At 37.3% G+C, this 144179-nt stretch overlaps 2 protein-coding genes across 2 annotated transcripts; both read left to right on the top strand.

Moving 5' to 3' along the window:
- The first annotated feature begins 15089 nt into the window (after nucleotides 1-15089).
- Nucleotides 15090-50935, top strand: LOC134531326 (protein PRRC2A-like). Its single transcript, XM_063367020.1, has 3 exons — nucleotides 15090-15312; nucleotides 43780-43954; nucleotides 50716-50935. The coding sequence occupies exons 1-3, from the start codon at nucleotides 15090-15092 to the stop codon at nucleotides 50933-50935; spliced, it is 618 nt and encodes a 205-aa protein (XP_063223090.1).
- A 14189-nt stretch (nucleotides 50936-65124) lies between these two features.
- Nucleotides 65125-124530, top strand: LOC134531325 (homeobox protein unplugged-like). Its single transcript, XM_063367019.1, has 4 exons — nucleotides 65125-65195; nucleotides 88267-88352; nucleotides 90686-90900; nucleotides 124237-124530. The coding sequence occupies exons 1-4, from the start codon at nucleotides 65125-65127 to the stop codon at nucleotides 124528-124530; spliced, it is 666 nt and encodes a 221-aa protein (XP_063223089.1).
- The last annotated feature ends 19649 nt before the right edge of the window (nucleotides 124531-144179 follow it).

Below are 144179 nucleotides of genomic sequence, written 5' to 3'. Positions count from 1 at the left end.
GTGGGACGTGTATATTTATACATTGTTTCCCTGGGACAAACTGAGGCCCTCAGGACTATCTTGAACCTGGATTGGGGAGACACTCACCGGGTTGACAGTTCACAGATTGTCCGACAGCCGTGCTGCTGATCGGGACATTATATCAAAATTGAACTTCAAAGGGTAGTCCGAAAAATATTTTCTTCCGTCAGCTTCATCGACATGTTTTGCAAATCTTGGTAAGCTACAATGAAACCACAATTTGGTACCCACCACATTATTATTTTTTTGAAAATGGAACAGAAATATTCTTGTAAAATTACAGGCATTTGTAAATTTGTTAATTTACATGAAAACAACGGTATCACTACAAAATAGTGTTCGCAGTAATGCTCTGTTCGGATTCTCAACCCGGGCATTTGTGATTTGTGTTGTCCCAGTACCTCCAATAGTTTAAAATTATTTATAAACCGTTCCCACAATAGCAATAGCTTTCCAATATTAACTGTGCACGGGTAATAAGCTAAACAAAACAAAATAAAGTCCAATGATTTAATATTCTATTATATTTTCAATGGGTTGAAAAAAAATATGCTTGAATGTAACATGAAATAAAATACAAAAGTATGGGCCAGTTTTCATAAGATATACTTAGTTATTATCTCTAAAAATCTATTTCGTAGATGGAAATATATCCATAGCCATGTGTTGTACAAATTTACAATATACCTATTTCTTGCAGTATTCCAAGTTATTCCTTGGCAACTGGTTTCCAAAGGAATGTTTTGTGAAAGTACAGAAAAAAAAAATTTTTTTTCGGTGCAGTGTAGAACAAAGGAAAGCCAGCAGCGAGAATGACAGCCTCACAGCTGTCACGCGTCACGACTACGTCTCAACTGGGTTGTCTGTAATTAGATACTTCTATCGTTGATGGCTTCTTATTGGCCCAAAGCCCTCCAGGTAAACGGTGAGCGAATAGCGAAAGCAGCTCAAAGGTAGCCTATGTGTTTTTTTTTACTTTACCCTATCGCGAAATGAATCCGCGATTTTTTACGGGCTTTAGTTATTATTATTATTTTTAGTTGAGACACATTATTCTTCAGGACCAGGGACGTACCTACGCATGGGAGGGAGGAAGTAATATAGCCCCCTCTCCTTAAACCATAAAAATATCTATAAAAATTAATCATTCTCAACAGCAAAAAGAAAATAAAAAAGTAAAAAAAACTGTAACCCGACTACGGAAAAAAAACACTAAAATGTAAGAAACAAGGTAGGTGCTGTTTGATATCATCGTCTTATTGAGTAAAACAAGTCATTTGATATGTTAGATAGGTAGGGTATTTGATTATAGTTAAACTATTGATTTAAATGTTGTTAGCTTTAGAGTAAACATTTTTCAAAACAAATTTAGCCAACGCATTATTCAGAAATATATATGATTATTATAAGAAATCATTAATAAAATAATTAAATTCTCATGTTTCACCACGTGATTGAAAACGCACGGGATTGGCTGAATCTGGCGTGACGTCACCTGCTTGTAAACAGTAAATGCCAGTCGAAGTTTTGTACGGTGCATCGGTGTTTTCTTCAAGGTTTTTGCGTCATATTAACTAGTATTCTTATCTAATGCTGACTAAAAGTAAGAAATTATTGTAATTATTAGAAAAAATATGATGGAGATCAACTTCATTAAAGCTGACAGTGGAAACCTCCCGAGAATAGGCGCAATAATGGTCGGACTATTTTTTCTAAAAACAATCCCGATTTTTATGCTGCAGAATTAAAGAACGTGAAAGTAGCGTTGTAAGCCTAAATGTTATTATAAATGATTAAAATATACTTTTAAATAATTAAGTAAATTAGAAAAGCCTAAAAATGTTGTATTATTGTAAACATTTTATATAATGTTGACAGATTTATTGGATTGACCATTCAATAACAAAAGTAGGGCTCCCGTTAGAACTAATTTAAAGCGAATAAAAATTTAATGAAGTATGTATTTCAATGTATATAAATATAAAATTATTCACCAAATTATCGTTTTGTGAGCCACATTTATGTCAACATTACTTTAATAGGTAAGAGTTCCGTATCGCGCATCCAAATTGGTCTCTTGCTATGGATGGCATGACCCTGTAAATTTTTGTTACTGTGGTACATAATTTTTCTGTTTTAGTTCGTCGAAAGATCCTGGATATAATCAAAATTTGTGGTAAAATAATGACTAATGGTCGTAAGTTGAATGCACGATATATTTCACTTTTTATTCAAATCAAGATCATAATTCATTGGTAGATCACAAGATTTGGTTTTATGCAGTTTATTTCCACGTACTAAATTTAAACAGCAAGCATCATTTACTACAGGATCAATAATTATAGGATCATGCCACTAGGAATAAGGGATGAACCTGGATACGTGATACGGAACACATGATTAGAGCATTAGTACTTGCTGCTATATCTTTCGGGTCTCTGCGAGCGAGCATTAACCACTTTTTACGAATCTTACAGTTCTTCGGAATGCTCACAAATATTTTCTCCGGTGTTTTAACAGACGTGTTAGTGCATTGTGGCACTACGCACCATTTGTAAGCCATTTCACATAACAGTAAGACTATCAAAGTTCTCACTAGCCGCATTGCGACGTGAAAGCTGACAGTTTGTTTACAAGCATGTGACGTCATGACATCAGGTGACCTGCAAACAGGGCGTCTCACCGTTTTGGCGGCTTTTTTATTCATTTAAACTTTGATGGGGATTTTCATAGAAAATAGATAACTTCACAAAGAATTAATCAAATTGCTTAGGTATTATGTAATAATGAACAATTTTAGACATTTACCTAAAACCTGTCAAATACCCTATTCAATTCAAATGCCGTAGTCGTGCGTTGTCAACTACAAAACAAGCATTTTAATTTTATACACAAGCAACTATTTATTTTAATATACAAGAATGGTTTTAAATTATAATGTTATTATATCAAACTGATAGAAAATTTTAATTAAAAAAGATTGATCCTACTTAATAAGACTATAATAGTAATCAATACCTAACTAGTTTCTTACCTTTGGGTGTTTTTCCCGCAGTCGGGTTACAATAACTGCTCCCTGATGATGGCGACTACAATGTAGACCGAAACGTCGGTGAATTATTCGCCAAGGACACGGCTACAACCCAGAAGCCAAGCTACTTAAGACAATGGCCGTGAAATCCTGCGAACATTATTAACTTCTCAGCCTTTCCAACTCCATCAAAGATGCTGAATCATGAGGGTTGCATAAAAGTTTCCGCGAGTCCAGATCGCTAATAAATAAACCACCCAATGTTCTTACCCTACTTAATGCAACGTAAACTTGGCCCTTTGCAAAAATACGTTTTCCAACGTCCAAAAAAAGAAAGGAATGAAACCGGTTAAAATCGGGGTTTACAAGGTAAAATCTACTCCTCCTATTGTTTAAGTCCGTTTAAATGTAGCATATTTTACCCGGGCCATAATAACGAATCGATTAACACTTTATTCATCAAAATCGGATGAATAGTTTAGGCGCTACGGAGGAACATATACATAAATACAAACAAACATACAGACATACCTACATAGGCCTACATACATACATAGACTGCTAAAATCATAACCCTTCATTTTGGCTTCGCCTTAGTCGGGTAAAAAAAATTGAAAGTGAACAGCAGGCAAAGTGGTACATTCTTTAACACCCCCCCCCCCCTCCCCCTTACGCCCTTCTCAAAATCTCACCTTTTCAGAGATGAAATTCTGCGTACGTTCGTGCGAATGGCTTAGTTTTAATCTAATCCAAATCTTTACATAGTTGTTTGTTATTTGTTTTGAATTGTAAAGTTTGATAACAGTAGGGTAACTGTTTAGGAAAACCAGCCATGAAAGTTTGTCTAAGTTCTAGAGGCCTCTTATATTTTTATTTAGGCTATCCAGTACCCTAAATATATCTTATAAACGAATGAACTGGGCCTTGTGAAAAGGATTTACAAATATTTGATCTTAAAAAAGTATGTGGGGCTATAAATTTAAAAAACAGACTTTTTACTTTTTATTTTACCTAGATGTCAAAATGATCGCAGTTTTTGAGAATTTGAAACATTATTATTAAATAGTATTAAATAGTATTACGAATTTATTAGTAGCATTAAATTTAAAAAAAATATATTGCATTGTGAAAATTATTTATCTACTTTAACGCTTGTTTGTCATGCAACATGCACGTCAGGTTAGGACTCGTTATGACTGTAACGGCCACGCGGTCAACTAACGGCGATTTGACGATCTCGCCCTGATTGCTATCGGAGACATCAAGTTTAAGAGCTGTGTGGCGGTAAAAAAAAAATTAGTGTAATAGCAAGTCAGGGCACTTAACTCCGGCTTTATACTGAACGAGGACGCTTAGAGCCGGACAACGTAATTACTACGGGAGTTACAGCGGAATTGTGACAAAAAAAAAAGTACGGCGTGGCTCGTATCATTTACCACACTTACCGCGGAGGAGTTGGGTTGAAAAGATTGGAGAGGGGGAGTGCTGGGTTCCCGGATTTCACTCTTTCCTCTCCCTTCTGCCGCACTCGACTAACCGCTTCCTTCCCCCGCGCAAAGCAGCGGCTGAGGGGGACATGTCAGCGAGCGTGGAACGAGAAGCGCCCAAGCGACGCGTGGCTCTGAGCGGTTTGCGGGCGAGTTCAACCGCTGAGGATGAGGGATCATCAATTTATTGCAGCCAAAGAGTCTGTTCTTCGATGCGTTACTGTGTTCCGGAAGCTAATTTTGTATTTTAATATAGGCTACCTTTCTCTCTCTCTCTCTCTCTCTCTCTCTCTCTCTCTCTCTCTCTCTCTCTCTCTCTCTCTATATATATATATATATATATATATATATATATATATATATATATATATATATAACAAATTTTATATTTTTTGTGTTTCTAAAAAAATATTGCAATATTTTGATGACTACTTAATTGCTCGAAAACAAGATAACGCATATAAGACAGTGCGCTCCTGTTCTAAAAGACCCGGGCTGGTCTCCCATGACTAGAGACTGGAAAATTTCGCACTTTCAACGATCTCTAGGTTAGACTCAACAATCTCCTAAAGAGTTAGGTAAATGCAACGGGAAAATTGAATATCGTGAGACCTGTCAACCTTGATTCTTGCGATTCTATCTTTTTTTTTTTTTTTTTTGGTTGCTATAGGCCATTGCCTATCTTTTTCTCAATGTCACATTTTACCATTTCTAATTAACTCGTTAACCAGAAGTTGAGCTCAAATAAAATAAAAATTTGACAAACGAAATTTTTGAATAATAATGCAAGCCAAATACGTTAGCTACTTCGTCACACAGAGGTGTCCATGTTATGGCTGGGGTCAGCAAAAATTCGCGGGTTTGATGACCTCTAGGATAGAATCCACGGACATCTGCGCACTCGGAGATATGTATGTCCCCTAGTCATTGGTTACTGGCCTGTGAGACGTCTCTAGAGGGAAGCCTGCGGTTTGATACTTCTCTGGCCGATGGTCTCTCATTGGTCGACAGTCCTCCTCCAGATAAACTGTCAAGGTTGCTACAAACTTGAAATCTTAAAATTCCCTGACGTTTACAGTTTTTCCATATCTGAATCGACAAGTTTCCCTGACCTCCCAGACACAAATTTTTCCGCAGCTCACTTGCTGTTGCTTTTTTTTTTGGCCCGGGGTGGGGGAGACATACCTACTGTTTGCTTTCATATGTGCCACCTTAGCAAAATGAACGTAATGTTTGTAAAAAAAATTGCTATAGATTCGAGTGCAGGGTATCGAAATTGTATGTAGGTCTAAGCATCCGGAAATTAGTTTACCCCTTTTGTAAAGTAAAAAGACCTTGGTTTCAGGAAAAGGAAAATAAACGAAATTTTGTGAATAGTAAACGTTTGAGCAGTTTTTGAGGTGCCTGAACATTGACGGAAATGGTTATTTTCGGTATAATTTTGCTGTCAGAAGAAAAAATTACAGAAATATTTGGTTTTTCTATATTTTACGTGTTTTATTAAACCCTTAGCAACCCTGGCTGTGAGCCAATAGCATAAATAGCGAAAAGGTGCAATTGTTTTAATTCTAGCCTAATTCGCGAAATAAATCAGCGATTTTTTCCCAGTCCCTGTACATAGCCAGATATATGCAAACTTGTCATTAGTATTTGGCAACAATCATATTTGCAACCCAAGTGTCTCTTTATAGATAATTGTAATTTTTTTATGCTTAAACATTATTAGTATTGTAAATTTCCGACATATTTATTGCAGTGTACAATTTCAATCCATAATTTTTTTACAGTCCAACCAAACTTCTGATGATGAAAAATTATTGCTGTGTAAATTATTAGTAAAATTACAACACTAGGTAAGAGCTTATTAATAAAATAAGAATCGTAATTCTAATCTATATTTGAGAAAAAAAATACATTTATATGAAAATTTACCACGTTTATGTGGGAAATTCCACAAAAAAAAAGTAGTAGGTATACAGAGAGACCTGCTAAACTTGCGATATGTTTTTGGTACCAGGCTAGACCCCACATACTTTACACATACCTAACTTATCACTTTTTGTCTTTATTTAATTTTTGGTGCCACATTTTACCTTATGTTTGGATCGTGCATGGTTGAACAAAATTAATTGAGTTTGTTTTATTGGTTTATTGTCCAGTGTGGCATGTCAAACTATTCACGAACCAATAACAAGCTTATCCTGGTACAAATTCTATGCATTATCTCAACAATAACGCGAGATTTGTAGGTTTCTATCCCTTAAATATTCAGAAACACTACCAGAAAGTTATGTAATGTTATATAAAAAATTATACACGTTCCCAAAAGTGTATCAGATGGAAAATTCTAGGTAAGAATAGGAGCCACGTTTAGCCTTTACAGATGAGTCTAAATTCGACGGAAAAACTTCGTCTATATCTTCATCACAACAAAATAAGTTTTTGAAAAACCTGCGCACGACTTATAGTCTTAAGTGTTTCCCAAGCCTGGTAGGTATACGTGTTTGAAGTTGGGGCTGAACAACATTTTTATTGTAAATAATTGAGAAAGTATTTAAGATTGAACACTGAGCGTATGAATTATGTTAAATTGAATTAAATTCTATAACCAATCAAAATTTTGTGGCTGTAGAAATTATTTCATATGAATAACAGGGGTAGTAACACGTCACCTAAATATGTATAAATAAAAGCTATAGGTACTCTCAATAATTTCAATGCTACAGTCACAACATTCTTGCAAATTTGTTTTTATTCCTTAAATTATTTTAATATAACAATGCAGTCACATAAAAATATTTTTGTATAATAAATATAATGAAGCATTTTACTGTCATAATTGGCAAATAATATAATATCCTTATAAAAACGTACTTTAAAAATATTTATAAAAACAATAACACCGACATTTCTACTTTTAAAACCTGATTGATATAGAAATAAAGTTAATTCTTGTCTCTACAAATGAATAGTGTAGTTGTTGACGCCTATATCGTGTTTTCAGGGTGAAATTGAGGTCATTCAGCCAAAAAATATGTATTATGAACACCTAGGTTCCGTGTCATTCTTTCTTTCCTATAGCCTACCCTTGCCTGTGGTCTCGCCTATTAATAGCTTTTAGTTGTGTTAGTACCTTTATTTTATAATTAATAATTGTATCCAAACAAATATATATTTAAATCATACTAATATTTGTGTAGTAATAGAACCTTTAGATCATCATATATCTTGGAGCAATTTTTGTGGTTATAATTGATTTTTAAACTATTTTTTTTTAACACAGTTCACAATCATATTGTTTGAATATCAAACGGAAATGTTTATATATATTCATTTTGTTTCTTATTTAAATGATTTACTTAAAATTTCTTCTACTCATTTTTTCGGAATTTTTTTAGCAGAATTAAATTCAAGGTAGCCATCGGGACAACATACAGATCGTAAAAAGTGCATGAAAGCACAGAAATTTCTGGTAACACCATTTCTAAACATGTAGGCTAATTATTGAAGTTTTCACCTACCTAATATTAACTGCATCGGAAGTATAAACTAAACTAAAAAAAAAAAAGAACTGTCCTGTTACAGCCACCAAATATTTTGTCAACATTGGCACACCCCAACATACTTTTTTTGAAGTGACTTAAAATTTTATTTTGTAGTCTCAACACAGCCATTAATAAGCGACAACAAAATTTGGCTGTTATTAATAAGACAATTCTTGGCCACTTAAAAATATAATCTATGCTATCAAAATAAATTTTGGTGCACTTAAAGCTAGCTTTACATAATATTTCGTGAAAGTAACGAAAACGTCGCGACGTCAAAGCGCATAACTGTACGTCAGGTAAAACTAACTCTTAACATATTTATTTACACCTCACATTGTAAACATGAGTTAAAGGAAACTTGGAAGGGCTATCTACCTCGGAATTTTCCCTTAGGGATGTGTTAAAACCGTCTTTCTGACACTATCCTACGAGCAGGTTGGTTATCATTTAATTTCCTTGCACTGCTATTATTCAAAGGCTATTACTGTGCATGTTCATTCGAAGTTGTTTCGTTGTAAAATTTGTCATCAGATGTAAGGTTTTTTTTTTCGAGCTGTAAAATGTCAAGCATTAATTACTCTGTCATGAACACATGCCTCGGTCTCACAAGCCGACTTGGATATTTTTTTTTGTAATTCATATTTTGTAAGGGCTTTCTATTATGTTTAACACGATAGATCTCTTTCATTTTGTGTTCTATTTAAAATTTTCTACACTTTATTTTTTTTCACTTAATATTTTTTAATATCGGTAAAACGTCACGCGTGTGATTATAATAATTATGATCACTCGTGTGACTTTCAGGTCTTACAGCCCTAAACTATAATGTTTTGTAAACATCTGGTTGAATCATTTGTGACCCAGCATGGGTGGCGAGATAGCCCTGACGGAATAAATTCACAGGAACATCCCTTCGTTGGTGAAATACGTAACGTATGTAGGTACTCAGCGCGTGAGATCAAGCATTAAATACCCAATAAAAACGTTAAGAAAATGAAACAAACAAAAATATATGTTCGACAGAGCAACTGAGGCATTAGTTTTTATTGCTACAGGCCTACGTTATGTCGATAAAACGGAATATTAAATCTTTCGCCCTTAGCCTCAAATTTTTATTTAGCCTACATTTAAGGTGGAGTCTCACATGCCATGTTGATTTTTTTTTTCATTTGCTCTTCATTACTATTTCTTTAAAGTTAGCACTATAACTCTCTTGAATTTCTTGTTCTGTCACCAATATTTTCAATAAATATTTACTAAGTGTTAGGTAGGCTATATAATGGGTGTTAAAAGGTGCGCAAATTTTTGTTATTTATACTTATTGCTCTGTAGCGAGATATTTCATTGGAATTATATCGCACTAAATAAAATTATCTTAACATTTTTAATAAATAAGAACAAATTCATGAGCTATATTAAATTTCCAGAAATAGCCTTTAACTAATAGTAGGCAAATGATGATAAAATGAAAAAAATAATCTCCTGGGACGTGAGATCCCACCTTAAGTAGTGAACACCTGCTTATCCTTGAGTGTTTGGTTGCGTCACCTAGGTATGTACTATGACATTTAGCACGATGGACTAATAAATGCGTCTATGTTATCACATACTTTCACCATTCAGTAATTTATCGACACAGCACAAATGTCCCACCGACTCTAGTAAAAAACGCAAACGATAGAAGGCATTTATTTTTAAAATAAATTTAAGATAGAACAGTTACTACCTATTTTTATAGTAGTTTCCAAACTTTCTCAGTAGACTGTTGACTACTATACACTCATAAACTATACACCCATAAAAAAGTAAAGTTATACGTTACATGGTTGTGCAGAGAGGTGCAAGGTGACGAGTACAGACTTGGAACTAAAAAAAAAAAAAAAAAAAAAAAAAAAAAAAATCGTGAGCGAGTCTATCAGCAGATACCTACTCGTCGCTGATGTGTCAAGCCTCGGTAACGAGTATACTCATGTGTCCTCATGTTGTTCATGTTGCAAGCAAACTGATAATATGAAACTCGGATAAGAAATTTAACGTAGAATTCTTTAAAATACCGCCGAGCGTGATAAATAAAATGATAAATAAAATAGATGCTTTTCAAATTCCAAAATTTCTGGATGCAAATCACGCACATACTTTCTGAACTCGCCACTAGAATCCGCTGCCTGACTCGTAAACATTGCTTGCCACCATATCAATTAGCAGCACAAAACAACAGTAAATTTTAAACTATTAGCAACGGCTCCGATAGAACCTAAGCTTTGGACCTAATTTTCGACAAGGAATTTTGTTAAAATACTGCACATCTTGTTGAAAATCACTAAGCAGCTAATACTATAAAGTTTCCACACACCTTAGAAGTTATTCTTCTATGTCATTACTAAAATATTAAACTGAAACATTAAAAAATACTTATTATAATACTAAATATATTTTTGTAGACTATAGCCTATTTGTTTTTGCTTAAAAGACTGAAACCAGTCTATAAATACTTCCTACAAACAAACCTTAAACTTATTGAGCTGGTTCATCATTATTATTAATAATGTTATTAAAAAGTAAAAAAAAAAACACGAGATTTGAACCACACCCCTTGAGCATACCAAATGCGCGCTCTGTCACTGTGCTGTTTTTTTAATTTTTTTTTAAAGAGTGTGCCAATCATCTCCCTCCCTTTAACGTTGTATAGTTATGTCACCCCAAGTCATTGTGAAATTGGAGTTGTGAAAGTTGGCGTATTAAGACAACACAAATTACATCCATGTCTTACCCGGGATTCGAACCCAGAGCCCCCGCACCGTAGCCCGGTGCGTTATCGACTGCGCCACGGAGTCCAACTATCTATTAACCACCTAGAGCCTGCAGAAGAATAGTACCTACGTATAATACCCGGTTTCTTAAGTATTTTAAAACTTGTGATTACTTTCTGCTATGACTATTTCAGTTTACCGAATATTTATCACAGGTTGGTTTCATTTGGCACAACAATACGTTATGTCACCTAATGTTTTCGAAAATGACTATATGCGGGTTTATGTTGCTGCATATGGGTCCGTTCGTCGACTTTCGTTCCATTTTAACGAAATTTCTCCCACCAAATGCAGTGTACTGAGAGCTAAGATGTTTTTACATCAAAGCTTTGAGGTATAAGCCCACCCGCGATATGGATCGAACCCATCGCTTGTTAAACACCTAAAATAAAATGTAGGCTATAGCTTCCCTTTCAGAGAAAATGGGTAGCGTGAGGTATTTTCCCAAAATAAAATCTGAAAGCTCGTGCCAGAGGTTTATTGCTTGTAGATAATTGGCGGTCGTTCGCAAGAGAAACCATTCGGAACGCGTTGGATTCCGTATACTTATAGAATTGCACAGATTCGTGAATCGAAAGCGTAGGTGTTTGAAAGAAACACAGGCGAGACTGACCTTTATAAATGAACTATGTTAACATAAATCTAGTGTCGAAATATTTTCGCGAAATATAGGCTACATGCTTTTACAAACGGGTGCCACGTGGTATTTTTGTCGTAAGAAAAAAAAATGTTATTGTAGTTTGTAGTTGTCTAGAGTAAATACAAATGTAGGGTCTATACTGGATACCCATTTAAAGTACATCATTTGGGTCTACTTATGTAGTTTGTAGGTCTCGGTTATATTTCAGAATTGGGTCGGAGAATTTCCACTTGTGGGAAATTTCCTTTGCGGGTTAAGGATAAAATTGTTGTTTTGGTTTGGTTTTCATAATTATTTTCATAGTACATTTGCCTGGTTTTTAATTGAAGGGAAAAGTTTCGTCAAGAAAATCTCTGTTACATGAATTTGATTTTTATACTTATTTTAATTTTAATACAAATACCAGTATAATATAGTATATTTAAAGTATCATCGAGACCACATATAGGGTAAATGTGGGAGAAATGCCCTACCTAAGAAAAAAATTTCAATACAAAATCACATAATAGCCCACAAAGGCTATTATTACTTAGATTACATTCAAATTCTTTAAAGATTGTAGGAAAAATATTCAGTAACGTATTACACTTCTTATAACAATATAATTAATAAATGTGTGTACATATGTAACTATTTTGGCCATCTATCCCCTGCTATGGGTAATATGCCCCACCCTATGTGGGAGAGATGCCTCATGACGGAGAGATGCCCCATGAAGAAAGTTGTACTAAATCACACTATACATACAGGCCTTTGATAACAAAATAGTGTTATTGAAACCACTTTACCAATTTAGTCATTAGTGATAAGTCCAAATCAGAAGTTTAGAAATTTTAAATGAACTGATTCTTCATTTTTTTGCGTTTTTCTTCCCGGCCGCAAATTTTACACTGAGAGCCATACATAGTGCACGTTTCGTGCAACCACACAGTTGCATTTTCTTTTATATTTTCTAGACATTTCAGTTGACCTGCACAAAGATTAAATCACACAAAAATAAAATGTTTGTTGTATTCATTAACAATACAACATTAGGGCTTGTCGATGATGAAGTTTGTTTATTGCCCTCCTACTAGCTTGCTTCGCTGCACTGTTAAAATATTTTTGTGAATATTCAGTAACCTATTTGGGATACCTGTTGTCTAATAGATCGTTAATACGAGTTCAAACAATGTCAGGTAATTTTCTTTTTTAATGGGAAATTTTGGTAGTGTTAAATAGGAAAAACGGGTTGGGGGGGGGGGGGGATACTGGAAGATACGTGCATTTCAATGTTTTCAATTTATGATTAAAATTTTCCCATCGTGTTTAGAATATTACGCAATATGAAAGCTTTTTCACCTAGGTGTACCGACATGTTAAAATCGGTACCTTCAAAAATGCTATTTTATCTCTGTTTCTTGTTCGCCCACCTCCTGTTATCACTAACTACTCCGTTTCTCTAAGAAAGTGATGAAATTGCAGACGTAACTAACATAGATAAGTAGCTTGGTAATGTGATCGTCCGCCAGTCCTGATAACAGTTCAAAACGGCGCAGTTAAATAAAAAAAACTCAAGCAATTTTTTTGAACCCACTCTCCCATATTCTCACACGGGAATACTTAGATAATGTTCAAAACGCTGAGAAGTAACACAGCTGTCATGAGAATCTTTTATTGCCTGGTATAAATTACACAATTTTCTAGCATATCCTAGGTATATTCAGGGCGACTCTCCCATATTCGTACACAAGAGACCTAAAACCTGAATTTTTTTAATGTGAGGTGAAAGTATGTTCACTGCAGAGAACTTAACCTCTGTCGCAGCCATATTGCTGTAGACACACAATTTAAATTCACGTGGGGCATCTCTCCCACACAAAAGGATAGATGCCCCACGTGAATTTAAATTGTGTGTCTACAGCAATATGGCTGCGACAGAGGTTAAGTTCTCTGCAGTGAACATACTTTCACCTCACATTAAAAAAATTCAGGTTTTAGGTCTCTTGTGTACGAAACATACATCCAGCACGCACACAATATTATAAAACCATACACATAACATTTATTCTTACCTTTTTGGAGCGAAATTAACGAACACACACAAAACATGTACGTATTTTCTCCTGGCTCGTTGAGTACCAACTGGCAGGAACACACGCTGGTGGGAGGCTTGCGAAGTAGACAGCCTGGGGCATTTCTCCCACTGGGGCATCTCTCCCACATTTACCCTAAGTTTTATGATACCGTAGCCTCCCCCCCCCCCCTTTCGCCTCATCCTACCGCTCACCGACCCTCGCTGAGGGGCCCCACTTGCGCTTGCAAAAGGGTGACTGGGGAACGGGTTTGATGTAAAAACTGTTTTATGGAAAACTGTCTGTATATTTAAATTTTTTTCTGCTTATTGCATGCATGCAGCCTATACCAAAATATGGGCAGTGTACAACATACAAGCACCACCTTGCTAATTTCTGCGGGCCCTCTTTTCGAATCCTACAGATTTGCGCCCCTGGTTGATACTATTGCACTATTTTCACAGACACTGATCCTGCTGGTTCCTTACTAATAGACCAAGGTGAATTGCTTCGCTTTGTGTTGTATCTCTGGGTCCGTCTTTGATGATAAATAACCTCGTTATTGACTAAACGTAAAAGGTAAACAGTTTGTAATAGTAAAAAAAAAATTGAACTGGAGCTGTGATAAATTGTGCTCAGTCGAGACCTGCAAAATTCGCGGGTTTTTTTTTCACATGCCAAGCTTAACTCAACAAACTTTTACACAAACAAGTCAACACATTGTGTTAATTACCAGTTGCCACAGTTAACATTCCGGCCGGACTGCATTGCATTTGCTATGGTACAATCACATGAATTATGGTATTATATTATTCGGGGCGTGTCATTACCCAGTGCAAATGTCATTGAAACGTATAACGGTATACATTCAAGTTTGTTTATAATTAATAATTAGCGAGCCGTAAAATTCGCGGGTTCATTTCGTGTTATGCTAAAATTCAAATAATTATACCTTAGTTTTGCTTCTGTCATTGGTTCACTGTTAATATTGAGGATTCAGGGCCAATTAGAGACCCTCACTCATAGAAGTGTCGAATCACAGGCCACCCAGTTGAGACGTCTCACAAGTCAGCAGCCAATGAACAGTTCACATTTGCCCGAGTGTGTAGAGGATATTGGATTCTATCCTGGAGGTCATTGAACCCGCGAATTTTACGGGTCTCTATTAATAATTCATGGGTAGGGGCATGAATTTTTCGCGAATTTTCTTCGAGACTAGCTGAGTGTCACATCGTCTTTGTTTCGTCACATGTCTAATGCCAGGACAGCAATCACAGTGGCAATGTGCGATGGTGCGAGTTGGACGGTTGTTGTCCCGGGGAGGCGTGGCCGCGCGGCGGGGCGGCGCTATTGGCGGGCGGGCGGGGCCCAATGGCGCGACGCGCGGGGGGCGTGGCCCGCCGGGAGATTGTGGGGGGGGGGGGGGGGAGGGAGCGCGAGGACGGCGGTGCGACCAGTGTGACTGCGCACGTGCTCGCGGCCGCATGGAGCCGGCGGCATGGACGCTCCACGCCCTCCGCCGCGGCTGCTGCGGCCCTTCTCCATCGAGTCGCTGATCGCGCCCGAGCGGTCGCCGGCGCCGCACTGCCCGCTGCCCTACCCGCTGCCGCTGCTGGCGTACGGCTCGTGGCTGCTGCCGCCGCCCGCACTCAGCCCCGACTCGGAGGCGTCGCTGTCTCCCGGCGTGGCGCCGCACGACCTGTCGGCGCGCCCGCCCCCAGGTAGCCCCGCCCATCAGTCTCATGCCACTCTGTATCTTATAGTTAGAGTACCGTGAAATTGGCGGGTTCAATGACATCCAGGATAGACTCCAATATCCTCTACACACTCCGGCAAATGCCAACTGTTCATTGGCTGCTGACTTGTGAGTCGTCTCGACTGGGTGGCCTGTGATTCGACACTTCTATGGGTGAGGGTCTCTAATTGGCCCTCAATCCTCCAGATTAACAGTGAACCAATGACAGAAGCAGCACTAAGGTATAATTATTTTAATTTTAGCATAACACGAAATGAATCCGCGAAATTCACGGGTCTCTACTTATAATTAGAGTCCCGAAAATTTCGCGGATTCCTCTGGCCTCAGGATAGAATTCAAAGTTATAGGTGTGCTCGACCCATGTTTACTTTCCCATTGGTAGGGACAGGAAAAATTCGCGGATTCATTTCGTGTTATGCCAAAATTCAAATAATATTATCTTAGTGCTGCTTCTGTCATTGGTTATCTGTTAATCTGGAGGACTGAGGGCCAATTAGAGAACCTCACTTATAGAAGTGTCGAATCACAGGCCACCCAGTCGAGACGACTCACAAGTCAGCAGCCAATGAACAGTCGGCGTTTGCCCGAGTGTGTAGAGGATATTGGAGTCTATCCTGGAGGTAATTGAACCCGCGATTTTTCCGGGTCTCTACTTATAATTAGAGCCCCGGAAATTTCGCGGATTCCTCTGGCATCATCGGGATAGAATTCAAAGTTATAGGTGTGCTCGACCCATGTTTACTTTCCCGTTGGTTGATTTCTTAGCGAGAACATTTTTATCCTTGTTATTTGGCACTACCTGATTCGCTTACTTCTCTCCTAGCTGGGCATCGTTGGCTCGCGGTCGTAGATGGGGCGTGTCCAGATAACTGCGGTCCAATCATGAACACAGTGCGACAGTGTGGAGGTTTGCATTCTAGCTTGCGACTGAATGAATGCGCGAAAATTCCGTGGCTCTACTTATAATAGGGGGAAACGTATTTTTTTTAATGTGGTCGCTCATTAACCTGCAGTGTTAGTGATTAGCGGCCGTCTGCAAGAGAAGAAGCCATTGCCCCATTTGGCCGGACCATTCAGAAAGCGTTTGCTTCAGCACTGGATGGCTGACAGCAGACATGTAGGCTACCTGACATAAATCCAGCCACCTACGAAACACAGACAATGCCAAAAAGTTTCATCACATAGCTGGTCTGGAAATATTTTCGCCAAAAATACATGGCCTTAGTTATGAAGCCGCCTTTAGGTTGACCGGTATCATTTGATGAATTTTTTTGCAAGTGGTTGGTTTGACAATCATTCAAGCAGAAGCAAAGGTAAAACATTTCAACTTTTCAAATGTACTTTTCTGTCGCATGCATCTCGCTGAATTCACGTGCTTTGAGCAGGGACAGGAACAATGCGCGGGTTCAACGACCCCTAGGAAGAGACTCGTTGATCCACAGTACTGTGAGCCAATAGCAGAAGTAGCGCAAAGGTGTACCTAATTGTTTGAATTCTAGCTTGCAGCGAAATTAATCCGTGAATTTTTTCCGGCCTCCAGCTTTTAATCAATTAGGGCGTGCATATTTCGCGAAAAGATTCCGAAACTAGCTAACAGTTATAACACTGTGGCATGGTCTGTGTTTCGTAGTTGGGTAGGTTTATCTCGGTTACATGTCGATTGTCACAACGCCAATCACAGTAACTCAGTGCGGGAGCGAACGCGTCTTGATTTGATCGGTCAAGCAAGGCAGTGGCTTCTCTCGTAGGCGGCCGCCAATCACCAGGAAGACACCTCTGGCGCGGGTATACCTTGTTGCAGTCTAATAGGCGTTCAGTTTTTTTCCGTGAAAAATGCCTGCCCCTATTAATTATAAATCATAAACGGCAGGGACTTGCTAATTTAGTTGTCTTGTTTGGCGACAGTCTAGAAGTATATTTTAATGGTCAGTCATTGTTTTGTGGATTATTCGACACGACTACAGAAGGTACTAGAAGCCAATACCTATAGAAGCACGAGAATTTCGCGGACTCATTTCGGCAGCAAATTAGACTCTAAACTCATAGGCCTATAGCTACAACTCTGCACTTTAACCCATTCACTGTAGTGTATGATTTCTATCCCAATAACAAGTTGACTTTATACAAACTTCCAGTTGACATAATCGTTAACTATATGATAGTTCATTTACTTATTATTTTTAATATTTAATAATATTAGAACAATACATATGTTGTATTATTATAACTCGGTATATTTTATGATTTTTAATTATACTTATGAACAAAACATTAGCTTAGTTCAAATTAAAAATATTAGCTAAACATTTAGGTTAGTAAAAATAAAGTGTTACTGAAAGGGATAAATGATTGGACTACAGCTGTCTTTACATGCCTTGGACAACCATAGGCCAATGACAAACACAGGAGTAAACCCATCTGATTTTGGTATTGGACAGTGAGCACACCTAAGTGACTTTTATTGTGTAAGTACATCATGGTTGAGTCTAGCCTGGCGGGAAAAGATTGCGAAATAACCGTGGATCTTCCAATAAATTTTTTTTTCGAAAAATGTGTGACATTGTGGTAAGCGACCAGGGTACATGGCGCAATACGGCGTTAGTTATCAAAAAATTACACCTTCCTGATGGTCCTACAGGAATTTGGAGTCCACCCTGTACGTGTCATCCAGGTCTCTATAAAAAAATATAGAGGACATATTCGCTGCTTCAATGTACTCTATAGGTTTCTGCATGTACTCGCCAAATCCCCTTTTCTTATTGCACTGTTATAAATTACAGTCACTTCACCGACTTTTCAACCAAAAAAGCTCCTAAAATATACGACTGTTTAACAGGAAGGGTTTCAAGTTCTGTGCTATGTTTTTAACTGGGTAAACAAACACGGGGAGGGGAAAAGGGTATTTTTCCTGAGGGCTTAACAATTTTTTCAAAGGTTTTGTTAAAAATGTCAAATGATTCTTGTGAGTTTACGCTTGATGTTAGTAATCTCAATACTTACCCGTAAATCTGCAAAAATACCCTTTAATTTACGAAGACCCCTGGATAATCGGTAATCACTCTTCTTCGTACATCTATGATGACTCGCTCACTTGTGAGCTCTCGCGAGTGGGTAGTTCGTATTTCAGGCATTACGTTGACAATCTCTCATCGGCCGAAGAATCATTCACGTGAACAGCGAGCCAGTAGCACACAAGTAGGTAACTCCAAGTAGGTAGGGCTATTTAAATGTTAGATTACAGTGAAATGAATCCTGTGAATTTCGTATTTAATTACGTTTAGCGACAATATATTCGAAGTTTCACTGTGCAAATATTGCAAATAAGGTTTTTTGCAAATATTATCACAAAAATACGCATGTGCTATACACACGCTATTATATATGTAGTTAAACATGCCTGGCGAGTGGTCATGACAAAAATTTAATGTTTGACTAATTTCGCTGTAGTCACTGATTAAAATTACTTTTTCTGTGTTTTTCACTTGTAGAACATGCATGGGTAGGTATAAATATTGCTTCGATGCTTGGTTGAATTAAAATATACTTATATCTCGGTAACAATATTTGCAAATAGCAGCAAATAAAACTTCTCGTGTGAGGCTGAGCCTTAACAAATAAAACCTGTAGACTTGTGTGCGTTTCTTTCCGTCGGGTTTCTGAAGCACGTTTATGTGGCATGCCGTAAAGAACTCGATTCGATGGCAATAGCCCACATTTATCTCTTTGGAACGTGGATTACAAGTGTTTCGAGTAGAAGAGGAAGACGGTGTTCCAAACATACGGTAAACAAGACAGTTTACCGTCTGCAGAGTGTTTACGAGATTGTGGAGTTCACCGGGGCGGTCAAACACACCGCGAATTTTCGAGGTGGAGAAGTACTTACCTGTTGAGTATAAAAAATTATCACGTTTTTCCTTGCGTCTTCATTTGAATAAAAATACATATAAAAATATATATATATGCCTATATAGCCTATATAAAACTACGCATTGTGAGTTAGTGTATTTTTTACATTACTGTCGAGTAATTCAGAAAAATATAGGTATTCAGTTTGTGTAGTTTTACACATTTCTTGTTCAAAAATGCCACTACATCGTGTAACTTTACACCAAATAGTATAGGTTTATATTCTAAAAAATTAACATGGGTGTAAAAAAATACACAGTTGCCGTGTCAATTAACGATTCTAATGGTTTTACATCCACAATCTTCTAAAAATTTCATTAATATAAAGTAAAATAACACGTTATGTCGTGGTAATAATACACAAACTGTGTATGTGTTTTTTTACACAAACAGTATTGTATTTTTAAACACTATTAGAAAGTGTATATCTTTTTATCCTTTTGCAAATTTACCATAATATCATGTGATTTCACACCAAAAGTAGGTTAACATTCTAAAAAATCAACATCAGTGTAAAAAATACACAGTTGCAGTGTAAATGAAAAGTTCTTTTAAAAATTTTACTTATATCCATGGTTACCCTATTATTTCGTGAAATTACTAAATATATTACTACCGGGCTACACGTTACTGCAAAGTTAGTTCTACTGTGTGGCTCATTTCCGAGAAAACATTTACTATGAAAAGCAGCCCGACGAAACAAATACCTATATTTGTACGGTTTAACACAGTTTCAATTTAAATAGGGTTGTTAACGTTCTGCCTATTGTATGTTTGGTGAACTACAGTAGTTTTCATGCTTTGTTACGAGTTGCGTCTTCGCGTTCTTACGTTTCTTGCGAAGTGCGTAAACGTGTACATAATCAAAATTTCACCTTAAATTTACGAAAAATCAGTGAAATTTATGAAAAATCAGATCATCTAGAGGTCTAGGTCTTCGCTAATATTTACATAGGCTATATCTTAGTAAGCCTACGGGTATATTCACAAGAGTCATACTGGGGTATTAACAAAACTCTCAACATTTTGATTATGTCTTCATTGAAAAACACTTATTTCTTTCTGTTTACAATATAACATAGAACACGTAATTCGGCATGGTTTATAAGAATATCGAGTAGCCTACATACAACTAACATATGCATATAACTTCAAGTAAACAACACATACAGCTAAACAATGCTGTATTTTGACTTTCGGGTTCTATTTTTTTCGGTATTTAAACAGGGTAAACACAGACTTGGAGGAAATTATTGTTTTTCCTTTTTGAAGTAGTATTACCCAGTTTTTGAATGTTTTGCTTATATAGCCTACCAAGATTTTTCTTGTGGATTCGTGTTTAAAGTAAGTGAACCTAATAGGTAATCGTAAGTTTACGTATATTCCTGGATAATTTGTAACCAACGTTCTTCGTAAGTTTAAGGTGAAAATTTTTAATAGTGTGGAAGTAGACGGGAACATTTTTGAACATATTGTGTAAGCTTGTTAAGCGTCATTCTATTGCTCAGCTGTAAACAATACAGTCTGAATATACGTAACTGTATTTACCTTTGAATGGGTTATTTTTGTATTTTATAACGTTTAGGTTTAGGCTACCTATACTCTGTAAATACTAGGAATAGAATGAACAGTTGTTTGCTCCAAAAGGGACGAGGAATAATTTATAATTTATGTGAGCGGCGGTACATAGGTACAACTAACGAAGACACTTTTGCTGGTGCGAGGCGCTTTCTTCGTTTGAGAGTACGTAAGATAACTGCTCTCTTACAGTGTAGATATTGTCCTGGATTTTCAACACTAAATAGTTATTTGTTTGTTCATTGGATATGTCTGAAACAATTTTCCCCCAATATTTTCAAGTATAAACATTTCTGCACTGTACATTTTTTTTCACATTAAATTTATGAAAACCTCTTGTTGCAAATTATTGAGGGATCTTCACAATTTACGGATTTACCGTAGATTTACGGGCACTGAAATTACTGATTAAATAAGAACCTCGTAGTAGTCATCTAGGCATAAAAGGCAACCATCAACAAATTGGTAGCCTATGTCTACAACAAAAAAACCACATGCTTAATCATCCAGCATGAAACAGAACACAGTCTCACAATTTGGAGTCCGGTGCAGTTTCATTGAAGATACGTAGTTTTCTGGGACTACGAGGAAACATTTTTTTAGGCTTATCCTTCAGTGCAAATTCGGTCAATTTACTGTCATGTCAAACAGTTTATTTAGGTACTAAATCTGGAAGACATCAGATGCATAAGTGCTTCAAGCTTTTATCGTTGCGCTAAGCCGCAAAATGATATAGCCTGGGCCTAGTCGGCGCATAAACCTCACATGATGGCGAGCCGCCAGAGAACAGACTTACGCTGGTCCACTGTCTTATTTCGTGCGGAGGCGATCTCAAAATAGCACCACTATAATTATTTAAATTATCATTTTGAAAACTAGTTCGAGGACAAAAAATTTCTTTCCTTGAATTTTATTTTAATGTATAGCTAATAAAGCAAATTAAGTGTTCGTTTATAAAGATCTTTGAATTTTCTTGCCATGGGAGATATAACAAAAAAAATTATGGACACAAGTCATTTATGGTTTACACTGATTTTCACGGGAAAAAGGTAAATACACAAGAAAAAGATAAATACATGAAAACACTAAGAACAAGCAAGTATCAGCTGATGTCAAGTGTTACCCACCTAGACAACACAGTAGGAAAAAAATTACAGCACAGCAAGAAAAGTAAATCCAAAAACCAAAAAACCTTGGGCAACACAGTGATGCACAGACGAAACCAGATAATATGGTCAATCCAACTATGGCGAAAACAAATAGTAGTGATAACAAATTTCGCTACATCGTGGAAACTAATTTTTTTTTTGCCAACACTGTCTGTTTGGTTGGGTCTTAATTGACAAACCCATTTTGTAGCTAAAGCAACGTTATATTTTATCACAATTCCACAAAATTAAATCATTTCATTGGTTGTTTAGAGATGGAATTATTCTGAAGCGAAGAGGTAAATCACCCCTGTTAATTATTAGCTTGTGTGAAAACTGTAGGTGGTTATACTTTTCTCTACATAAAAAAAAGTCACTGAAAAATCCTTTAGGACTATGAGAAGGGCAATAAGCCTAACTACATCCTCTTTACACTTTAAAACGGTTTTCTGGTAGCGAAATTAATTTTTATGTATTTTTTTAAATTTTTAGTTTTCTTAATGTCTTGCGTTTTAAATTAAAAAATAAATTTGGGTTCTAAACAGTAGTTTGATTTCAGAATAAACGCGTTGTGGTTGGAGGGAGATCTCGTTTGATCATTTATTGTTTAGTTTTTGTATTTTTTTAATGTGTAATATCTTAGCTCTCGGTATACCTACGGCATTCGGTAGGAGTAATTTCGTGAATAGAACGAGAGCATGGAAAGGAAATGTGTAACAACGGTGCTGCCATCTGGGGTGGATATCACGAACTTAAGTTCAAAAAGCCAAACGAAAACTTAAAAGCAATAACTGTTTGATGAATTTAAAAAAAATTGGGCAGTATTTTAATCAAATTCCTTGTCGGGTTTTAGTATTTTTTTCAAGTCTTTTTCGGTTTTATCGGAGTTTTTTCATTATATAGTTTAAAATTTTGGTCTGCAAATTGAATGATTCGATAGTCAACGTAGCTACTCCTAAAGTGAATTCTAGTGGCGGATGCGGAAGCTAAGTGTGATTTACGTCCAGAAATGTAGTTAAAAACCCAATTCTCGTATATTTATCACACTCGGAGTTATTTTAATGAATTCTTCGTTAAATTTCGAGTTAGAATTACGTATTAACTTATAAGTGTATTGGCAACATGAGAACACATGAATTTTCTCGTTACCGAGGTTAAATGTTACGCATCTCTGACAAGTATTAAAAGACTCGTTCACATTTTTTTTAACAGTTTAACGCATACATGGATAGAACTAACGTATTATCTATTGTATAGCCGACACAAAATTTTTACAGTCGTTACCGAACAACTGAAAGAATCTACGAACCATGTAATATCAGGCTAATCTAGCACTGCTATAATATCTACGCCTAATTTATGGTTTCTTGTGTTAAAGCCCTTTCAGTGGTTTTGAATGTAATACCTAGAGGCTTACAATTTTTCGCCAAAATAAAATCTGATCACTCATTAGAATCAATAAGTTGTAGGCCTACATGAGCTAGCAATTTTTCTCTTGTAATTAGCGGCCGTCTACAAGAAAAACAATTGCCCTATTTGCCCGCCCAGTTAGGACGCGTTTACTTCCGCACTGGATGTCTATGATTGGTGTGCTGACAGTAGACATACACCTGAAGTAAACCCAGCCAACCACGAAACATAGAAGATGCTAAAAAGTTTTAAATCACAGCTGGTCTCTAAATATTTTCATGAAAAATGCATGATTAGTAATACTTAACATGTGCCGCTTTAAGAGTAGCTAATGCAATATTTAGGGAATTGTCATGGCATTTTTGTAACAATGCTTATTGAAAGTGTATTTCTAACAAAACTGAAGTATCGCTTTCAATTTATAGATTTTTTTGTATACGTTACTTGTTATTTGTGATTAAAACATCCATCAATAATTAAAGACATATGCATATAAAGGTGTGATTTGTAACCTAACGTACGTTTTTATGGCATTTAGACCTATTAAGTAAGTACTGCAGTTTGAAATTGAAACATGTATTTCTTTTAGTGCTCTAACCACTACTTAAATAGCTATAGTTTAATTTTAACTTAGAATGGTTCCTCCGCTACATTACCACAATATGTAATGTGATATTTAGCTGATAAGTAGGAAGAGGTATTTTATGCGAAAAAAACGCTAATTAGACTGCAACTAGGCATGTACGTGCCCGCAGTTCCTTCCTTGTGATTGGCGGTCTTCTGCATTAGGACATTGCCTTACATGGTCCGGGCCATTCAGGACTTATGTTCTTCCGCGCTAAATTACTATCATTTATGTGCCGACAGTAGACATGCACTTGAAAGAAACTCAGCCAATCACGAACTACAGTGCTTTAACACACCTTTATAGTCTCGAAATATTTTTGCGTGAAATACACACACTTACTGGTAAGTCCACGCCATAACAAACTGTTTAGCAAACTCAGGTTTTCAGGAAAGCCAAAACGGTTGTAAAACGCTTATCACTGTTGAAATAAAGAACGAAGTCACACTAAATAATTAAGCTTGTGTGATGGCTGGGGACCGGAATAATTCGCAAATTCCTTTTGCGATAGGTAGAGACACGGAAAATTCGCGGGTTCATTTCGTGTTATACTAAAATTCAAATAATTATACCTTAGTGCTGCTTCTGTCATTGGTTCACTGTTAATCTGGAGGACTGAGGGCCAATTAGAGAACCTCAATCATAGAAGTGTCGAATCACAGGCCACCCAGTCGAGACGACTCACAAGTCAGCAGCCAATGAACAGTTGGCATTTGCCCGAGTGTGTAGAGGATATTGGAGTCTATCCTGGAGGTCATTGAACCCGCGAATTTTCCGGGTCTCTAGCGATAGGCTAAAATAAAATAAAAAAAGCATATCTTTGTACCACTTCTGTGGTTGGCCCATATTTTATCTGGAGAACAACGAGCCAATGAGAAACCCTAAACTAAGAAAGTGCCAAATTACGGTCAACCCAGTTGAAACGTCTCATAGGTCAGCAGCCAATGAACAGGTGAGGTTTGCCCGAGTGTGTAGAGCACTGTGGAGTCTATCCTAGAGGTCACTGAACCCGCGATTTTTTTTCCGTTATCTAGTGATGGCTTATAAAGTTGAAAAAAAAACCTTAACATGATCATAATGTCATAAGTGACATGTAATAAATGCTGTGCCGTTTCATTTTGTTCGCAGTGTTGTAGCCTACGTGATCAGGCCCAATAGCGCGCGTTGCTTGAGGCATGTACCCGCAGGAGTGGACTGTGTGTCTCACAGAGATGTCGTCCCTGTTTATCATGTCATTCTAACTCGGATGAAGTTATCACAGTCTCTATAATTTTCTGTAACGCTGAAAATATATTCGTATATCTGTTTCTACAAAATTTCTTTGGTTATATCTAGAGACCGGGAAGATTCGCCAATAGGATAGACTCCACAATCCTCCACGAACGCGGGCAATTTCATACATCTGCTGATTGGCTACTGACTCGTGGAACCTGTTAACTGGGTTGTTCGTGATTTGATACTTCTTTTGTTGAAGGTTTTTAATCTTACCCAATGTCCTTCAGATTAACTGTGGCGCCCAATCACTGAAGCATCAAAAAGGCAAACGTATTTGGATTCTAACGTATCGCGAAATGATTCCGTGAATTTTCCAGGTCTCCGGTTATATCCCAAAGTAAAACCTTGTAGTCTCACAGAAATATGTTATAAAAATGCCTAACTGCTGAGTTGTATAAGTATAAGAAATATACGCAAATACTATACTTTATTTTTGTTTAGCTCCAGCAAATATTTGGTCAAATCTATAAAAAACATTTATTGCTAGCCTAGTATATGAATTTTTTTTACAACAATTTCTGTTTATAGAAGAATCACGAAAAAAAAAGTTTAACTGTGTACAGTAAAATCACGGGAGATATTTTTACTATTTTCATTGTCTTACATTAGTACCTACTCCAAATTTCCGAACAATTGTTTAGAGGGTAACGTTAAAAAATATGCCTACAGCCAGTTGCATCCTAGCTAACTCTATCACAATATACCTACAGGATAATTCACGAAAATTTACCGCCACTCGCTAGGCTTATTCCTCATATCGTTTGGACAAATCTATATCATATAAATGTGGGCCCTACTCCCAATATTGCCGGGGTAGTTTGACCAATTGGAAATGCCTTACAATGATCAGCTCATTGCGTGTGGGGTTGGATGAATGACTGCACAAACACGTATAATGCATGCCGCTGCAGTAAAAAAACAACCGCGTGCAGACACACGTACTTATGCGTGCGACCGAGTGGGCGGAAGTAGACGGAAACATTTCTGAACATTTTTTTGCAATATTTTTGCACGTGATAATTGTGATTCTCAACTGTAAACAAGACGATCTAATAATACGTCACTGTATTTGCCTTTCAATGGGTTACTACTGTATTCGTCATTTTTCTAATGTTTCGTATTAGGCCTACCTATACTCCAGAAATATTAGTAATATATTCAACATTCGTTTGATACAAAAGGGGTGAGTAATAATTTCTGTGAGCGCTTGTAATTTCTCGTATTTCTACTGGTATTTACAATGCTTCAATGTAACCTAAACGGTATGCCGGCTATAGATTTTTTTGCACCTCGGAAGTGTTTTCGTGGTTCACACCTATTCTCATATGTATTTAATAGGACTTATTGCATACCTCAAATGTACAGAGAATGACTCTAGCTATATTAGGCACAATGTATGTTAGTAAAACAGTACGGTTTATAGGAACCAAATTTTGGGACCCAAAACCCATATATAGGTATTGACAGTTATCTTATGTATGGGTAGTTGGTAACAAACAAATATTGCTAAAATATGATATTAGCAACAGAACTGTGAACTATAACTATGGCTATGCATTTTTCGCGATTGAATCTGAACGCTCATTTGACTGCGCAAGGTGTTTATTTTCCTTGTTATTGGCGGTCGTCTACAACAGAAGTCATTACCCTATTTGACCAGGCCATTCAAGAAGCGTTTGCTTCCATACTGAGTGGCTGTGATTCATGAACCAACAGTGAACATGCACCTGAAAGAAACTCAGCCAATCAAGAAACAGGAGAATTCTTCAGTGTTTTATCTGTTAGCTATAAAGTACGTAAATTTAATTTTGGTGATAACAGCTTCCCATATTTAATGCAACATAACATTTTGACCCTTTTTTTTTATCAAACACGTATTTCATACAAAAACAAAATATTCTCGAATTATAAATAGTCCCTAATTAAGACCCTCTCAGAACAACAGTGTTCTGGTACCTATAGGTACGTAGCTATTATTTGCTACTCTGAAGGAAAAAAAAAAAAAACCAACTTAGTGGCCATCACAAAATATTTTGACAATACGCCTACATATGTTTGCTGTGACGGAAAAATAATTTTGTAGTCTTTCAGTGGCGTAGCGTGGGTGGGGCGGAGGGGGCGGCCCGCCCCGGGCGGCAGCCCACGGGGGCGGGTCGCCGGTGAAGCGGGTTGTGACCTGATCTATGATTCATTCATTACATGTGTCAGACACACTATAATGTTCCATTTTTATCTAAAATTTTGCGCACCAACTATTTTTTAATATTTATTTAAAAGAAAAACTGCGAAATCACTGACAGAGCTCTTTATAACGTTTGTTTGTTTACATACGAACGGCAACATCGCATCACGCCGCGCCGCCCGGCGCGCGCGAGCCGAGTTGAGCGGCACTCCTTATTATGTTAATTACTCATACAAAATCTTTTGTTTCACGCGTCGGCCCGTGTCGATGCCTCTCTTTCGCACTCATTGAATTTAGTACTACGCATTGTACTGTAAAGTTTGACCTTAACCCAGGGCAAACCAAACAACTTCCGCAAACCGGGACACAGTAAAACTCATATATTTCCCCGTACCGCGAGCGCAGGTAAACCCAAAAAAATATTAAAACCCAAACTAATAGCAGGCTTAAAAAATACTAATAAGGTTGCGAACAGTGAGAGGAGGCAGCAAGTTAAAAAGACACAAAATTTATATGACAACATTTAATATATATATATATATATATCATAAAATCGTTTCATCACAAATCGGTGCATCCATCATAAAATACATAACCTATTACTACTTATAAAAAATAGCTATATAATAATACTAAAAAAATACTTTAACAATTCCCCCGAAAAATTATAATTTGATCATATACTTCAGAGCTCCGAAAATTAAATATAATTACCAAAAAGGCATTAAAAATATATAAGAACATAACTCCGCTAGACTATCAAACTTGACTATATTGTCGATTGAACAAGAATTGGCTGCTAATATTGATTTTGACAAAGTTATTTCTGACTTCGCTGCTCATAAGGCCCGTAGAATCCGCTTGTAAAACCGCTCATCCTATTTTAACTTAAATAAAAGGTACCTCATTGTATGTGAAATTTAATTTTAATTAAGCACCTATAGAATGGGGGCGGCAAAATGGGTTTCCCGCCCCAGGCGCCGAGATGGCACGCTACGCCACTGTAGTCTTTAACATTTTTTTATTAATTCTGTTGTTACCAGAAAATATTTTGTAGGGTGCGTGTTTAGACAAAATTTTGTAGCTGCCAAATTACTTTTTTCTTTCTGTGTAGCGATAAGAAACCCGGGAATTTCGCAGGTAATTTGAATAAATGAAACGCCAGTCTTGACGGTACAGTCCTCTGTATGCTTCAGCCGCATTCGCTTCTTCGAGGACTGATTTCTTCATGGGATATATGTATACATTTTTTTAATTTGCAAAGGCAATAGTAGTAGGCGAGTGAAAATTATCCGTGACACAATGATTAAAAGAAAGCCTATGTGTATTGAAGAGATCTGTTACTGTCACGCGTATTCGCGACACGGTAATATTTTTTAAATGGAACATAAATATTCATGTAAAATTACAGATATTTGTAAATTTGTACATTTACTTGAAAACAACTGTATCACTACAAAATAGTGTTCGTAGTAATACTAGGTTCTGATTCTTACCCGGGAATTTATGCTTTATGTTGTCCGAGTATTTACAATTGCTTAAAGTTATTTGTAAACCGTTCCCGAATAGGTTTCCAGTTTTAACTGCGCATATTAATAAGCATAATAAAACAACATAAATTACAATTATTGAATATTCGATTATCTTTCCCATGGTTTAAAAAAATTAATGGTTCAATAAAAGTCAATTAAAATACAAATTTATGCGCCAATTTTCGTAATAAATTTTCAGTATTATCTCGAATAACATACTACATTTATGCAAAAATAACCATAGCCATGTGTTGCACAAAGTTACAATGTCTTTCTCGAGTCCTCGCAGCTACGGTACTTCACTCATAGCGGCGCAGGAAAAGAAAACTGTTTCTGGCCGTCAAACATTTCAACCCACACGTAAACTTAACTCTTCCAAAAAAATGAATGTAATACCAAATTTTTATGGTACGACGAACCATTCAAATGTAAATGATTTCAAAATATTTAATCACAAACTCAAAATTTTAAGTACTGCTAAGTACAAAATTAGGCTATTCCTGCGATGCAGCTAAACATTTGGCAACGTAAAATTTCACAAAAATTTGTCTGAAACCAATAAACTGTCCTGTGGAGAGAGAGAGAGAGAGAGAGAGAGAGAGAGAGAGAGGTAGAGAGAAAATCCCACTGTGTGACATATGCGTAAATTAAGTGTTTACGGATTATTATTGTCACCTAACAAAGAAGTTAAGTTAGAAACTAGCCTGGTTACGTATGTATGAAGTGTTGAGCTTTAGGGAGCTTAGGAAACAGGATTAAAGAAGATAAGAATTTTTTTATTTTTGTGGATTTGGAGTAGAGTGAGTGGGAAGGTAGGACCAGAAACGAGGAAGTTTAGTAGAAATAAGCGAAAGAGGGGAGGTAGCGTGAAAAATCTGGTAAAGCAAAGTAACTGCAGCAGATACTGCTGAAGGTTTTTGCAAGAATATTAAAAGGACCAATTAAAATGAGAACGGTAAGCACAGAAATAAAGATTAATTTGGAAACCAATTGCCAAGAAATAGTTTGTAATACTAAAATAAATATATTGTAACTCTGTACAACACATAGCTATGGTTATTTTACCTATCATAAATGGAATTAGTTTTTAGCGATAATAATGTTGTGATAATATTTTATATAAAATTTATAACATATTTTAATTCATGTTTTATTCAAGCATATTTTTTAAAACCATGTAAAAAATAATTGAATATTAAATAACTGTACTTTATTTCGTTTATTATGCTTATTTATGTGCGAAGATAATACTGGAAAGTTATTCAAGGAACGGTTTACAAATAAGATTAAACTATCAGAGGTACTGGGACGACATAAAGCATAAATGTCCGGGTAAGAATCCCAACCTAGTATTACTGCGTACACTATTTTGTATTAATAGCCTACATTTGTTTTCATGTACCTAAACGTAAAAATGTACTAATATCTGTAATTTTACATGAGTATTTATTTTATATTTACAAAAAAAATTACAGTGTGGGAATGAAAATGTTCTAATTAGTTGACAAAATAAAACTGTAGGGAAAAATGTGAAGAAACAATGATTTCAACTGAAGACAGAGCTGTATGGACTGGCCAGGCCAAACAGCCTGTAGGCTATTGGAAGATTCCAGGTGGAGCATGTGGTGGTAGAAATAAAGCCAAAGGAACAACACGGTTGCAAGGAAAATATATGTAAAATGTATCTTTACAAAATATTGATGATAAAATCCACTCAATGCTTTCTTATGGACAGTAAATAGGTCTTTTTAATGCGGCGTAACAGATGTACCCCTCTCGTCTATAATCCGGCTTTACGCTACCCACAAGCGCCCGAAAGACCAAGGTGGCCAAAACCTCCTAAATTGAAAAGTATACTCATGGAGTTTTGACAAGCGGGTTGGGTGGGGAAGTGATTGTTGCACTATAGCCCGGAAGGAGACGGTCATGCTCATTTCACCAGGCTCGATACTTCAGTTCAAAGTTGGGTTTCGTTTAGCGTGCACGAGCCGTGCGAGAACATGGTCTACAGCAGAAACCTGCAGTTACTTACCTGAAGTTTAAAATGTTTTATCTCGTGAGTGAATCGAGCAGCAATTTCAATTTTTCAAGATGTATTCAATCTAGGGGCAGGCATTTTTCGCGAAAAGATGTGAACACTTATTCGACTGCAACAAGTTTTACCCGCGCCTGGGGTTTCTTCCTTGTGATTGGCGGCCGTCTGCGAGAGAAGTCGTTGCCTTTTTTGACCGAGCCACTCAGGACGCGTTTACTTCCGCACTGAATCACTGTGATTGGTGTTGTTACAATCGAGTTGTACCTCGGAGAAACTCACCCAATCACGAAACACAGAATGTGCTACAGTGTTTTAACTTTCATGTAGTCTCAAAATCTTTTCGTGAAATCTGCATGGCCCTACTTATGGAGGTATGAAGAAATATTTTTGTATAATTGTGATTAAAAATTAATCTTTATCTACGTGAAAGGTCATTTTCGGTACCCTTGCGAAAAGTATATAACTTCAGAGACTTCATTATTCAAATAGATGAAAAGTAACATATCTTACATGTATAGAAGTCTAGGACTTTAGGTGCGTCTATTATTGTACGGGATTCACAAACATTGAATGCACCTTCCTGCTCCTCTGGCTGCAACGCGTTCGTATGCAGGATGGAGATAGCAAACTATCACGTTTACTATAGGTTCACATTGTTTATGTAAAAGTTATTAATAACTTGTGTCAGGATTTCCTGTGAAGCAGCCTACGTATTTATGATGAATAAACATGTTGCTTGTAACAAAGACATTAAAAGAATTTTACAAAATTTATCACTAAAGTAATCAAGATCCAAAACTATGAAAGATGTTATGAATCGACTTATGGTTACACCCGATCTGTATATTTTAAGTAGCTATCCATAAATTACCACAGAAAATTGCACAGTTTATCCGTGGAAGCTGTAGAATTCCTAATCTTACCTACAATAATAAGCCAAAGTAATGCAGAAAATAAATATGAATTGGACGAAGATTCTGACGAGGAGATTGTATTCAATTAAGTTAATTCGTAATACTGTAAGTTTTAATGATTTTCTTGCTAAAAAGATTTTTTTAAATATTTATGTATTATTTTTTTAAGTATTTACAAATAAATTTCATCTAATGTGCATTAATATTATCCAACCGTTTTTAAAAAATCAAGCCATTGCATTCAATATTTTCGGTGAATTTTGCCCTTAAACTTGTAAACGGTGTCAAAAATATCCTTTCCCTATTATCTTCTAAACATTCCATAATTCTATCACATTTTCCCACCATATTGGGCCCGCCATTTTCAGTAAAGTATTTTTTTTTCTTTTTAGATTAGAACACACCGATCTCTAAAACCCATGTCAACTAATTTTTGTTGGAATCTAAGTTCATTTGAAGTTTTGTCCACCTATCCGGGATGTCATAACACTGTGGCACCCCATAGCAAACTCTAAACCAATAACAAACCAACAGCAACCGAAATATTGAATATCGAATTAAAGTAATTCTCTCAAAGACAGGTCACTGAACAAATGCTTGATTAGACGCTCAAAACATTGACTGAAATGTACTGTGTGCATTGTGCGAAACAGTTTTAAATGACTGTATTTTATTAAATTGACTATGTTTAACTACAGAGATTCAAACCTATACTTACTGACCATTTCCGCAATGTGTTATTCGTGACAATATGGTGACGGCGAGGTTAAAAAAGTGACCAACTACGTCACAGCATGCCGTCTCCTGACAATTCCCAACTCCATGGTGAGTATGTTCGTTTGAACCTATGGGCCCCACTTAAATAAAATGTTTACCGACTAGTCAGTTACATAATTACACAGCAGTTACGATTTATACCTAATGACTCCTCCACAACTAGAAAGTCTTATTCTATTTATTTGGCAAAATACTAATTATCTATCACCAGTTAAAGCCATGGAGGTATTAGACAATTGAGGCGGTGTCTGTTCTAAAATCGATGTCATTGTGTTTATCAATTGGTAAGCAAAACAAATAATATTAAAGACTAATAAAAGAAGTTGCTTGGTCACCTACAATAGTACGTAACAGCTGTTATCGTGATGACGGCGACTGCAATATCGACCGCAAAGTCGTCTTACGACGCGGCTAGAACTCACAAGCCAAGCAACCACACAGTAAATGGCCATTAAAGCTTGACGATTCTTATAAACTAATAATAGAAGTTGGTTTAAAATCTTGAAAAAAAAAACTCGCTAGAAAAAGGTGTAAAATTGCCGTAATGAGGTGGGTATTGTTAAACAATGACGTTTGCAACATATAAACAAGGAATTAGCAAACAGTGCACATACCCACTCTTTGACTTATCACGGAGTTAGATATTGTCAGAAGACGGCATGCTGGGCCGTAGTTGAAGTCACTTATTAAGCTCACCATCACCATATTGTCTTTCCCAAAACATTGCGGAAATAGTGCTTTGCCACGTCTAATTTTTATTAGTAAGCATGGATGAAAATATTTGTCGTTAAACACAGTCACTTTATAAACTATAGTCATTTTAAACTGTTTCCACGATCCAAGCACTACATTTCAGCCAATGTTTTGGGCATCTATCCAACACGGCGCAGAGCATGAGCTAACAAAAATACCCGTTCCCCGGTTACCATACAATCATGCAGACGTGTTCACCGTCTGCTTCTTACCACCAAGGTCACCGCAGTTCCGTCTCAGGCAGGAACAGCAGTGTCGCAACACACACCAAGTGGCGCATACGGCTTTCTTCCCAACAGAAGTGATGGAAAACACACTAAATGGCGCACACGGCTTTCTTCCCAACACACCAAATGGCGCACACGGCTTTCTTCCCAACAGAAGTGCCGGAAAACACACCAAATGGCACACACGTTTTTATTCCCAACAGAAGTGTCGCAAAACACACCAAGGGGCGCACACGACTTTCTTTCCAACAGAAGTGTCGCAACACACAACAAATGGCACACACGACTGGCACATTACCGTGGTTACAACGTGTCGTAGATATTTGTACGTAGCAATTTCAATGCAGAATTTGTCTTATAGTCGTTTCTAGTGAAATGAAGTAACACATTGCGCTCAATTAAGAGTTTTTATTAAGAATATATATATGGCTTGTATTCAGCTTGTAAAAAATACATGAATCACAAGTTGTAAACACACAAACACACACACCACACTTAGTTGACAGCGTAACACTGTAGGCAAATGTTTACAAAAAAATGTTTTTAACTGGTTGCTGCACATTTTTTTGTTAAGAAGGGGAATATGTCTACTTGTAAAGTTATAATTAATAAAAAATATGTTATTGCAATGTGATTAATGATTTTAGTACTAGGATTTCATCATAAATGGGAACGTAAATTTAAAAATTTCTGAATTACATTAAAAAACACAGTCTTAAGCGTGAAATAATTCCTGGAATTACGCAAAGCATAGGCCTACTATACACTGCATCCCAGTACTGTTAACAAATGACCCTCTAGATAGATTGGGTCGTAATATCGAGTCACCGTTATAAACATTGTGCGAACCTTTTTAGAACGCGTGAAATCACCGGTAGAACATTTTCTGTAGTAAGAGAGGATATTGGGCACTGCAGAAGTGATAAAGTTACATAAATACTGTCGTGGATTTGGTGTTAATGAAAAATATTTCCACTGCACAGTGTACATTCAGTTGTTCCATAAGTGGCAGTCCGCAAAAAATATAGGTAATTTCATACAGACCTTTAAACATACACTGGATAAAAAAAGAGACATTCGTATCTATTAGGAGAGTGATGAGAGTATAATATATGTATATTTATAATATTAAAAAAAATCTATGCTGTTTACTTTATGTTGTTAAGATATATTTCAAATATAATGCTTGAACTTTAAAATAGTACTAGTATCTTTTGAAATAACAGTTTCTAAAATTGTTGGTCTTTGACCTTTGAATGATTCTTGCAAGGGGAAGATTTATTTGAATAATTATTTTGGACATACGCCATTTCAGGTTTGAACTGTGCCTCATAGAGGAAACCCGAGAAAAAAAAAACAGACACCGAAAGAAGATTTATACACAACACATAGAAAACAAGACAAAATCGGCCGATGTCAAATGTTAAATGTTAAGAGTGCACAGAGAATTCTGCTGGAAGGAATTATTCAGAACAATATCACAGCACCGACGAACACCGACAATATAGATAAACTTACAAATACAGACAAACAATAACTTTGGACAACACAGCGACATCAAGAGAAACCCAACGATTATAATAAGCAGGTAATATGAAACAAATCCTACCGACAATACAGCAACGCAAGTGCGATCCGAGCGATGAAATTAAACAGGTATTCTGGCAACACAAATATGACAACACAGACGGACACAGTAGGCGTTCCAAGACAAAAAAAAAACAAAACAAGTTGCAACGTTTTGGGAACTGCGATCTGTTCCCGTCATCAGGCACGAACAGACTGACAGAATACACTGAAAAACAACCTTCGACCCCTTCTGGCGCGGTCAATGACAAGTGAGAGGCCTTCTGATTGGCTGTGCACCTTGGAGCTGATGTTATTGGTTGGTGCCTTGCTGCGAGGGTAGTTGGTTTGCAACCGCGTGTTGTGGTAAATTGACGTACAGTTCAAACTAGCGATGGCGCGCGTCCAAAAGAATGATTCAAATAATTCTGGTCTTCTTGCAGATAAGCATGTGCGAACTTCTGTCAGGTGGTTGGCCTGTGTCAGCATTACACGATAACGCTGCTGTTGTCCCATATTACTTAAGCCAAAATAAAATCAGTATATAACTTATTTTTAAAAAAACTTCCCCGAAGTGCAAGTTCATTTAATAAAATCCGAAAAAAAATGTTTTCATTTTCGAAACTAAAATTTGAGAAAAAAAAGAGATAATGAGATCATTTTTTATACCTTAAGGACTGACGCTCGCTTTAAATAACCTTCGGTTATCAGAGTGAATTCCGGCATGGGATTTAATATTTATATTGGAAATATTTTAAGCAAAAGACTTTTCGTGGATTTAAAAGTTAAACAGGAGTAATTAGAGTGGTCAAAGTTTTAAATTCAAATTTATGAAGACGATTGCAACAAATTATGTATATATCTTTGTTAATTTACAGATATATTCGCAAACTAGTAGTGAGTTTACTACTCACTTGGAACGTGAACTCACTAGAATAAACTTGGAGGATAAACAAAACCTTCAAATACTGAAAAGTAAACAGAATTAACATTCTTTTTTTCTTCACGGCGCATGTTTGCCGTGTTTGCATCAAACCAAATAACACGAAAGTTACAATTGGACGTAGTTTTACGTTGATACATTTATCTGGAACTTCTAAGAGCCTTTCGTTTATTTAAGATACATTTTTTTAGAAAATATTTTAATTATTATGCAATTTTTACCAGTGTAGAATCTGCAGTACACAAAATGCCAAACGAACTGGACATTGGCTTCACTAACTAGCCATCAAGGTCTGGAGACCCAACCCAGTGACTTCTAGTTATAATTGGATTTGTGAAGAACAAATTGGTTGTGCTGCTTAAAGACAGAAAAAATTGCGGATTAATATCGCGATAGGTTAGAATTCAAATAATTACACTTTTGTGCTACTTCTGCTATTGGCTCATAGTTCAAGTGAATAACTCTGGGCCAATAAGAGACGTTCGGCCAAATAAGTATCGAACCACAGACTCCTCAGTTGAAACGTGTCCATCACAAGTCAGTTGCCAATAAGCAGAGATCATTTGCCCTTCAGGATCTGCGACACCCTATCACAACTGCCCTTTGCTGCATTACGAATACAACAACACTGTTAGGAATTACAGGTAATTTACTGACTTCGAAGAATCGACCTCATATAAACGACGAGTCCTTCGCAATTTCTGATAGCTGGATCTCAAATTCCGTTGTAAACGGGGTGAAGAGGCACATGGAAGGACGAAGAGTATTTTTGCTGAAAACGAAACCAGTTTTGAAGTTTTTTTTTTTAAATATTCCAATTTAAATCTTGTGAATTCTTGTTCAAAGTAAATGATTTACAAAGAAATTTGTGAAGTTATGACTTTCCCTGAAAAAATTGTAACCAAGTGTTGTTACGACGGCGGTGGACTGGGGAAGATTCGTCGGGGAGTCCGCCCTAAGAAGACGATTAAATTTTAAACTGTGTACCCCATTATTAGGGATTGAAAAAATTCGCGGTTTCGATTACCTTTAGGATAGACTCCACTGTCCTCTGTGTATTCGGGAAAAATACACCTGCTCAATGGCTACTCGCTCGTGACACCTGTTAACTGAGATGCTTGTGACTCGATACTTCTTTCGTGGGGGGTTGTTCATTGGCTCAAAATCCTTACAAACATCTGTGCTCCGATCACAGAAACAGCCAAATGTTAAACGCGTTTGTATTCAAGCGTATCGCTAAATAAATTGCGAAATTATTCGGTCTCTACTTATAATGCTGCCGGTAGGATCACTTACAAAGTGGTCTTTGTTTGACTGGAATTTAATGTATTTGCTGACAGGAATGATTTAAGTAGATTATAAAATTCGGATTAGCTGTAAATGGGACATGTGTGTGCTGAGTGAACAAAGACAGTATCAATAACTAACTCTAGGCTGCGCAACACAATCAAAACTCGTTACGTGCGTGTTTATTTTTGTCGTTACCAAACGCATGTCTCTTAATAAAAATACAACAGCTAAGAATGACTCACGGACTTGTGGCCACGTGGCTATCTGGCTGCTGAAATGTAATAGGGTCTATTCAGGATACTTTAAAAATCACGCAAGCAAGTAATACCTACTTATTCAAAATAACAAGACTATACAGTCTCAATAAAATACACCCCCACCACTACGAACATATCTTTAACAAAACTCACATCAAAACAAAATAATCCACAATATTTGTTTTCTACTTTCATACAGTTAGGTTTTAGTAGCTAAATGATGCACTGAAAAGTAAAACAAAAAAATAATAAAAACAAATGCGATCTATTTTTACTGTTGAGTTTTATAGTAAGTAAAATTTTGTACTCTTTGTGGACATTAACAAACGCAATTTATCTACCATTCTCTAGGTTGTTTTTTTTTAAATTGAATATCTGTGAGGTAAGGTCATTTAAATATGACACAAACTTTTAATCTTTATTTTAAAATTAGTAATGTTAAAAATGTTTGACTATGCAACATTCGAATAACTCAGGGATATGCCAACTATTCTTATCTCTTGTGGGTGGGGGGAAGAGAGGAACATATTGTGATATCTTTGAATGAAGTTTCTAGAGGGTTTAGATTAACTTACCGGTGGAGGGGGAAGGCTACCCCGCATCACCCCCGCCGCTGTTGACATAGCCGTGTCGAAACTTCACTTGTATGATTTTGATGTGTAACATCTTTGCTCTCAGTATACGACATTTGGTGGAAGTAATTTAGTGAATGCGACGGAAGTCAAGGAACGGAAATGTGTAACAAGCACGGTGCTGCCACCTGTGACGGATGGCGCGAACCAAAATTGTCAAGGACAAAGGGAAGTTTTATAGTATAATCTTTTTAATGCATTTTTAACTAGATGGGCAATGAGCAATATTTTAGTAAAATTCCTTTCCGAAAATCAGGTACAAAGCCGGGGTGTAGTATTTTTTAAAGTCTTTTTCGCTTTTGTCGGTGCAGTTTCATTATATAGTTTAAAATTTGGCTCTGCGAAACGAATGCTTCGATAGTAGACGTAGCTGCTCCGGCAGCGAATTCCAGCGGTAGTTGCGGAAGCTACGTGTGTTTAGACTCTAGAAATGTATTCTGAAAACACTAATCTTCGTACATTTATCACGCTCGGCAATATTTTAAAGAATTTTACGGTAAAATTTGAGGACCGAGTTTCGTATTACGAGTGTGTTTGCAGCACGAGAACTCATGAATTGGCTCGTTACCGAGGTGAGATGGCGAGAAGTGTTGGCAGGGGCCTGAACGGACCGCGGTCCCCTGGAGGGGCCGGATGCTGGAGAGCAGGACCGCGCCAAGGGGCGGCCTCTCGGGAACACTTGCCCCCCGAGGCGGCCGCGGGCAGTGTCGTGTCACTGTCGTGTCGCTGACAGTGCCGCCCCCTGGGCGCCTCCCCCGCATAAAGCCCGCGCGGAGGGGAGTCGTCCCCGGGGAGACGAGGGCTGCGGCCCGGGCAGTCCGCCACTGCTCGCCGCCCGGCCTCCTGGGTTCGAGTCCCGAGTCAGGCACGCGTCGGCCGGATTACTCACACAAACTAAACCTAACTGTCAAACTAAACAAAAGATTCCTTTGGAAAAGAGTTGCCAAGAAATAGTTTGTAATACTACAGAGAAATATTCCAACTTTGTACGACACATGGTTATGTTTTTTTATTGCATATTTGAAATACGTTTTTCTTTTCAATTAATACTAAGGTTTTTCTTAAGATAATTGGTCCATAATTTTATATTTTAATTGATGTGTCTTTCAATCATACTTTTTTTTTCTCAACCATTGAAAAGATAATCAAACATTCAATCATTGGACTTTATTTTGTTTTATTATGCTTATTAATTTGTGCAGTTAAAACTGTAAAGCTATTCAGGGAACGGTTTACAAATGACTTTAATAAATTGGAGGTACTGGGACAACGCAAGGCATAAATTCATACCTCGAATTCCAATCATCTCCACTGATATACCGTTACAATTCAAAAGAGTTCAGTTTCCCGCCAGGCTTAGTTTTGCTGTTACCATCAACAAAGCGCAACGGCAAACATTGCAGGTAGCAGGGGTGCAATTGGAAAAGCCATGCTTTACCCATGGCCAACTATTTGTAGCCTGTTCGTGTGTGTCCAATGCCTGAAATCTACACATATTTGCACTGGACAGAAGAACATATAACATAGTATACAGGAGCATCCTAGAATACACTCTGATTTAAGCTCGTTTAAAGAAAAAATAATTTATTATACTTTAATACTTTGAACTTTTTAAAATGTTAGGATTTCAATTGATTTATTTTTTGTAATAGTGAAACATATTTTAATAATGCAAGTTTTCAGTTTTTAAAGCTAAATTGTATTTTTGAAGTTTTAAATACTGATGATCCCAGTCACGTAATAAAAAAATACAATTACCATATTATTTTATTTGCAATGATCTTTGATACTTATTTGACATCAATGCGAGCGAAGTCGTGGGTAAAAGCAAGTCTCATTATAAAACAGTCTATGTTCCAGGGATAGTATATAAAAAAAATCAATAACACATGAAACAGCTGGACAGAGGAGAAAGGTGATACACACAGACACTCCAAGCGCTAGTCACTAGGTAGTAAGGGCCATGTATTCGAATCCTACTTCAGGCATAGCAGCAACTTTGTTCTTGTATTGTTAACTATATTGTCTACAAATATACATGAAGATAAAAGTATTCACGTACAACCATGGGCTTAGATCCGGAAGGGGGGAGGGGGTATCTGGCAGGCACCCGCTTCCCTTTTCTTGGAATTAAGAATCCTCTCACTAAGTAGGGCCTGCACTCACTTGCAAAAGCGTGACTGTGAAACGGGTTTGATACCAAGAAAAAAAGGGTATAATGGAAAACCTTCCGTATATTTTAAAGTTTTCTGCTTACTGCATGCACGCAGGCCAAAACATGGGCAGTATACAACATACAAGCATCGTGTCCGAAGAAGAGTGTCTGTCAGCCCCACGTGCAGAAATCTCGGGCCGCGCGGGGGCCCGCCTGAGAATCCTGCAGATTCGCGCCGCTGCGTGCGATTAGTAAAAAGTACCTGGATTGAAAGCTAACCACAATGCAGTTTTGAAAACTCCTCGCGGTTGGAGCCGGAGGCTGGCCGCGCGCAGAGCTGCGAGATGGCAGAAGCGCGCGAGGCACGCAGCCCCGCCAGCCCGGCCAGGTTGCCCACACGCCAAACCTTCGTTTACAACCATAAACCGGCACGTGCCAAGCACTTGTTGGAATCACTTTGTGGTACGAAAAACGGAAAGAAAATTAAAAACCAGCCCACGGATGTATAATTGCGACCGAAATAAAAAAAGTCGTAGCCCATATACCAGAACCGAACCCAAGGCGTTTGCACAAAAATACACTGCTACAACAATCTACAGCAAGTCTCCTTATGGTACAACACACGTGATTCTTGACCTTAATATGCTAAAGTTTCTAGGCGTTCAAACCCAAGGAAGGAAACAATAAATTTTTGACAAGAGTGTTTTCATATTCGTTTCGACAACCATACTAACTCCGAACAAGAACTCTGTGCAAGATACCTGCCCGGCCGAATAAATATGTTACTATCACTGTGCCTATGCACCATCGGTGCTCCTTATGAATACTAGTGTGCCAAATACAAGCACATAGGCCAAGCATCTCCGAACCTAGAGGACTTATTTTTCGATACTTGTCATATCTTTCAAACAGGTCATGTTCATGTCAGGCATTACAGTAGGCCATGCGTATCCGAGCTACGAGGCCTTCTTTTTTAATACTTGTCATATCGTTTTAACAAATATGACCTATTTCAAATTCACAAGGCATACTTTCAGTATGGATATAACTAATTACAAGCATATACAGTCCAAATAAGCATATTTTACGGTTGCTATTGGACCAAGAATCCTGAAAAACGTTTCACACTTACTACAAGAGCAAGAGGTGCTGATCCATTATATCTTCAATCCTGACTACAGACTTGACTACGTACCTATAACGAAAAGGACGCACATTTGATCAAACATTCAACTTGATAGGATACGATCGACAGGATACATTAGGATATAATTGGATACAATCGACAGGATCAATAGTTTCTGGCCCTATTTTATTTTTAGAATACTGATATTTTCTACATCTAGTTGAAATTGTAAAATATAGGTATATGTTAACTTTAAGAACCAGGAATGCTAATGTTTTATATAGGCCTACTTTATGTAGCTTTAAGCAACAGAAGTTTAATGTAGGTATATGTAAAAATGCTATTAAATAAAAGTCATAATTTTAATTTTAATTTTTATTAACTTGTAAAAATTACACAAATAAGATCAAAACAATTTGATGATTTTATTCTATGGACCCTGCTTCTCTCAGGACTTCAAGTATGAAGGATATATCATCTGTGCAAGAATAGTCTCCTGCACATAGAGAACCAATCAAATGTCTTAGCCCGTCAATTAATCCATTTGGATCGTCCCTCGATGTGTAACATGTCCTTCTGTTGTTGCATCCACCTTCTTTACAACTTTGGTGTCAATATTCAAATAATCTCTTTAGTCTTCTGTTTCATCGCCAGTCTCAAAGTCACTATCGTCATCATCGAAGCTATCAGCATCATTACCATGGACAAGGTATTTCCATTTATTTTATCACGTCGTTTCCACATGTTTTTTTGTTTCAGAGTATCATCACAGTCATTCGTCTTGCCAACTTCAAATTATTCTACGTAGCCTATATCGATGTTGCCTATATTTGGTATAATTTTTTTTTTTCATTTCTAATAAAGATGATAATTTCTTCGTTAGTTTTAAATTCCAAACTATTAAAAAGATATGGGATAATGTTGTAAGCATATGTTTCGTGATTATTATAGTCTAACATTTTGACTTCATTCCACTTCCTTGATATTGTAGACTCGTCCTTGTTATCATTAGTCAGCTTGGTTGTACAGATCATGCGATTTTCATTAAAGAAATTTCTTTGATTGAAGGTGTCTAGCACTGACCACAACTAAAAGATTTCTGGGAAGGACCCAACATACACTCGCTCCTCTCATGGTGCTTAGCATTTTTCCTCGAGGTAAACTCCTTGCTGCAGTAACGATACCAGTGACCTTTCGATCCCGCTGAAGGCAATGAACGACCCAGAATCCATATCAGCTTCTGTGACTATTTAGAGTTTTATATAGGAACAAATACTTAAATAGGATTTTTTTAAATAATTCATTAGCAAAGTGTTAGTTTTCCATTTAATATAATACATATGTTCCCAAGAGCTCCGCGTCTTAACAACAGAATTCGCAACACGTTGTTTGAATTATGTAGGTATAGTTAAATTTTTTTAAATTTTATTTTAGATGCCATTATGCTCTCTCACTGATTAACAAGAAGGAAGGAAGCTTCGCTAGGTCCCATGGAGTTTACCGTGACTTTTTGTGTAATCTCCTTTACATGACGGTATTTCTCTGATGTATTAAGACATAATAGGTAGAGACCCGGAAATTTCGCGGATTCTTCTGGCCTCAGGATAGAATTCAATGTTATAGGTGTGCTCGACCCATGTTTACTTTCCCATTGGTTGATTTCTTAGCGAGAACATTTTTATCCTTGTTATTTGGCACTACCTGATTCGCTTACTTCTCTCCTAGCTGGGCATCGTCGGCTCACGGTCGTAGACCTGCGTGCCAATCATGAACACAATGCGACAGTGTGGAGGTTTGCATTCTAGCTTGCGACTAAATGAATCCGCGAAATTTCCGGGTCTCTACATATAGGTAATCGAATGTTGCTCATCTTACTACAAATGTAGCCAGGGTAATTTTGGTGGATTAAGGGGTCAATTTTGGCAAATTTTGGGGGGAAACATTTCGAAGGTCCTGGTCATAGATCACGGCCGCCGTAATGTCACAATCCAAGATGGCGGACTACCTACACCCAGCAGCCAGGACTGTGATACTCGTGTGCCTGTATACGAGCACGCGTGGCTCCTGGATGTGACGCGTGCGGCGATGACGGTGTGCCCAGCTGTGCGACTAATCGCCGCGGGTTATGCGGCGCCCAGCCCCGCGACCCGGCCGCGCCCCCTGCGCCCCTCCCGTAAATCACGCGGCCGACGAGGAGGGGTTGTTGTATGGGTGGCACCCCTGCGGCCGCGGCGGGCCAGCGCTGCCAACCGCCGCGAGCCACCTGGCGTGGCAGGGTCTCTCTCTCCACCATGCAAATATACCTATTACCTACCGACTTTGGCATGGGGAAAAAAATACTACTTTGTTACGTGCTATCGTTTGACACTTTTTAGACAATCATCCCATGTTGATACGTTCTTATAAATGAATTAAACATGTAACGCTGAACTAACGACAAATATTTAAGAGAAAAAATTGTGTGAGCGAGTCTTTTAGTAACGAACAAATTCATGTGTCATAATTAGAAACTCGGACACGAAATGTAACGCAGAATTCTTTAAGATCATGCCCTAGCGTGATATGTAAGTATACGCAAATGGTGTTTTCAACTACATTTTTGGACGCGAATCACACGTAGTTTCCGCACCCGCCACTGGAATTTGTGCGGCCGGAGAAGCTACGTAGACTACCGAATCATTCGATTTATAGAGCGAAATTTCAAACTACCTATAAAGTGATATGGCTCCGATAATACCGAAAGAGACTTAAAAAAAAAAAAAAAAAAAAATAATACTAAACCTCGGCTTTGAACCTGATTATTGACAATGTTTTTTTTATTAAAATACTTCCCATCTTGTTAAAATTCACAAAACATTTAATACTTTAAAGTTTCCTTCTGGCTTTGTGAACTTTGGTTCGTGCGATCCGCTACAGATGGCAGGATCGTAGTTGTTACCTACACATTTCCGTTCCTTGTCTTCCGTCAAATTCACGAAATTAATCCCATCAAATGTCGTATACTGAGAGATATGATGTTACACATCAACAATTATAAACGTGAAGTTTCAACAGGGCAGGGTCAACATCGGAGGGGGTGGTGCGGGGTAGCCTTCCCCCTCCACCAGTAAGTTAACATAAACCCTCTAGAAACATTATTAAAATATATCACAATTTGTTATCCTCCCCCCCCCCTCCAACAAATCAGAATAGTTGGCATTTCCCTGAGTTATACAAGCATTACATATTCAAACATTTTGTAAATTACTAATTAAAAAATATTAAAATTAAATATTAGGATAATTGAACAATTTCGTATCCAAAAAAAGAGAGTGTACCTACTTAGGTACCCACGTTAGAAGTTATACTTATGTGGCATTACTAAAATATTAACCTGTAATATTTTAAAACACATATTATAACACTAAGTATATGTTTGAACATTTGTTTTTCCTCAAACGACAGAACTCGTTCTGTAAATACTTAATACAAACAAAACTTAAAATAGTAGAGCTGATTCAACATTTAAGATTTAACAGTAAAAATGTAATCACGAAATTATTTTATTCAACATGGCGTCGAATGTATGTAGACTAACAAGGACCTCTACATGATGAACGTTGCGCTAATTCTACATTTCAATGTAACTAAGGGTTGTCAAAATTGGAATGCCAGTATTTCAAAGTATTTTTACCACGCTTTTATTAGCTTCACCTGTACGTATGTATGAATGGACTATGTTATACAATATTTCCATTCAATTTTTCCGAATATGTTGAAATTTTGTATACATATAAAGAACCTCTGACAAAATATTTTGATAATTTAAGGCCTTTTGAAAAGGGGGAGTGGGTGGTCATAAAACCACTAATTTTGAGCTATGGTTTATAACTAGGTTTTTTGTGTATCCAAGAGGTGGGGGTATGGTGAGAATTTGCCCCGGGGTCGACTTTTTTTTCTCCTAACCTAACTAATTACTAATTGTGTTTGGAAGGGGTCTGGGTAGGGAAGACTCTAAGTGCGTCTCAGGCCGAAGCCTATACGCTCTAGGCATGCAGGTTATGAACCATGGAGGAGAGGAAGCATGCATCATGTGCTAGGAGGGTATTGGCCAACCATGGCAAAGTTTTAGCCATGACTAACTCCCCTCACTGACTATTCTAAGTTAAAACTAGATAAGTTGGGCCCAGGTAAAACCTGCATAGACACAGGGAAAACCCGGGGCACTGACATGCGGGATGCAAAATTTCATGCATTAATTACAAGCAGGTTGGTTACAGGAACAGAAGGATGGTTCTGGAAGAAGAGTTGGACAGAGTAGAAATGCTACTATGCAAAAGGGCGGGAGCTTGGACATTTTGTCCGCATTTGGGTTTGGTGGCACTGGTTGTTTTGGGGGCGACTTTAGTCGTTTCCCGCCAGGCTGCCAGCCAGCCGAATAGTTGAAGTAATAATTATATTATAATTATACGACCGCAGCGCCCAGGTTGCCCCAGTTACCGCGGTCGTTTATGCCGACTCATTGTACTGACAGTATATTTAAACAGTGTTGTATGAGTATTGTTTTAGCTGTGTAACTAAATATTTATTGCTGGTATGATACTTTTCACGCTTTAGTTTGACAATGGTAATTTTTTGTCATGAGTTATTATTTGATCAACTAAATCACACACCGTATTGTAGTTATGAGCCCACGAGCGTGTAAATATTTCGAGTCCAACAGAGAATATGCAAGTTAAAAGAAATCCAAACAAATATCGTGCGTGGAATATTATTAATCTATAACATCTGAAACTATTGTTTCCAATATGGCCTCGTGGCTGTGCGGTTAATATCGCTGACTACCAATCGATAGGCAGAGCTGGGCAAAATACTTTGAAAATGTATTTGAAATACAATTACAAAATACCTGTGTACATTTATTAAAAAATACAGTTACAAAATACTCAAAATAAAATGTAGTTTGGATACAAAATACAAAATAGTATTTTAAAATACAGATGAAATTACAAAATACATGCAACATTTTTATGAACAACGAAGGACGAATTCCCTTTAAGACAAACCAGTCTCTAAAACATTGTGTCACTTAAGCTGTGGCGTTTTTGGTTGTGTATTATACCTGCAAATGAAAACAACCTTTCAACAGGACCACTAGAGGTTAAACTTGTATTATATCGTAAGAAAAGCTTCGCATCACTGGATAACCATCTAGCATACTCGTGTGGGTATCCTTATCTTGTAAGTATTGTAATAACTCAAGTTCAATTTTGTTTGTTTGTGCAACACTTGATTCATTATTTGTATTGACATCGAATGCAAACCAATCATCTTCTGCTGGTGTGTAACTGTTCTTCTTGTCATCTCTTAGTGTGTTTATGTCCTTTGCAGCCACTGTTAGAACCTCTTGGATCCGTTTCCTCGTGCTTTCATTAGTTGCAGTTGCAGGTAACCAATGCAATTTGAAGTATGGATGTGCACATGTTGCAATAATGGCTTCTTTTACCTCTGAAGTTAATTCAAAATATTTCTAAAATCTTTTCAAAACTGATGTCTTCATAGCTTGCAAAAGAGGTGCACCAAATCTGGAATTTTGGAGTTCTATTCTTCAAACTTTTTAACCAATGTAAAAAGCGTTGGTAGTAATTGGCCATAATAGCAGTCATCTCCCTGTAGGTGGTCAAGAGTAGCAGCAAGAGGGCTAAATATGTCTATATACTCTCTTAGATATTCCATCTCAGTTTCTTTAATGGTGCATTTCAATTTTAGTGATTCAAAAACTTCTGGTAATTTTTCTTGAAATTGTATAATCTGGCAGATAGAATCGTACATAGAATTCCATCTGGTAACACAAGGATAACTAAGTTTATGTCCTAGGATAGAAAATATTATTTCAGCCGACTTTGGTCGGCCTGAGGCATTCCATAAAGTAGAACACTTGGCCAGTGTTGGGTGACGAATCCTCGAAATTGATGGATTGCTTTCAATGACCTTATTGATATCTGTTGTTGCAACGAGATTTAGTGTATGAGATGCGCATCTCAAATGTTGAGGAAGAATCAGTGGATGTTTAGATGTCGTAAGACTGACATCGACATAAATGAACATTAACTCAGTTTCATGAACATACGTGATAAGACAGCAATTTGTAAAATCTGTGATACCGTTTCTGTTCAACTAATATGTACCTTTACAATGATATCACTCACTAGTGCCAGATTGCAAATAAATAGCCAATCCTAATTTCCAAAATTAAAATATCTAGCAAATAAATGAGATATTTTATAAATGCAAGTATGCAATGTATTTTGTATTTTATAAAATACAAAATACAGTAAATACACTTCAAAAATGTTTTCGATACAAAATATAAAATACTGAAACATAACTTTCTACTGATACAAAGTACAAAACCCAAAAGTATCGAAAATATGTATTTTAAATACTTGTATTTTCGATACTGCCCAGCTTTGTCGATAGGTTAACTGATCAAATCCCGGCGGCTGAAATTTTTTTTTTTATACTTGTAAAAATAAATACGGCGCGCACGACACTTCAAAAGTAATGAATATATTTGAATTAGTGAATGCAAATAAAAGTAAATTTATTAATTAAATTGTAGATTTCATTTCACTCATTTTTTGTATCCATACAAAATAGTAATAATTCAATAAAAATGATTTAATTTTATTCATAAAAGTATGCAGACGTAGATTTTATCATACAAAAGACAGAAAAATTAAAAACAAATTTCTTCCTCAAATAATATAATATTTTTAATGCCTAAATGGTTTGGTTGCAAAAACCTATTACGGCTCAGTCTCAGGCCGAATATGATATTTCATTTTCTTCTGGATCAATCATTTCATCAATGTTTTGTTATGACGTTGTCACGTTAAACTATCGTCCGTAAACCGACTTTACAGACAACCAATTTTTTTTTGTGTCATATTTTGTTGACAGAAACATAAAACACGTCATATTATATTAGTAAAAATTCAAGCGAATATTTGTAATCAAATTATTTGCCTGACTTCAAGGCCACTTTCTTTAAGTTAGTTTTCTGTGTTTATAAAGCTGGTTTATGCATAAACATTTACGTCCATGGTGCCATTTTTGAAACATTATAATTTAGACTATACGATAGTTACTGTCTCAAAGATATAGGTAGGCCTACATTTGATGGTATTCTCGCAGCAGTTTTCTGCAACTTCTTGTTTATTTGTTCCGTACAAAATGTTTATTACTCAAAGAATTCTAAAAAAAAAATACTGTTACATACTGATAGGTTTATTTGTCAAACAAAAATATGTCAGGGATTTTTTATTTGCTTACCAGTAATGTATGTAGGGCTACTTGAATTAATACATCGCATTTCGTGAAACTCTATATATTTTTTAGTTTTTAAATAGTTTGCGCCACAACGCAGGCATAATATTCCTGCAACAAAACTGGAGACATAAAATACCTACTATGGCCAATGTTTCTCAAAAAGCAGTATAGCCTAATGGCACGTTTCAAAATTTTTCCATCGCACGACGGTAACAACGGGACACCATACCACGACATCTGCTGTCGTGACAGTAGGCCAACTCTCGCCGTGTCGACCAGGCTCCAGCGCAGCCCTGCAGCAACACACGGTTAAAAAAAAGTGAGCTCGTCTTTGAAAACTCACCAATGATGTGTAACATCTAACTTTGGTAACGAGCAAATTCACGTGTCCTCATTTTGCAAATGCACTTATGATATCAAACTTTGACACAAAATTTGACGTAGAATTCTTTAAAATAATGCTAAGCGTGATAAACATACGCAAATTTAGTTTTTAACTACATCCCTGGACGTGAATCACATAATTTCCACACTCGCCTCTAGAATTCGTTGTCGGACCAACTACGTCGACTATTGAATCATTTGATTAGCAGATAAAACTGCTCTGATAGAAGTTAAAAGACTTGAAAAAAAAAACTAAACCCTTGCTTTGAACCTAATTTTCGACATAGAAATTTTATTAATAAACTGCACCCATCTTGTTAAAATTCGTTAAAAAGTTAAATCTATAAGGTTTCTCTTTGTCTTTGTGAACTTTGGTTGGCGCCATCCACCACAGATGACAGCGCCGTGGTTGTTACACATTTCCGTTCCTTGACTTCCAACACGTTCACAAAATAACTTCTACCAAATGCTGTACACCGATAGCTAAGAGGATACACATAAAAAATACATCATAGACGAAATAGTGTGCTGGTCTCCTTGCTCTAGGCGTACTCGACATTTGATAGTCGAAATATCAGCCGTCATGTCAAAGCGCAATGGCAAATAAAAATTTACAAACGATTCCTTGCGATGGAAACTAAATGACATTTAAATTGTTTTGCTTAAAATAAATGCGCATATCTTTAAATTAGGGTTGCTAAACTTCAGTTTTTTGTTTAAGTTTTAATAAAAATGTGTCTAGTAAAAAAACTAACCACACATGGCATCATGCAACAATAGCCAGTTCAAAATCATTAAAATGTAATGGGTTTTCAAATGTCATACATTAGAGAAAAAAATCATCACAAACCCAGCCGAATAGCAACGATAAGAAAAATGCAAATAGGCAAAAAACAGTATAACAAATGAAGGAATGAATAGGTTAAAGTTAAACAAGCTTAGCAATACATTGGTATTAATAACTAGTAAAAAAAACTGTTGAAAGCAGGAGGTACGAAACTGCAGTGTCTTAATCTGATTGACCAGTACAACCAATGAGACGACGAGGCCATGCGTGATTGGCTGATACAAAAGCCAATGGCAGGAAAGCCCTCCCCTGATTGGCTGATACCACAGCTGATAGGAGTGGCGGGCAGCTTGGCAAGCATATAGAGAGACCTACCACCTTCCAGCCCCTGTTGATTCCTCAACCCTGAAGATGCCTGCTGTACTGCGGAGATAAAAGCCAAGCTAGCTGACGGAGCTTGAAGGTGGGTCGAGTCGCTTGGTGTGGGCAGTAAACGAAGCGCCGCCACTGGTGGAGACGATGGCAGTGTTGCCGCGCCTGGGGGGCGCCGAGCAGCGCTGCCAACACAAACACGCGCGGTGTTATTTCCGCCGAGCGCCAGCCAGCGCGCCAGGTGGCAACACGGCTCAAGGGCCGCCGCAGCGCCACGGGCAGTCAGTCTATTGTCAGCAGACGGGTCGCCATTGCCAACGTCGTCAAGCCCGAAACATTGCGGAAATGGTGCCTGACCACGTCCGACTACGAACTGGAATCTTCGACGTTAAAAACTGTTTAGGCCTAAACGATGCAAAACTTCAGTTCAGCCAATAACATGGCGCAGACAACGAGTGGGGAAAAAACACGGCTTCGCCCGGTTACCGTGTAATCGTGCAGACGAGGCTGTCCCGTGGTGTTTGTTATATTTGTCAAGTCAATAATTGAAGTCCAAACTTATTCTTATTGATATGTTGACGTTTTTGTTTAACGATACATGATGGTATTTATACGATTATTCGTAACGGGTTCTTTAAACAAACCTCTTGCGTTAAGCCTTAATACAGCTGCGGTTTGTTTTGATAACCAAAGTGACTTCAACTTCAGTACAGACACCCGCTCCATTGAGTAATACCGCCGTGAGCGCCACAAAGCCTGCAATGGTCTAGTCTTCCGCAATCGCACAGCCGGCTGCGGCATGATTCAATACGTATTGAATCATCTTTATCATCCAAGAGCAAATTTAGATGTGACAAAAAAAAAAAAAAAGGAAGGTCTCAATCATAGAAGGAGAAACATAAGTTTATATCACCGATGCGCGGTAGGCAAGGCTTTACTCTCTCGTCGTCTCTTTCGTGGTAAAGTCTGCCGCACGTAGGTCAAAGGCCGTGCTACAAAGGGATTGGCTCGGCGGACGGCAATGTGACACTGCAGGCGTGGTGCTGGTCCCAAAGTGTTTGCGTAATGCACACAGAAAATATTTTTTTCTGATTTTACAAAAGATTCCTTTGGAAACCAGTCGCCAAGAAATAGTTTGCAATACTAAAACAAAGATACTGTAACTTTGTGCAACACGTGGCTATGGTTATTTTCGCACATGTGGATTTTTATTTCGCGTAAATACTGAGTGTTTATTACGAGAATTGGTGCATAATTATATATTTTAATTAATGTTTCATTCAAGCATGGAAAATATAATCGAATATTAAATGATTGGATGTTATTTTGTTATATTATGCTTAATAATGAGCGCAGTTAATATTGGAAAGCTATTCAGGGAACGGTTAACAAATAACTTTAAATACTGCAGGTACTGGGACAACACAAAGCATAAATGCCCGGGTAAGAATCCGAACCCAGTATTAAATGCGATAGAGTTGTTTTCATGTAAATGTACACATTTACAAATATCTGTAATTTTTCATGAATATTTCTTTTCCTTTTACTAAAAAAAGTTATAATGCATGGACAGTACAGATATTTATTCATTTTTGTTTAAATCATCACTTTTTTCTTTAAGAATTTAGAATTTATTTTACTCTTCATTTTTAAGTATTTAATAATTATTTCACTCTTCGTCTTTAAGAATTCAAGAAATATAAATAATTATTTTATGTGATGCTTATTTAATCTCGATTTAATTACAATACAGTGATATTCAGTATTGCGCGAGACCTGAAAGAGAGGACATATTATTTTTAAGGTGGACAAAATATGTTTAGCGGTAGAATAACGATAAACGTCGTAACAACAGTTGAATTTTTTTTAACTATAAGGTGATATCACGGTGAATAAAAAATGGCAGCGTTAGTAATTTCCTTAGAAGCCTACATGCGCACCTTAACTTCATTGAAAATGTGTACAGACCTTTCTTATAACTTAACTAGCTTATAACCCGTGACTTCGCTAGTGCAATTTCAGGGTATTGATTATAATTACCATTGGAAGTAAAGTATGTGATTAAATCCGAACATTTTTATAAAGTAATAGACAAATTAAATTGACAGGTGCATAAAAGTTTTAATTTATAATACGACCCTTTAAGAATTATATATATCTTAAAGTTTTAATGCGCTGGCCGTTTCAATTTTATGTACAGATTAGGTAAGTATTTAATTTCATAACTCCTGTTTTTGTGTGTTCGAGGATATACTTTATCTTGATGAACTCACACTTACCTCCATTTCATTTCACTAACACAATTTAAAAACTGTTAAACAAGTGTCTAATTCATTTAAATTAAGTTAGTTTCATTATTTAAACTTACAGAGTTATTTATAATGGTTAAAGCTATGCTAATAACAATGAAATAATTTCTCAGTATTACGAATTAATCCATTATTTTAATATATTTGATACAATCCATATTTATTTGAAATGTAAAGTACAGATACCAAATTTACTATCCAACATATTAGTAGATTCTTACTTATGCTTAGCAATACTTGAACACAATTCCCAAATTTTTTACGCCACTTCTCTTTTCCCCTAGCGATGCCTCTGCAAAAATTCAGAAATAAGTAAATATTGCAATATCCGTTAACCAAATAAAACTAAACTTATCCCGATTTTTTTACTTCAGATGTGAACTGCAAAATAATAATTTTAATAAAATTACATCTATATTAAATTCAAATTTATCTTGACAATGCTGATTAAGTGGATCCCATAGTTTTGTAAAATAATATTAACCCCTGTTACAATTTTGGTGTGGGGGGGGGGGGGGGTAATATTTCGGAGAACGTCTAATAAAAGACTGTAGCTTAAGATATATTTATTAATCATTACCAATGTGTTATATTAAGTCTCATTTAATCAGAATATATTAATTGTGAGTGTTAAAATTATATTTACAATATTTCAACCCTTAAGTAGTAGAACTTCAGTATGTAGTAAATGAGAGTGAATAGATTTGGTATGTTTATAAATAAAATGGCATAACGTACATAACGGCCTGATTAGGTTTAGATATACGACTTTTATAATTAAAAAAAGGCAGCTTTTTCAACTCTTTTGCGGTTGAATATAGAAAAATGGCAAATTTATAATTATGATATTAAATCAAACAATGTACGATATTCTTGCTCAGTATCTAATCTCCATATTAATTTGCTTGGATATATAATACATAACTATTATCACTAACTTGCCCTCGTTTCACTGCCTTTGGGGTCGAACGTCGAAATTAGTAAAAGCCCCCTACATAATTAATTATTTAAGTTATCCATTATCAGTTTCTTACATCCAGCTTTATTTTCTATGAAGATTAGTTTTTTTATGAAAAAATTAAACTTACTTTTCACACTCTTAAAAGTTTAAATACAGAAACTTGGAAAATATGCAATTTGTAACTCTATATGCTTGTTGTTCATTATTTTAGGTCATCCAAAATGGCCGTCAGAGGCTAAGGGAGCTTGACGTTAGGGGATTTAAGCCTCTTTGGGAAATTTTTGTTCTTTCTAAAGCAAAAGTCTTTTGAGATATTTGACGTCCTAATTTTTGAATTTTTAAGGAATAAAACGGGAAATTTTCCCTCAGAACGGAAATTTTCCCTCTAAAAAAGGAAATTTTTAGGAATTTTGAGTCATTTTGAGTCATTTTTGAATCATTTTGAGAAAAGTTGAGTCTAATACGGCCACCGTGACGTCACAATCCAAGATGGCGTCGACAATCCTCAATCCTCAAGCCGAAGCCAGGGCTCGGAGCACCTTTTCTTTACTACTATAATATATTGTAGGTATACTCGTATGTGTGCACTACACGCATAGAATAAGTGCACTGTTAAAAATTACAATATATTTACGGACTATTAAACGAAGAACGGACCTTGAATAAACAAAGAATTGTTTATAATTTTAGGTAACTAAATGTTAGTATAAATACGTTGGATACCAAATTCCGAGTTTTGTGTTATGTAGTAAACAAAGTAAACACATAATGGGAAGAAACAGAAGTATTTTTGCTGTAGACTTAACAAGTTTTCGAATGTTTCGTTTATATACCAAGATTATCCTTTTGGATTCATGTTCAAAGGAAGTGAACACATTAACCATAAATTTACAGAAATTGCCGTACATTTTGGAATATCCCTGGATAATTAGTAACCAGCATTCTTCGTAAATTGAATGTTATCATTTTTAAGAATTGTGGCCGCTGAATGAAAGAATTTAGCATTTAAATACAGAGTCCAGTTGAATCTTCCAGCCACCCCTGCACTCAGCCTGGATGAATTGTTTATAAGAGTAATCGTGCTGTAATATTGTATTACAGCTTTGATGTCAGTTTATTACATTATAGTTTATCTAATGAGTTTTGAATTTGCTCCTAAGATCCAGAGAGAATCATTTTTCGAATCAAACATGATTATTTTCAGGTTCTGATTTTTCCTTATAAGTGATGTTTTTATTAGTATATAGTTGATATTTTGTGCGCCAAACTGTTTAAATTGATTTTTTAAAAATCAAGTATTTCGGAATTTTAATTTGATGCCAGTTTCAAAGGTACTATTCGTCCTATGGACGTCTTTTTGAGTTCAAATAAAAGCTGAACTCATTAACTACAAATTCATTTACCACAAATTTCCTAGAGGGGTGAGAAAGTTTCCCGTTATTTGTAAATTCAATACCAAAACGAAAATTATTATTTTTTTGTTAAAAAATGGGGTTCATTTTAGAAGAGCTATATCTTGGATACGTCTGCACGTTTGAGCTTGAATGGTAAAAATGAAAAAAGTACTTAGTAAAAAAATTATAACAATTCTGTATAGTGTTTCTTTGTATACAGTAAAAAAAAAAGTAAACAAATATAAGCAAATATTTTACGTTTTTTTATAGCTGTGCGCAGCTCACACAGGTCTTTCAAATATGGAAGCTTTGTCTCTTACTACTATTGGCATATGTCCTAATCGTATTAAAAAAAATTGTTTGTAAAGTCGGTTTACGGACGATAGTTTAACGTGACAACATCATAACAAAACATTGATGAAATAATTGCATACTTTTATGAATAAAATTGAATCATTTTATTGAATTATCACTATTTTGTATGGATACAAAGAAGTAGTGAAATGAAATCTACAATTTAATTGATAAATTTACTTTTATTTGCACTCATTAATTCAATATGTTTATTAATTTAACAAAGAGATTATTTGAACTATAAATTTTATACTTGTTTGCTATTTAACTTCTTCCAATCTGTGTTATTCTGTTAAGGATAGGACGATGATAGGAATAGTAGGAAACGAATGGGAGTGTTTCAAGTTTAATGTGCCTCGAAAAAGTCAAATCGATGGTTGTTCCAATCGAGTGGAAGAGAGATAGATGCGGCGTAAGCGTACAATGAGCGTAACGGGACATAGCGTAACGGGACAATGTGCGTAACGGGACACTTTTTCGTGCGTGCAGCCAGCGTTCATCGATTTATTAGACGTCACGTCAAAAGCCCTAGATTCTGAACCAGAAGAATTCGGTAAAAATAGCAGATCTTGATATGGTCCGGGACAAACAAAATTTCTTTCGTTTCGTGCTGTATGGTTGGTAGTGTCGGTATCGGTAGTAACCGATTTCAGAAGGAGGGGGGGGGGAGAAGAGGAATTGGGAGTGAAATCTCTGTTTACTCGTGTACTCTCTGGTCGCTCCCAAGCCAGCCGCAACAGCGCGCACGGAGCTCCGATCAGCGCTGTGTCCGTACACGCGCACGATTCAGACGCGAGGCGCATGCAGTGTTGCACGCACGTGCACCACAACCGCGGTGCGTAGCGCAAGCAGATGCCTCATGACTCGGGCCCAAGCATTACCAGGTGAGTTCGCGGACTACGCGAGTGTCCACTGAGAGATGGCGGATTCTCATATTCTGACGTTACAGACGAACACAGAAAATGTACGTTAGTTGTTAAAACATAAGTACACAATGCTTTAGATCATAGGCTTTTGTAACCAGAGTCTCTAACTACTTCTTGGTTTCTGTGTTGATGATGGCGCTCTATGTTCTCGACATACGTCTCTGGAACCATATTCAAGGGTGATTAATAAGATGGCTGCAACATAGTTTGCAAGAACTTCGCGCGCACCATAATTTGCACAAGGTGGCTTCAAAAAAGGAGTCAAGAAGTTACATTAGTAGTATAATAAAGGACATCCTGCGCCTGGTTCACGGTTGTGGGGCATAGCCGACCGCCATTTTGTATTGTGACGTCACGGCGGCCATCTTGGGTAACCTTGACTGAGACCTTTGACCATGACCCCAGCCGCAATATTGGGTGACCTTGACTCCCGGCGGTCATCTTGGATTATGTTACAGTTGCCATTTTGTTTTATAGAACATTCTTACTTTTGTTAGGAATCTCCAGCATATTGGATCCAGCCATTTAGAATTATGACATCACATCTGACATACTGAAAATCTGTAATTACTTACCAGAAATTCGGAAAAAAATTTACATAATTCATTAAAAATTATCCTTTTAGTATATTGATTGATTCGTTTGATTCCATCGCCTCAATTTAACATTTTACCATAAAAGTTCTGGGTTAAAGAAATAAAACAACACAATTTTACAAATACAATTTATTATGGGAGAACAAAAAAAGCAAATTATTGAAGTGCTTAGCATTTTTAGATTTCTGCATATGCTACCTACGAATTAAAGCGATGTGAGAAGACGACCCACCATCTGACATTGTCATCTTTTTTTTTTAAGAATATTCTCCAACAAATACGTGTCGGAATACATCGTGGGCTTAATCTCTTTGACATAGGAGCCACCTCAATACGCAAGTGTTCCATATCTTCGAGGTAGTAGGTCTTTGGCTCCGATTCGCGAACGTTAAGTCGCAAAGAAAAGTTCGGAAATGCAATTGTCAGTAAAACCTTTCTCGAAGACACCTTTCTGCTTCAAGATCTGCACAATGCAGCCGAAGTTAGCTTTACGATTCTGTGGATCTTTCTTCTTCGTATTGGGAAACACTGTTCGAAGCAGGTGATCGTTCTTTACGTCTTTGGGCTTTATTTTCGTGGTAGAATGCACAGTGAAATCGTATTCAGTTATTAATTTTGGCAAGATATCCAACCACTTGTAAGTTCCGTTATCGGCGCCACATTATTGTGCACAAAGTTCTGTTAAACCTTTCGACTATGGAGGCTTTGACAGTACTAGATGAAAAGTAGAATTTAATGCCAAACTTCTTCATCAAAGCCTTGAATGTCGCATTGTAGAATTCTTTTCTGAGATGCATTTTCAGGTGCCTTAGAATGCGTCCAACGCTCAAAATGTCTGCCGTGTACTTAGTTACATCGGATGCATTCTTAGATTTCACAGGTCTGGCCCAAGTAAACTTGCTATCATCAATGATCGTCAACATGTACTTGAAGCTCTTGTTCATTCGGAAATATGTAATCATCTCTACAAGGATCACCTGGAATAAAACATTAAGTCCACACACTAATACTCTGCGGCAAAGGTATTTACATCTTGCAAGAGCGTGAAATTAGCGTGCGATTTCGATACGTCTCACATTGTGTAGCCTTCTTCCCTCAGTTCTTCGAGTATGGATGTTATTTCGTTGATGTGCGAATAGTTTCCTGCACTAAACAAAGCCAGCAGGAGTCTCAGACGATCGATCAATTCTACTGGGTCGCCCCAATACACATAGTCAAAGTTCTGATCACTTTCTAGCCTTTTTCAACATTCAATTTGCAAGTTCACTGAAGAGATCATTGCAAATGTCAATTTTTTCATGTTATTATTTTTTATATATGCCAATTCCTGGATTGTTATCGCGGAAATGTGCATGAGTTATCTGTACCAGTATTTTTTACTCTTATAAATTCGCGTGGGACTAGCATTTAAGTTCCTAGGGAAACAGCAATTCGTACAGACCTGGATTTCCGTGTGTGGTGTAATCCTCGACACATATGATATTTCCTAGTAAAATATCTATTTATTTAGCACCAAGGTACAATTTATTATGTAATTATTTATTATATAAATATCACCATTACTTTACCTTGGTGTCCGCTTTTCCGTAATTTGATATGAGTATAAACTTGGCATTCGTTTAGTCCCCTTCTCAAACTGGTTTATATTTCCTCTTCTTTGCGGTAGGCACCTCGTCATCAACTTCTGTCTTAATAGTGATTGGCGGTTCTTCCTTATTTTTAAATTTGTCAAGGCGACTAGTGATTAATTTAAATATCTCTTCATTTCCCAATTCACTCGAGGTCTGGCTCTTCTAGAAAGTAGATATTTTGCACTAACAGTATTTTTAGCATGATGAAGGTCACTGGCCAAGACCGACATTGTTATAGCTAAAAATAGGTAAAATTAATTCCTTTCAAATGTTTTATTCATCCACAGAAACTTTATTAATTTCTTTATTAATTTATTAATTTCTTTCATACATGAATCCATCGTATTCTTGCTGTGTTGCTTCTGTTTATAAAAAAAATAAATAACATGATACAGATAGTAAAAGCCCTTGAAAACGGAAATAAAATGATGAGCAGTTTAGTAGCGGAATCTATAAATCGACCACGAAACTTCAAACACTAACTTTTGACAGCTATAATATAATATTATATATATACTTGAAGGAAATGTAATGCTCTACAAATTCCTCTTTCACGAGCTTCCTGTAAAGTGGAAGGCAAAAGAGTTCTGAGGGGAAACTTGACGAAAAACTTGAGGTGCTACAAATTTTTCAGACAATTTTCCATTTTGCCGGTTTATTTCTTGGAGACGGTGCCACACAGAGGTAAGTGTGAACGCACTATATTTGTAGAGAATTTAATATTGTTTAATTTTAGAACGTATAACATTTTCAGGATTTAGTTTCTGAAGGAGGGGAGGGGATATATTCCCTTATCTCCCACTCTAAAAACACCCCAGATACCCAAATAATCGATGAGAAAATCGTAACTATAATTAAAATTATAGTTAATTTAATGAAACATAGAAAAAGTTATATTTGACTGTTAAAGTCACATAATACAAGGAGCACTAGCTAAGTGAAAAATAGAACGTATGGTTTTCATATGAGTCAATATTATAATTCATGGCTTTGGTAAATGGTTGCCAAAATAAATGTAACTAATTTTTATTTTGTTAGCAAAGTTTTATATATATATATATATATATCTGTCCTGCTGCAACATTTGCGAATTTTTTTCCTAAACATTTCCTCAGCGTTTTTCGTCTTTTCCCGATTTTTTTCCATCTACATCCAATTTCTCTTACAATCCCCCCCTTTTTTCAACAGTATATTAAATATTTCCAACTTTCCTAATCATCCGTGTTCGATGACCCTGCGCAAGGCGGGGGGAATGTGGATCTCGGCGGCCAAAACAACCCCGAAGGAGAGAGAGTTATGGTTTGTGTCCTTTAATTTGACCTTATCGCGTTAGAAACGTTCCGCAACAATGTTTCTCGAAAAGCTGCACTAAAATTTGGCCTTTGAAATTTTATAGCCATCGCGCCCAAAGAAGTTTCACTTCAAAAAGTGATGACCGTGCTCAACTTCACGTGACGACGACGGTTTGCGAACATTGTCGACGCGACAGCAGCAGAAGTGAGTGCTGCAGGGAGGGGGGGGGGGGGGTTGGGCGAGTGACGCGGGAGCGCTCGGTCTGGGCGGGAAGCAGATCGATGGGCGGGAAGCAGATCGACGGGCGGGGAGGGGCGGAGCGGCCCACACGGGCGGAATGCGGGCCGTCGCGCGCGGCATGGGAACGGCCCCATTAGCGCGGGCGCCGGACATTCCTCCCGATGCGCCGCCTTGCGGTCCTCCAAGGCGTAACCGCTCAGCCGCCGAGTAAATAAACCACTGGCAAAAACCGGACACTCCCTGCTTTTCAACACCCCTCGCCCGCTCTCTCGCCACACAATACCACTAAAAAATAATTTAAAAAAAACTTAAATCTGTTTTATCATGTTCAGAGACCGTAAAAAAAATTGCGGATTTAATCCACGATAATGCTAAAATTCAATTTGTGCTGCTTGAATGTTGAATGTTGATCTAGAGGACTATTGGCCAATTAGACACCCTCAGTGAAAGAAGTATTGATTCACAAGTTACCCAGAAGATATGCATCACAAGTCAGTAGTCAATGTGACGTTTGCCCAAGTATGAAGAGGGACTTGGAGTCTCTACTGGAGACCTTTAATCGAGATTTTTTTAAAAATAATTATTTTAAAATATGATAAACACCTATTAAAACAATAAATGCGGTGTTTTTAATATATTATATAGTTTTCTGGGTATAAAATAAAAATAATACTTGTATGTCAGGTCTGTACACAACAATTAAGGATCAATTATTTTCGTTAGCACGTAGAGTAACATCATTTTTGACGTGACAACGTCAAATAAATCGATGAACGCCGGCTGCACGCACGAAAAAGGATGACTCATTGTCCCGTTACGCACATTGTCCCGTTACGCTTATTGTACGCTTGCGCCGCATCTATCTCTCTTCCACTCGATTGGAACAACAATCGATTTGACTTTTTCGAGGCACATTAAACTTGAAACACTCCTATTCGTTTCCTGCATTTCCTATCGTCGTCCTATCCTTATCAGAATAACACAGATTGGAAGAAGTTAAATATCAAACATGTATAAAAGTTATAGTTAAAATAATCTGTTCGTTATAGTAATAAACATTTTTGAATTAATGAGTGCAAATAAAAGTAAATTTATCAATTAAATTGTAGATTTCATTTCACTCCTTCTTTATATCCATACAAAGTAGTGATAATTCAATAAAAATGATTCAATTTTATTAATAAAAGTATGCAATCATTTCATCAATGTTTTGTTATGAAGTTTTCACGTAAAACTATCGTCCGTAAACCGACTTTACAGACAACCAATTTTTTTTAGGGGTTAGTATTATTTTTTAAAACTAATATAACGATAGGAGAGCGAAGACTCGCACATAAATGTTGTTTGACCCCCTGTCCTGGTGGTAAGACACTCACTAGATAGGAACATATTGAAATCCACGCATATTTCCCGAACATTCCGTCCTGTGATTGGAGATTCCTTGCAGCAAGCACGTCGCCCGCCGTCATCGCGCCATGTTGTCTTCTTGGTTTTTTTTGGTCTGTATTTAGTGGTTATGTTGCAGCTGTCTCGGAGGTATCAGCCCGCTGTGTTTGTCTGCGCTGTGATGTTCTGGCTAATTCCTTCCACGGAATTCTCTTTTTCGTTAAAGATACTAAAATTGTGAGTTCGTCTTTCAGAACTCGCCAGAGATGTGTAAACATCTTAACGAACAAATTAATATGTTCTCTTTTAGCAAATTAACTTATAATACGAAACTCGGACACGAAATATAACGAAGAATTCTCAAAAATAATGCCGAGGGTGATAAATGTACGGAAATAGTGTTTTTAACTACATTTCTAAACACGAATCACATGTAATTTACGCACCCGCCACTAGAATTCGCTGCTGGAGCAGCTACGTCTACTATCAAATAATTCTATTTGCATAGCGAAAGGCTAAACGCAATATTGAAACGGCTCCGATAAACCCCAGATTTGGACCAGATTTTCGACAAGTAGTTTTATTAAAATACTGCCCATATTGTTAAAATTAACTAAATAGTTAATACTATAAAGATTCACTTTCACTTTGTGAACTTTAATTCGCGTCATCCGTTCCAGATGGCAGCATCATGGTTACACATTTCTGTACCATGTGATTTAGTTCTATTCACGAAATTCCTCCTATCAAATGCGTATACCGAGAGCTAAGATGTTTACACGTCAAAAAAATGTTGACATCGGCTGACTTTGGTTTATTTTTTTTTGTGTGACATATAATGCCAACTAGCAATTGCGTATTTCCAAAATAATGAATTAAATCAATCTTGGCCATTGCAAGAAACATTCAAAGAACGTAGAAAAGAGAGTTTATGCACTAAACATTACGGGCACCAAAATATAATTCTATTGTATCTGGTGTATTGGTAAATGAATGGAATTTCCACTCTTTTAAAATATATCAGGCTGTATATAGAGAAATGATAAGTGGCATGAAACATCTAAAATACCAACACGTGTAGGTAAACTAATGCCCGCCCCCCTCCCACACAAAAATTTATTTGATTCAGTGAAATTTATAATCAGAAAGAAGACCTCCCTTGAATCCACTTCTGGCTTTTTTTTAGGGTAAAACAAATCGGAAAACTCGAATACCAGTTTCTGTTTCCTACGAATTCTCGAAAATCACTTCATACAAATTTAGTTTTTATTTTTATTTTTACCATAGGTCATGGCTGATTGATTCCTAGATTTCCCTGAATCGTGCATTTGTCTCTAGTATTTTTGTGAACGATTTTTGACAAATTAAAAAAAAAAGTCCCGTGCTTAACTTCGAGTACTTAGGCGTATTAAAATGTTGTGAGATAAAAATCGTAGCGTTCTTTGAATGGTTCTTGCAATGGGAAAGTTTGATTCAAGAAGTCAATTTGGACATACTACGCCATTGTATGTCCAAAACAACTGCTTAAATCAATCGTATATTAAAACAACCCTATGTAAAAACTTATAACGTACATATCTATGTAGCAAAATTTTTTGTATGTAATATGGACTTGAACTAAAATTGAAAGAAAAAAAATAGGCTATTTGAAGTGTCCTTTTGTAATAGTAAGGACTAGAAGATTTTTTGGGTACTGTGGCTGAGACCAAGATCTTTAATTACCTTCGGGATCCATGCACCGATGAGGATGTTACAGCTCAGAACATCAAACAATTGAAGTTAACTATTTTTTTGTTTAAGTTGGTAGCAATCAGAGAAGATAATTTCAATGTTTCATTTTGTTTTGTTAAGATACTTAAAGTTGAGCTATTTTTGTTTTATCTAATTTAGAATATGGATGTTGATGAATAATACGTTTCACGTTATACATAAAATGTAAATTATTGACGCATAAGGTAGCCTATGAATTAAGTGTTTTGATTTGAATGAATGGCCACGGGAAGTCGAGCCTCTGTTACACTGAGACAAGCTACGTGGCTCACTGCGAGCACACCCGTTGGATATTTTGATGTTTGTTGTGAAGTGAATTAATGGTATTTAGCCTTCTGCCTACATTTAAAATTTCTTTAAACATATATATTAAATTAGTATTTTCTTTATGTTGTATTATTAAAATATCTAAAATATTCAAGATTTTGCTTACCACTAAACGGTGATTTATATCCTGCACATATCGGTTATTTTCATAGATACGGAATGAATGTTTCATAACGCTTTGCGACGAAACGGAAATCTAACCCGTCCATTACAGGTGTCACAGTTTGTTAGTAAAAAACCCCCACAAAAATTTACTTTTGATTCATATTCTATAGTATTCATTGCCATAGTACCCGGCTCCGCACTGTTGGATAAAGATTCTTAAATAAGCCAGTTTTATTTTAAGCATAACTATAACAACTTTATACATAAATTAAAACCAGGTTCAATGATTTTTTTAATCTGTTTACAAATTCAAATTTCAAATGTATCCATCCAATACTGTGTCGATGTGATGGCGAATATGAATCCAGGAATACTGCATTAAGATAAGAAAGTTATGTTTACTCGTATGTATATGCATATAAGATAATATGTAACTGAACGCATGTGTTCTGTACGTAGCTTGAGGATACTTTTTTTTCCTTCTGCCTACGCCAATTATTCAGTTAATTAGGTCGTTCTTTTCTAGTTTTAGTTACAAATATTGCTATTTCTCACGGAATAATAGTTTTTAAAAATTAAAATAAAACACAATTTGGTTATCTATGCCGTATAACCGTGATTTTAAATTTTTTAAAAAGAATTTCAATAGTATTTGAGCTTACTTATTACAAACAAATCGACACTGTCTCTTTGTAATGATTGTATAGATTACGCAGAGTGACCGATACCTTACCGCTAGTTTACGTCTCGCCTGTGTTAGAACTGTCGGGGATCCATACTTAACTTAGAAACACGACATAGAACAGTCATAACTTAGAATTCTCAAAAAATCCACATAACTTAGAAATGTCATAAGCTAGAACTATCTTAACTTAGAAACACATAACGCAGAAACACGCAAGTTAAAAACTTCGTAACTTAGAAAGTCGTAACTTATAACTATCATAACTTACAAACACGGAACTTGGAACTGTCATAGCTTACAAAAACGTAACTTATAAACACACAACGCAGAACCACAAACCTTAGAAATATCATAACTTGTAAACACCAAACTTAGACCTATCACAACATAGAAACACACAACTTGTAACTTTCATAACTTAGAAACACGTAACCTAGAAAAAATACAAAGCAGAACCACAGAACGTCGACAATCATGACTATCACAACTTAGAAACACAACTTAAAACTGTTATAACTTAGAAACACGTAACTTAGAAACACACAACGCCGAACCACACAAATTAGAATCTTCATATCTTAGAAAGACACAAATTAGAACAGGCATTACTTATAAATGTATCTTGTGTCCGCCGTGCTGCGCCGCGCCGCCACGGTGTGTCCGCCGCGCCGCGCCGCGCCGCCACGGTGTGTCCCCCGCGGCCTCACATCTGCACGGCCCTTTGTGCGGCCCGCCCTTGCAGGAAGGCTCCCTCGCCGCGAACTGTCGCCCTTTGCGGTCGGGGTCGTCGCCTAGCTCCCTGGAGCCAGACCCGAGCGCTAGACGCGAAAACAAGCGCCCCGAAGGGCGGGTCAGAGAGGAGAGATGCATTAAGCGTCATGCATGCATACTGTGTGTTATGTATTCAAGCGTTCAAATCCAAACCGGACCAAGTGCCAACATACCCGATTCCGAACGAGGAAAATGTATAAAAAACACATTGCTTCACTTGTTCTATGGAAATAATGATTTGTGACTGTAAGAATAGAGCGGCAGCTCCTACCTGTGATATTTTTGATGAGAAAATCGTAATAACTTGGATATAGTCACTCAGTCCCTTTATTATTTCTTCTGTTGTGTATGCCTAAACTTGATATATTGCAATATGTAAATTAGTTCTTGTTTGGATTTTCTTGTGTATTATCTCTTGTTTTTGAACATTTACCTAGTCCTTGAGTTTGTTTTCAAGCGCATTCTCTATTTGATCGTTAACTCCGTCATTGTTTTACTAAGTTGATTTTTTTAAATATATATTTTTAACTGTGACATATTTAAAGTTGTTAATAAATAATATTAAATATAATGAATCACTAAAATTTTCAAAACCTATAAAAACAATGTTAGCAAAATGAAATCTAGAGCTTAGGTATCTGCCGAACACTTTAAAATCCTTGTTTCGTGTTTACTTTCAGACCTTATAAAACTTGGAAATACGAAATTACATGAGCCAATGTGTTGTGATTTGGAACAGGTGTATGTAAGTTAAGTATAATCTTTTAAATTTTATATAGTTCGAGTCATTCTTGGTTATCAGAAGTTTTAGGCCTATATAAAGTAAGCGAAGGCTTTGTTTGATCAACAAAAGGTCAAATTGATAATAAATTTAAAACAATTGATGATTTTTTTAAATATAAATTGTTTTTTGAAAACTTTGGAGGATCTCTACAGAACATTTTTTTCTTTAGTTTCCAGATTAAATTGCAACGTTGTTTAGAAAACTTTATATTGTCATCCAATTCTCATTTGGCATAACCTCATTTGCAAGTGATATATACGTGGGTTGTTAATATTCCCCAAGAGGCATTTTAACTTGTCATCACTTAAAATTTAGAGTACCTGCCGCAAGATGTAACCACTTTGTTTATGAACATGAAACTCGATATTACCGCAACTTCTCAGAAATTCACACTCGTGCTCAGTATAGTAAAAACTTCATATCTTACTAAGTTTGAGCTTGACGTCTAGTCGGTAATGAGTTCATCAGAGACGGCAGCACATGACCAAAGGAATCGACCTTGCCAAGCGGTAAAGGAACATACAAATATTTATTTTCCTTCAGGAGTTTTGTGAACCCACGGTAAAGAGAAGTAAATATTGCTGGTCAGGGTTCCAAGCTCGGTTATCTCCCGATTGCGAATCCATTGTTTGACCATTGTACCACCTCAAATGTTTTTTGTCGTCAGGGACTATAAACTGGAAATATTAGAAATTGATTAGGATGCAGCATTGATACCTGTATGTGCTGTTTCACTGGACCAAAGGTTTTGCAGGCTGTTCGTAATGTGTTCAATTTATTTAAAAGTAGTATATAATAGGGCACCCGGGGACAGGGTCCTGGGTGGGGTGCCTGTGGTGCCGAGCCACATCTATGACGTCACGCCCATTTGTGACGTCACGGCGGCCATCTTGGATGAGTGTAACGGGACACCGCGTAACGGGACATATCGTAACGGGACATAACGTAACGGGACAAGTATATCACGGCAGCCATTTTGGATCCGCCATCTTGGATCCGTCATTTTGGATGAAGTTATTGTGTTCTAGAAAATTCCGGCGATGTGTTATCCGCCATTTTGAATGATGACGTCACCGTTGCAATTTTTGTTACGGTCGCCATCTTGAAATTTGGACGCCATCTTGAAAATCTTTAATTATTATCCGATTTTAATGAAAAAAATTCCAAAATTCATAAAAAAATAACTTATTCGAATTATGATTGATTATATCGATCACCGTCCTCGGTTCGAACCCGGTGAGTCCAAAAAAAAACTAAAAATGGCGACAGGCTCCTTTCTCAATGGTGGATGCAGGCAGACTGACTCCTACCACTTTTTTTCAAAGCATATATATCGTCAGCTGGTATGACGACATGTCCGCCATCTTGTCTTCATCCGCTGGAGATCACCATCTTGTTTTTCGTCTGCTAGAGTGTGCCGATACCATGTAGTATAATTATCTGGTCACCATACTTTTGTCCTCAGCTGTTGACATTGAACATTGACCTTGACCTTGAAATTTGACCTTGAACTTGAAATTTGACCTTGACCTTGAAATTTGACCTTGACCTTGAACTTTGACCTTGACCTTGAAATTTGACCTTGACCTTGAAATTTGACCTCGACCTTGAAATTTGTTCTTGACCTTGAAATTTGACCTTGACCTTGAAATTTGACTTTGTCCTTGTCGACCATCATGGATCCGACATTTTATGTTCAGTACATGCTACCAGGAGCTACCACATGCTGGAGTATGCCATATTGTGTGTGTACTTGTATTATAGAGTAAATTTCCATCTGGATAATTTTATTCTAACCCGCTACAGTGCAGTAATCATTTATTATGGAGGTGCCCCCCGCCATCTTGAAATTCGGCCGCCATCTTGAAATCATGTAATAATGTAGCTATAAAAGCGGGAAAAAATCCAAAATTCATTAAATAAATTAGTAATCCATATAATGATTGATTGGATCGACTAAGGTCTTTGGTTCGATCCCTGGCCGATACAAAACAACTTTAATTTTAAAAAAATACTAAAAAAGTGTTAAGTTTGAGAAAATAAAAATACCACAAGTTCTTTTAAAAAAAATTTATTACATAAATTCAATACACTACTACAAGTACAAAAAAATACACAGACAAATTACCAAAGCCTTTTGGATTCCTCGATTCAAACAGTCTTCTTATTGTACGGACTAAGCCTTTTACATGACTTTAAATGTCTATCCGATCCGTTCATCACCACAGCCAGAGACGGACTGAAGTTCATAGCACTTATATATAGTCTCATTAGCCGGTACAACACATGAGTCAAATCAATAACCATGATCATTATACGTCTCGGAGCATTTTTTATATTGACGATGTAAACTATCGAGACGCGAAATTAGTTTATTGCACTTATTGCACTGAAATTGTATTCTTTGAACATTATTAGAACAACCACTTCTTTCATGTCTGCGAGCATTTGAGGTGATAGTAAATGATGCACCACAGTATTTGCACTGATGCGAAGTACGCTCTTCATTAATTGAAGTATTCAATGCTGATGAAACTTCAGCTGATGGTGGAACAGCACATATCGAAGTCTCCTCCAGTGTTGTCAGAGGCGTTGCCAACGGGATCTGCTCTAACATCGTCGACGCCGAGGTCATGATTCCCGTAGTCGATGGTACATCCTCCATCGAGTACGACGTTAAAGTCGGTAAAGATGCCATCGAAGTCTCAAGAACAGGCAATTACGCGACTTATGCACCAGAAGAAACAAACTAGGTGATCCGTACACCGTCGACGACAGTAACAAACTGAGCGTCCTGCTGTCTAGGACTCGTTTATATACATTAACCGGTTTGAATAATACGCTAGTCAAATCAAGAACAATTTACTAAAATACTAGAGTCAAAACAACATTAAAAAAAATAGAAGCACCATCAAAAAAAAAGGAAGCACATTTGGAAGCACCATCAAAAAAAAAGGAAGCACATTTGGAAGCACCTTCAAAAAAGGAAAAACAATAGGAAGCACCGACTACGAAAAAACAGCACATTTGGAAGCACCGTCATCGAAAAGGCAGCACATTTGGAAGCACCGACTACGAAAAGGCAGCACATTTGGAAGCACTGACAACGAAAAGGCAGCACATTTGGAAGCACCGACTACGAAAAGGCAGCACATTTGGCAGCACCGACAACGAAAAGGCAGCACATTTGGAAGCACCGACAACGAAAAGGCAGCACATTTGGAAGCACCGACTACGAAAAGGCAGCACATTTGGAAGCACCGACAACGAAAAGGCAGCACATTTGGAAGCACCAACTACGAAAAGGCAGCACATTTGGAAGCACCGACAACGAAAAGGCAGCACATTTGGAAGCACCATCATCGAAAAGGCAGCACATTTGGAAGCTCCATCAACAAAAAAAAAGGCAAAATGGAAGCACAAGTTACTAGATCTAAGTCTTAGTTAGAAATCAGAATACAAGAAATAAAAACATTAAATTCTTTTAATTTAAATTATTTATTTTATTGCTTCCTCAGTTCCTTGAGTATGAAGGATATTTCTTTGATGCACGAATAGTTTCCTGCACAAAGCGAACCATGTAGAAGTCTTAGCTGGTCAACCAATATGTTTGGATCTTTCCACGATGTGTAATCATTCTCTTCTACCACCATCTTCCTTGCACCTTTATAAATATTATGATTTCTGGTGTCTTCCGTTTTACCACCAACCTCAGGGTAACTTTCATGTTTGAGACGGTGATCATCACAAGCTTGATCAGATTTATTTAATATATCACGTCGTTTCCACCGTTTCGGTCTCAGGACACCACCACATTCTTCGATCTTGGCAGCTTTAGGTGCTTCATCATAGTCTATGTCTTTGTCAACAGCCTCAGAGTCACTGTAACAATCACCGTAGAAGTAATCGTCTTCACCCAATTTACCGTAATAATTCGATGTTGATGATGTTGAAGTGTCTTCATCGTCTTCATGCTTCCTTTTAAGGAGTCCATCATTTTTACAAAGTAGGAAAGATCTACTTGAATTCGGCTGGAATATATTCTCACTTTTCACGTTAAGGATTCTTCCATTGTCTTCATTCTTCCGTAAATCATCAACCTCCTTCAATTTAAGTTCTTTGTCAAGATCGGAAGAGCCAAGAAAATTATTGTCGTAATGCAGATCACTCTTCCTTAGGCTAGTAGATTCATCGTTGTCCTCTAGCTTGTACGCAGGCTTGGCGCTACAAGTTCTGCCATGTCTTTTTAGGCTCTCTCTCCGCGTAAACGACTTGCTACATCGAACACAACTTATCATATTGCGCAGTGGATTTTTAACACAGTCATTCTTCTCGTGTTGTCTTTTATTCTTTCTCAAGATAAACTCTTTACTGCAAAACTTACACCTATGTTCTTTCGATACAGCGTCAGATCCCAAATCAGAATTCATATTAGTTACTGAGACTAATGCCAGATACCAATTGAGTGTTTTAAATTAGATCCAATACTTAAATAGAAATTTTTTCATATTTCATCAGCGAGAATTAATATATCTCATGCAAAAGTACTTTATGCATGTAGTTCTGCTTTTCAACAACAGATGTCGCCACATGTTGCTTGCAGGTAAATAATATTTAGTTCTTTTATGCGGGATGCGGGATGCTCACTAACGATCGCAAAAGAAGGATGGCTTCGCTAGACTCCAAGGAAAAGGAAGTTCGTCTTGCATGTTGGTGCTCCACAGATGTCTCATGGAATAATATTAATTTGACTGAGTAATCATATGTGTTAATTCCACCTGATAAAAATATTGCAAGTTTTGATTTAGTAACAGAAATTATCAGATTAAATGTAACTCCAAATAAAATGACATGTCTCATTAGAAAAAAAAATCCATGCAGAGAGCGGGATCTCAGAATAGTCAGAAACACTTGAAGAAACCACAGGAATGATTACAAGAACACGGGAAAACCCATCAAAATATTGACAAGAATAATCAGGTGCACACGGAGAAAACCACCATAATATTGACAAGTATAATCGGAAGCACACGGAGAAAACCGCCACAAGTTTTCTTTGTTATCATAAAATTACAGAAAAAAATTAATAAAAAAAAACACAACAAATTCAAAAACTAATTCTGGCTTGTGAACTTCTCATTGTTGAGCAAAGATAGCAAACACAACAAATTCAAAAACTGATTCTGGCTTGTGAACTTCTCATTGTTGAGCAAAGATAGAGTTCTAGTCCAAGCCAGAATCAGTTTTTGAATTTGTTGTGTTTTTTTTATTAATTTTTTTCTGTAATTTTATGATAACAAAGAAAACTTGTGGCGGTTTTCTCCGTGTGCTTCCGATTATACTTGTCAATATTATGGTGGTTTTCTCCGTGTGCACCTGATTATTCTTGTCAATATTTTGATAGGTTTTCCCGTGTTCTTGTAATCATTCCTGTGGTTTCTTCAAGTGTTTCTGACTATTCTGAGATCCCGCTCTCTGCATGGATTTTTTTTTTCTAATAAGACATGTCATTTTATTTGGAGTTACATTTAATCTGATAATTTCTGTTACTAAATCAAAACTTGCAATATTTTTATCAGGTGGAATTAACACATATGATTACTCAGTCAAATTAATATTATTCCATGAGACATCTGTGGAGCACCAACATGCAAGACGAACTTCCTTTTCCTTGGAGTCTAGCGAAGCCATCCTTCTTTTGCGATCGTTAGTGAGCATCCCGCATCCCGCATAAAAGAACTAAATATTATTTACCTGCAAGCAACATGTGGCGACATCTGTTGTTGAAAAGCAGAACTACATGCATAAAGTACTTTTGCATGAGATATATTAATTCTCGCTGATGAAATATGAAAAAATTTCTATTTAAGTATTGGATCTAATTTAAAACACTCAATTGGTATCTGGCATTAGTCTCAGTAACTAATATGAATTCTGATTTGGGATCTGACGCTGTATCGAAAGAACATAGGTGTAAGTTTTGCAGTAAAGAGTTTATCTTGAGAAAGAATAAAAGACAACACGAGAAGAATGACTGTGTTAAAAATCCACTGCGCAATATGATAAGTTGTGTTCGATGTAGCAAGTCGTTTACGCGGAGAGAGAGCCTAAAAAGACATGGCAGAACTTGTAGCGCCAAGCCTGCGTACAAGCTAGAGGACAACGATGAATCTACTAGCCTAAGGAAGAGTGATCTGCATTACGACAATAATTTTCTTGGCTCTTCCGATCTTGACAAAGAACTTAAATTGAAGGAGGTTGATGATTTACGGAAGAATGAAGACAATGGAAGAATCCTTAACGTGAAAAGTGAGAATATATTCCAGCCGAATTCAAGTAGATCTTTCCTACTTTGTAAAAATGATGGACTCCTTAAAAGGAAGCATGAAGACGATGAAGACACTTCAACATCATCAACATCGAATTATTACGGTAAATTGGGTGAAGACGATTACTTCTACGGTGATTGTTACAGTGACTCTGAGGCTGTTGACAAAGACATAGACTATGATGAAGCACCTAAAGCTGCCAAGATCGAAGAATGTGGTGGTGTCCTGAGACCGAAACGGTGGAAACGACGTGATATATTAAATAAATCTGATCAAGCTTGTGATGATCACCGTCTCAAACATGAAAGTTACCCTGAGGTTGGTGGTAAAACGGAAGACACCAGAAATCATAATATTTATAAAGGTGCAAGGAAGATGGTGGTAGAAGAGAATGATTACACATCGTGGAAAGATCCAAACATATTGGTTGACCAGCTAAGACTTCTACATGGTTCGCTTTGTGCAGGAAACTATTCGTGCATCAAAGAAATATCCTTCATACTCAAGGAACTGAGGAATGCTGGCTACATACAATAATGGCTTGTTTTACTTGCATTTGTATAATGTAAAGCAATAAAATAAATAATTTAAATTAAAAGAATTTAATGTTTTTATTTCTTGTATTCTGATTTCTAACTAAGACTTAGATCTAGTAACTTGTGCTTCCATTTTGCCTTTTTTTTTGTTGATGGAGCTTCCAAATGTGCTGCCTTTTCGATGATGGTGCTTCCAAATGTGCTGCCTTTTCGTTGTCGGTGCTTCCAAATGTGCTGCCTTTTCGTAGTTGGTGCTTCCAAATGTGCTGCCTTTTCGTTGTCGGTGCTTCCAAATGTGCTGCCTTTTCGTAGTCGGTGCTTCCAAATGTGCTGCCTTTTCGTTGTCGGTGCTTCCAAATGTGCTGCCTTTTCGTTGTCGGTGCTGCCAAATGTGCTGCCATTTTGTAGTCGGTGCTTCCAAATGTGCTGCCTTTTCGTTGTCAGTGCTTCCAAATGTGCTGCCTTTTCGTAGTCGGTGCTTCCAAATGTGCTGCCTTTTCGATGACGGTGCTTCCAAATGTGCTGTTTTTTCGTAGTCGGTGCTTCCTATTGTTTTTCCTTTTTTGAAGGTGCTTCCAAATGTGCTTCCTTTTTTTTTGATGGTGCTTCCAAATGTGCTTCCTTTTTTTTTGATGGTGCTTCTATTTTTTTTAATGTTGTTTTGACTCTAGTATTTTAGTAAATTGTTCTTGATTTGACTAGCGTATTATTCAAACCGGTTAATGTATATAAACGAGTCCTAGACAGCAGGACGCTCAGTTTGTTACTGTCGTCGACGGTGTACGGATCACCTAGTTTGTTTCTTCTGGTGCATAAGTCGCGTAATTGCCTGTTCTTGAGACTTCGATGGCATCTTTACCGACTTTAACGTCGTACTCGATGGAGGATGTACCATCGACTACGGGAATCATGACCTCGGCGTCGACGATGTTAGAGCAGATCCCGTTGGCAACGCCTCTGACAACACTGGAGGAGACTTCGATATGTGCTGTTCCACCATCAGCTGAAGTTTCATCAGCATTGAATACTTCAATTAATGAAGAGCGTACTTCGCATCAGTGCAAATACTGTGGTGCATCATTTACTATCACCTCAAATGCTCGCAGACATGAAAGAAGTGGTTGTTCTAATAATGTTCAAAGAATACAATTTCAGTGCAATAAGTGCAATAAACTAATTTCGCGTCTCGATAGTTTACATCGTCAATATAAAAAATGCTCCGAGACGTATAATGATCATGGTTATTGATTTGACTCATGTGTTGTACCGGCTAATGAGACTATATATAAGTGCTATGAACTTCAGTCCGTCTCTGGCTGTGGTGATGAACGGATCGGATAGACATTTAAAGTCATGTAAAAGGCTTAGTCCGTACAATAAGAAGACTGTTTGAATCGAGGAATCCAAAAGGCTTTGGTAATTTGTCTGTGTATTTTTTTGTACTTGTAGTAGTGTATTGAATTTATGTAATAATTTTTTTTTAAAAGAACTTGTGGTATTTTTATTTTCTCAAACTTAACACTTTTTTAGTATTTTTTTTTAAATTAAAGTTGTTTTGTATCGGCCAGGGATCGAACCAAGGACCTTAGTCGATCCAATCAATCATTATATGGATTACTAATTTATTTAATGAATTTTGGATTTTTTCCCGCTTTTATAGCTACATTATTACATGATTTCAAGATGGCGGCCGAATTTCAAGATGGCGGGGGGCACCTCCATAATAAATGATTACTGCACTGTAGCGGGTTAGAATAAAATTATCCAGATGGAAATTTACTCTATAATACAAGTACACACACAATATGGCATACTCCAGCATGTGGTAGCTCCTGGTAGCATGTACTGAACATAAAATGTCGGATCCATGATGGTCGACAAGGACAAAGTCAAATTTCAAGGTCAAGGTCAAATTTCAAGGTCGAGGTCAAATTTCAAGGTCGAGGTCAAATTTCAAGGTCAAGGTCAAGGTCAATGTTCAATGTCAACAGTTGAGGACAAAAGTATGGTGACCAGATAATTATACTACATGGTATCGGCACACTCTAGCAGACGAAAAACAAGATGGTGGTCTCCAGCGGATGAAGACAAGATGGTGGACATGTCGTCATACCAGCTGACGATATATATGCTTTGAAAAAAAGTGGTAGGAGTCAGTCTGCCTGCATCCACCATTGAGAAAGGAGCCTGACGCCATTTTTAGTTTTTTTTGGACTCACCGGGTTCGAACCGAGGACGGTGATCGATATAATCAATCAGAATTCGAATAAGTTATTTTTTTATGAATTTTGGAATTTTTTTCATTAAAATCGGATAATAATTAAAGATTTTCAAGATGGCGTCCAAATTTCAAGATGGCGACCGTAGCAAAAATTGCAACGGTGACGTCATCATTCAAAATGGCGGATAACACATCACCGGAATTTTCTAGAACACAATGACGTCATCCAAAATGACGGATACAAGATGGCGGATCCAAAATGGCTGCCGTGATATACTTGTCCCGTTACGTTATGTCCCGTTACGATATGTCCCGTTACGCGGTGTCCCGTTACACTCATCCAAGATGGCCGCCGTGACGTCACAAATGGGCGTGACGTCATAGATGTGGCTCGGCACCACAGGCACCACACCCAGGACCCTGTCCCCGGGTGCCCTATTATATACTACTTTTAAAGAAGGGTAAACAGGTCAATTGAAAAAAAAAAAAAAAACTATTGTTGTGTCTCATTACTTTTCAGAACCTCTAATATCATTTCGAGCATTCTTCCTTCACACATTTCACAGAAGAAATTATAGGTGATTACCAGGCAGGTTTAGAGATCCAAAAGATTTATCAACAAAATATTGTTACAACCTATCTGGGAGAGAACTGGGTTCATAATGGGTAGCCCAATTGAGTTTCATTACAGTTTTATTGATTACTAATATTTACATTAATAATAACTAATTCTACTTAAACATGTCCGATCACAAATTACTGGACTTAAAAAAGTTTATTCTCAGGTCACTCAATGTCTGTCAATTGCCACAGTTCACACTCCTCACTGGAGCTAGGCTCAACAGAGGTTCCTTCACCCCATACCCCGCGCCTGTCCGCACACACAGTCTCGCGCCACTCAGTCGCCGCACTCTTACGATCCCGTCGAACTCCACATCACGCCACTCTAGGGGGGGGGGGTGGGGTTCTTTCACCCTCTTCGCCAATGTCGCACTCCCCTTCGCTCGGGATCCGCTCGGAATTGTCGCGGGACTCGTCGCAGAACTCCGCGCGGAACTCGCGGCACTCCGCTGAACTCGGCGTCGCTGCTTAAGTACCTGGGCGCCCTCCTCTGACCTAAGAGAGCGGGTGTGACGAGTCGCGGCATCCCAGGCCGACCCGACGCCCGAACAGTCCAGAAGGACAGCGTCGATTCGCGCTGCTCCGCGCGGCGGCCCGCGGGATTCCCAATGCCCCTCAGCGATAGATAACAGCGCCGAGGAAGGTCGATGCTAGGGGAGCGGAATAGGGAGGGGGTAGCGACGACCCTTGTAATCCGGCCAAGCGCGCGTGGCATGCCTTACGTCAGTGGACCGCACGTGACACGGCGCGTTACGCCAGCTCCAAACCTGGCATCGCTGTCTGGTCTCTCGCTTTCTTAACAATATTCCCCTTCGCCCATTACTATAGAAGTTTTGGGACCATAATACTATCTACAACTAGAATCAAGGCGTGGAAACAAATTTCGCAGAACTTTGAAGTAAAGATTGACATCAGACAAGGTGATGAACTGTCTCCCTTTATTTTAACGGTTTTGGAGAACTTGAGAAAGGATTAGATGCTGACTGTGGACTCCAGTTGAATGGCTGACACAACATAAATTTGGGAATGCCAGTAATCCGAATACCCAGTACGATAGGGTAAAAGGCATCGAAACTGTCAAAACTTGTTTACGAAGAAGCACAGAAGGTGGGACTGAAAATTAGTGACGAAAAAACAAAGTATCTGCTAGAAAGGCGAAACAATTATGATGGAGGGAACTGTTTTCAAGAAAATTTAGAGGGTTTATTTTTTTATGGATTGGCGCTGTAATGAATTCTAACAATGAAACGGATCACGATGTTGAGAACAGGATGCAAGCAGCCAACATATCATACTTTGCTCCTAGATCCCTCTTCAAATCAAAGCTGATTTCCATAATCACCAAGATTTGGCGCTTTGTGCCATATTTTTTGAATATTAAGCGCCCCATGCTTTTTTCTCATTTATACTAGTATTGCTTATATACTATTGTCATAAATTTAATTTTAAAATTATTTTTTACTTTTTAGTTTGATAATCTTTAAAAGCATGTTTCTTTAGTTTTTTAAACTATATTTATTTTTAACTTTTTAGTTTGATATTCTTTAAAAGCATGTTTTTTAGTTTTTTAAACTATATTTATTTTTAACTTTTTAGTTTGATATTCTTTAAAAGCATGTTTGTTTAGTTTTTTAAACTATATTTATGTATAATTATCATAGGGAAATGAGTTACCGACACTACCTATTACCATCTGAGATAACTATTTGGAGTTGCAACGTCACAAAGAAATGGTAAAGTCTCTACGAATCATTTGCAGTTAGATGTATGGATATAATATTAGAATTTACCGGGGGAAAAAAAACATATTTTTTATCGGCGTGGCCGGGAGTAGAACCCACGATCGCTGAATCCGCAAGCTGACGTCTCAAAGTCGCGCGCCTTAGACCGCTCGGCTAACGAACGTAATGAAATGGGTGGGACATTTTACAGTGATGAGTCACTCACTCTTAGTCGAAAGAGTTACAGACGGACAGACAGAGTTACAGACGGACAGACAAACATACAGGTGAAGCTAATATAAAGCATGTAAAAAGCATGTAAAAAGGGAACCCTCTTCAGTGAGCGATAAATTGTTTTCTGCGGAAAGATATTGAAAAATATGGGGTCCTTAAGGATTCTAGCTGAATGTTGTGTGCGTGTAATACGTCTTACAAATCAAACATGTAATTTCTACGAAGTTTACATTGCTACTGAAAGAGTGAATGCATTTTTTAGATTAATGTTGATTTCACCAGTTGAGAATGAAATTGTTGGAAGTTTGGCACACTGTTGTGGTTAAACAACGAAAATACTTGAGGGTCGTAGGGAAATAGTTGCGAGCTAAGAGACAACCTTGCTATCTACAATCATGATTATTATTCATTCAAACACACTTTACAATTACACATTTCGAAAAGAAGGTTGTAGCAATTATATTCCACTTCCTTTGGGTATGAAGTTCTTTCCGTAAAGCAGACATGACGGGGGGGTATTAATTATTGGTAGGGACACCTGTATTTCGCGAATACATTTCGTGTCTAGGTACATCGCAAAACACGGTAGTTTTTTTCTTGTTGTCATTGGCTGTGGTCGGCGAGAGGTGTTTTCTTGCACTTGACGGGGCCAATGGGAATGTGTATACCGTACTGCTGCACGCACACGATTCGCCATTACTCTAAGAAAAAGTTACAGTGTTTTGTGACATACGTTGACACGAAATGTATTCGCGAAATACATGTGTCCCTAATTATTGGCCATAACAATAACATGTTACAATTAATTTCCTCTTCTTCAAAAACTCTAAATTGCTCTTTAATTTATTGCTCTTAAAAAGGCCATCAACATTATTACAAGAGCATATTACTCAGCCTGTTGAATAACAACAATTTAAGCCTTCAACTTTACCTTCAAACATATTTACTCGTCATACGACATAATAATGGGATAAATTCTCTTCTTTGACGAGACATACTTACTTTAAGAGATTCAATATGCCTAAAATACTAATAACAGAAATTATTATTTGATTACTATTAAATATTAATTTCTTTTAACTCGGGACTTAAAATCATGTGTTCAAATCTAACTTGAAATGATGATGAAGTTAGCGCTCTCCCTTTAACAAGAGCGCTCCTTCTGTGACCCGAATGTGCCTTATTCGCTAACGGGAGGTGCGGCTCGTGGGGGAATATCTACTCGCCTCAACTGGCCCATTGGTCGTGTCCTTGCGGCGCTGGCCACTCCGCTCTTGGAGCTCTCGCCAGCGGGACCGCCGTCTCTGCTGCGACCAGTCGCTGATCGCGGGAGAACTCGCCCAACGAGCCCGGAGCGGAGACTGCCTCAGTGAGTCACAAGCCAACCTCCCCTCGGGCAGGTCTCGTGCTCGATAGCCGCTGGGCTGCGCGGACGAGCTGACTGCACTGATGGGGTGCGCGTCATTTGACCTAAAAGTCATATCTCCTAAACGTCACTTGACCTAAAATTTAAAATAATCCTTCAGTCATTTTACCTAAAAGTCACTTGCCCTAAAAGTCATATCTCCTAAACGTCACTTGGCCTAAAAGTCACTTGGCCTAAAAGTCACTTGACCTAAAAGTCATTCGACCTAACAGGCATTCAGCCGAAATTAATTTTAGGTCGAATGACTTTAGGACAAGTGGAGTGTACTCCACTGATGAACTTCTTACACCTGAACTGCGGCTCACTCGCCCAGCGAGTGACTTCCTCGATGCCTGGTCTCGTTACCAAAATGGCCACTGTTTACTTCACCAGCAGTTCCAAGGACGACTCGCTAACATGACACGGTTAACTATTCGTTGTGTCCACTCGTTGCCTCGGCGCGACGTCCTTAATCGCGTAGCTTCGACGCAACATATCCGACACTGACTGGAGTCATGTTCTGAACGAAGTCTCTAGCCGCCGCGTCCCGTTTTACACTGTCCCGACAGACTTTTAGAACGTTTGACTTCGTTCTTCGCTAATCTGGTTTTCAAAGACATTCACATACTCAGCGTCTGCCCGCATCCTACCTCGCGCCACGAGGGCCCTAACCTTGTGCGCGTGGCCCTCGCTTTCATAGGCTTGCGGTCGGGCGGCGATCTCACTCACGTTAAGAAGCTTTACGCATAAACACCCCTTAACAAAACTAAAAAGTTAAACCATTCGCATCCCACAGCATGTTTCACGTAAATGTGTCACCTTACGTGATGTCTTAAGCAGTGTTAAAAAAAAAAACCACCTTAATGGATTATGTTTTTGTTGTTAAAAATCACGTATATAACTGTAAAATTCATACCGGTAGTTGTCTATAGTCACGAATTATGCGGGAAAAAAAAACTACGTACATAATCATGTTTTCAGTTTTAATAAATTATTGTAATTATGCTGTAAATGCAGCATTGTGATATTCAAATAATTATATTACCTGCACTTAAAATGAACGGTTGGTTAGTTTAGGCACGGTTAAACCCCTGTAAACCATTTTGACAGTTTTTTTAGAATACGTTAACTACATTAAAAATAATGTAAAAAAAAAATTTTTAACGGTTTTTTAGGTTAGGGTTTGTGGAATAATCGAAGAATTACAGTTGTAAAACATATAATTTTCCGATTTTTCCCATGGAATAGTATCCCCTATAGGAAATTACTTTTAATCCAGAATTCTCAAAACTATTTAGAGCCCTAGCCCCATCTTTGTCATGCAATTTGCCCATTTAGACACTAAAACTATGATTCCAAGCTTGTCAGTTAGCTTTTCAAGGATGGAGACCACAAAAACTTATTGTTTACTTAATTATTCTTATAAACCCTATGTGTAAAATTCAGTAAAAATGAATGACAGCATACTTATCTTCAATTCAATTATATAAATTTAAATTTTTTCGTGGAATGTTAACATTTTTCATGTCACGCATATACATAAAACAACCGTACACCTAGAGATTAAATGTTCCCTTTGCCTTACTTGCCCATGGCAAAATTTCTTATATTTAGTAGAATTAAAATTAATTTAGGTTATTTTTTCAAAATCTGCATATAAAATAATATGCTGAACAAAATTAGGACATTACTATTTAAGAAACATAATTTTTTACGTAAGCAATAAGTTAGCTACATCAAAATACTGTAAACCTGTTACAAGTTATTAACTGGGAGAAAACAAATCTCTGAAACATATTAATACTGCGAATTAATTTGAAATGCTCGAAAATTTATAAATTTTAACAATGTTTTATGACTTAAATGCTATAAAGTATCATTTGTAAATGCTATTTTCTATCATATCTAACCATTGTTGACAAAATTTAACGATTTTCTAATGAGAATGAAAAGCAAGGGACTGTATAGTAGTATAACAAAAAAAGATCAAATCTCATATGGGTTTGGGAGGCTAAGCTCCCAAAGAGCGAAAGGCAGATGATCTTGAAACTCATTTTTTTGACAAGTATGCAGGCCTTACTTTGGAGATTTCTTTGGGGGACGAACGGTAACACGTATGAAAGTACGTATTTAACAATCGTATCAGATTTGGTTATATCTAAAAGTTCAGCCTTGTAGACGTATCATATTTACGACGGGAATGCCTTATTTACAGCCAACATTGTATGGATACAGGATAAGTTTTCTAAATTTTTCACGAATGTTTCAAATATTTTGCATGCTTAACTTACGGTTGCCCTATCGAAATTAATGAGATCAATAATTTATGTTCCATTACGATTTATCGTAACATCATCGGTTATAAGTAAAATTTTAGCTATCAAAATATATTTTGGGTTTTTACCCATTTTTAATTTTTTGCCCATGTTTATACGGCACTTACAATCATAAAATTTAGCCAAATATAACGACTACATCTGTACCTACTATAAAAGTGTAAATAAATAATTTTTATTTATTTAAATAAATATTCAAAACACACAAAACATGGATTTCCCCACTAAATGTAGCGTTCCCACCACTTGCTAGGTTTTTGTAATTTTATTTCAATTTATATTGCATTAATTTAATTTATACTTATTTCTAAGGATAGGCTTTTATAGCGAGCCATAAAGTTTGGTGGTGATTTTAGCTTTAAATTGCCAGTGACTTTCCAGAAACACTGCCGGATGTAAAACATGCGAAGTATATTTTTATAGTTAATTTTCTTATGTGTTTCTTCGTAAAAATTGTATTCTTTTATTATATATTTGTTTTAGCTTGAGTTATTTTAGTGTAAGTTGATGGACTGGAAAGTGCGTTAACGGACTTTGTAGCGCGTGAAAAAGGGAGTGGGGGAAGACGGCGAGCGGCCAGGATTGTGGACGAGACACTTGCCTCCTCACAGCACCATATTGCACCATATTGCACAATTTACCAAGCCGTACGATACAGCGTTCAACAGGAGCTGGGGAATACCGTCATACTTACATTCAATCCCTCTCCTTTTTCTCCTCCATCAGAGCCTTTTATTTGGGGGATTAGAAATGTTGGTCTACAACAGTATAACTTGGGGCGGGTATTTAAATTTATTTAATCCCAGGCCACATAGTATAAGTTAGCATCGCGGGAAGGCCAATTAACTAACGAAATTTGTATAATGGGTCTTTACACATGGCTCACATTGTCTTTCTCACAAAAGTGGGAATGGACTGGATCAGTTACCGAGCAACACATCCTTCTTTATATGCTTTATTACACTCGACATTATTCCCTCAACAACTCCGGAAGGCCAGCTATTTTGGTCGACACACTTATTATAGATACTCTCTTTTCTGATCCGTTCTAATCATATCTCTCCCCTTGCTCATCTTGCCAAAATAAAAACATTAAACAAAATCCAATAAGTGGCTATGGAGTGCAGTCAGCCAACATTGATCATTTATTTTGTTAGAATTCCCACAATTTGCAGATAGAACAAGTTTGTTAAAGGAGTTAACACAGTTACGACTACCATTCGCAATGAAATTTCCGGAAACATCAATAGATGCTCATTTTGCTATTTACCGCGCTATTTCAAACTTTCTTCACCGTTACAATGTATCCATATAAATTCCAGTATCCTTACTTGGCATCGGAGCTTCCTTAGACCGCTTTCCCGACACACCGCTCCAGTTTAGTACGAATACTTGTCAAGTAGTATCTCAATGAACTTTTAAATAACCCTCTATTACTCGAGCCTTGGTTGTTGGCTTTCCGCTGAAGACCAACATTATAAAAGAAAAAAGTGGACGAGACACTGGCGCGAGAGCATGAAGTTGCGCGGCGCGGCGACCGAAAGGACACAGTGGGGTTTGGTTAACCTTCACGGCACGTGGTCCGTGCCGGCAGAGGAAATGAAACAGAAGAGTGCGATCGTGCGAGGATTCGTTTCGCCCTGCAAGCCTGTGCAGCGCACTGGTGTTTAGGCCGTCTCGCCTGTCTCGTGCCAGCGAGACACGCTGGTGCGTGCGGACTTAGCACGCCACGTTGAGAGGCGTGGACGTCGGCGCAGATAAAACAATGCAAGTTTCACTTGTGCACCAGCGAACCCAGTGTGTGGAAAACGCGAGCGGAGCGACTGTTGAAATCAGTAGGTAGGTTTATTTCAGTAACTACTGTATGATGATGTGTGCCGAACAAAAATGTAGCAGAAAGGTTTTTTTTTTTTTTTTTTTTTTTACAATTTCACGAAAAAAAAGCTACTAGGCCTATTTGTGCCTGGAAAATGACTGACCGCGTTTCTTTGCACGATCGAGTGCGCGTCAAATTGCTAAGCCACGCCCACCCCACAAAGACTTGGACACTGGTATCGTATTTTTGGTGAATTTTTTTTATTATTAAATGAAATCATGTATTTTTAATTCCGGGTACCCGTCAAATACGTTTAAAGCACAATGTTGTTATGATGCAAAGTCAGTAGTTTTTAACTACCTACGTTTTAGTTTGTGTTTTTTGAAAGTTTAGTTTGGTTTAAGTAGGGCTAATTTGTAGGAATAGCCATTTTCAACGCGGTGCCATCCTTTAAAAAAAAATGTTAAGTTGTACTTTTGCATGATTGTAATAAATTTAGTCAGATTATAAATATTTATTCTTTTTCACTTGCTAGTTCATACAGCCTGGTCCTTAATTTTCAAGTCGTGGAATCCTTTCTACTCTGCTAATATGGATGTTTTTGCCAGCAGCCTGTTTTCGGGGAGTAATATCAGTTATGCGCGAGGTTAATGTAAATTGTTTGTTTGTTTCGATGACCACATCATGTTGTGCGCACGGTTCTTAACTCCTGGGAGGCTGCCGGAGTGGTCGGTTGTGTTTCCGGTCAAGAGAACAGCCGACAATAACAGCTAACGACCCCATGAGCGAGGCCTACAACGACCGAAAGCGATTCCGATTTATAAACCTTATTTTCAAAGAAAATATTTCACTTAGGCAATAACATATTCTATAGTTGCCTAATCATTGTTATTACTTATTTTATTAATTACATTTATTTATAAAATATTTGGAGTGATTTTCCGAACCAACCTGTACTGCACGCTTTTCAGTAATATAAGTCAATGCCATTCCTAAATCTTTGCCAGACTTAGCACTTTCGGTCGGATTACGAATAACTTACATTATATCGTACCTAGTATAATGAGGCAGGTAAAGAACCCGTGAAAATGTTTCAGACCCTAATAATAGCGACTGGAAAATTTCGCAAATTCAATTCGTGACTGGCACGTCTATAAACTCTTACCCCCTATATATCTTTCGACAATTGGACCAAAAAAGAATCTATTCTAAGAGACTATTGAACCCACAGAAACAGGTGAAACGAATCCGTTGTCTCCATCCTCGTTAATACAGCTCATATTTAAGACCAAGAACAATTAAAATCTTCAAAGTCCACTAGACTGTACAGTTTAGCCTACAAAATCAGTGACACAGCAGTAATTGAAAATTCTGTTTATGAGCAGTGCAAATCATTATTTCTTGTTTTTAGTTTTAAGTCGGACTGAACGAACCTTTCTTTAACTGCAAGGTCATTAGAGATGGTAAAACTCAAAGGTATTGTGGGATGAATCGGCCATTACCTTTATAGAGAGAACTCGGAATGGAATGATTGCGGAAAACTACTCGTAACGGAAAACAAGATGTCTGGATTGGAATCGTAACTCGGTCAAATCAGCGAGTTTCTAGGCGACGAAATAAACTGTAGAAATCTACAGACTTAAAGTTTAACAGTTTTACAAGTTTCGCGTTGAATTGCACTTGTTTGGAGCCGTTTCAACATTTAAACTGCATGTTGCGAGATAGATGCACAACAGTTAACATCAAAGCACACTATTTGCAAGTCATCTGATAGCCTGGCGACCATTTAGTTTATTCTCGTAACGAGACTGCATACTGTGCTGAAACATGACTGTCCTACGCACAGAAAGTGTTTTGTTTTATTTAAATAACATTTTTAATTATTATTATTATTTATTGACATTTTTATGTTTTGTTCTATGGTTATGTATTTGGACGTATCTGCAACTACCATTCTCTATGGTGTAATCTGAGTGACGCCGAACCTCAATTAGCAAGACCCCTCTAGGGAACAATGGACTTAAAAACGGTAAATTGAACTTTTTATTCAATAATTGCATAACAGAATTTTCATTGTTGGAAAATCATATTTTAAATTTAAGACATTTTGATGTATTAATTTGTTTTGTTAATCGTCTGTGAGTGATTTTGAACGTGTAATTAAGTCAACAATCTTAGTGTTTCAGCCAATCAGCGGCGGTGTTACTTAAGATAAGCGTCACTACGGAATTAACGGTAGAGAGTTGGAAAATAACGGCGATGATGGCTACATAGCCCGGGTTTAAATCCCCTCAAAAATCAATGAAGATAAATAGCTGGGTAGATCATCCTACAACCAGGATGTTTCAAACGTCGTATAAAACTATAGTACATGTTGTTTAATTAGGGCACGTCATAACTGACGTGTATTTAGGAGTGATTTACTGTGAGTAAACAGCCGACTCATGATCCTATACTAATTTAACTGTTTTCTACCTACACACATCGTACTATTGCCGACGGACTTTTAAATATTGCATTTTATTGCTGAGCACGTTAAGGAACCTATTGAGATAAACAATTTTATTAAAAACAATTACGCATCCTGTTTCTACACTTGACTTTGTTCAAACACCCAGAGGTGAACTGAGACAGATGTCTCAAGATGCTTTACCGCAATTATTTATTGAGTTCAGCCGCGGAATATATAAATCAATTTTAATTACGAACACTACAAATAAACATTATTTTCTCACGCAAATTTTCGATTATAAATTGAGATTTCAACAGACATTATTATTTTGAACTATATGAACTTTTGTTTTTATTCTATCATGTGTGCAACCTAGATCCAGCTATTTTAGAAAATATGAATGGCATACCACTGGACCAAACAGAAATTAAATTATATTTTTCTTTGATTAAAGAATATTTGTGTTAATCATATGTTTCCATGTTGTCATTTTACAGTGTATGTGTATGTGTCCTTTATGATTTCCATTTGTCTGTTGTTTATTCTCATGCCCTTTTGAAGACTCTAAAGTGTGAGAATATTTAATCTTTCTCTTATGTACCACACTACATTAGCCTTGACCTATTAAGGAATTTAAGTTGTGCATAAGGGTGGCGCCCATATATCAATTATTTTACAGAGCCATAACTAGCCAAAGAGAATTATTGATTATTTAAACTCTAATAACTAAATAACACCATTCCTATATACCTGTATAGACCTATAGACCATATACAGAAAGTGGCTATATATATTGAAACCACAATTCAGAAATCAGCGAGTTTCTAGGCGACGAAATAAACTGTAGAAATCTACAGACTTAAAGTTTAACAGTTTTACAAGTTTCGCGTTGAATTGCACTTGTTTGGAGCCGTTTCAACATTTAAACTGCATGTTGCGAGATAGATGCACAACAGTTAACATCAAAGCACACTATTTGCAAGTCATCTGATAGCCTGGCGACCATTTAGTTTATTCTCGTAACGAGACAGCATACGCATAGCAATAAGGCTATTACTTTTTCATCTGAGAACTATTAAATTCCAAGCATTTAAAAATAAATAATATGAAATCTATAGCTAACAAAAAGTTAGAAGTTTTCGCCACTATTGTCTGGCATGTCTAGGCTTGAAGGGGTTTTACCATGTCAAATAGAAGAAATAGTTTCCAGCATTTATATCAATATTTCATTTGCCATTATAACAATTAAGTTTTCCTGCATTTTTATATAGGACTTACCTGTACAGGGCATGCTTCCTGGTTGCCTGAACTGTTTTCGTAACAGAAGTCACTAGGTACCTTATTGACTGGGTTGTATGACGCATTCATGGCCACTAATGTTCCTGAATTTATAGGTGGTATGGCCAATCACAAGACACAGTCAAAATGATTGGCAGGATTATGGATGCTCTAGGCAATTAAGGGCCACTATTCTTATGATTGGCTAGGTGGTATGGCCAATCAGTGGCCACTATCTACCTGATTGGCTGAGTGGTATGGACAAAAGGGGCCAATATCCTTCTGATTATCTGGGGCTGGCCAATCAAGAGCCAATATTCTACGGATTGACTGGGTGAATTGGGTATTCAGAGGACACTATTCTTCTGATTATCTGGGTAGAATGGCTGATCAAAAACGATCTTGTGTTGATTGCTGGGTCTAATTGCTAATCACTGAGGTTGAGGCTAATATGCTGTGACGTTAGCTTCGCTCGTCACATTTTTGTTTTGTTTGTATGTGAATGCTTACGCTGGTGAGGTGTTTTTGAACTAGACACTCCACTTAGTTCTCTGATTTGTCGTAGGAGGTCTCTGTATGCTGCGCGCTGGTAGCACCACGATGGAGAAATTTTTGTTTGCCGTAGCCAGCTGTTGGTAGGGCTAGGGAAATAAATTTTTGTGAGGTTTGCGTCTGTATGGCGAGTTGTGATTGAAAACGTTTCGGTTTTTGAGCGTTCTGTCGACGATGTAACTTCAACGAGTGGAGTTGAGCCGCTGTATACTATGGAAATATTAAGCAATACGATTTACGAGTGGTGTTTGCGAGTGCCTGCTGTTAGCTATTGCAGTGAAACAGCTTGGTGCTGGGTTGTACTTTCAATTTCGATTACAGGAAAAGGGGCGAGTTTACTGTAATTCATCGTGGTGGATGTTTACCGCATTTAACCAGGAAGTTCCGCTTGGTCTGGCACCGCTGTGTTTTCGGCCATGTTGCTATTCTTTGAAGCATGTTTTGGAGACCTGCCTTATGTAAGCGTTTTCGTTTACTGTCGACGAGGATTTGAGCAGTTTTCCTTTGCTCATGATGATTGGTGTTCCTCTCAGTGTTGACTGCTTCCAGAAGTCTGATGCCCAACTTTGTGTCCATCTGCCCTGCTGGTGTTGGAAAGCTGTTTCCAATGTTACAATTGCATCTCGACTGTACCGAGAGGGGGATTAGTGGATCGCCAAGTGTTCAGGGAGCCTGTGCGGGGTGAGAAGGGTGGGTGGAAGGTGGGGAGAGGGGAGAGGGGTGTCGGGCACGGCGAGCCAGCACGTGCTGGACGCGGGCGCCCGGGAACGCCGGCCACTAACTGGCAGTAACTCCGAGGCGACCGCGAGCGGGCAGTTGCGGTGGTCGCCGCGGTCAGTCCCTCCTCCCCTCTACCATGGCACTCCTCCGCCAGGCGCTGGCCGCTGCAACCAGCGTCTTAAGAGGCCACTCCAGTGTTTCAGGGGCACTACGAAACCCGCGTTAACCTCATAACATTCAATGCTATTTTCATTTTGCTTATAACTAATTAACTAATATAGATTTCGAAATGATGCTTGTTTGATATGTAAGACAACGATGCTCTTATCAAAGCCCCTTTATTAAAAAACGTGCATAAATTATGGTTTTATACTAAACTTTACTAATATGCATAAGTGTATTGTCTAGGTTTGAACCATAATTTATGCACGTTTTTGAAGAAAGGGGCTTTTATAAGAGCATCGTTGTCTTACATATCAAGCAAGCATCATTTCGAAATCTAAATGAGTTAATAAGTTATAAGCAAAATGAAAATAGCATTGAATCTTAAGAGGTTAACGCGGGTTGCGTAGTGCCCCTGAAACACTGGAGTGGCCTCTTAAGGCCCGGGTGCACACCGCTTCGGTTGGGCGACGTTCCGTTTCACTGTCTGTTACTACCACTGATGCGTGACAGCCTGGCCATCGGTGTGCGGCATTTGGTGGGAGTGATTTCGTGAGCGGAACGGAAATGTATACCACGGTGCTGCCATCTGTGGCGGACGGCGCAAACCGAAGTTCACAAAGCCAAAGGGAAACTTTATAGTAATCAACATTTTTATGAATTTTGAATTGACGAGCAGTATTTTAATAAAATTCCCTGTAAAAAGAAAGAGGTCCAAAGTATAGGGTTTGGTATTATTCCAAGCCGATTTTTATTGGAGTCGTTTCATTATATAGAGTTTAAAATTTCAGTCTCCAAATTGAATGATTCGATAGTTGACGTAGTTGCTCCGGCAACGAATTTTAGCGGTGGGTGCGGAAACTATGTATGATTCGCGTTTAGAAATCTTGTTGAAAACGCAATTTTCGTAAATTTATCACTTTCGTCATTATTTTAAAGAATTATATGTTAAATTTTGTGTCTGAGTTTCGTATTATTAGTGTATTTGCATCATGAGTACACATTAATTTACTTGTTACCGTGGTTAGATGTTACACATCTCTGGCGAATACTGAAATAACCGCTCACATTTCTTTTTATGACGGCTATTCCTGTAAATTCACCACGTAGACCGTGTTATTATAAAATTTATACAAATGACTTAAAGTGTTACGTTTTAAGGCTATGTTATAAAACTTAGAAAAGTACCTAGTGATGAAATTTGATACTATACATAAAATGGAAGAGCTACAGTAATAAATCAGCAAGAACATTCATTAAATAACAGTAATAACAAGCCAATGAAATAAAAAAAACATAGCATGTAATACAAACCGTCTTACCCGAAATTATCATGTGATATTCCATTTCAAGTCATAATTATTTATTTTGTTATTTGATGGCTATTACGTTGGTAGTTTTATATCATTAGCATTGCACATTAATGTTAGGATCCAGGGACTAGCTTCTGTGATTCGGCGCACGCTGGTAGGTGGTTCCATGCTGGACGTGTTTAAGGTCTCGTGATGCAACTTCCCCGGCCGAGGAAATTGGTCTTGAAAACATGATTTCATTCGCTAGGTGTTATGACCTAACGGAATCGTGAAAAATTAAGATGCACCGCTGGGCCTGTTTAAGCTTGACTAATGTGCTGTCTGAGAGAATTTCGGAATCAGTGTGTGTTGTAGTGTCGTAGTGTTGTAGTATTGGATTTTAGAGTTCGTTAGTGAGCCGGAGGTTTTCGGAGGTAAAAGTCTAGATGTCGGATCGAGTAGATCAGTGCGTTAGCTAGGGTTGGTGGGATGTACTGTTTCAGGCAAGCACTGTATCGTGTTGTGGAACATAGTTGCGTAAGTGATGACGAAGCAGTTGGGTTGCAAGGAATAAAACTGGTGGAGATAATTGTCGCCATGCTGGTGTAGCTGGTGTAAGTAGTGGGAACAGGGTGTCCCTGGCTTATACAGCGAAGTAGTTGTGTTAGCGAGAAAGGGAGCTGGCGGAGTTGAATGTCACCTTCCTGGTGTAACAGGTGCAAATAAAGGGAATCGGGTGTTCCAGGCGCCGCGCCGGCTGTGAAGTATGTACTTGTGTGTTGTGTTACGGGGAAAGAAGCTGGAGGAGATTAATGTGACATTGCTGAAGTAACTAGTGAAATTAGTGGGAACGGGGTGTTCCAGGTGCAGATAGATGAATGGTTGTGGTGCGAGGAAATTAAGTCAACTTGTGATTGGTGCAATGAATTGTAATGGGGTGTTCCAGGCTCAGAGAGCCCCGAGCGGGAGGCGCCCAGCCCCGCCGCCTCGGAGGAGGCGGAGCCACCGCCCCCGGGGGCGGCCAGCAAGGCCCGCCGCCGCCGCACCGCCTTCACCAGCGAGCAGCTGCTGGAGCTGGAGCGGGAGTTCCACGCCAAGAAGTACCTGAGCCTGACGGAGCGCTCGCAGATAGCCGCCGCGCTGAAGCTCAGCGAAGTGCAGGCAAGTGCCCAGTAACACTGCCTGTAGCACTCATGTTGGATGTATACCGCTTCACGTCATCGGTGTACGATTGCCAACAAAAATATCGGATTCTACTTAAATGTGTTTATTTACACATCACACCCCCAACACGTACTTTTTTGTTAAAACTAATTGAAAACGTTGTAATTTCACTCAGAACATCATAAATTGCACTAGTAATTAAAAAAGGAACCTTAAAAATATGACACGAGAATTTGCTAAGTGCTTTGATATTTTATAACCTCAAAAAACGCACCAGTTATACCGACTGAAAAAGACACTGAATTTTGAGGTCCCTGATACACTATCAAAATAATTAGGGGAGCAAACAAAAATTGTTGAAGGATCAGAAAATTTGATATGGGGATTAATACAAGGTCTTTTAAAGGGACTTATTACAGCACGATATGCTGGCAGTTAGAGAACGAGATACTCGTTTGTGACATCAGAAGGGATATGGCGTCAGTAGGACAGCACATTAAACAGACACGAACACTGCAGCAACAGTTTTCTTGTATGGTTGTATGGTCTCCCCGATTTGCCGATACTGCTGCACACCTGTATGTTATGTACTCAATGAGATGATTTTCGCTCTGCCATAAGGGCATTATCCAGCTCTGCAAGAGTTGTGGGAAGTGATGATCCAGTTGCAATGCTCGTTCTAAAGCATCCCACACATGTTCAGTTGGATTAGACGCAGCTTGTAGATCATACTGCAGCTGTAAACAAGTTTGTCTTATTCCCTAACTATGTGTGTGGGATCATCGTTGCATTGACAAGCGTATTTTACTGAACAGCAAAAGCACGCGGTCTCTATCCAGCATTATTATATGGGCTTAAGCATGCATTAACACTCACTGAAAAAATTATACAGCTGAAGAAACTATAGTTTAGTACACACAACTAAACATGTAAGCAAGAAAATTTTCCGTTTGGAAAATTTTCTGAAATATCATAGCTACATTTAGGTTTTAAAAATTTAGAAAATTTGCCTGTAACTCAAAAAGTAAAACTTTTCATTGTTATTTTTTAATTCCGAACCATTATTAATTGACTTACCAACTCTCCTAGGCTTGACGTTATGTTCAGGGACATAATGTATAACTAAATAGGCTATGTGGGTTTCAAATGTAGGTGGCCAGATAAAAACCACAACCTACCGAAATGCAACTAAACACAGGCGTAATCTAATATATGTTCCAAACGCGTACTTAAAAATTTCCCATATGAGTATCACGTAACCTTTAGGATCACATTTATCACGGCACACCACGAGTGATCTGCGGGTGTTTGAAAAGAGAAAGGCGAAAAAAAAAAAAACCCATTGGGACGGGGTGTTACTTTGCAAGCAGCCAGTCTCATGACTGACTTGCGATATTTATAGTCGATTCGCAAAGTCATGCTCAGGTCTGTAGAAGAGGTGACGCCTTCTCCTTTGGGCATGCACTTTACCGTGGTGAAGCCAGCACAGTGCTAAGAGCTTGTACCGCTGTTCTGTAGGAAATTATTCGAGGTATTACATGCTGACTTTGTGTTTTTGTAAAATATTGTAAACTAGCTGAAGTTCCCTGCGTTGCCCGCGCTAAACACGCCGCGAAGAGGCTTCTTTTGGTCAAATAAAGATTTGCATATTCAACAATGCAGTAGCCGTTGCTACGGAAACGAAGAAAGCAACAACATTAAAATTTGTACAACTTATTGTTGAAAAAAGTAAATTTTTTATTTATAGCGCTCCCGAAACCCTCCTTGGGAGCTGATTTTCGGGAAACCACGTTCTCAATTGATGTATATGTATTGTAAGGAACATTCCTGCTGAGTTTCAAGTCTTTAAGACATATAGGTACTTAAAAAGCGAGAGTTTTGATATTTTACGCCCCTGAAGCCCCCCTTTCCCACAGGAACAATACATTTTTACCAGGATGAAAAGTATCATGTCCTATTCCAGGACCTAAAGTAACTATAGGTATACCAAGTCTCATGAAAATCCGTTCAGCCGTTAAGGAGCTGAGTGGTGACAAACACGCACACACTTTTGCATTTATAATATTAGTTGTAAATTACCTGCATAACCACCACGAGGTCTTTGCAGATGAGAATACACAACATAAATCTGGGATACGGATGAAGGAATCGGTGGCGGCATTTCGTTAGGAACAATCCCAGCGTTTTACGGGACCATGCACGGAACTCAAGGCCGGTTCATCCTGAGATGCGAGTGCAGTGGCTTACCACCATGTCGCCTAGCTCTTCTTAAGCCAGTATGTTTAACGCAGTTAGTTGTTCGGTTTGTGAGGCGAGGGCTCGCACGCTGAACGACTCGCCGCCAAGTTGATCTCTGCAGTCTGCTCCTAAACTAGCGCCGAGTAGAGTCGGCACAAATAAAAACATGCGAAACTAAAGGAAAACAATGTACAGAGGTATAGCGAAGAACATCAACAACGCGTGAACACAGACTTGCATTGTCTACCATTTCTACTTAGAAATTACGCCAGTTAAAAAGCTAGCTGCACTGAAGACGAGGAGCAGAAAAAGCATAATGGGTGGCAAAGCAGAATGTAGAAGTAGAGCAAGTACAAAGCAGCGTAGGAAAGCCAGCCATAATTTACCGTGTCTACAAAATGTGACACAACCACTTGACGAATCAGCATCAAGGATGTAAAAACACGGCGGGAAAGATAATTTTTTCTCATGTAAACATAACAATGAAAAATTAAATTTGTACATGAAAACAGAGATTTTTTTCTTACATGCACATTTCATCATTATATATATATATATATATATATATATATATATACATATATATATATATATATCCAATCACCCTCCATCATTGAAACAAGTTATAACTTACAAACATGTGAAATAAATGAATTTGTCTCATGAAAAAAGTTCACAGTGACGTGTCCTTATCCTACTTAGGCACGGTGTGTGCGTGCAGTGGTCCATGCTCGCTGTATGGATCAGAGCATCCTAAAACATCATTTTGTAACAGTTTTAAGTTTCCCTCAGGGATTAGAGATGCACGGAGTCTCCAACCCTGGTCATTGTTGTTCCTTCGACGGTCTGTACGGGTTTCGAGTACGGAAACTTGTTTCCCGAAATCATGAATATGTTCTCGTCAATAACAAACTGTACTCACATTCCGTATTTGAATACCGGTCAGGCTCTCCTGATTTCAGTTTCCCGCTTTTCCTTTGGGATGACTCAAACACGAACGGATCCTTGCCGAAGACTGTGCAGTATTCTTCCGCTCTTCCCCTGATTTCTTGTTAGTATCTGACGGGCTGACCACGTGCGATGCCACCGGCGCGTTGTGCCACGTCAGAGCCCCAACAGTGGCCTGTGGTCAGCTCACCGTCTGTCGCGGGCCACGGTGGCTCAGTGGTGGCTTTGAATATATATACTGTATAGAAGTCGCGAGTGGATAGGATTTACTCTACGTTTTTCAGGAGCGTATGATGAGCAGCTTGGGAACTTCACCGCTACAGGGCGCTGCCGTAACGCCTTGTATCGTCTTAGGTTGTTATTTACACGTTAGAGCGCAGCACTGTCGGCCGCTGTCATTCCCCGCACCCCCCACACATCATTCACTGCAAAATTTTAACCTGGGCTGGCGACTTCTATACAGTATATATATATTCAAAGGTGGTGGGTTTCCACGTGGTTGTTCTCCCTTCTCCCGCTTCCCCCACACAAGCGTTCCGTCGGTGCGCCGCTCTCAGCTCATCGCCCGTCAATCGCCTCCGATGACTCCGGTGTCGACGAGACGTTAATCTGTAACAACTCATCAACACCAAACTCCTTAATGTATTTTTTTTGTAAATGGAACAGATATTTTTATGAAAATTTACAGATATTTGTACATTTTTTTTACCTATACTTGAAAAAAAAAAACTGTATCACTACGTAATAGTGTTAGCAGTAATACTGGGTTCGGATTATTAACCGGGCCTTTATTCTTTGTGTTGTCCCATAGTACGTCCAATAGTTAAAGTTATTTGTAAACCGTTTCCTGAATAGCTTCCAGGTATTAACTGCGTACATTAATAAGCATAATAAAACAAAATAAATTCCAATTATTGAATCATCGATTATCTTCCCCACGGTTCAAAAATAGGTGCTTGAATTAAACTTCAATTAAAAAATTAAAAAAATTGCGCAAATTTTCGTAATAAATGCTCAGTATTATCTCAACAAAAAAGCATTAATTTTATGCAAAAAAAATCATAGCCATGTGTTGTACAAATTTACAATATTTTTCCTTGAAAGTATTACAAACAATTTTTGGCTACTGGTTTCCAAAGAAATAGTAAAAATAATCTCTGTGTATCGAGGCGATTCGGGTTCAGACTCTCGGTATGCGGGAATAAGAAAATTCAATGTACATTAACAGGATGTTCCGTGTACTCAACGTCGAGCCTAGGAAAATGATATGCTATAATCAATAATAGTTTTGAATACAATAAAATAATAGTTTTGGATACAATCAAATTACGTGTAGTAGTTTTCGAGTTATAGGCATTTCATTTTTAAGTTTGAATATATTCTCCCTGCACCCAATCATTAGATACTGTAACTTCAAAATTCCATATCATACTATTCTATTTCTGGTCACGCATTATTGAATAGCCCTAACTATTGATAACAATTCAGAATCGAATAAAACATGGTATACTTTTCGGGGGGGGGGGGAATTTATTTGCACTACTTATGCAAAAACAAATTATTAGAGTAAGTTTTATTATTCATATTGAGAAAAAAAAATTAATATGCTAACTTTGTAAGTTATTTTAAAAGAAGCAGTTCGGATTTGGAGTCTCGATGGAATCGTGGCTTGGTCTTTCCCCGGGTAACCTGTGTATTCCCTCAGGGCATCTCCAGTTCCCTACCATCCGCTCCCATCCCTCCCTGCTCTTACAAAGCCACTGCATCCCACCTCTGCCCGCCACAAGACTTCAGTCAAGGCCATCTGTCGGGGAGGGCGATGCCATTGGTCTCACAAACCACTAATAAAATGGATTAACGCCTCCCACTCACAATCCTACCCTACACTGTTATTTTCGTAATGCAGTCCATTGATTGGCCAGCTTTATTCGTGTGAGCTACTTGTTTTCTTCTCTCTGCTCTTCGCTGGTCAACCTATCCCAGTTTCATTATGCTTCTCTGCACTACGTTACCTATCCTTATAGTTTCAACAACAAGAGGAAGGAGATATAAACAAAAAACTGGACATACAAGAAAAAAATATCAGGGTAGGCTATTGCGAAAAAAAAACTCTTTTAATCTCATCACTTCACGTAAAGAAACAATCGATTTCGTGGAAACATCAGCAAAGCTACGTGATTTAACATACATATTACTCAGTGATCTTAACACGATACCGAAACATTATGTCCACCCATGTGGCATACCAGATTAAAATGGGTCATAGTAATTGAGCAATTGACTTCAGTATGGACAGGCGTGGGTTCAATGACCTGTATACCAGTTTAGGAGACTTCCAAGACATTGCCATTTGATTATTGGTCTTTGCCTTATAAAGAAACGCTTATTTTAATATTGACGTAACTCCTGCCTGATTTATTTCGCAAGTTACTTTGGAATCGGTATTGATGTATCGAATAATGATGTTGGAGCTAACAACCCGGAGGCTTGAATTAACTCCACGGAGAGATGTGTCTATATTACGTGGGAATTGTCGTTTTGCCTAAAGGCGTTTCGCCTGATTTTAGGCAAAACTCCGTTAGGCAAAACGCCGTTAGGCAAAACGCCGTTAGGCAAAACGCCGTTAGGCTAATCGCCATTAGGCAATTCGCCATTAGGCAAAACGCTGTTTCCTCTTTTAGGCAAAACGCCATTAGGCAATTCGGCGTTAGGCAAAACGCTGTTCCCTCTTTTAGGCAAAAAGACATTAGGCAATTCGGCGTTAGGCAAATCGCCGTTAGGCAAATCGCCGTTAGGCAAATCGCCGTTAGGCAAATCGCCGTTAGGCAAATCGCCGTTAGGCAAATCGCCGTTAGGCAAATCGCCGTTAGGCAAACCGCCGTTAGGCAAAACGCCGATAGGCAAAACGCCGTTAGGTTAGGTTAGGTTGGGTTAGGTTAGGTTAGGCAAAATGCCGTTAGGCAAATTGCCATTAGGCAAAACGCCGTTAGGCAATTCGCCATTAGACAAAACGCCGTTAGGCAATTCGCCGTTAGGCAATTCGCCGTTAGGCAATTCGCCGTTAGGCAATTCGCCGTTAGGCAATTCGCCGTTAGGCAATTCGCCGTTAGACAAAACAAGGTTTTGTCATCATAGTAACATTTTAGGCAAAACGCCGTTAGGCAAATCGTCGTCAGGCAGAACTCCGTTAGGGAAAACGCCGTTAGGCAAATTGCCTTTAGGCAAATCGCCTCTAGGCAAATAGCCGTTAGGAAATTCGACGTTAGGCAAAACGCCTTTAGGCGAAATGACTTTAGGCAAAACGCCTTTAGGCGAAATGACTTTAGGCAAATCGCCGTAACGAATTCATGTTTAGGCAAACCGCCTTTAGGCAAATCGCCTGTTACTCTATCACGTTATGCTTGGTCCAAATGCGTAAAAGGAACTAACGTGTAAGTTTTTATATTTGTGCCTGTTGCCGAATGGATTCACTAAGTTGTCCAGTTCTTATGCATGAGTCGTAAATTGTAATTATGTATAGAGATAAAAAGAAACCCTGTAAATCTTCTCACAGAGCGGTATTCCAAGACGTCAGGGTAAGGTAGCGAATAAGCACTGCCTTGTTGGGACACGACTGTAACCTAACTCGCGGACCGTGTTCCGGAACGTGTCCAAACCGAATCCCAGTAAGGAATCAAATCGGTTACGTTTTTATACAACCGGTGCCCTGCGTGAAGCTAGAAACTGGTCTCTACGCATTCTAGCGGACGTCTCGCAACCATCGATAAAATACTTTACGGAAAAAAACTAGAGATAACAGTAACGTCGCACGAAAAAAGGAACAGCTTTTATAATTTTCTGAAGTACTTTATAATAAGTTATTATTTCTTGTTGTGACTATTAAAGTTTGCAAAATATATTCCCAAATCGGCAACGGATAGGTTACCAAATTTTTTCCCCTAAAACATGGGACTGACCGTGTCCTATCGTGCACTAGGAAAAAGTTAATGTACAGGTGTAGCATATTAAACACCTAAACCCTTTTTTTGTGTCTTGGAATACCGGCCAAAATGTACATAAGTAGTTAGGAATAGGGGCTCCGAGCGCAGTGGCTGGTGGCAAAGGTATCAGAATTCATGACCTTTGACCCCTGACGTCACTGTTATGACCTTTGACCGATGACATCATCACTGATTTCCTGGAAATTTCCCGATTTTCCGCCAATTTTCCTCAAAATTTCCCGTTTTCCCCTATAAATTTCCCTTTTTCCCCTATAAATTTCCCCTTTTCCTACAAAATTTCCCTACAAAATTTCCCCATTCCCCCAAAATTCTAACTACCCACCCATATCCCCATAGTGGGTTGGTATCTCCCTTACCTACCCACCCATAGATGACATCACCGCACCCCCATCTTGGATTACGTCATATCCGGTCACCATCATTTCCGACCGCTATTTTGGATTCAATTTTCGTATGCTCTATCATTCCATTATTATTATGCAATCATATAGTATTACATCATATCTGACCGCCATCTTGGATGACCCAGCTACCATATAGTATTACGTCATTTCCGGCTGCCATCTTGGATTACATCATTTCCATTCACCATTTTTGATTTCTAGAACTTTCTACTGTCTCGATTACATCACCACTGATAAGACTTAGGGTTTCGGATTGAAGATTTTCACAATAATATTATACAATCACCAATTTGTTTTATAGAAACACCCGCCATTTTTAATCATGAAATCACACCTACCGCCACTGAATTGAGTGCCCCGCTCCTATGTTGTACTTTTCGTTACGACGACATCATACCATTTACATGCATTACACTTTTCTTTACGGTCACATAACCATCGCCATATTGTATGACCTTGACCCCAACTGACATTTATAATTCTACCATCTTAGATTCAACCATTTTGAATTATGTAATCACACCTTACACCCCAAAATCGAGCACCCTACTCCCATGTGTTGATATTTTCATTATACAGTCATAGTAATTTTATCTTCTGAAAACAACCATATTGGTTTTTTTAATCCTCATCGTTGACCTATGACATCATGAACATCATATTGGACTACGTCATCATCACCAGCTCCAAAGCCATCTCGGACTCTAGAACTTTCGATCATTTTTTTGAATTATGACATCACACCTATCTCGTAATCTAGTTCCCCACTCCTACATATTGCAGTTGTTGTTAAGACACCAAGCACCCGTATGATTATATCATTATATATATCATCTTCTGTAGGCAGACATATTGTATTGCCATCACTGTAGCCCCTTTCGAACGACATCTTGGACTATATCGTCTTCACTTGACCTATAACATCTTAAATATGTTCCTCACCTCGAACTTTCCACTATATTGGATTACATCATTTATGTTCACCTTCTTGTCGCCAACCCTATCTTAACCTTTGGCATCTTGTACATCGCACTTCACATTACTGTCGACACCCTGAACTTCCCGCCATCTTGGACCATATCATCACATTTAACTTATAACACATCCACCACCACTTTCTTAGATTTTGTTATCACCCACTTTAATCTTGACAACCAACATATTGTATTATCATCTCATGTATGCACCCACCATACTTGATTATATAATCATACTAACTTTCATCCTCTGCTAGAGTATGCAGATGAATTATTCGTAATGAGCATCACGTGATCATACCAAATACTAAGATTAAAAAAATTATTGCCATTAAACTTATCACGGTCCATATACCAAAGTCATACTGCAGACTTGTGCACTGTAGCACTCTACTCAAATTGACTTACATAGCTAATGTTTTCTTTACATGCTTTCATTTGCGGTTACAATTTCTTTGAGGGCTTTCATTTGCGCTTACATTTTCCTTGAGGGCTTTCATTGGCGCCTACAATTTCTTTGAGGGCTTTCATTTGCGCTTACAATTTCTATGAGGGCTTTCATTTGCGCTTACAATTTCTTTGAGGGCTTTCATTTGCGCTTACAATTTCTATGAGGGCTTTCATTTGCGCTTACAATTTCTATGAGGGCTTTCATTTGCGGTTACAATTTCTTTGAGGGCTTTCATTTGCGGTTACAATTTCTTTGAGGGCTTTCATTTGCGCTTACATTTTCCTTGAGGGCTTTCATTGGCGCCTACAATTTCTTTGAGGGCTTTCATTTGCGCTTACAATTTCTATGAGGGCTTTCATTTGCGCTTACAATTTCTTTGAGGGCTTTCATTTGCGCTTACAATTTCTATGAGGGCTTTCATTTGCGACTACAAGTTCTTTTAGGACTTTCCTTTACACTTATGTTTTCTTTGAGTGTTTTAAGTTTCGCTTATGTTTTCTTTACATGCCTTCCTTTGCGATTACATTTTCTTTATATTGTAACTCAGTATCTCATGTAAACAATATTTAAGTATCCATATAAATATCATTAATCGTAATAACATATTTATTGGAAATTATTTCATTATATTTATAATTTTTACCATAAATTAAGCAGGATAAATTCAGGGAATAACAAAACATAGTATACATGACACTTTTATTTTATTTACAAAGTTTATTATACATAGTTCTACACAAAGATATATACATCTATTTATCTAGTGGGTCGAAATGGCTAATTCTCAGCTCCAGACGGTTCACCGAATTCAGCGTCCAACCAGATCCTTTACCCATATATTCTTCTTCCTTGCAGAGTTTTTCAATACTCTGTTTAACTGACTGCTTCACGTCGTTTGAAGTATAAATTACAGCAGCCGATGTCTTGAAAGCACGCTTGCTCACTCGATTCTCGTGCGGCTCCGGTTTACCATATAGACAATCCAACCATAAGTTATATTTTAAAGACCCATGCTATGCTGTATCGTCCATAAGTTGTTGTATTATATTCTGCTCAATATCACTCAGAAAAGTGCAAATATCTTTGGCCTCACTAAAAGTATTTAGATAATAATAGTCTTTCAGAACTCCTCCAAATGCAGATTGCGCCAAGTAAAATCCATTATCAGTTGTCTGTAACTGACCAAGCATAGTGTTAGATTTATGTCCAGATGACGATATGGGTGGTTGTTGCTGCTGATCTCCTTGAATGCCGGAGCCTGTGCACATGGGTACCTCTAGTTTAAATTGAGGAGTCGTGACGTTCACATGCTGTTCTACAGGCAAGCGAACTGCACCTCTACAAATCTTCATATGTCTTTTCAAATTATCTTTGCGAGTAAACCATTGATTGCACTTAACACACTGAATCTTTATACGAGTGGGACTCTTCATACATTTACTTCTATCATGCCTTCTTGTATCATGAGCAAATGCAAACATCATGTCGCAGTAGTTGCATGGATGTCTATTTGATGTGCCTTCCATGTCTCGGTTAGCTGTGTCCAAGACCGATGGTGCTTCACTTAAGCTTGGTGTGCTATTTTCAAAATCAATGTAACGCTGTTGTGCTGATGTCCTCACTTTCGACCGCTTAGCTCTTCCTTTGCATATATTCAGGTGTATTTTCAAGTCATCATTGCGAGTAAACTTCTTCCTACATTCATTACAGAAAAAAATAGTACGAGATGGATTCTTCAGGCAATTACTCTTCTCATGACGTCTCATGTTAAAACTTGTTGAGAACATCATATTGCAGTGCTGGCACTGATGCTTCATTGGTGGTGATGGCTCCATGCAGGATTCCGAAGAACTAGGGGTAGGATCCATACTCTCCCCAGATGTCTTTGTAGTTAAACAAGAAAGAGAGCTCCCAAGCGATGTTCACTCTTCGGAGTCAGGATGACAACTAAGCTACTAATTCCGTCCACATCCCTACATATAAAGCCAACCCCTACCCCCACAACGACACTCTTCACATCATCAACATGTTTACTTAGGACTCAGCTTACATAGGGTCTCTCTCTCTTCTACTCCAAATCATTCTACTATCCTAGAAGTCTTGAAAGTATACAGATGATGCAGATTCATAACCTGATAATGTAATCACAAGATCATTCTTTATATGGTAAACACAAATAAAAATAAATCTTCTCCAACTGCCATGATCTATTATTAATAAAAAGCCTAGCATCCTCTTAAATATTAACATCCGTATAGGACTTTGCACACCTCATTTAACCATAAATCATTAATACTATTTCAAATCACAGTCTTAAGCCGACATATTTGTGTAATATTATCATCTGTATTATTTCGTATAATTGCCATTCCCACCTAACCTACTGACATAATACTTACATATATATAGTGTTATGTAGCATTCCATCCCATCATATGAGTAAAAGTCGTAATCGTACATAAATAATTGTATCCTCGCTTACCATTATTCCAAAGCATCCAGAATTTAATACTATCAGTCCATCATCATCATACTACTTAATATAATTCCATAAATATTTACCATACACAAACATTAACTACATCATAGTAAATATACAACATAGGTCCACCCAACAATCCAACATGAACAGCAGTCAAAAGACATTTTTAAATCTACGAGCCATAACATACAATCCTATTCCTCAGCCCGCAGTACCCAACATTCATCAGCTTACAAACTCTTTAAATTAAACATTTAATTATGTATTTTCTTTCATGCTTTGAATGTTTCTTGCAGTAAAGAATTTTTTTTGAGTCAAATACCACTTACAGACATAACCAGTCACATCCTGCCATACAAAAAATAAGAGCACATCTCGACTTAACCACAGGATAAACCAATATAACATTTTCTACTAAATAGATAATACTTAAGATATGAACAAAGTCCGATCTAACATTCTGGTCGAGTCATTGCATATGAATACAAATATGAGGAGGAGGGACCATAACATATGCATACAAATATGAGGAGGAGGGATCGTAGCTTATGGATACAAATATGAGGAGGAGGGATCGTAGCATACATAAATTACACCAAACTTTACTCAAATACCAACTATATCAACCAGAAAAGTAAATTGTAAGAGGTATGTTTCCAATTTAAATTACTTTCCAAACGATCATTCAGAAACCTAGGCATAAAAACACATAAATATCGTCTAAGATCAAAAGAACTGCAGAGTCAACATATAATACTAATGTCACAGTCGAAGACATAAGATCTATGTACATCGCATTTATATCAGCCTTTTCCCTTATCCACCTAAAGTGTATGAAATGTAAGGCCAGCAAAAAGAAATAGTTGATACATATCACCCATTTTAATTGTCCTTTTTCACAATGAAAATACTTGTAATGATTATGCGTAGAGATTCCGAAACCAATTTCTTAGTTAAATAACAACTACTATGCCACCAATTCATATTATAAGTACTGATAATAACTCTCCTTACCCACATAATATGAACGTAAAGACAAAAATTACTCAACATGTTAGTAGATCTACACAACAACAATATATAAAGTCATATGTATAAGCATTTACAAAACTTGCACGAATCGAGAAGTTAAAGCATACAGGCTAAACATTACTTTAAACCTTAAATATGTAGATCATAAATATATTATTTTCCGAAGGATTGAACATGTATTTGGCATAAGCATTGCCGCTAAGCTACATACATACAAGTTAATAGCATTAGAACTCATACGATTATTGAGTAACAATATTGAAGCAACATCTATAATGTAATGTTAGAAAAAAGGAGAAGTAAATGAAATGAGAATGATCTAGAATTCACAACAAATGCTGGAATTTGGCTCACAGCTTTATTTTACTATATATATATCACTGATACAGCTAGGTAAATTATACCAAGATCAAGTTTTACACTTTCAATTACGTCCAACAATATTCGGTGATTCTGGATTCAGCTGCGAAAACATATCATGAAAGAAAATGTTCTTTATCAGGTTCTTGTAGTCGGACATTACGCCATGCGGTATATCCTCAAGTTAAATCTCTTTAGGTGAATATCTATTACACACCGTTAGTGAACAATCATTTCCAAATGCTTCACTTGAAAATCACATTAACATCCCGAAGCTGGTGATGTCATGTAAACTGGAGGCCAGTCCCATAGTAGTTTGTGCTGGGCTGGATGCTTTCATAAGAATGAAATTATATGCTGCAGCGACTCATGTGCACATTCAAACTATCGCCTCGCGAAATCAACTTTCCACACCTCACACTGATGTGACTTGGAGGTAGGATTCACAAGGCAATGATGTTGTTCATGTCGCCGAGCACTACTGCTGCTTGCAAACTTCTGCTTACAATATCTACACAAAATTTCGGATTTGCATTTAGTTTTCCCGTTACACTTCACAATATGGAAGTTAAAATTTTCTCGCCCCGCCAAAAACTTTCCACATTTGTCACACAGAAGTATTGTATCGGAGGAATTATTTATACACCCATGTTTTCCAGCACGTGATGATTCTGGTGACACTATAGGTGATGCAGGCGTTGGTGATGGCGGGTGCGATGACTTCGACTTAATTTCCTGTGTAGTAGAATGATTCACCGTTAGTGATCTACCACTGAATATTTGACCCATTGCAGGAGAAAAAATAACCTGGAAAGGCTATCCCAAAGAGTCTCCGCTATTTAAAGTCCAGAAACCAACTGATGGATTGCTATTTACATCGCGCCTTATATACTCTTGAAACCATGATCACATCATATTAACCAATTAAAAGAAGCCGAGTTCTCTTACATACATAAATATGTATTCACATGGACAGCACAGCACTCACTGAATACACACAGTGGCCACACATGTGACTAAAACTAGCTCCAACTGGATCCAAATACCTTCAGTAGCTATAATAGCTCCAACTGCTACCATAGCTCAACTATCTCCAATAGCCCAAATAAGTTCATTAGCTCCAACTAGCTCCAATAGTCCAACTAACTTCATTAACTTCAAACTAGCTCCAATAGTCCAACTAACTTCATTAGCTCCACCTAGCCGCAATAGTCCAACTATCTCCAACTAGCTCCAATATAAACAACTGCTACAATATCTCCAACTAGCTCCAAAAGTTCCAACTAGCTCCAATAGTTCCAAATAGCTCCAATAGTTCCAACTATCTCCAATAGTTCCAACTATCTCCAATAGTTAAAACTATCTCCAATAGTTACAACTTCTATAATAATAGTCCAACTGCTGCAATGACTCAAAATGAATCCAACTGCTAAAATAGCTGCAAACGGCTCCAACTATCCAAATAAATCCAATAGCTCCAACTAGCTCTAATAGCTACAATAGCTTTAACTAGCTTCAGTACTTACAATTAGCTCCAACCTCATCTGAATCTAGCGCCTCAATTGCCCCATAGACTCCAAAGCACCAACCGATTTCAGATATAAGATTACACGAAATAAAAAGTTTATATTCATATTAAAAATTTATTTCACAATTTTATACACGTTTCGGTAAAACATATTATTGTATGTAGCCTGCTCTCCTTAGTTAACGAAGTATAGTCAATGTTTCTTTGGTGATGGATACTTTTTCAGCATTTTTGAAAAGCAAGTAGAAGCCTTAAGGGGATTGGTGCAGGACAAAAAACAGTCATTCGTCAGAATTTGTTGGAAATGAGCTTAAGTGTTTCATAAATGCTTGTTTATTACTACTTTACGGCCAGCCAGCACGTATATAAGCTAGCGGGTGAGATTTGGCAAGTTAGTGGCGAGAGAGCTTCCGTGAGGGGAGGTTGTCGGAGATTGCAGCTCTGAGGCCTGCCATCTAGCGGGAATCTTTCGAAGGTCTTCCACAATATCGCCTTTCTCTCTCTCCAACACGGACACCCAACCAGCTCTTATCTTCGCTTCCCATCTCGCCCTATCCTTCATTCTCGGATCAGGTAGCCGCCCTTCCCCGCGTAGTCTCGTGTTACTCCAGGAAACCAAGACAACCTGTGAACAATTTGTCCAAAGCTGAATTTTTGTACTGTGGTAGAGTTGACTATGCTTAATAACATACGGAAAGTTTACCGCTGTAGACCTTGTGCGTTATCACCGAAAATTTGCATTTAAGTCCTAGGTGACAGCAACTTGCATCAGTCCATTAAAATGCTACCCATTTATACAGTTTTTAATTTTGACTGTCCGTAAACTTACCAAAATAATCTAGAAACTGTAATACACCCATTATTGTTAGAAAAAATTTAAATTTTTAATATTTAAGATATGATATAAAGCGATTAATTCACGACATATATATTTTTTATCTTTGCCACTCAGATCAAAATACGATTTACACCGATTTGAAGAGCCCAATGCGAAAAAATGTCTAAATAAATGTTTTTAATTATACTTTTAGCTTTAAGATAGTATATTTATAAAGAGTCTAGCATAATTAGTTGCCTCATTAAAGCTGCCCGAGCGTTGCAGTGTACTGCGGCCGTACTGATCTTTCACGGCCGGCGGGCTTTGAAACACGCTGCGTACTGCGACACTCAATAAACTTGGTCTTATTTAGGGATTACTTAAAATATATTTAATGCATATGATAGGGTGTATTCATGTTAAATCTATTGAGATATACATATTCTTTTTTCTTATATGAATGATTTTTGATACAATAAAATTAACAATAAACAATTTCTGCTTGGAACTTATAAATCAAAATTATAGAGGACTTCTGGATTTATATATGCGTGATCGTATTTTGCTACAAAAATTTTATTATTAAAAATTATTTTAATACCAAAAAATATAATTATTTTTTATTTCTAATACATTATATTATTTTAGATCAGAACTGTGCGAAATTTTAATGTAGCCTATATTATAAAATATATATATTTAATTGTATGAAATTAGTTTACTACATAACCATTGAAGAAAACGATACACCGTAAATGTTCTTATTGAGTTTTGTCACTTTTATAACATAATTCGTATGATAATATTATTTTTTTCCAAAAAATAAATAAAACATAAGTTGTGTTGTAAAATGTATTGATAAAATTACATATTTAGTATTTTTTTTCTAAGTTAATTCATTGGAGTGCTGCGCCTAGCTTACTTCGTTGAATTGCTAGTGGCAAAGAGCGGTGGTGGATGTTTTTGCAAGAGTTTGACCGTATTTTATGACCCCAGCTGTGAGAGGGTGTTCGTCCCAGAAATCCTAACGGTCAAGGAAAATAGCCTTTCTCTATAGTCACGTACGGGTCTGCTACTCGCGCAATATCGTCAGTTTATCACAACTTTCCGGGAAGTTCTATTGTTATTGATTTATAATTTAGAAATTAAAGAGTCGATCATACTAACATTTTTACCTAAGCAAATCGCATCCTGGAAGATTTTTATCTACGTTTGCAACAAAAATCACATACAGTTAGGAAACTTTTATTCTTTCAGAGTAAAATTCAGTCTGGAATTACCATACATTAAAAACCTTAGTTTTCTGGAGCAAAAAACGTCCCAGCACGAGCGACTTTAACACTGCTGCACACACACACTACGCAGCTTGAAATACATCAGTGGTCAGACTATTGTACCAGACACTCAAAATATACACATTTAAACCTAAAAAAAAAAAAAATACAGACAATATTTATGAAGTGATTTTGACGTTACGCTCAACATATTTATGTAACATGTAGTCAAATTTCTATAAAAAAAATATTTTTTTCTTACCTTTTATGATTAAAATTACCAATTTAATAATAGGACGTTTAAACTTTGAGGTGTTTATCACAGTTACCATGTAGGACATTCTTCTATATTACTTTGGTGCCATAATGAGAACCGACTTAAAAAAGTATTAAAGTTATTAAATTTACGAAACATTTATGTGGATCATTGTATAAATTATCATTAAGGACCCAACTGCTCATTATTGGTGTGATCACAAGGTTTCATCGGTAAACTTTTGACGTGTTACTAAGAAATGTTCATTCTACTACTGTACAAAATTTTTCCTGTGGGATAATTTTCCATGTATTAAACATTTTTGTTTCTTAACAGCGAAATTCGTCTAGACCCGAACCTACTTCGACAACCCCGCAGTAGTATACACGACGCGGCTCGGATCGCTTTAGTGGTCAGACTAATTGTATGAGACACTTAAAAAATATACCAATTTAAAGATGAATAAATATGCAACAACGATTACTTTAAGCGATTTCCACGTTGGGCTCTTTAAGTTTATGTAAGATGTATTTATATTTCCTTAAAATTGAATGAAAGTGAATTCGTTAACTTTAATGATTTAAAAGGTCTATTTTATAGAAACATGTTTAAACTTTGTGCTTTTTATCACCATCCTCAGATAGGGCAATGTTTCTAGATTATTTTAGGTTCCATACTGACGGTCTACTCCATAAACTGCATTTGCAATATTCATTATTGTGGATCGTTGCAAAAAATTGTCATTTTGGACTTAACTGCTCGTTTTTGGTGTGACGCACAAGGTTTGCGGCAGTACTTAAACTTTTGACGTGTTACTAAGAAATGTTCATTCTACTACTGTACAAATTTTCGGCTTTGGGATAATTTTCCATGTATTAAAACCTTTGTTTCTTCACAGCGAAATTCGTCCCGACCCAAGCCTACTTCGGCAACCTCGCAGTAGTATACACTACGCGACTCGGATCGCTTTAGTGGTCAGACACATTGTACCAGGCTCTCAACAAATAAACTAATTTAAAATTTAAGAACTAAATCGTGATCGTAAAATGGCCGCCATGGTGATTTGCGAATTTATGGAGAAATAAAAGCAGTTAAAATCTTATGTAGTTTCCAAGAGACATTATTACATCACCAATCATCTAAAGTAACAGGTTTACAAAATTTCAACATATTCAGTAACTAGTCAGTTTTCTTAAAATGTGTTAGTATTAACAATCTGGACCATATCTAGTCGGTGAGGTCTGTATTGTTACAGACTATCTGTATTCCGGTATTTGGATTTTGAAGCTACTTAATGATTCGCTTTCAATGTATATTAAAATATACCTAATGATAATTGCAGGAATATTTCTACTCGATTTCAAAATTATAATTCCTGAACATTTGTAGCGGACACATTTCAGTGATTTTCGAGTTGTGTTGAGGTTTCGCATGCCACTTCGTGTACACGAGATGGCCCCTGCTCTGGTAACATTGAGTCATCACAACCGGTGCCGTCTGTACGAGCGTCTTCACAAGTTATCCTGAAATATGTTCTTAAATATTAATTCAAGTGAATTCTTAAAATCCTACACACCTTATCTTAAGTGTCGTGAATGAATCGTTATATTTTGTATATACATATAATATAGGAGCCATCATGGCGCGAAGCGATGGACTCGATACGAATAATATTTTTTTTACCAACCACTACATCAGTAAATATTTGTGGTTTCCATTCGCTATGAATTCAAGCATGTAACATGTGTACTGCTTCTTCAATTCGGCCACAGTTAAATGGGAGGCTCTGAATCATTGAAAACTCCTCAACAAAATCAACGACGAATCACAGGCATTACAACAAACATTTGTCACAAGTCAAGTAGCCAATGAGCAGGTGACATTTTTCGAGTCCGTAGAGGATTGTTGAGACTATCCTACAGGTCAATGGCAACGCGCCCTGAGTAGAGTGTAAAGGCGTAAGCCTGAGACACATCTAGGTCCTCATCTAACCGCGCACACTTAGATTTAACTCAGGATAGGGTGAAAAATGTTTACTAATTTTGCAGTCCTAACAGTCACCAACGAAACGCCAGGAAAATAAATAAATAAGCTCACGAATATTGTTCGTGAATGAAGGCGAAGCTGATACTTTGGAAACGTTACCAGCAGATATTAAATAATGTTTAACTATTATTCACGTAGCTTACTTCTTAAAACTGCATTCATGTAAACTGATTTTGTGTGAGACTATGTTGAGTGTTTTCTGCTACACTCATTTTTCTGAAAAAATGTCTATCGTGGCTTAATAAACTTGTTAACATTGATGCCTGTCATAAAAAGAAATTCAAACGTAATTATACGGATACATGTTGAGTATAGTTTAAGAATGGTTCACGCATTGCTGGAAAAAAAAACTTGTTTACAATTTTACACATCTTTTTGTTGTCGCATCGCGTCCATCGCGTTGTACATACGCAACTCTGAAAAATAAATGTATGGTAAAAAAAGCTATAATCAAATAATATCTTATCTTTCTTTATTCTTTTTTCTAAGCGCTAATGGCTTTCGAAAGTTTTGTTTTTTTGTGTACTCTGCTTGGTGGAGGTTTCTTCGGCATTTTATTCCTGAATAAATCTCACGTTTACAACAAAAAACATCTAGCTAAATCACTGTGCTAAATAATAACAGAGAATAACCATTCAATTATACGCCGAGCTAGACCAAACACGTTCTCTTATATACTGAAAATGAGTACGTTGGCCTTCATATCAGTTTCCCGCGAAATCCCGTCTCCCCTTCGTAAACAGCAGACAGCTGTGGCAGGCTGCAAAAAGTTTGGGAAACTGTCGCAAGGTGTCACTACTGTCCAGCGCGCTCCATAATTCCTCGTATCCGAGCTTGCACGCTGCTCAAATTTCTACAGCTACGTTTTTACTTTAGGTCCGACTGCAATAAGCTAAAGACTAATATAAAGTCAATCATTCAGCCGACATATATGTAGGCGTTTGAATTACAAATGAAAACGCGAATGTTATTAAATTCGCAAATGAATATCACGCAATTTCGTAGCAGCTCATTTATTAAAATTCAAATTGTAAATACGTTAAATTAATAATGATTACAGATAAAATAATGGTCACAATCATATCTCCCGTGTCTGAAAATTTATCTGCCAAAGTTTTACCACTGAATTCTTTATAGTTTTTTAATAAAGCTTGAATTTAAAAAATTCCCGAAAATCAGCAATAACTTAATTAAAATAAAAAAATAAAAAAATAAATTTTACACCAGAATGGTTCAAATCTTCTCTAGCAGCTGAATCATTAACAAATATATTGTTTTTTTAATACGATGCTGGTGCACCAATCCCCTTAACCTATCGACCAATACATTAGGATCAGCCCATGATGTTTAATCTATCTCGCCTGCTGCTGCAATCTTCCTAACATGTTTGTTATTAATATTTTTAAGCTATCTGAAGTCTTCTGTTTTAACAACCATCTCATTGTCTTCCACGCAGTGATCATCATAAGAATGACCAGGTTTATTTATTTTAACACGGCGTTTCCATCGTTTAGGTCTCACCGCTTCAACATATTCTTTAATAGTTTTATCTTCGGGTGCTTCATCAAAGTCTTTGATGTTTTCAGTAACTCAACACTTCCCTTGTTTAGATCTCACAACTTCATCACATTCTTCAATCTTGACAGTTTCGGGCACTTCATCACATTCTTCAATCTTGTCAGTTTCGGGCACTTCATCAAAATCTTCGATACCTACGGTTCCATCGTTTAGGTCTCAAAACTTCATCACAGTTCATAATCTTGTGAGCTTTAGGAGCCGCATTACAGTCTTCGATATTGCCAGCTTCGAGTGCTTCATCGAAATATTTGAAGTTGTCAGCTTCAGCCTGTTCTATGTTGTTCATAATTTAGTGAAGGCAACTTAAATTTGGTGTAAATAATTTTTTTATTTCCAATGAAGACACTACTTTCTTCATTAGATTTCAATTCTATTTCATTAGTGATATCTAGGTTAGAGTTGGTAGAACCAGCATTTTCAACTTCGAGTTCATAATAATTTTTAATAATTTATCTTCTGTCCTCTTCTATGCTGCTGTAGACCAGACCTCGTTATCATTAGATAGCCTGGTTGCACAGATCTTGTGATGTTTATTCAACAAATATCTTCGACCAAAGTATTTCTGACACAGATTGCAACTAAAAGGCTTTTGGTAAGGACTTAATGTACACTCTGCTCTCTCATGTCGCTTCGCATTTTTTTTCTCAAGGTGAACTCCTTGTCGCAATATACACACCTGTGTCCTTTCGATAACATTGCTGGCAACGACTCAGAATACAATCATATTAGCTTCTACGGCTAATACGAGATGCATATTGGGAGTTTTAATTTGTAACAAATACTTAAATATTATTTTTTAAACATGCCATCAGCGGTAACTAATTTTCCTTTTTTTAAAATATGTAAGTTTCAAGTAGTTTCGCTTCATGCTAACATATATCACCACATGCTGCGTCAAAGTAAAGTTTGCATATAATTATGTAGGATGCTCTCTCACAGTCACAAGAGATGGAGAGAGATTCGCTAGACCGCTAGGGGGGAAGAATTCTTTCTCAAGGAAAAGATCAGGTAACATACCGAACTGATGCTCTCTCACAGTCACAAGAGATGGAGAGAGATTCGCTAGACCTCTAGGGGGGAAGAATTCTTTCTCAAGGAAAAGATCAGGTAACATACCGAACTGATGCTGGTAGCGATAAATAATCCATGTTAGCTTCTACAGCCAATACAACTTATATATTATTTTAATAGTAGACTTATAAAATTCCAACACCAGGAATAAATGTTTCTACTTAGATAAATAAAATCATAAACTGGAGAAGGAGATGTATCAATGTATTTTAATATTAGAATATGTCGTTTCGGATGAATGTGTGTTGACAGATTTTAACATTTTAATTTTTTTATAACAACTGCCTGCAGTCAGCTAAAGAAAAATCAAGTTATAATAAAATAAATTATCTCCCACGACGGCCAATTTCTTTTCTCATGTAGGTGGGCCCCATATATATATATATAAATATAAATGTATATATATATAGTATATATAACTTATGCTAAAGCATATAATATGCTTAAACATAAATTAATTTTAATTTTAGATATGTTAACATATATATATATCCGCTTCAGCATATGTTTTAAATATATCTAATACAAATATGCAAGCTGACAACTTCAAACATTTCGATGAAGCACTCGAAGCTGGCAATATCGAAGACTGTAATGCGGCTCCTAAAGCTCACAAGATTATGAACTGTGATGAAGTTTTGAGACCTAAACGATGGAACCGTAGGTATCGAAGATTTTGATGAAGTGCCCGAAACTGACAAGATTGAAGAATGTGATGAAGTGCCCGAAACTGTCAAGATTGAAGAATGTGATGAAGTTGTGAGATCTAAACAAGGGAAGTGTTGAGTTACTGAAAACATCAAAGACTTTGATGAAGCACCCGAAGATAAAACTATTAAAGAATATGTTGAAGCGGTGAGACCTAAACGATGGAAACGCCGTGTTAAAATAAATAAACCTGGTCATTCTTATGATGATCACTGCGTGGAAGACAATGAGATGGTTGTTAAAACAGAAGACTTCAGATAGCTTAAAAATATTAATAACAAACATGTTAGGAAGATTGCAGCAGCAGGCGAGATAGATTAAACATCATGGGCTGATCCTAATGTATTGGTCGATAGGTTAAGGCTTCTACTTGCTTTTCAAAAATGCTGAAAAAGTATCCATCACCAAAGAAACATTGACTATACTTCGTTAACTAAGGAGAGCAGGCTACATACAATAATATGTTTTACCGAAACGTGTATAAAATTGTGAAATAAATTTTTAATATGAATATAAACTTTTTATTTCGTGTAATCTTATATCTGAAATCGGTTGGTGCTTTGGAGTCTATGGGGCAATTGAGGCGCTAGATTCAGATGAGGTTGGAGCTAATTGTAAGTACTGAAGCTAGTTAAAGCTATTGTAGCTATTAGAGCTAGTTGGAGCTATTGGATTTATTTGGATAGTTGGAGCCGTTTGCAGCTATTTTAGCAGTTGGATTCATTTTGAGTCATTGCAGCAGTTGGACTATTATTATAGAAGTTGTAACTATTGGAGATAGTTGTAACTATTGGAGATAGTTGGAACTATTGGAGATAGTTGGAACTATTGGAGCTATTTGGAACTATTGGAGCTAGTTGGAACTTTTGGAGCTAGTTGGAGATATTGTAGCAGTTGTTTATATTGGAGCTAGTTGGAGATAGTTGGACTATTGCGGCTAGGTGGAGCTAATGAAGTTAGTTGGACTATTGGAGCTAGTTTGAAGTTAATGAAGTTAGTTGGACTATTGGAGCTAGTTGGAGCTAATGAACTTATTTGGGCTATTGGAGATAGTTGAGCTATGGTAGCAGTTGGAGCTATTATAGCTACTGAAGGTATTTGGATCCAGTTGGAGCTAGTTTTAGTCACATGTGTGGCCACTGTGTGTATTCAGTGAGTGCTGTGCATGTCCATGTGAATACATATTTATGTATGTAAGAGAACTCGGCTTCTTTTAATTGGTTAATATGATGTGATCATGGTTTCAAGAGTATATAAGGCGCGAAGTAAATAGCAATCCATCAGTTGGTTTCTGGACTTTAAATAGCGGAGACTCTTTGGGATAGCCTTTCCAGGTTATTTTTTCTCCTGCAATGGGTCAAATATTCAGTGGTAGATCACTAACGGTGAATCATTCTACTACACAGGAAATTAAGTCGAAGTCATCGCACCCGCCATCACCAACGCCTGCATCACCTATAGTGTCACCAGAATCATCACGTGCTGGAAAACATGGGTGTATAAATAATTCCTCCGATACAATACTTCTGTGTGACAAATGTGGAAAGTTTTTGGCGGGGCGAGAAAATTTTAACTTCCATATTGTGAAGTGTAACGGGAAAACTAAATGCAAATCCGAAATTTTGTGTAGATATTGTAAGCAGAAGTTTGCAAGCAGCAGTAGTGCTCGGCGACATGAACAACATCATTGCCTTGTGAATCCTACCTCCAAGTCACATCAGTGTGAGGTGTGGAAAGTTGATTTCGCGAGGCGATAGTTTGAATGTGCACATGAGTCGCTGCAGCATATAATTTCATTCTTATGAAAGCATCCAGCCCAGCACAAACTACTATGGGACTGGCCTCCAGTTTACATGATATCACCAGCTTCGGGATGTTGATGTGATTTTTAAGTGAAGCATTTGGAAATGATTGTTCACTAACGGTGTGTAATAGATATTCACCTAAAGAGATTTAACTTGAGGATATACCGCATGGCGTAATGTCCGACTACAAGAACCTGATAAAGAACATTTTCTTTCATGATATGTTTTCGCAGCTGAATCCAGAATCACCGAATATTGTTGGACGTAATTGAAAGTGTAAAACTTGATCCTGGTATAATTTACCTAGCTGTATCAGTGATATATATATATAGTAAAATAAAGCTGTGAGCCAAATTCCAGCATTTGTTGTGAATTCTAGATCCTTCTCATTTCATTTACTTCTCCTTTTTTCTAACATTACATTATAGATGTTGCTTCAATATTGTTACTCAATAATCGTATGAGTTCTAATGCTATTAACTTGTATGTATGTAGCTTAGCGGCAATGCTTATGCCAAATACATGTTCAATCCTTCGGAAAATAATATATTTATGATCTACATATTTAAGGTTTAAAGTAATGTTTAGCCTGTATGCTTTAACTTCTCGATTCGTGCAAGTTTTGTAAATGCTTATACATATGACTTTATATATTGTTGTTGTGTAGATCTACTAACATGTTGAGTAATTTTTGTCTTTACGTTCATATTATGTGGGTAAGGAGAGTTATTATCAGTACTTATAATATGAATTGGTGGCATAGTAGTTGTTATTTAACTAAGAAATTGGTTTCGGAATCTCTACGCATAATCATTACAAGTATTTTCATTGTGAAAAAGGACAATTAAAATGGGTGATATGTATCAAGTATTTCTTTTTGCTGGCCTTACATTTCATACACTTTAGGTGGATAAGGGAAAAGGCTGATATAAATGCGATGTACATAGATCTTATGTCTTCGACTGTGACATTAGTATTATATGTTGACTCTGCAGTTCTTTTGATCTTAGACGATATTTATGTGTTTTTATGCCTAGGTTTCTGAATGATCGATCGGAAAGTAATTTAAATTGGAAACATACCTCTTACAATTTACTTTTCTGGTTGATATAGTTGGTATTTGAGTAAAGTTTGGTGTAATTTATGTATGCTACGATCCCTCCTCCTCATATTTGTATCCATAAGCTACGATCCCTCCTCCTCATATTTGTATGCATATGTTATGGTCCCTCCTCCTCATATTTGTATTCATATGCAATGACTCGACCAGAATGTTAGATCGGACTTTGTTCATATCTTAAGTATTATCTATTTAGTAGAAAATGTTATATTGGTTTATCCTGTGGTTAAGTCGAGATGTGCTCTTATTTTTTGTATGGCAGGATGTGACTGGTTATGTCTGTAAGTGGTATTTGACTCAAAAAAAATTCTTTACTGCAAGAAACATTCAAAGCATGAAAGAAAATACATAATTAAATGTTTAATTTAAAGAGTTTGTAAGCTGATGAATGTTGGGTACTGCGGGCTGAGGAATAGGATTGTATGTTATGGCTCGTAGATTTAAAAATGTCTTTTGACTGCTGTTCATGTTGGATTGTTGGGTGGACCTATGTTGTATATTTACTATGATGTAGTTAATGTTTGTGTATGGTAAATATTTATGGAATTATATTAAGTAGTATGATGATGATGGACTGATAGTATTAAATTCTGGATGCTTTGGAATAATGGTAAGCGAGGATACAATTATTTATGTACGATTACGACTTTTACTCATATGATGGGATGGAATGCTACATAACACTATATATATGTAAGTATTATGTCAGTAGGTTAGGTGGGAATGGCAATTATACGAAATAATACAGATGATAATATTACACAAATATGTCGGCTTAAGACTGTGATTTGAAATAGTATTAATGATTTATGGTTAAATGAGGTGTGCAAAGTCCTATACGGATGTTAATATTTAAGAGGATGCTAGGCTTTTTATTAATAATAGATCATGGCAGTTGGAGAAGATTTATTTTTATTTGTGTTTACCATATAAAGAATGATCTTGTGATTACATTATCAGGTTATGAATCTGCATCATCTGTATACTTTCAAGACTTCTAGGATAGTAGAATGATTTGGAGTAGAAGAGAGAGAGACCCTATGTAAGCTGAGTCCTAAGTAAACATGTTGATGATGTGAAGAGTGTCGTTGTGGGGGTAGGGGTTGGCTTTATATGTAGGGATGTGGACGGAATTAGTAGCTTAGTTGTCATCCTGACTCCGAAGAGTGAACATCGCTTGGGAGCTCTCTTTCTTGTTTAACTACAAAGACATCTGGGGAGAGTATGGATCCTACCCCTAGTTCTTCGGAATCCTGCATGGAGCCATCACCACCAATGAAGCATCAGTGCCAGCACTGCAATATGATGTTCTCAACAAGTTTTAACATGAGACGTCATGAGAAGAGTAATTGCCTGAAGAATCCATCTCGTACTATTTTTTTCTGTAATGAATGTAGGAAGAAGTTTACTCGCAATGATGACTTGAAAATACACCTGAATATATGCAAAGGAAGAGCTAAGCGGTCGAAAGTGAGGACATCAGCACAACAGCGTTACATTGATTTTGAAAATAGCACACCAAGCTTAAGTGAAGCACCATCGGTCTTGGACACAGCTAACCGAGACATGGAAGGCACATCAAATAGACATCCATGCAACTACTGCGACATGATGTTTGCATTTGCTCATGATACAAGAAGGCATGATAGAAGTAAATGTATGAAGAGTCCCACTCGTATAAAGATTCAGTGTGTTAAGTGCAATCAATGGTTTACTCGCAAAGATAATTTGAAAAGACATATGAAGATTTGTAGAGGTGCAGTTCGCTTGCCTGTAGAACAGCATGTGAACGTCACGACTCCTCAATTTAAACTAGAGGTACCCATGTGCACAGGCTCCGGCATTCAAGGAGATCAGCAGCAACAACCACCCATATCGTCATCTGGACATAAATCTAACACTATGCTTGGTCAGTTACAGACAACTGATAATGGATTTTACTTGGCGCAATCTGCATTTGGAGGAGTTCTGAAAGACTATTATTATCTAAATACTTTTAGTGAGGCCAAAGATATTTGCACTTTTCTGAGTGATATTGAGCAGAATATAATACAACAACTTATGGACGATACAGCATAGCATGGGTCTTTAAAATATAACTTATGGTTGGATTGTCTATATGGTAAACCGGAGCCGCACGAGAATCGAGTGAGCAAGCGTGCTTTCAAGACATCGGCTGCTGTAATTTATACTTCAAACGACGTGAAGCAGTCAGTTAAACAGAGTATTGAAAAACTCTGCAAGGAAGAAGAATATATGGGTAAAGGATCTGGTTGGACGCTGAATTCGGTGAACCGTCTGGAGCTGAGAATTAGCCATTTCGACCCACTAGATAAATAGATGTATATATCTTTGTGTAGAACTATGCATAATAAACTTTGTAAATAAAATAAAAGTGTCATGTATACTATGTTTTGTTATTCCCTGAATTTATCCTGCTTAATTTATGGTAAAAATTATAAATATAATGAAATAATTTCCAATAAATATGTTATTACGATTAATGATATTTATATGGATACTTAAATATTGTTTACATGAGATACTGAGTTACAATATAAAGAATATGTAATCGCAAAGGAAGGCATGTAAAGAAAACATAAGCGAAACTTAAAACACTCAAAGAAAACATAAGTGTAAAGGAAAGTCCTAAAAGAACTTGTAGTCGCAAATGAAAGCCCTCATAGAAATTGTAAGCGCAAATGAAAGCCCTCAAAGAAATTGTAAGCGCAAATGAAAGCCCTCATAGAAATTGTAAGCGCAAATGAAAGCCCTCAAAGAAATTGTAGGCGCCAATGAAAGCCCTCAAGGAAAATGTAAGCGCAAATGAAAGCCCTCAAAGAAATTGTAACCGCAAATGAAAGCCCTCATAGAAATTGTAAGCGCAAATGAAAGCCCTCATAGAAATTGTAAGCGCAAATGAAAGCCCTCAAAGAAATTGTAAGCGCAAATGAAAGCCCTCATAGAAATTGTAAGCGCAAATGAAAGCCCTCAAAGAAATTGTAAGCGCAAATGAAAGCCCTCATAGAAATTGTAAGCGCAAATGAAAGCCCTCAAAGAAATTGTAGGCGCCAATGAAAGCCCTCAAGGAAAATGTAAGCGCAAATGAAAGCCCTCAAAGAAATTGTAACCGCAAATGAAAGCATGTAAAGAAAACATTAGCTATGTAAGTCAATTTGAGTAGAGTGCTACAGTGCACAAGTCTGCAGTATGACTTTGGTATATGGACCGTGATAAGTTTAATGGCAATAATTTTTTTAATCTTAGTATTTGGTATGATCACGTGATGCTCATTACGAATAATTCATCTGCATACTCTAGCAGAGGATGAAAGTTAGTATGATTATATAATCAAGTATGGTGGGTGCATACATGAGATGATAATACAATATGTTGGTTGTCAAGATTAAAGTGGGTGATAACAAAATCTAAGAAAGTGGTGGTGGATGTGTTATAAGTCAAATGTGATGATATGGTCCAAGATGGCGGGAAGTTCAGGGTGTCGACAGTAATGTGAAGTGCGATGTACAAGATGCCAAAGGTTAAGATAGGGTTGGCGACAAGAAGGTGAACATAAATGATGTAATCCAATATAGTGGAAAGTTCGAGGTGAGGAACATATTTAAGATGTTATAGGTCAAGTGAAGACGATATAGTCCAAGATGTCGTTCGAAAGGGGCTACAGTGATGGCAATACAATATGTCTGCCTACAGAAGATGATATATATAATGATATAATCATACGGGTGCTTGGTGTCTTAACAACAACTGCAATATGTAGGAGTGGGGAACTAGATTACGAGATAGGTGTGATGTCATAATTCAAAAAAATGATCGAAAGTTCTAGAGTCCGAGATGGCTTTGGAGCTGGTGATGATGACGTAGTCCAATATGATGTTCATGATGTCATAGGTCAACGATGAGGATTAAAAAAACCAATATGGTTGTTTTCAGAAGATAAAATTACTATGACTGTATAATGAAAATATCAACACATGGGAGTAGGGTGCTCGATTTTGGGGTGTAAGGTGTGATTACATAATTCAAAATGGTTGAATCTAAGATGGTAGAATTATAAATGTCAGTTGGGGTCAAGGTCATACAATATGACGATGGTTATGTGACCGTAAAGAAAAGTGTAATGCATGTAAATGGTATGATGTCGTCGTAACGAAAAGTACAACATAGGAGCGGGGCACTCAATTCAGTGGCGGTAGGTGTGATTTCATGATTAAAAATGGCGGGTGTTTCTATAAAACAAATTGGTGATTGTATAATATTATTGTGAAAATCTTCAATCCGAAACCCTAAGTCTTATCAGTGGTGATGTAATCGAGACAGTAGAAAGTTCTAGAAATCAAAAATGGTGAATGGAAATGATGTAATCCAAGATGGCAGCCGGAAATGACGTAATACTATATGGTAGCTGGGTCATCCAAGATGGCGGTCAGATATGATGTAATACTATATGATTGCATAATAATAATGGAATGATAGAGCATGCGAAAATTGAATCCAAAATAGCGGTCGGAAATGATGGTGACCGGATATGACGTAATCCAAGATGGGGGTGCGGTGATGTCATCTATGGGTGGGTAGGTAAGGGGGATACCAAGCCGCTATCCGGAGATGGGTGGGTAGGTAAGGGGGATACCAACCCACTATGGGGATATGGGTGGGTAGTTAGAATTTTGGGGGAATGGGGAAATTTTGTAGGGAAATTTTGTAGGAAAAGGGAAAATTTATAGGGGAAAAAGGGAAATTTTGAGGAAAATTGGCGGAAAATCGGGAAATTTCCAGGAAATCGGTGATGATGTCATCGGTCAAAGGTCATAACAGTGACGTCAGGGGTCAAAGGTCATGAATCCTGAATCCTTTGCCACCAGCCACTGCGCTCGGAGCCCCTATTCCTAACTACTTACATAACTCTCTGGATTGAATTCAACAGTCCAAGAAGGATTCTGACGGGATGAATCTAAAGCGTCAGTAATATTAAAATAAAGAATCTTAAATAACCTATCTATTGACGAGAGCTATTATTTAGTTTGGACACAACTTTTTTTTCACTGGTTCCCATGTGAAGCAAAAAAAATCGATTTAATTATTTCAATATATATTCAGTTCTTAAAACTTTTTTAATGTAATTTCAAAACCTAAACAGTAAACCTATCAAAAAATAAACTAGACGAAATCTTTATTCCTTGCATATTTATTTTATAATTTTAGCTAAAGAGACAAACATATATAAGGTTTATTGCTTGTTTGGTAGCTTTATGGCTGTCGTGTGCACTAATGCAAAAGATTTATAGAGCGCATCTCTTTAAGATGACAGCGCGAATTTAATAGAGCGCGCAGATTTGTCACCAGATCGAATTAGCGCGGTGACTTTCATAGCTGTGCTTCATATTCTGAAGTAATGGAAACAACCCATTGTTAGTTTTACTAACAACAAAAATATTTCTCATAATATTCAGTTGTAATAATTCTAAGAATCTTAAAATAATCATGCATGTTTTATGTTGTATGTAGGCCTACGTTTCTAATAAACATAGATCATAAAAAAATTATGAACATAAATTAGGTTATAATATATAATTTTACAAAATAAACACTATTGTAACGGAGGTGTGCTTGGCTGAGAAATAATTGTTATTGGTGATAAGGTAGACAAGGTAACTAGGGACACAAAAATAAATTCTGTAATCTTATGCAGGATGGGTAGGGCACAGATACTGAAAGAAAAATCATTCTTAAGATAAACACCACTCATTAGAAATTAATACTGAATCAAAGAAATTATACAGCCAGGGTTTGTTCTTACAGTCATTCATCATTGACTTATTAAAACATAAATAACTATAAAAATATACAGAAAAAAGAAATTATATTTTCATAAGAACTAAAAAAACCTTTATAGTATATCTCAACCTCGGATATTTCCACACACATATACGAAATGTATTTACACTTTTAAATGAAATATTTATTATCTACGAACAGTAAAATTACAAAACTCTTTAAATAGTTCTTCACGGCATATTTGTATCATTATTGTTAAATAAATGTGGCACTAATTGGATTTAAAAATTAAATCTAGCAGTGAGAATTAGGTAAAAATAACGTTTAAATTTTGGCAATTATTAAAAAAAAATGTATATTATTTTTATTTTTATTTTGCAGGATTTATTTAAGTTTACGGCTGTATTCTTGTTCCTTTCTAGAGATGAAATGGTTTCCCTTTATTTAACTGCTTGTTGCTATTTATAACCTACTTCGTAGTAAGTACACCAGTTTTGTTATTAAATATGGTGGAACCGTTTGGCAGCTAAAACTCGACCGCTTGTGCCTAGGTTAACAAGCTACGGCGTGGTGTATCCTCGGCTATATCAAAAATAAATGTTTATTTATTTTCTTTAATATTTAAAGCCTTTGGATTTTCTTTAAGTGTGAAATAAATTTCATCGGAAGCTGTTTAAGACACGAAACTGTATTACGACCAGTATTATTAAGAAAGTTAGAGGATATTTTTCAACATCATGTGCCGAAACAAGTACAGCACTAACGGTAGAAGATCGTGTTTTGGAATAAGAGTGAGAGAGAGACCAGTCCACCAGTACACTGGGCACTGTACTGAGCCGGTGTTCATAGACACGAGTCATTCAGAGATATAGAATAGAATCTACGACCATCGAAAACATAAACTGGACAGGTTAGCGATTATAACTATCGAAGTCCCATTGCAGACGGCAAGCGAAAATTTAGATGCTCTGTCGATTCGGTGGTGTTATGGCCTTCCCTTATGGACAAAACAGCAAGAACCACAGATGTTACAATATATGGGTAGTTTGGGCGATACTCCTCGTACAAAGGTTTTTGATAATACAGCCGTCGAGGAAAAAAAATGCTAAGTCAAGTCTAAATGTGTGTACATTTGGTATAGGTCTGTGTTATCATCTCTGGATCCGTTAGATTGGCAAATCATGCATCAGATGGTTTTTCCATCTTCCATGGATTTAGTGCCAAATGTGCCAAGAGTTATTCTTGCCTTAGTGATAATGAGGACTTTAGCCAAAGATTCACTGTTAATAAACTGTAACTGAGAAAAAACCAAAGAGATAAAACCTTTGGGATATATGATGCAAAGATAATGCAATGAATATCACCAGACATCCCATTAATCACTCTTTCTGGAAAATAGACCTGAAAAGTGGTAAGAAGTTCTGCTACGGAAATAGCGGAAGATGAAATATGGGAGGAATTTCGAGTTCTCGTTACTTACAGAGACTCAAGTTACATAAATAATATGCATACCACAAAATACACATGACTATTTAACCAAGTTTTCGTGTCTTGATTAGAGTTTTAGGATTAAATATACATTTTATAATCATTTATGTCATGAAGAAAACATTTATCTCTACCAAGGGGCAATCCACATTTGGCCCAGGAGAGCTGTCAGTTGAGTGAGAATGGGTAATTTAAAGATTGGGGCCAGTAACATGCAGAATTATGCTTAGCTAAGAAGTTAAGTAGATTTTGATCAACATACAAATATTTGTTTGTGGCCACATACACTTTAACTACAGTCATATAATTTACCCAGAAAGTTTTTCTGGACCTTCAATGACGAATCTTTTAATTTTTTACATATAAATAATTATTACTCTTTGTTTAAATTACAACCATCTTAAAATTTAAAGCCTATAACCGAAATAAATACAAATTAATTTACTCACTATATAATATAAGTTAATTTTAAATTAAATGTATAAGTATAGACCTTTTAGTGACATTAATTTGTTGAGACTTTCTACACAAACATACTTTACATTTATTTCTAATTTGTAATGACACTTGACATCCCATTATACTAAACAATTTAATTGTTTTGGATATTGTTTTAGAATTTAAAACTATTGTTAACACATGCTAACTGATATATTAGCATTCAATATATAATACGTATGTAGTTTAATTTCATTGTCAATTAACACATCCATTCACACCTATAGCCAAGCTAATCTAAAATTATTTATGTATTAAAACTACCCAGGTTTAAATCCATAATATTGTAACATGTATTTGTTCAAAATTGTATTTGAAGCAAAAATTTCGTTCTTATTTGTGATTTTAAGCCAATGTCATTAAAATAGGCTCATATGCTAACATTTACTTCAGTGTTTAAAGCAATAACAAAGTGTTGTTTATACTGACACAAATGTTTGTGCTGGTGGCAGGTGAAGATATGGTTCCAGAACAGACGTGCCAAGTGGAAGCGGGTGAAGGCTGGCCTGACCTCTTCCGGCTCAGGCGGCCGAGGCTCCGGGCAGGGAGGCTCCGGGCAAGGAGGATCTGGAGGCACGAAGATAGTCGTGCCCATCCCTGTGCACGTGAACCGCTTCGCCGTGCGCAGCCAGCACCAGCAGCTGGAGAAGTGCGGGCCAGGCCTTGTGCACCTCCACGGGCTGCGAACTTCCCTCAGCAGCCACCCTGCCAGCAACTTCACCGACGTCAGTGGCAAGAGCAGCTAATCTCTCCCTGCCAGCACCAGCAGCTGGGAAAGTGCGGGCCAGGAATTGTCTACCTCCACGGGCTGATAACCTCCCTCGCCAGTCACCCCACCAGGAACTTCACCGACGTCAGTGGCAAGAGCAGCTAATACCTCACTGCCAGCAACAGAAGCTGGGAATGTCCGGACCAGGACTTGTCCACCTAAACGGGCTGATAACCTCTCTCAGTTCCCACCCCACCAGCAGCTTCAACGATTTGAGTTGCAAGAGCAGATAATCTCTCCCTAGCAGCACCAGCAGTTGGAGAAGTGCGGATAAGGACTGGTCCACATCCACAGGTTGATAACCTCCCTCGCCAGTCACCCCACCAGGAACTTCACCGACGAGAGTGGCCAAAGCAGCTAATATTTCCCTGCCATAACTAGCAGCGGGAGAAATATAGATAAGAACTGGTCCACATTCACGGACTGATCACTTCCCTCGCCAGCAATTCCAGCAGTGACTTCACCGCCACAAGTGGCAGAGGCAGCTTATCCCTCTCTATTAGCACAATTAGTTATTAAAGCATAGGCTAAGTTGGCCAGCAATATTTTCCGGTCACAGTTGGAACTCTACATCCCATTGATCCAAACAAACGAACGAGGTGACAAGAAAAAATTGCTGGAATGGAGATTTAGGGTTACTTCAGCCGAACCGGTGCTATCCAACTGTGCAGGTACTTCTACATTTGCTTGATTTCAGGATACAATCTGCGTCCATAATTCATAACAAATCACGTATGTTCACAAGGATGCACCTGAGAATTGTTATGAATGTTTCTTTGCATTACAGATATTGTAAACTGCAATAATCTGAAATTATTTTAATGCCACCATTAACTCCTTGAATATGAGTCATATTGACCGATAAGAAAGATACACTACTGGCACGCACATTGTCTTCTCAATATTTTGTTTCTGATTTGTGGTGTTTTTCGATTGAATATCATCAATAAATGCCTGTTTTCCTGAAACCAAAATTCAGGTTTAACTTTTTCTTGACTACGTTAAATACTTTGTTTGAACTAAAAACATTTTGAAATATAATTTGCAATACCACACCCTCTCCGTTCATGCTAAATTTCAACACAACAATGTGCACGCAGTAAAGACACTATTCCGCAAGATCATGGACAGCTACTTGGAGACCATGATCGCAAGGCGCCGTAATACAGCGAGTATGTAGAACTGCCAGTAGCTGCAAGTAGCTGGAGCCAAACTCAAAGCATGAATCAAAATGTCCAGTGTCCTGACGGGTGGTTGGAATTTCACTTCAGTCCTCTCCAAACAGGTTCATTCACCTCTATCCTCAAGGAATACAAAGTGCGATGAAAAACCGACTGCAACACAGGTGTATGTTTATTTCATCACTACCGGTGCTAACAGTGACCTAACATAGGCTAAGGGACATGGTTTACTTTGGGATCTGCGACCACTGAATGGTGTGTAAGATTTCGTTTTCAAATGCTCTGGAATTTCCCATATGTGATAAAGAAAGTAAGTTAATAATTGTCGTTACTACAAGTGTCGTGTATGACAAAAACACTATTTGTGTGTAAGAGAACACTGATATCGGGTACACACCCAGCTATCAAGTGAGAAGGAAATTGTGCAATTTTTACATTTGTCTAAGGATCGTGTTATTTATTCAGTGTAAAGAGTTGAATTGCTATGTAAGTAATTAATTATTGTAAATATTAATAAACATGTTGAAGAAAAAACACACGCTCATAACTTGTTGAGTTATCTTTCAAACATTTTCCTATAGTTTTAGTACTACACTTACTTTTTTTTTTTAAATTTCAAAGTACCTCAACGCAACAGTAGGCCTTAACAAATATTATACCAAAGAAATATGTATATCATATGTCCTGGAAGAGCAAATGTTACACCAAAGACATATGGAAGTTCTAAGATAAAATGAGGTCGTGTGTCATCTTAACTAATGAAATACAGCTATACTGATGGAACACACCTTCAATATTTGGTTCATACTGCTGCATTATAAATGGAGGATACCATTTTCAGTCAACCTTCTTGCTATTGAATATAATTTGATACAAAATTTTAACGTGCTATAGTCGCTACGTACATAAATAAAGATGTATAGCTTTACGCTGTAAATCTTCACAGTTATGTACAAATAGCTACAATTTAGATTCGTTTCTTTAAACTTTTACACCTGTGGCTAGTTTAAGAAAATCTGTGCTTGTCAACACAATCCGGTGTTAAGTACACCAGTGTGCTTGAATGAAACAAATCGCATTTAACACTAGCTTATATTTCTCAGTATATTTAAAAACTAACCTTCAAATAAATGTTGTTTATAGCTTGATAATTGATGAGAGAAAGCTATAAACTTTTTCTTTCAGAATATATTTGTGTGTCAATTTACAATAGACCTCAATTTATTTAAAATATATGGTAATTTAAAAGCTTACAAAGTATGGCATGTAATTAAGGTTATATAAAAAATCAACCCACAGTAAATACATTTTCGTTACTTTCGATTACTTTTGCCTTAAATTACAGTATTCCATAATATAATATTATAATTTGTATCCGCGTTTGTAGCTAGTACATCATGCCATATTAATGTTGAACTGCACACACACAATTTTTACAAGTACAGAAAATAATTTTCGTTATTGTTCATTAATTTGCCCATAAATAACAATCTTCGATAATAAAGTTGACATTCATTTTTACTTTGGCAGCTCATAAATCATGGAATATTGTGGCCACAGGAAAAATTGAACTTTTTTATTGCTACAGAAAATACTTTTCCATTGTTTTCTTTACCATCACAATTTTATCATAATTTTCACGCATACATTGAGCATTCATCTACACTTTTATCCATATTATCCTTTAACAAACTTTAAGCACCTAAGACATTAAATTGCATGCATATTTCCATGCACTTTACAAGCTAAATCTTAAAATTAGTTTTTGCACAGTAGGCACATCCGGTTGAATGAAACGACTTAAGTGAATTTTTGTTTATCATTCTAACTGGTGCAGTTGAATAAAATAAAGCTTTCTTTAGTATAATTTCTAAAAAAAGTTAACTCTAAAACTTGAAAGAAACATTGATAAAAAACATTATTAATTTTCAATAGCCATCATAGTAAAAACACTTATCCTTTATTATTCTTTAATTATAGGCTGAGCGTTAGTTTCTGCAAGCGCAAAAGAATATATAATGTCTACTTTTTCACTTAGTTTTGTTAGCCATTACTAACTACCATTTGCATGATTCGGAGGAAAAATCTTGCAATACAGCAACAACCAACCTACTAGCAAATGACTACAACCGGGGTCGGTGTTTTTAAAGTTGATATTTATTTACATTATTCTTCAGTTAAAATGGTTACTTTTTAAATTTAAAATGCAACAGTACATAATTATTATACTCACTTGTAATTAAAGTTTATTATTCTGAGCAAAGTTCAGCCATTACTTTTTAAATTTATATTTCCTTTAAAAAAATTTCTCCATAATTGCAACAATGCAACTACTTTAGACCTAGATACTTGAATTAGTTGAAAATTATATCAATTACCATGAAACTAAACCAAGATTAACATGTAAAATTTTTTTAAAATTTTAATTAAACTTACCTACTTTTGTTACATGGTGATAATTTATCATTTTGGCATTCATATTATCTTAGTAAAAAAACATTTAGTACATAATGTCATAAAAATTCAAGTTTAAGCTTAAAAAAAATTCAAGTTAAGCAGTACTCATTCATACACCAGCAAAGGAGAGAAGACACCTTTTGTCTTAATTATTTGACTCACTGACACATCGAATCAACAAATGGACCAAGACGCGTAAAAAAATTATTTCTATTATATTTGATTTTCCATTATCAGGTTTTAAAATATTTTCAAAATTCATGTCAACAAATAAATGGTTTTACTGTATGCGAACTCTATATTTCGAAAGTTTTTTTTTTCTTCAGGAAATTTCACAGCACGAGTTTAAATTGTAACAAGCCAAGAGCGGCTTTTAGTAGCGGCCGAGCTCAGATAAAAATTCTTTTATAGGATACATTTATGTTCAGTTAATACTCAAATACATGGAATAAACTTTGATTTCATTAGAAATTTGATAGAAGTACCAAAGATTAATGTTTGATATTACATAGCCAATCTCTGACTTATTATAAGTAAGCCATTTTGCATCTCCATCCTTCTTTTACGATAGCCCCTCCTTAGAAGTCTTCCTGGAGCCCCTTGCAATAGGCGAGGTTAGGGGATTACACAGCTTTGCAACTCGAATCAGAAACTTTTCGGCAGTGACTTTGAAGAGACTACCTGATTAAGGCAAATAGTCGGATGCTTCTAGGACAGATAGTGACGAAGGACACTCAGGCCTTTAGAATAAAAACGAGACGATTTGTATCGCCCGAAATTATACTAGACAACGTGTTTACAGAGCATCACAATGCGACAAAAACATCGAACACTCGTGTTTCTTAGTACGCTTACATTTCTAGACTAAGTGAGGATTTAGAGGCTCTAGGATTTGGCAAAAGTAAAACTGAGGTCACGGAGTTAGAAATTGTCAGAAGTTGGCATTTGCGGCGTAGTTGAAGTCACTTTCTACACCACCGTCGCCAAATTTGCAACTACAAAAACATTGCGGAAATGTCGCGTTACAAAACCTTATGATGATTCATGAGTTAAAATGAAGACCAGCATGTGGTCTCACGCCCGAGGCATGGTCTACGTGGATGGACGGGGTGGACCTTCACAGGAGCCGCTGCCCTGCCCGAGGTACAGACCTGTCGTTCCGGCCAGCCTGAGAGTACGTGAGGTGAGGTGGGATGTGAAACAGCGTTGGAATGAATTGGTGGGGGAGAAACGGGAGTAACCCGAGGAAACCTGCGTTTCCCACTTGCGAAAACACCCCGTGATCGACTCATGCGGGTGTGAGGCGCGTGCTCTAACCACTTGTTTTTATTTTTTCAATTAAAAAATTTGAGTGGCACACTGGCAAGATTGGCATTCGATAGTCAGCCAACCATCCTCCCCCCTTAATGTTGTATTTGTTTTGCAACCCTGAGTAGTTATTTAAATGTGGTGGTTGTTGTAGTTGTTGGTGCATGTGAAGAGCCAAGGAGACGATCAGGACAACACAAATTACATCCATGTCTCACTCGGTTTTCGAACCCAGAAACCCCGCACCGAGACCCTGTTATACCCTGCCGCCTGCGCTACGGAGGCCGACCACGCTTCATGATTCATGAGTATTAATTATATTTTCCGTCATTTAACACAGCAAATTCCGTAAAATAAATCCGTTTGAATCCGTTTGCACTACGCAAACCCTATACTTCACGCAGTGTTTTAGGTGTCCTGCAGACGTGGTGCAGAGCATCAGCTGGGCATGAAGCGGATGAACGCATTGTCCATGTAAGTAGTAACGCATGCATGGACACCCCTCATTAAGACTCATGTAGATCTTCAATATCTTCACTGCAACGATTGAGACCACAGTGTCTCGACATTACCTGGACGACCCTGAGGCATCGATAAAAAAGGAGAGCAAGTTTTGGCCAATCATAAGAAAACCTCATTTCAGTGGTCAGTGGTACAGTTATGTACATGTACAGAACAGATGAGCATCTGAAAGAATCCGCGTAAGAACCGTAGCGTTATATATATATATGTATGTACATATAAATTTCATCGACTACATCATCACCCTTAACAGGTACAGACAAATTCTTTCCGTCCATGTTTTAGTTGGTATAATGCTATTTGCGGACTGCTTACTTCATGCCATGCTAGCCCAGCAGCAAGAGGATTAAACCTTGAAGGACAAAATAGTATTCTAGCACACCTTTATGGTGCCCTGTTTTTTGGATCTGTCAGAAAAAAAATACACCAGTTCGCACCGAAATGGGAGACACGAAGAGCGTATAATATTTGCGTAGCTATTTTTTATGAAAGATATTACGTGATTATTGTTCTGTGTCCCATTTAGCAAACATGCAATACATAATATCATTAAGCTGGGAAAATGTAGTATTTGACACAAAAATCCTGTTCATAATCAAGCTGCTTGGAGGACACCGCTGATATATACGATATGGCCGGGTTTAAGAACTATCCAAATAACGCAACGACACAGCAACGCTAGAAAATCATGTTCGTTTATAAAGCACGCAACTCTCAAGACGTTACCAACCCTTAACTTGAAACTGTAAAACAGTAGAAAACAAATTTATTCCACGGGATTCATCTGACGATTCATGTTTATCGTGCAATCTTTTTACACTGTCGAAAATTTGATTTAAATTGTTTATTTTCTTTGACTGTATAAAGGTTTAGCTAGTGAATAAATGATGTATATAATGAAAATATCATCGTGGCATTCTAAGCTCATACCGTCTGCTTCTTTAAAAGTTTTCAAAACCCTTCCTTCACTTTCAACATGGAAGGTGGAAACGCTAGCCAAAACGCAAAAAGGTTAAGTTGGTTGATGCTTGCATCGCGTTTTTGCATCTTGCGTTTATTGTGTCCTTGCATTTCTCGCGTGGTTTATAAACCCAGTCCAAGGCCTCCCAACAGTTGGATGACGTCACACGCGTCGTAAATATGTAAAAAAAAAAAAAAAAAAAGATATCCCTCATCATTGTTTTCCTACAAGTGCAAGCATAGCCGTAAGATCGATTTATCTTTGTTCCTTGTAGAGTGAATAAGGACAAAGAACGAGTTTTTACTTTGTGTACCTTTCTAATATCTTTGGCACATTGTAGGCAAAACATTGGTCACACACTTCATATTATGGCAATAATAAAATCCCATCTCAGTATGAGAAATTAGGGTATTTTCAAAACTTGTGACACTATTTTTTTTTTTATGTTTTGATGTTTGTAGTATATTTTGTTGTGATTTAATTTGAAAAGAATATGACAAAATTTGTTTTGTTTTGTTTCTAAATGTCCATGTTTATTGCGTCAATATGGCTATTTTTATCAAAAAATATATATCAGTTTCCAATTTCGGTAAGTGATCTTGATGCTGATTGCTCAAGTGAACGTGTCACCTGTTTATGGACATCGTCAATTTTGACTACAAAAATTCGTTCTGCCCAGTCTGTGCTCTCCACCCTATATTCACTGTACGGTTTACTTAGTGAATAAATTTTCTCATTCATTACCATAACTGTAACAAGTGAGTGCATTTTTATGGTACACGGTATAGCACTCAATTTAAAAAAAATCTATGGGGAAACATTTAATTAAAATTTATATTATTTTGTTATGATAGTGGATATTGTTGCTTATGTTCTGTGCACGGTCACTTAGGTTAACACAATGTTGTTCCTTGAAAGTTTATGGCGTGGGATATCTAATAATTTCTTCTGATCTCATAGATAAGCATAGATGACCTTTTGATAGAAACAGAAATTTCAAATGAACTTGCCCCTCAAGACCCACCGATACTTGGAACATGTTATTTTGTAAAACGATATGTGGCAATATTATCAGTTTCTATAACGTTAAAAGTGAGATGTTTCCGGTGTGTTCGTGTAAATCTGGGATAAACACATATTCCAGGTTCACCATCTCGAACGCGATGCAAACACGGGCCGTGACATAAGAACTTTTTTTTTGTTTACACAACTCTTGATTTTTTTTTTTTTTTTTTTTTTTTTTTTTTTAGTTCCGCTTCCAAGCTATCGTCAGTACTACAGTACACATATTTGTGTCCTATATGATTTGTGTGTTGTGAACAAAAACATCTATATTCTCCTTTAGTTGCGGAATTTCAATGCGAGTTGTTTGCTGGACTCTGGCACGATCGTCGTCCACAGGAACGCCTTACAAGTCTCAAGTCTTGATTCTGCCCCCGCTGAAAGGCAGAGGCATCTGATTTATCGAGCTCTTTATCTGCCTTCGGAAGGGAACGGGTAAAATCTCCAACCAAAGCGAGGCGATGCGATGTCCACTGGACATCGCTTTTGACACACAAACTTTGGCCCTTATTTATTGACGTTCTGTATATGCACTTAGGTAACATCAGACAATTTTCGTCTTCGTTCCTCGTATGAAACAAACTGAATATGCGAAATGGTATTTACATAGCTTTGAATTTTATGGTATTTGGAGTGTCTCTTTGTAGTTCTCGTTGTTTCTACATCACTGTAAGAAATGACTGAATAGTTAACCTACTTAATGCATGGACATTATAATAAATCCCGAATGGAAAAGATATTTCAAGTTAACCTATGGTACTTATATATGTTACTTATACTGCATTTGCTTAGAGGGAAAAAATTTTATTAAGAAATTTACCTTAATTTTATATTAAACAAGTTGTCGTTGAAGGATTTGTTTTCCGTTTCAACACAAGCGCTATGATACACTCAGCTCCGTCTTTTTTTTTTACTTCACTATTACTCTCAGAGTCGTAAACTTAGGGTAGAGCGGGGCTATTCTGATCACGGGGTAAATCCGATCATAATAAGAGAATTGGCAACACAGCAAGCCATGAGCCGAAAGGAAACAATATCATCCCATCAGTCGCAAGTTGGGAGTGTTGGTGTTCACGTGGTAAAAAATTTCCGTTGTTATTCTAAACTTTGCTGTGTGTAAGGAAGCGATTCAACACCAAGGTAAGTCACGCCATGCATTTTTATCACTCTATATAAAATCTCACGTTCCAAAATAAGAAGCTACAATTACAGAAACCAGATATCTTTTAGTACTTTGGTTTCTTCACGTAGCATATTTACTGGAAAACAATATCCTTGTATCAGTTCTGATAAAAACCAGTTTCCTCTTACAGTTTGGACGGCAAAGGTAAAAGTCGACAAAATGGGGCAAATCCGATCATGCTATTGGGGCTATTTCGATCACAGGATATAATTTATTGCTCTGGAGAATACAGCACAGAAAGGATCGTATTTATCAACTAATCTTAAAAGCGATTACTCGACACAGCTCTATTGTCACGGTGCACGTAGCTGACAGAAAAAAGTATTATCTTAATGTTTCAAGGATAGCTGAGGGGACAGTTAGAGACCTAGCTGTCGCCAGTTTGTAGATACTGATGTTTATCTTTTCGACTACCGCACATTCCGTTGCGGTGATTGGTTTCACTGCCGATGCTTGGCGTTTCGCACCCTTTATTACTCAAGAAAGAGTTGGCTGGTCGCACTCCATGTTGGCCACACTTTAAATAACTCGCACACATTTTTTCATCTCGATGCCATAAAATAAAGGCATTACCAACTTGACATAATATAAAACGAAAAAGTGTCAAGTTTGTACCTTGAAATATGACCATTGGTTAAATACTGTCAGAGTGTTTGCCATCCACAAATTTTACTGGTTCTTAGTACCATCCGCTGTGTGCTGAAATCTAACAACTTTCGAAATGGGTCTTCGGGGACCATAGCAGCATAAGATTTCTCGCAACAAAGTTTAGTTAATTACGGATTTTCTTAAACATCTTGATACTGAAATCTAATATTGTTATTAATAATTTATTTAATCTCCAAATCCTTTCTGGAATACGAGACGATAACAGAATTCCACACTACCCAAGTTATAACCGAGATAAACATTTTGATGCATTTTACTGAAGTATTGCATGAATTTGAAATATCTCAAATGTAAATCAACACTAATATGTACTATGGTTGTGAATTTCAGATGGTCAGAAACTACAAAATAAAGAACACCACTCTTCAGTGGTCCGAGGAGTCTATGTCAAATGCTATCAGCAGTGTCCTCCATGGAGAAACAACCATCAGAGCAGCTGCTAACTTACATCAGGTGCCATTCACCACACTTCAGAACAGGATCCAAAAAGTAAAACTACAGCAGTTATTAGGAGACAAAGGGAAAGAGTGCAAACATAAAGTTGGTCACCCACCTGTACTAAATGCTGAGGAGGAAGATGAACTGTGTGACAGACTGCTCAACCTGTCGAAAAGAGGCTTTGGTTTGACCACAATTCAGGTAAGAAATGCAGCATACATGTATGCTGAAAAGAAGGGTCTAAAAATTCCATGGAGCAATACCGATAAATTGGCTGGTAAAGATTGGCTTGGCAAGTTCATGGCCAGACATCCTCAACTCTCTTTGAGGAAACCGGAAGGTTTGTCAAAAATGAGGGCAGCTGCCATGGATGAAAAAGATTTTTACGACTTTTATGACCTCTTTGGTGATTTGACGAATGAATTAGAACTCAGGGAGAAGCCAGAGAGAATTTATAATGTTGATGAGTCTGGATTTCCTTTAAACAATAAGCCATCAAAAATCATTTGTGAAAAAGGCCAAAGAGAAGTAATTAAATTGACAAGTGTAGAACGTGGGGAAAATGTGTCAGTAGTAGCTTGTTTCAGTGCTAGTGGGGTGTACATACCACCATTCGTGATTTTCAAGGGTGTGCAGTATCGAGAGTCATACTGTGCTAATTTGCCATCTGGATCTGTAGCAGCAATGTCTGAATCTGGATATATAAATGAGGATCTATTTCTCAGATGGTTGCAACATTTTCAAAAGCACAGACTCCCAGGGAAATGCCTTATTTTGGATGGACACACATCACATTGTTCGCTTAAATGCCTGAACTACTGCAGAGAAAATGTATTTGAACTTCTCTGTTTACCACCTCATACCACTAATGTCCTTCAGCCTCTAGATCGCACACTATTCAAACCATTAAAAACTTTCTACCATCAAGAAGCAACCACATTCTTTCACAACAACCCAACACAATCGATCACCAAGTTTGACTTTGGAAAGATTTTCACAGCTGCGTGGAACAAAGCTGCATCCCATGGGAATGATACTAAAGGGATTCAGTGTACTGGTCTCTACCCATTTAACCCTAAGGCTATCTCGATGGATAAATTTCTACCATCTGTAGCTTTCCGAGCTGAATCTCCTTCTACATCAACAAAATCATCCACCATGCAAACTTCAGGTCCTTCATCTGATGTTTCTCTTGATCATGTTCAAAATAAGTCACACAGCCAACATTCCCCGTCCAAACACACAGTTTGCTCCAGTTCCCAAGCTTCATCCACCATGTCCATATCAGCTTCTACGTTCAAGTCTCCCAGTGAACAGAAACTCATTGGATTTAATGACATCATTCCAACCCCAAACAAATCATCTACAAATAGAAATGCATCGAAACAAACCAGAAAGCAGAAATCTCGACATCTGACATCGGTAGGAAACATCAAGGCAACAGCAGAAAAAGTTAAAATTGCCACATTAAAAAAGAAACAGATATATTGCATAGTGAAGAGACGAAGACTGTTTGCAGAAAATGAAATGGACTCTAGTGGAGAAGAAATCCTCATCATGAAAGATTCGAGAGACGCACCATGTGGATTTTGCAACCGAAGATGGAGCCAGTCTGCCAACAGAGGGGACTGGATCAAGTGTCAGAAATGTAGAAGCTGGTATCATGAAATCTGTGTGGGTGCCAAAGGAAAGAAACAATTCAGATGCGGTAAATGTGTGTGATCATGATTGCCCCACTATGATCGGATTTACCCCGTGTGTGATCGCAATTACCCCACTTGTTTTGTGAATCCTGTGATATCACCTTTTAAAGAATAATTGTTTTGTAAATTTATATGTGCCATTAATTACCTTTTTCATTCAAGGTATATTAAGTATACATATTGAAGTTTATGCTCATGTATTTTCATTAACCTAATCTTATTTTCAACAATTTATTTTCACAACACAATTTGAAGTGATTGGAATTGCCCCTCTCTACCCTATAGCATTTATTTCATTAAAATGTTTTAAAGGAAATAAAAATTGAAACGTAATTTTCAGTGAAAATACAAACAAATGCAGTAGGCTACTCCTTATGACCCCTGCCACTGTGAGTTTATTTATTTGATGTCTTAATTAGTGGCGAAATTAAGCCGATTCGCGTTTATTTACTGTTACCACATTTAAAGATGCTCTACAGTAACATTAGGTTTTATAAAAGAAAACAACGGAGCAAAACAAAAATACATTTGTTGATCAAGTACTACCCATGATATAACTTGAATGTTAACTAAATGTTCAAAGATAAAAAATAAACAGCAAACTAATTCATTAGTAACTCTAAATTAAGCATTCAATTGAATTGCTTTTCCTTAAAGAAATTAAAATTTTAAGAGATGAAAAGTACCATATATATTAATCCAATGTTTCAAAAGTCATAAAAATTGGTTCAATAGTAATAGTACGCAATTGACTCACCAACATATATTCATATAAACTTTCCCACTATAGTATGAAGTGTATTACTCAAAAAATCCAACATCTTAATTACCATTCGGTTGTCTTCGGAGATTCCCCATACAAGGTAAACGTGAGTAATATTTTTTACAGTGTATACCTTTTATCTTCAGTTACTCTTCCATGACGACTTTGTTACACTTTGCAAATGCAATAGCAGGATTGTAAGGACTTGCGTGCCCAAGATGTCCTACTCCAGGAAGTACAGGCGAGAGTACACGTGACCCTTACCGTACCTGGAACCAAATACTGTAGAGGAGAATACAGGACAGCTCTATACTAATAGCACAGCCGCGCGGGCGAAGAGCGTCAGTGCTGCTACCTAGCGGCTCGGCGTGATAACAGTACCCACGGCCATGCATTCCAAGCCTAAAATGTATTATATTCAACTCGTCATTGCACCTAGACTAATCAACAGATTCCTTTGAAAAAAATTGTGTTGACCCTCGTATTCTTTGCGGCCATGCAGATGTAAATTTATTTGCTGAAAAGTTAGTTGCTTTCGATGTAAAAAATAGTTAATAATGAACAGCATATTTTCAAGGAAAATTGAAGTAAAAATTTTCAAAGAATTCTATTGCTAATCATTGTTCATTTAGGAAATTTTCTAATGAATTAATTAAATTATCCAAATTTTTTAGCCACTAAATACTATTGATTTGCTATCGTTCAACAGCCTATTGATTAAAATAAGTTTTTTTATGAATATGTGCAATATAATGAGTACAGTTATTCATATATATAGTGTATAATACGTATATAATAATTATATGTACAGTTAACAGAGATTTCAGCACGATATTATGAAATTAAATAGAGCTGTAGCAAACTGTATGTATGTATTCGTTACTGAGTCACGGGTGCGCCGTCTATATACGAGTAACGAAACGTTACACACGGCTGCATTTCGTTACTCGCATTTTTCGTATGTTTCACGCATGCGCGCGCATATTCGATGAATTTACGTTACAAAGAACGATGTTTGTTTATTAAGTAAAGTATAATTTGGAAATTCGTCGTCCAAGTTTTTTTACTGTTTATTAAAGGTATTGTGTGTGTAGACAAAGTTTGAGATAGGAACAAAAACAACGTAAGAAAGTATTTTTTACAAATAAGAAATATGTATGTTTTTGTTTTTTATTATCGCGAATTTTCACGGTTTTTTTATTATCTTAAAAGAGATAATATAATAAAGCCGCTCTAATGAGATTTAATTGTTTCTTGGTTAACAAAAACGGTTAATTATCAAATATTGTTAATTGTTTATATTCTATTTATTATTATTTACGCGACGTCATACTGTACGCGTACGCAATACGACTCGATTTGTTGCTGCAACATAACATAGCATGTTATGCGGTATCAGAAGTAACGATACGATAGTAACGAGTACTAATTGTTATAGTAACGAATACATACGGGTACGCTTTTTTCGTTACTTTTACACCTCTAAAATTAAATAACATGGACATTTAAATAATATTGAAAATTAAAGGGAAATGAAAAAATACATAATTTCAGTATGACATAAATATGTAGAAGTACATAGCGTTTGACACAATGTAAATAAACAATATAATCCTTAAATTAGAAGTTACAATTGCACCATCTTAAGCTACCATAAATATTAAATATGTATTAATACCGCGTTACTTTAAAATAATAATATTTAAATAAATGCATTATTACAATGGTACCAGAGCTAGAACAAGTTTTACAAGATTCACTTCCATTGTAAATGAAAAAGGCAAATCATATACAAAAGACGAATATGCTTGTAAAATTTTATCCAGCTGTACCTAAATAGGTAGCAAGAAGTTTATTTTCCCCGATCATACCTTATAACCACTGCTATGCTAGATATTCCATACAATTTACATGTGCATGACTTTTTTGCTTTTTTTGTTTTCTTTACTCCGGGTTCTCCCACATTCATCGTAAAACAAATATTTTAATGTCATAATCAATTGTTTTATAAAAGAGGTGTGTACGATGCTTTTGCGATGAAATACATTATCTGAAAAGGAATTGTGTGAAAATAAGAAGAAAAAAACAATGCATAAAATCACTATAATATCAACAAACCAAGAAATAAGGCATATTTAGTTAACAATGAAAGCGGGAAGTGGGAAATATTACAACTCACGATAGTATGTTTTTCTAAAAGAAATATTTTGACTTGGGGAAAAATTTTACGTTCTATAAGGCAATAGAATTTTAAAAAAAAATATTTAATAATAATTCCTTTCAATTCTGACGGTTACTCTTTGTAATTCAGCGAGTTTAGTTTCAGAGGTTTTCGTATGGCGCGGCCGTGGTCGCGGCAGCTAGGGCTAGTCATCACGCCGAGCCGCGAGAGCGCAGCACCGTCGGTTTCTCGCGAAAACGAGCGAGCTGTCCTGTATTCTCCCTCTACTGTATTTGCTGGAACCTATAATCATGGAACCGCAAGTTTAACAATCGCGTCCTATTTACAACCATAATGTTTTCACACCCCAAGGTTAGTGTTTCTAATGGGGGGAAAAATATCTAGGAGAAAACTAGCAAACTGTGCTTCACTGGGGATATTTCCGCTAAGTTATGGAACAGCCCAACTAGCCGAACACCGTAGCTCAGTCAGATGCACGCTGGCTTTCTACACAGATGGTCCTGGGTTCGAGTCCCGCGTAAGACATAGTTGTGAAATTATCGAATAAATTGATTATAAAAAATAGTCAAAGTAAGTGAAACTGTCAAAACAAACTGTCAGTAACAAATAAATAAAGGGAATGTTTGTTGAGCCAAGTATTTTTAACCAAAATAGCTCCCAAGGCGTTACGGTAGGTATTCATTTTCTATTGGTAAACGTGGCGGACGTTGCTATGAGCAGGGTGGTTCTGTGCAAACGACTGAACAGTGCTTCGAGAGAAAACAGTCGAATACCGAACAGTATCTGATTGTTTTCCTTAAGTGATTCTGAACTACACAATGGAGATTTCTGCAGCACCTGAAAAACTAAAAAATTAACCAAGTTTAAAGAAATCACAAGAGTAAAAAAATACATATATAGCTTTTTAAATAAAACTGTCTTTATTTTCCTTAACTATCCATCGTCTATACAAACATTTATAATTTATCTGTCAGCAGGGGCGTAGCCAGGGGGGGGGGGGTGTTTAGGGGTTCAACCCCCCCCCCCCCCCTAGCATGAAATCTTTAATTAATTTCTTATTCATCACTCAAACAAATTTCATATTAAAATTAATAAAATTTTTACCATTACAATTTTTAAATTTAAGTACCGAAAACTGCTAAAACACCACTATTTTACACCTTAAAATCCAAATTTTCCCGGGGGAGGACCCCCGGACCCCCCGCTTTAATACGGGGGGGGGGGGCATGCTTCTTAACACCCCCCATACACAAATCCTGGCTACGCCACTGTCTGTCAGTATGTAGGCTACTTCATGAAATACTTTTCAACATCACTGACAAATTTTATTTTTATTTCCCTGAAGTGCAGTCAGCTGTGTCTACTATATAAAAGGCTCGAGCAAATAGTTCGGGACTCGACAGTGTTACGAAGTTCTTCGACGCAAGCCTCAGTTTTACGTGTGCAGTATACTGGCGCCACGTTTCCTTCTCCAGGGGTCCGTCTAGCATGATGTGTGTGTGTGTGTGTGTAGTGATAAGAGCGACTCTCGTTCGTTCTTCTAGTGTGGTTTCGCCTCTAAGCGCAAGGCTCTGAACTGGCGCACAGGGCAACTGCGAGGCTTTAAGAGATGATCCAATTATTTTATGACTTAGAAACAAGGATTAAAGTTTCATTCAAGTATGTATGGTTTTTTTTCAAGAAACAGTTCTGAAAATTTGATACCAGTAACATGTCCCAAAAACACCAATTTTTTTATATGCTATATTCACTTTATGAACAGTACGATTGAAAAACAGAATCAGGAAAGAGAGGTACTATTCCGACCTTAAAATATTCGTAGATACTTTATCGTAAACAGATATCACTGTGATATATTGAGCTATTTTAATATTCCATGGGTTCTCCTGAAGCTCTGCACTATATTTTCACATGTAGGCAGGACCCTTTTTTGCCAATTTTTTTTTGGTGAGAAAACTCGTATGTTTTAAGTGGATCGTAATTGACGGGCCAAATTACGGCTTCGGTGCGTAGCGGGTGCGATAAAAATAAATGTAAGCCAATCACTAAAGCAGCTCACATTCCGAAGTAACATCAGATAGTGCTGTTTTACAGGCGAGATCGAGTAGGTATGCGAGTGTCAGTTGAATCCGGGCCCCAGCATGCCTTCAGGTTGTTGTCGACTTACGTCTGTGCGGTGGAACTGCGTTCGCCAATACCGAGTAAATGTATAACAACTTCTTACATTTCGTAAGGAGTGTTTCAAATAAGCTAAACATATTTTTTTCTTCTTTAAAACATTTAATTGGTTCTTAGTTGTAGACCTTCTGCACACCAAGCAAGATCAAAACTCTGAATATATCCGAGATTATTAGTATTTGCAGACATTTGTCAAAACTTAGGAATATTTCTTTCTAAAAAAAAAAAAATTCTTATGGTAAAATCGAGCGTAATCGTAAGCTTCATATAATTCATGTAATAATTCTGCAAGTAAGTGTGGGAGAGAGCGAGAGAATATACTATATTTCATTTTTAATGTGCATTAACCATAAATCACTCCTTGCCAAAAATATAACATTTCGTTTGTCTTGTATCGGAGTGCTACGGTGTATTTTGTGTTTTCGCACTATGATTTTGAACTTCCAAATCAAAGAAAATTGTTTTCTAGCCTGCTGAATTTATTCTATTTTAATTTTTGAATTATTATTAGTTAGTGCTAGGGACGGAAATTCGCTTATTTGTCTATGATGAAAAATCATTTTGTATTCTGGTATTAGTCCAAAATATTTTCGTTAATATATTTCATTGTTACTTTCATTTCACTTCTTTAAAAAAAGAAAACAGATTTATATTTAGTATTTCGCATTGCAGTTGTAAAATATATCTAATAAGCCAAATGTTGCATTATACTCAAACGTTAGCGACAAGATGCTCGAGATGTAGCAAACACGCGAAACAAATATTTTCGGTGCCGACTTCTATACTAAATTATGTGCAACTTGTCAGAAGTTCTATAGTTCTCAAAAGCAGTAAATCTGATCTACATATCATCGTGCCGCTGTTGTTCTGTCAACAACAATTCTAAAACAACTTCATGGGATTGTCAATATTCGTAGAACGAACATCATGCATTGATTTGCAAGTGACAGTTGCCAAGTGAGTAACCACTGGCACCTGTCACATAATACGACAAGTTATATTTTAACCAAAGCAAAATATAAAATGTTTTCTTTAAAAAAAAGGTTTGGCTTCAGACACAGTATATATTTTTTTTTTCAACTTGCGAGTTTTTATACGCATGGTATAAAAACTCGCAGGTTGAAAAAAATATATATACTGTGTCTGAAGCCCAACCTTTTTTTAAAAGCGTGGCCTCGCATAGGTCCTAATACACGAGGCCGCTTTTATTCGAGCTGATTATCTGCGCCATGTTTGCGTAACACCCAAAAAACATGGGTGTCTGCGCTGTGTAATACGGGTTTTTAAAAGGACTGTGTTGTCCAAAGACGATGAAGGCTAGTTGAAGCACAGTTTGTGAGCGATGTTTCTGTGTGTGGCAAGATGGCGACGGCGTGGAGTTGCCCAGTGGCGCTGGTACGGCGTGGAAGGGCTCGGGATCAATCGATGTCTGATCGTGTGAAACGGGAGCGTGCGGTCGGGCTCCCGGCTGTAATGGCCGGTCTCATTAGCGCGGCAGCAGGGTGGAGGGGGGAGGGTGCCTCTCCGCGCAGCTTCCCAGGGACGCGACGCACGCGGCCAGCTGGCTAATGCAATATAACGGTTGATTTGGCAACAGCGTGTCCTCGCCTCGCGGAAGAAAGGGCCGCGTGCGACACCCTTCCCCCCCCCCTCCTGCTCCCCCCCCCAGCGGGGTGGAAAAAGGGGAGGGCGCCCCTAGCCCTACAAGAGACCCACAAATGGCCCCGTCGGGGGCACAAAAGGCAAACAGCGGCGGCGGCTAAAAGGCTTTCCCAGAGTTTTGACTCCCGGCACTTAACAAGAGCACGACTAATCTGCCGGTTTCCGCGGCCTACACCGTCAAAAAAAAAAAAAAAAAAAAAAAAAGCCGGTGTCGACGATGTGGTGTTTGCCGGCAGCACGCGACCAACCGGCATGAAACGAGCTGTTGCCAAGGGTCGCTTAGTCCCGAGCGGAATAACACCGTGATATTGGCCACGAAACAAAAAAAAAAAACTAACTTTACAGTAGCTGAATACTCGGAATGTACGTTCGAAAGTACTGTCATGATTTTTTTTTTTTTTTTTCAGTATTTCCCCTTGTTTTACATTTATTAAAGGGTTTTGTCACTAACATTTATTACACCCATGATATTACACCTAGTGAATAACTGCTGAAAATATTAATGACAGCACCACAAATGCAAGGTAGGTATCGACTAAAAATCTTAGAAACGAGCCTTAAAAATTAACGACGAGAGACATGGTGAAACAGAGCCTTAAGACATTAGCTGTCAATTTGGAAAAAATTTCGGTTAGGAAAGGGTTGACGGAATTGTGTGTGGGGGGTGAGGGTGTTTAACAGCGTATATAAACCGTGGGACTCTCGCAGGGACGCGGTGTTTGGAGGCGGCGATGCCTGTGGCTTCCCGCTCGCAGGGCGCGGCGGCGGGTCGCAGGTCCACGCGAGTCGAGTGTGCGAGCTGCGAGCCGGCTTACCCACTCTTCGACCAACATTCCCGCCCACTCGAATAAACCAAGAGTTCTTCGTAATTTCAAACAACAGTATCTTCGTGGAAACTACCCCTTATTTCGACTTCCGCGTTGCATCTTTCGTTCTAAACCAAGGTAAACACACGCGCGCGTGGACAAAAGACACGATTGCTCTTACTGTATACTTAAACCGTTTATTAATATATTGTTTTTTTTTTTTGTAAATGTACCGAGAATATTGTTTTGCACCCATGTCCAAAGCAAGTGAACTCAGTGTCCGTAAGTTCACGAAGGTAGCCGTAAAATTACGAAGACTCCTTTGGATAATTTGTAACCAGCTTTTTTTCGTAAATTGAAGGTGAACATTGCTAATCGAGTCCAGGCCAGGGCAGCGCCCCGCAGCGTTCTTCATTTTGGTTTCACTTGTGCGTCTAGTTTTCTGTTAAAAATAGGGCCATTAATGGTAAAAGGAAAATTAAAGTTTTACTAGCATGTAAATTAAAGTACTGTTCATTGTTCAATACCGATTTCACCCAATGATTTTATTT

Source organism: Bacillus rossius, chromosome 3, assembly GCF_032445375.1.
Source record: "Bacillus rossius redtenbacheri isolate Brsri chromosome 3, Brsri_v3, whole genome shotgun sequence".
Taxonomy (NCBI): domain Eukaryota; kingdom Metazoa; phylum Arthropoda; class Insecta; order Phasmatodea; family Bacillidae; genus Bacillus; species Bacillus rossius.
This window is presented reverse-complemented; position numbering and strand designations above follow the sequence as displayed.

What these genes read in the sequence shown, in the direction of transcription:
- LOC134531326 (XM_063367020.1), top strand. Translation starts at nt 15,090, where the DNA reads ATGGACGCTCCACGCCCTCCGCCGCGGCTGCTGCGGCCCTTCTCCATC. An exon ending in GTCGGCGCGCCCGCCCCCAG is followed by an intron (nt 15,313 to 43,779) that starts GTAGCCCCGCCC and finishes CGGTGTGCCCAG; the next exon opens with CTGTGCGACTAATCGCCGCG. An exon ending in GAGCCACCTGGCGTGGCAGG is followed by an intron (nt 43,955 to 50,715) that starts GTCTCTCTCTCC and finishes GGCGCCGAGCAG; the next exon opens with CGCTGCCAACACAAACACGC.
- LOC134531325 (XM_063367019.1), top strand. Translation starts at nt 65,125, where the DNA reads ATGTATCTTGTGTCCGCCGTGCTGCGCCGCGCCGCCACGGTGTGTCCG. An exon ending in ACGCCGGCCACTAACTGGCA is followed by an intron (nt 88,353 to 90,685) that starts GTAACTCCGAGG and finishes GGGGTGTTCCAG; the next exon opens with GCTCAGAGAGCCCCGAGCGG. An exon ending in TGAAGCTCAGCGAAGTGCAG is followed by an intron (nt 90,901 to 124,236) that starts GCAAGTGCCCAG and finishes TGCTGGTGGCAG; the next exon opens with GTGAAGATATGGTTCCAGAA.